This window comes from Trematomus bernacchii, unplaced genomic scaffold, assembly GCF_902827165.1.
Source record: "Trematomus bernacchii unplaced genomic scaffold, fTreBer1.1, whole genome shotgun sequence".
Classification (NCBI taxonomy): domain Eukaryota; kingdom Metazoa; phylum Chordata; class Actinopteri; order Perciformes; family Nototheniidae; genus Trematomus; species Trematomus bernacchii.
The window spans coordinates 6,126,202-6,231,927 of NW_022987648.1; the positions used below are offsets into that span (position 1 = coordinate 6,126,202).

The 105,726-nt window shown below is 40.3% G+C and overlaps 1 protein-coding gene across 1 annotated transcript; it reads right to left on the reverse strand.

The window, feature by feature from the left end:
* Window positions 1-11,278: 11,278 nt before the first annotated feature.
* On the reverse strand, window positions 11,279-67,636 carry hibch (3-hydroxyisobutyryl-CoA hydrolase). The gene is given in 16 exon segments (XM_034134688.1): window positions 11,279-12,767; window positions 12,920-12,953; window positions 13,981-14,100; window positions 15,514-15,595; window positions 16,551-16,609; window positions 16,746-16,832; window positions 20,628-20,773; window positions 35,165-35,243; window positions 45,254-45,306; window positions 45,790-45,870; window positions 46,444-46,480; window positions 46,482-46,529; window positions 47,645-47,776; window positions 48,364-48,406; window positions 49,554-49,761; window positions 67,465-67,636. Coding segments are annotated over 15 exon segments (1,149 nt in total). The 5' UTR covers window positions 49,586-49,761; window positions 67,465-67,636; the 3' UTR covers window positions 11,279-12,651.
* Window positions 67,637-105,726: the final 38,090 nt, after the last annotated feature.

Sequence of the window (105,726 nt, forward strand, 5' to 3'; positions counted from 1 at the left end):
TTTTAACACCTTGCTTATTATACCATTACACTTATTCCCCACGTACCCTCCAGTGTGGCCCCTGCTCTGTGGTCCTTGTCACTGCAGACTATTCTTGGTCCCAGATCCCCCCAAAGCTGTGCAGACACCCTGCATTTCAATGAACATTTCTTGGAGCATTTGTTAGAAATTATACTTTGGAAAAGTAATATGGATTAAATCAGCCATTTGAAAAAGTGGTGGGGACATGTCCCCAATGTCCCTGATGTAAATGACACCTATGTCCCCAACACTGGTGCTGAGTACTTTAAAGGTCTCCTATTATACTATTTTTAGGCATACATTATAGGTCTCAGATACATAAAAACATGTCTATGAAGTGTTTTGCTCAAAATACCAAACAGATCACCCATTTTAAAGAGAGAGCTCAGGAGAATTTTAGATAGGTAAACGCTGCCATGAATAAACGCCATATTATGTTCCAAACCACATCAAGGATTATTTCTGAAACAGTATGGAGCTCAAATGCTTTTTCTCTCATGGGTGGGTTTACCACAAGGTGAGTACCTTTTTATATCCTGTTTTTTTACTCATACTTTCTCCAGTACAGGTTAGCTCTGAGTGTTAGCGATGCTTGCTAATGTTAACAAAGACCATATTACTTCCAAAACGCACATTGTTTCTGATACAGTGACGTTTCTGATAGGGCCGTGGGTGTAAAGCTGTCACTTTGTGAGTCTACCGGGGACACATATTTGTATAAAAGACATCAAAAAGTGCATTTTGCATTATAGGGGACCTTTAAAGATAGGGTGGGTAAGAATGGAGAAACCAGCTCGAGTGCGCTAGAATTTGAAAGTACGCAGCCGAAAAAAATCTGCCCCTTCCTTCAGACTTCCTTACAGAGCACCTCCTCCAACACTCACAAACGCGCACATGACCAATGAGGGCACGAGATAAGTTTGTGCACAGATGGAAGGCTGACAGGCAGGTAGGCCATCCAATTATTTTAGCCGGGCCAGCTAAAATAATTGGTCGTGCTTTTTACAGCGCCACGGCTTCAACAGATGACATTTTTTTATGTATTTATTGTCAAAGCATTTAATATATTCATTGCTATCGGGATGTTAAGAGCATTCCATGGAATATAACAAAAAGTGTTTCTGAAGTGAATTACCTACCCCCACCTTTAAGAACAATGGTTATAAGAGGCGCACACACTTCTCAGTAAGTCCGCCAGGTGGCAGTGTTGCTCCAGCCCGCCGCGGTGCTTCCTCAGAGCCGCCGTGTGTCAGTGCGCAGCGGCCGGACTCTCCTCCTCCTGAGCACCGCTGTTCCCGGAGAGTCAGAATGCAGCCGGATCACAGCTGACCTCTCCCTCCGCTGAGCAGCTCCTCTCCACCGGGGTGAAGGCAACAGGGAGCCCGTCTGCCGGCCCGGATTCCCCCCCCCACAGAGATTATTTTTGCAATCTGGTGTGGAGCTCTTCATGCTGCAGAAACAGAAACAGGGAGCAGCAACTTTAAATATAATTTTGTTTCTCACACAAACGTGCAACTCAACCCGCTTGGATAGTGTTTGGAGAGCGGAGGAGGAGGGAGGGGATGCGGCGCGGCAGCACCTGATGTCTGGACAATCTTTTACTTGAACGACCTTGGGTTCTACTCCTCTCTCTGGATTCTTTTATTTTTGTCGGAATGGAGAAAAAGCAGCCGCATTAGCCACACTCATTTAAAAGTATGTACAGCTACAGTATCACACTCATCCTGTTGACATGTTTAATCTCATGTTTGCTTTTCCCACTGAGGCTCAGTTTGTGTTTTTCAAACAGTAATGTGGCTTAATCCAAATCCCAGCATGTCTGACAGATAGTCGATGCTCCCACAATTGAGGTGTATATCAACATTGAGATGTTTTACAGGAATATAACAGAGGGTTTTGTGAGTGCACCTCCAAAATGTTGTTTGACTCTGAGGGAGACTCCCTGCTGACATGATTCACAGCCTGGTGTTGTGCAGCTTTTCTGAATGAATGAAGCACATGTTTGCAGAGTGTTCCAGGGCCTGTAGTCGTGGAGCCTGTCAGTGGAACAGATGGAGAGTCAGGCTCACAGCAGCACAGCACCAGGGCACTCAGATAGAGACAGACGTCCCCGTGCCATGCAATACAAATTAGGGCGAGGAATTGAGTCACTGTGAGGTAGAGGTGGGGGGGATGAGTAACACTTGATGTGCAGATCAGCAGTTCAAAAGTGACCCTGCAGAGGTGAGGCCTTGACCTGGGCTTGTGTCATACAGCTCCTGGTAGGCTGACTGATGGGAAATAAATGACTGAAATCCTCCCTCTATACTTATTTTATAATTTTTTGATATTTTATTTATTTATTTTCATTTTATTCCAGTTTTATTCAGTCCTGCATTGGTACGTTTTCTTTTTAATCACAAAGCTATGTGTTACTCTGGTTATTACTTTTGTGGGGAGATAGTATGGTTTCTTTTATTTGTAAATTCAACATTCAAAGGCTTTATTGTTATATGAACAGTGTCGATATGGCAATGAAAATGTTAAGTCCCAGGCTCCTTCAACAATGCATCATAAATATATGACATTAAACAATAAAACACATTTTAAAAACAATAAAAATAGTGCAAGAAGAACAGAGTGCAAGATTATGTTGCAAGAACAACGTGCAAGTAATGGAGGTAAAGTAAACTATTTACATGTCAGTAAAAATAAATAAATACAATTTGCTAAATAATGCAGAGAATTATGAAAGTGAACAAGTAATGCAGGATGTTAATCTTAATAGGATAAGATAACAAGCAGCAGCAGTCCTATAGCCTGTGGCTTGTCTACGTGTCTGGTTTGTGAAGCAGTTCACTTTGAGAATGAAAAGTTCTATACTGTAAATACACAGGTCAAATGTACGATTGAGGGTCTTTGAGCAAGTTTTACGGTGTTGTGTATTTATGAAAACAATTTGATCGCAGGTTCCTCAACAGTGCGTTTACAAGACATAAAAAATAAAAAAGACAATAAAAACAACATTTGTCCTTGTTTGATGTTGCAAATGAAGCTGCTGTAATGCAAGTACAATTTCAGACGTTTAGTATAAATAAAGCTTGATTTGATCTGTTTGACTCTTTCTCTCTGCAGTTGCAATGAGGTTTCAGCAGGAAGCGAGAAGGTTCACACAGGGATGGGCCCCCAGCACCTTCTAGATCTCCCCCTCTAATGTGTCTCACATGTTCAGACATGGACGGGAGGGGGAGTGGATGACAGGAGCGCAGTGAGGGCGAGGGGAAGCACAGAGCTGAGCTGACCGTTAAAACGTCCATGTGTGACATCTCACTCAAAGTCTCTCCCACCCTACAGTAAGGCAAGGCAAGTTTATACAGCACCTGTCAACACACGGCAATTCAAATGCGGATACATATTATAAAATGGCATTTAACAGGAAAAAACTCTCATTAAAAAGCAAAGAGAATATAATAAACATAGATCCAGCTAATATAGAATAACACAGGTTTTATACAGTGCAGTGTAAGATATGAGTAGTTCAATTAAAAGCAGCGGAAAAAAGTCTTCAGCCCGGTTTTAAAAGTAGTAAGAGTTGCAGCGGACCTGCAGTTCTCTGGGAGTTTGTTCCAGATATTTGGAGCATAATAACTGAACACTGCTTCTCCATGTTAGCAGCAGAGCCTTCCCAGAAGACCTGAGAGTTCTGGATGGTTCATAATGTATTTTGGCCCTAAACCATTCAATGCTTTATAAACCAGCAGCAGTATTTTGAAATCAATTATTTGACAGACAGGAAGCCAGTGTAAAGACTTCAGAGCTGGAGTGATCCACTTTCTTAGTGTCAGTGAGGACTCGAGCAGCAGCGTTCTGAATCAGCTGCAGCCGTCTGATAGATTTTTTTAGTGAGACCTGTGAAGACACCATTACAGTAGTCGAGTCTACTGAAGATCCAGACTCCAAATCCTGCTGTGATATTATTCCTTTAATCCTAGATATATTCTTAAGGTGATAGTATGCAGACTTTGTAATTGTTTTAATGTAACTGTTGAAATTCAGATCTGTTGTTTTGAACATTGCTCAGCGCTGTCTTTTATTCGTTCCTTCTTGTTACAGTAAATCAATGCAACATCCTCCAGAGTATGGGGTGTGTGAAATCCAAGAGGAGCGACTCTGCAGCCCAGAATGCAAACTCCAGAGTGGAAGGCAGGGCGAGGGGGGAGAAGGCCTACCTGGTGCACTCGGAGACGGGCTGGGTGGAGGGCTCCCCCCACACCAACCCCGTGCTGATGGAGTACGCTCACAGGCTGTCCGAGGAGATCGTGGCCCGGGCCGTGCAGCAGTGGGTGGAGGTGGACCGCCGCTACGGAGACATCCCATACATCGAGTGTGACGTGCCATGACACAGGGAGGAGGGTCTCAGCCCTTGATACTTGAGGTGGCTCAACAAGGCCAATAAACACCTTCAGTCAGAATGAATCCCTCTGCTGTGAATGAGCTGCCAGTAATTCAGTTTGACCTACTTTTGGATTGGATTACTCTTGGATTGAACCTAAAAACCTTCCTCCTCCTCCTCCTCCTCCTCCAAAGCATCCCGCTCGCATTCCTGCGATTATCTGTAAAAGCTGGATTCTGTTGGTGTTCAGCTGGATGTGCTTCTAAGATCTTATTGGTTCTCTCTGTGGCTGGACTCAAAGCAAGAAGCTATCAGACATTGCTTGGAAATGTAATGTCCCTCTTTGTAAAGCCTATCCCAGCCCTCGATGCTGTCCAGATGTCCCTCCTCTTACGGGGGGAGGTTATTAATAGATCCCTTCATTTGGTGGTATCATCAGGTACCCTAACCCTCCTTCAGCTCGGACAGAAACCCTGGCAGGCTGAACCCATCCTGTGGCCGAGCTGCAAAGAGGAGCTTCTTCCTCGACTCTGCCCCCCCCACTGCCATTAGGCTGTCTCCACAGGCCTCGCTACGAGTCCAGGAAATAATGTGCACAAATGATGTTTCCTGCACTCCAGGATATTTTGTTCAGACATTGTTTGGGAACTTTTTTCTGCTGATCTCTCAGCAGAACCTAAAGCATAAGAAAGGATTGACACACTTTCCAGAAGGATTTGGCTGGCAACAGAACTTGGTTTTCCTCAAAGTGTTTCAGGCCTGTTCTTTTGTCAATATTGTGTTATTTTAACCAGGAAATACTGCCCCATAGAGAAAGAAGCACAAATATACAAACCTCGATAACACATAGCACTTCAATCCAGTCCGTATGGGACTTCAAATACTTTGCTGCGGTTACATAACAGAGGGCAGCGATACTAACCAGGGAAGAGCAGATTTATTTGGAGAAGAGGTTCAGAACGACCAAAGCCCTTAAGAATGAGCTGGATCACATTCCACAGGTCAGCTCTGTGCACAAATGCTCTAAATGATGTCATTGGGATTTGCCCAAAATTCAATTATTATTGCTAGCTTGTCTGTACTGCACATGATAGAGGACACACTTAAACTGCCACACAATTATTAAATATCATTACAGTAGTAGGAATCAGTGAATATGAGAATACTTTCAATGTCTATAAAACATTTTAATCACACTTTTAATCTGCTTATAGCACTGTATTATTAGGTCAAAAGTCCTTGTTAATATTCATAATGCTTTAAGACAATGAACATCACACATAAAGCATGTTCTAATGATTAAGGTCATGTATCAAAATAAGATTTTTGAAATGCTGGTCACTCATTAAGCTTTAGACTTTTTTACATACCTTAAAAAAAAAAGACTATCTTAAAATAACTTTTAAGCAGCTTGTAATATATTATATCTGCCTATTCCTCAGGATAGATAACAGATCGAGCATTATAATGTTTCGCAACAATGGGAATTTATTATTGTACTTACAAAAAAAGAGTCAGTGAGTGAGCAGTATTTATAAAGTATAATGATAAAAGTCATCAGCAAATGCATTATAATGTGTTATTATTGTTATAAAGCTGTATTCATATTTATGGGTGCTCATAACTATATGACAGTGCTATAAGCAGATTATAAAGTATTATAAGTATGATGCATAATAGAAATACAAATTGCAAGTAAATACTTCAACACAAGCCAATAAGCCATATCAAACAGTGGTGGAAGTCTTTCCCTCCACTTGCCTTTTCCGTTACAGTTACTGTATTGACAGAAAACTGGCAAACAACAAGGTATCACACAGTTGATACAGATTGTATTTGGGAAATCTAACTACTGCAGATGTCAAATGCTTATTTTAGTGAAGAGCAGCATCATAGAGGGTGCAGTGAGGACGTATCTCTGTAGGCAGACACGTAAATACAAATTGTAAGAGCTTCCTCAACAAAAAGCAATGAGATTTCTCCATTGGATTTGTTGCAGGAAATAATCTCTGTGGCAAACATGCGTTTATGATATACTGCAAGATATGCTCCACATATTAACACCACTTTTATAATAGAAGCGCAATCGCCAGAAATAACAAATAAGCAAATACAAATCTTGCTCCATCTTTACTTCACCTCCGCTAAGCTAAAAGTGGCTAATGTTCGACGTGATGACGTTTAGGAGTCTCAATTAGCCAGTTGATAGTAACCAACATTTTTGAGACACGTAAAAAAGCTTAAGACATCGTGTGTTGACCACATATCTTATTTCAGGAATCATACCAAAAAGTAAATTAAAAAACATCGACTTCAAGACAAGGGAGCTCGGAAGTGCTAAAATGCTATCTCTATTAATCAAGGTAATGATTTATTTCTCCAAAAAAACTTCATATGATCGCCTCCCCACACACGTCACTCTTATCAACTCCTAAAACATAATCCGCATTGACAGATTAATCTGCTGGGGTCATCCCAAACATGTTGTGAACACACTGGAGATTAGGGATGACCCGACATACTCTTCATGCTTAATCTGAGGCCATTTGTTTAGCTTTACATCAAATGATAAAGGTGAATGTCTGTTGTGTTCTGTACATTTTGAGTTAAAATAAAACGAAAGGCCTGTTTCAATAGCACAAGAGCTGGTGGCAGTGTGAAGAGAGTGTGGACGTTGGGTCAGTTTTATAGTCCACATGCTGGAGGATAATGGGTCATTTTAAAACGACACATTTATTTCTTATGCTATATATCTAAGTTGATTGATATCAGGCTCTACTGTGATGTGATCACTGCTAAAAGTTTAAAAGTTCACAAAAGATTTCACTTGCAAAGATCAGGTCTGAGGTTTGAATTAGATTTTCCTTCAGACAGCCGTTAGTGTTAAAAAAACGGTTTAAAATCTGCTTCTCTGTGAACGCCTGTCTTCATCCAACATCCGTCTTCCTTTTGAGGCTTTTACCACTGACTGAAAGGCTGCCAATAGAGAGCCGAAGTCCCTCCCTTTCCGGTGGAACTCCATGGGACCTTATTTCGGAAAAATGATGTATTGAAGTCAATGGCGAGAGAAAAGTTATCTTTCGATCCCGTTTGAATTGTGCCATGAATTACACATATGATGTTTGTCAATCTTAAAAAATCTTTTCCAAGTAAAAAAAGTCACAGTTTGTCGTAAAACTGTGAAGTTACACTTATTTGTGTGTGAAACCGCTCAATGAACTACATCTCTGGTCTCGCACAATACACGTCACCAACACCAGATTGAGGTGAAAAGTATTAAATGAGGTGGAAATCATTACAGTTTGGGCATGTTGAGAGCTGCTAATACACAAAAGGGGAGTTAGTCGGTTCCGTAAGAGCCAGCATGCGGGACCGGCTGTACAAGGTTTCTGTGAGTGTTAAATGAGTGTAATGTGTAACGTTAACGCAGTGTTTCTCAAAGTGGGGGGCGCAGAGGCATGACAGCTTCTGGTGCTAGCGAGCTACGCTAACGGATATAAGGAGCTTTTTCAACAACAAGGTGGAGGAGAGTCCTCTCCTGTCAGACTGAGAGGCTCAGTGAACTAAAGGACTCTCTGAGTGTTTGGATCGTTAACTTTAGTCTAAGTTATCTCAGTGGGTCTCAAACGTTTTGGTCACGATTAATGTAAACAATTATTTCCGAGGCACACGTTTATATGATCATTATAGTTATAACAAAATAAGAGAATAAATGAAAAACAGGTTTGAAATACTATGACAGTAAAAAAAGAATAAAGTTTAAAAGGGTGATTTGTAAAATATCCATAAAGAAAAAGTAAATCTGTTTACAGTTCTGTTTCAAATGGGTGTTGAGAGATGTATCCATAGATCTCTTCATTTTGCTCTCAAAGTGCATCAGATTGATGCTTTTAACTTCAATATTAAAAAGAAAATCTTCCGGAGGGAGCATGCCCCCGGCCCCCCTTATGTGAGGTCCACACACCACCTAAAAATAGCACTTTACCCCTGCTTACACTTATATGCCGTGAGCTGATTATCGAGCCTTCATTGTAACAGTCGCGGGTACACTGTATTTGTGTGGGGAGTGTTGCAGTAGAACATTTCACTGTAGCGCCCGGTACAATAATGGGAAACCCTAAATGTTTGAGCACCCTCTATGAAACGTCAAGCTACCCCACAGCACCCCCAAAAGAAATCTCTGGCGCCGCCACTGAGCCTGCAACCCCGTTTTGAAGAAATGTGCAGTGCAACACAGGCTCATTGCAGCCACCTGTGATAAGACACACTTTCTTGCCAAATATCAGCATTTTCTTTCTTTTCATTTTTTTGCACAGATTGCAAAGTGGCAAAGTATTATAACTTATTGTTCTAGCAAAGGGATTGCACAATTGTATTATGTATTTTTTTTTTTGACCACACAGAGCATTGTTTTATTATCACTGTTCTAGCAAAGGAATGCTCACATTCATATTGATGTATTTTAATAAATGTTAACTTGGCCCATTACGTGACTATTTGTGTTGGGGGGTCCGACTTTCTTTTTTCTCCAAAGGGGGGGCCTGACAGAAATATTTTGAGAACCACTGCGTTAACGTCAGCTAGCTAACATTAGCAAACAAGGTACACTCCTGTGTTTTGTTTTAGCAACTAGTTTTCTGCGTACCTTGTCCTTGCCAACACTAATGTTATCCACAGCATACACAGCGATCACGCAGTTCTTAAGGAGAAAACTAGTTGCTAAAACAAAACACGAGTGTACCTTGTTAGCTAATGTTAGCTAGCTGATATTAACGTTACACATTACACTCATTTAACACTCACCTCGGCTCTTACGGAACCGATTAACCTTTTGTGTATATACAGCTCTCAACATGCCCAGACTTGTAGTGATTTTCTCCTCGTTTAATACTTTTTGCCTCATTCTGAAAGAAAGAGGTGAAATGTGCCAACGTGACGGCCGTCTTGGTGTGTGGTGACGCGTATTGTGCGAGACCAGAGATGTAGTACATTGAGCGGTTTCACACAAAAAAAAGTGTTACTTCACAGTTTTACGACAATATATATATTTTTTTACTTGCAAAATTATCTTTTAAATTGACAAACATCATATGTGTGATTCATGGCACAATTCAAACGGGATCGAAAGATAACTTTTCTCTCGCTATTGACTTCAATACATTCCGAAATAAGGTCCCATGGAGTTCCACCGGAAAGGGAGGGACTTCGCCTCTCTATGCTTCCGTATTGGAACCGTGATTTGTTATATTACAGGTCACACATCTTTAATTATTTAATAACAGCAGGTGTTTCCACAGAGATGGGGGATGCTGGTAAATATGTCATCAACATTTAGGACGTATTCATCAGGAGGCGCAGGGTCTGCCTTTGCCAGTCAATGCAATAAGGGCTTAACCCTCTAATAACTGTGTCTATAAAATGTCAGAATAGCTGGTTTTATTCAACGATTTCTGACATTTCATAGAAAAACGGTCACAACTTGTATTCAACAATTGATTTATAATACAAATAAATGTAACGTCCCATGGATGTTAAGTTTACTAAAATATATGACAACAAAGCATCAATTCATTAGCTTAGAAACTATCAAAACAAATCATTGATTATTACAAGTAGTTGCAATTTGTTTTCTCTCAATCGATTTATTGTTTAAAGAGTTGCTTATCAGATGTTTGGCAGCCACACCAACAGTAACATTTAACCTGTTAACCTACATTACTAACCCTATTTGGAAAATTCAAGCAATTGACTGATCTGTTAATTTTTTTTAAACAATGTCCTAATCCTTTTATTATATCAAAGTTTCAAGAAGCTTGTCTAAAGTCAGGCCACGATTAGCCAGAAACAGATACTTCTCTGTGTTTTACAAAGTGACCCAAAGACAGCAGCAGGGGAATGTGGCTGTCTATAAAGAGGAACACACACAGATAAGCAGGGGCAGGACTCACCTGCTCTCTTCACACTCCTTATCTGCTGCCAAAGGAGTGAGAAATGCCCCCTGGGAATCAGCGGTAAGATGAAACACATCGGCCTGTGAACATATCATCATTAATAACTTAAAAGGTGTGACTTTAGCCCAATGTTCATTTATTGTACATAAAAACTGATGCCAATAAATCGGATGTATGCCTTCTTTCATTGGAGTACCTAGAGATTATTTACTAAACCTCTCTGAGGTGCTTTCCAACCTGAGTGTCCCCTTACAGTGTTTGTTTATAACACCTGCTGCGTCCTGTTGAGTGAACACACGTCCTGTTGAGTGAACACACACCGGTTTAAAGTTCAGCTTGATGAAGAGCAAACAGAAGGATTTACAAGAGACTGCTGGCCAGCGGCTGTTTGAAGCAGAGAGGAGTTTATCTGTGACGCAGACAGGAACAGTCTCTGTTTATGGCAGCTCGTTGGTCATAAAGCATGTGGAGGTCAGACTGTCTCACTGCTGCTCGAATATGAAACACAAACAGAGTGGGAGGGTTACTAAAAATGTTGTCTGTTAAAATGACCTGTTAAAAAATGTTATCAGTAACCTAATCACATAATTAAATTAGCATAATAACTTTTTGTCTACCTTAATGTCAAATTAGGACAATAGAACATTAATATCAATAAGATAGCTTTACTGAAGTGTATTCTGTAAGACAAAGGAGCAATGTAACGCCAGAAAATAAGATATTTTAAATAAAAAAATTGTCCACAAAAACGGCCTTTCTATTAGCATTTTCAAACATTAGTCAACAATGAAAGTGCAAAACACAAACTAAAGTTTACAAAGAACAGATACATGTGTGCGTTTCATAATATTTGGTACTTTATTTAAAAAATGTATTTTAGAATTGTAATCCTGCTAGTAATTGTAATTTAATTATTTTAAATTGTAACAGTAATCTGATTAGATATTTTTTCTCTAACTGTAATGGAATACAGATACCGTTTTTAGTATCCTGTTACATGTAATCTGTTTCTCTCATTTCCTGCTCACACTTAAGAGGCTAATATTAAAATAAGTGTAATAGAGTCAGACTGAATGTGATGCATGCAGGTAGAGAAAACTGTTGCCAACACTAAAGGTTTATTACCCAACATGCAACTGCAATAAAAGTTTCCTTTGTAGACTTCTTATCTGAGCTGCTGCTGATAACAAACTATAACAGGTCATAAAGCACCCACCCTGAATAAATGAAGTTCTTTCACACACTCAACAAGAAAACTTCATGTTACATTACCAACTGTCTTTATTGCCCGCTTGTAATGTATGGGGATACCTACTGAAAAACAGGGATTTAGTCAACTTTAAAAACACAAACTATCACACACATACAAAACTGTATTTGTCATATAACAATCATGTTAATGCTTCCAGAAATAGGGCTGCGCAATTAATTGGAATTGTATCGAAATCACAACATGGACTAGCTCGATGTTCAAACTGCAGGAACCACAATATTGTTTAAAGGTTAAATATATGTTAAAATAATATTTTAATGAGATGCGGAGATATCCTGGCCTCCAAATAGTATTCTACAGACTAAACAACACATATTTGTGAGGAAGAAATAATCACATCATGATCATTTTAATAAATCTTTCGATGCTAAAGGGAATAATAATGCTAAAATGATCAATCCCTCCTATTGCAGTCGCTATATCAGTAATATATTTCAAATCATGCAGCCCTCTTCAGAACCTATATTGATACACTTCTAAACCAGCCACTGAAAATGGACAAATACTGGAAAAAGACTAAACAAAACGGGAGAAATGGATACATGATCTGCATTAGACTGAGTGACCACACTGCAGAAGATCAGATGAAACTGATCCAAGTCACATCAACAAACACCCACAGGAAATGTAATAAAGCACTCAGCGGTGAGATCATCGCTCCTCCATGTATTTCTGTTTATGCTGCTGTGCGGCACATACCTTGCATTTGCAGCAAAAGAGAGTTACTGCTGTACAAAACATTCTGCAGAGCCAGTTTACTCCAAACATTTCTCATGTGTGACACAGGGCAGCTGCTCACTACCTCTTCTGCTACTATTTTAGATTTGTGAACATGAATCAGACCTTCTTCTCTTTTCCTCCACTGCAGAGGAGCAGCCTGGATTGTCCTGTAAAATGTCAGAACAGTATTTAAAGATATACGTAACGAGTACGTAAGTTTATGTAGTTCTTTCTCTCCTCAGCAGTACAGCCCTCTCACAGGGCCAAGCACACAGGGGGGGGGGGGGTTTGGTGTGGGTATGAAGTGTTCAGCATCAGAACTTCAGGTCTTTCTCCCCCAGAGAGGAGAAGCACTGCTCCACGCTCTCCTCCGACACCTCCTCCAGTGTGGACGGGTTCCACTTGGGATTCTGGTCCTTGTCAATCAGCACTGGAGACACGACGAAAATCACAACGTAAAAAAGAATCAAATGATGTCAAGCAATGCAGAATAATATTTAATGATTCTTTCTTAACCCTTTAAAATCAATAGTGCAATCCATGTTAAACTATGCTAAACTGAAATTCACTGCATTGACTTACCGGATCGCACACCTTCATAAAAGTCGCAGCCTCTCTGCAAAACAACAAACACTCCCATGAGACTCAATCCTCTTATGGTTTACTCCAGCAGATGAAATAATAGCTAATCTAAAACAGCTGTGCTATTATCATCATCCAGCTTTGTTTTTATATTTTTCACTTAAAAAAGTAATCATGATTATAGGATAGGAATGGGAGAATAAACAATTTCTCTGCCAGTTAAGGCGCCCGAATTGCATTCATTAAAAAATATAACTTTGCATTAAGAGTTTAATGTCAGTATAACTGATATTAAAGGGACGGTTCATCCCAAAATCATAAATACATTTGATCAATTCAGATTAGTGTGAGTCACTGAATGTTGGAGATATCTTCCAGTCTGACCTCTCAGCAGTATAATAAAACTATACGGCACTAAAGTTGTTGTTCTCAAAGCTTCATTTTAAAAACTGATCAGCAATGTCTTTATTTAGAAATCATGATCCAGTTACTCATGATAATCTGCAGAGATTGTTTCATGTAGGAACTACTTTCTTTCTACCAAACTACTGTACACTCGCCAGTGAGGGAGCCTCTGAGTGGCGCTCTTCCTGCTGCAAGGTAATACAGTAAAAGGAAAATATTTCCTATTTTAGAATGCTCACAACTTAAATAATTAACCTCTACGTTATTACTGACTGTACAGTATGTGCATTGAGTTTATATTAAGATTTATATACATTTAAAAACTTTTTTTAAATGGTGATGGGATATTTGGGGGGTAAGGTGGGGTATAAAACATGGACAACAAGCACTAAATAGATTACAAAGCTGTTATGTTGTTGATTAGTGAAAATCAAATTACAAAATCAATAAATATAGAAATAGCACTAGAGGTTATATTACAAATATGATTTTCTGAAATGTTTGGGTGACTGTACCTTTAAAATGATTAAAACTGACATTTAAACTATGAAAATAAATGCAAATTAATACGTTAATGAATGCAATCATTTGCCAATCCTACCCGATTATGACGCTGCCTGAGTGAATGAACTGGAAATGAGTGTGTTGGGTTTTACCATGCAGGCCTGGCTCAGCCGATACTCCATCACCAGCACGTCCTGCAGGCTCAGAGCGGCCCCCGCCTGCAGCTGTCTGTAGGTGATCTTCAGGGAGGTGGGGGACATCCTGGACAGCGTCTGCAGGAGGAGACACTTCTGTGTTAGAGACTCAGACAGAGAGGTGGTGACACAAATATAATATAATATACAATAATACTGGGGAAAGAAGACAGAGACAGTTATGAATGTTTAATGCACAAGGCGGGACAGTGAGTCAGTGGTGTAGTAGTAACTGAGGAAGTGGGTTTATAATAAATATTTGATGCCTGAGCTGACCCCCCACTGGCTCTTGTTCAGAGTTTCACGGTTTGAATGAAAACAGGAAAACATGTTTGTTGAACCCAGCTGAAGGGAAGCAGCAGGGGATTTAAGTTAAGCATCAGAACAGTTCTTCAACATGAACATATTTTAAATATTACAGATATCAAATAAACAGAAAATAAGAGATACCAGCTGTATTATTAATCCTGGAGTGGGTGGGGGGTGTAAGCTGGGGCATGTGCACTGTTACATAAGATTATACGCCCTTCTACCAGGTTACATCTCAACTGAGTGAAGACGATGTGATAAACTAAATCAGAGAAGAGAAGAATCGGTAAAGCACCCAGTGTCACAATCTCTTGAAAAATGTTAATAAATTGACCAAAAGTGTAATAGAAACTCCTAACTGATATTGTCGTATTTTATGGTTTTTACGTGTATATTCAACACATGCTAGCTTGTGACTTTTGTAGCCCAGAACTGTGATGGCCGACAGGTGCAACGCACTACAACGGTCCAGAACATTCCCATTAGGAAAGACATGATGCAGTTTAATAAATAAATCAAATAAAAAAACTGTGAGCGCTTGGTGACATTTTGGGATTATAAATTGCGCATGTGTTCTCAAGCTGGTGATTGTTTTCTAAGTGCTCCACATGTGTTGTGAGGTCGGTGAAGATGTTTCTTCTTTTGCATGTTTTGGAACATTTTTATTTTATTATTCGCCTCGTTTCTGAAACTGCAGCGCGGTTCTCCTAATGGAAGTGTTTTGGCCGTTATGGGGCGTTTGCACGGGTCGGCAACTGTATAGGCCAGAGGAAGGAAAAAATACCCAAAAACTAGATAAACAACAAACAAAAAATCAGCAGTCATGGTTGCCAGTGGCCATTTTCAGAGGTTGTTTAGTTGTTTCTCATTCTTACCGATAAGGTTTCTGGTGGGTCATTTAAAAAATAAGCATGGCACTTTTCACCCTCAACGAGTAAACATGTCCAAGCATGAAATCTGTGTCAGTGTTTACAGTAGGACAACATGAAATGATAACATTACCCTTTTGAACACTTGCACAAATTACTTATGAGATAAAAAGCATATTTCTTTACATTTCCAAAAATGTAACATTAGCAAAGCGTAATTACATTCTATTACATTATCTGTAAACCTGGTCATTGTTTCGCTACTACAGCTTGAAAATGACACGAGTTCTGAATATAAATCATCATACTGTACCTTTGCCTGTGTGTTAGCGAACTCTGAGCCGTCTGCCTTCAGGTTCTGCACGATGCCCTCCACACTGCTGGAGCTGAACAGCCTGAAGGGGGGGGAGGGGGGGGTTAACACTGTAATTCAAACTTGGCATCAAAAGTTTCCTCAATAACACATCTTCCCGCTTTCAGTGTCTTATAAGTCTATCCTTAAAGCATAAGGCCCTTTAGGCAATAAACCCGCAAATAGTCCCAATCTAACAAAGTATTTATTATAATAACTGTAGAGATAAGTATTTGCTCAATTGTTGTCAAAAAAAGGATTTATATCATATTTCAAAACGAGCACGAGGAGGGTTAATTATCTGTAATGAAGTCAAATAAGCATCTGTGAATGTAGAGCAATATAAGTGATGAATATTTAGGTGTTTTAAATGCATATACCGTCATGTACAGCCTCTGGTGTTTCCTATATTTAAAGGGGACCTATCATGCAAAATGCACTTTTGTACGTCTTTTATACATGAATATGTGTCCCCGGTGTTCCAGGGAACTCACCAAGTGTCAGAAAACACAACCCTCTCTATTTTCCTCCATACCCAAATCTCTAAAAAAGGGGCTGCAACGGATCTGATAAAAACTGATCCAGATTTGAACACTGTCCTGACGTCAGGACGGTGGCGCTACGGCTATTGGGCCAACTCCACCAATCAGGAGGAGACAGCCACGGCCATTGCCGTTCGAAAGCGCTGGAGACGCTGTAGTACATATGCCAGGCCTGTAGATGGTGCTGTTCTCACTGAATCTGCCCTTGCAAAAGCTAACATTTTTCAAATTGAGCGAAATGAGGCATGGCTAAAATGCATGATCTGTTTGGTATTTTGAAAAAAAAAGTATAAATATGCCTTATATAGGTATGGTCCTACACTATATTATTCAAATATAGCATGATAGGTCCACTTTAAAGTTAATAGTATAGAAATAAATACAGATATTCAATGAAAACCAAACCAACAGCTCACAATAGTCTCAGAGTAACAGAGAAGAGGAACTGAAGCCTACCTGTCGATGTCAGACATGTGCTGCTCCAACACGAAAGGCTTGTCAGCACCCAGAGCGCTCTGTGGAGAGAACCATCATCAGACATCTGCTGCGAGGCGTTCACAAGAAAACAGACCATCGGAAACTCTGTGCCTACTGAAGCTGCTCTGGATATTTGTAGTTGAATGTCAGTGGTACACGTGTTAGGGTTCTGACCTGGTTCTGGTAGGAGTCCAGCACTCTGGAGACGTCTTCAGCAGAGGGAGACTTCAGGTCCACCAGCTCCTTCTCCAGCTCCGGGATCTGTTCAAATAAAGGCAGGACATTTTCTAAATCTGCATGTTTGTGTGCAGTGGACTGTGTTTGTTTTTACAAACAACTAGGCTATATTCAGTCCATCATTTTAAAATAAAATATAATCACTTCTGTCTCCAAAAAACACAGATGGTGACGTCCAAAAGGCCCGACTCGAGGCTTTATGGCAGCCCACAATCCAGTCTGGACTCTATATGAACTCTTTTCTCTTGTTTCTCATGTTTTGGTATTGCATTACAATTTCAGCCTCTGTACATGACTTTGTTCAATTCTTACCTTGAGACTTTAAATCATTTTTTAAAAAAACGTTTTGAAGCTTGTTTCAAAACAATGTTATTGGTTAACTCTCAGGAGGGCTTTTTTGTTAATAAGCTATGCTTTCTTCCATCCAATTAAAGTTCCTTTATTTTACATTTATTTTCCTGAGCCTTAAGTTGAAAAAAAAAAAGAAGGAATTGTGTGACATCATGGTGACTACAGTCAATACTTCTCACTGAGGAAACTCTTTGAAGAACTGATTAATCCTCTTCAGAAATGTCAGAATTTCTGAGCTATGGGGAGAGGGACTGTCCAGTATACATAATTGTTCTATACATTCTAAACACAGATTAATTCAGTTTAAAGTCCTACACAGGCTTCACTACTCTAAAACCAAGCTAAGTAAGAAAGTCAAATCTGTTTCCCCCATTTGCGACAGATGTGGTACTGCCGAAGGGTCGTTATCACACCTATTTTGGCACTGTCCGGTACTGAATAATTTTTGGTGTGAAGTATTTGATTGGCTTTCAAAACAATGGAAAGTAAACATTAAACCGGACTGTAAGTTGGCAATATTTGGTTGCTCTGAGGAGACAAGAGGCCTCCCCGCCCATCAAAGGCAGTCGCTCAAAATTGGTAAGATTGCAGCTAAAAAATGTATTCTACTTACTGGAAGTAAGTGCTTCAGGAGGTGGCTATCCGAAATGATTTCGTCTGCTAGGATGGAGCAAATTCGCTTTAAAAGACTGAATTCACAGGATTGCTTCATTAAGGTGTGGAAGCCGTTTTTTTACATTGCTGGAGGATAATTAATTAATTAATTAATAATTTAATTAAAGGTGGGGTATGTAATTTATTTCAGAAACACTTTTTGTTATATTCCATGGAATGCTCTTAACATCCCGATAGCAATAAATATATTAAATGCTTTAACAATAAATACATAATAAAATGTCATCTGTGGAAGCCGTAGTACTGTAAAAAGCACAACCAATCATTTTAGCCGGCCCGGCTAAAATAACTGGATGGCCTACCTGCCTGTCAGCCTTCCATCTGTGCACAAACTTATCTCGTGCCCTCATTGGTCATGTGCACGTTCGTGTGTGTTGGAGGAGGGGCTCTGTAAGGAAGTGGCAGATTTTTTCCGGTTGTGTATTTTCAAATTCTAGCGCACTCGAGCTGGTTTCTCCAAAATTACCTACCCCACCTTTAAAGAGCTCTGCTTCTGCTTGTATTTGACTTACTCTGTAAAGACTGCGTAATTCTTAATTAGTGCGAATGCTGTTTACTGCATTCCACTATAGTTCTTCGAATCTTTATTCTCCTTATTTCAACCAATACTTTGGCTCTCAATAACTTCAGCATACTTTCAGCTACAGAAACCATGAAAATATCAAAAATATTCTGCCTTTTCAGCACATGGTCTGGAAGGTCACCAGTTCAAGTCCTGGAAAGACCAAGGCTTAGAGTGCTTGATGTCACAGCTAGAGTGGAGGAGAGATTGAAATTCGCCTTAAAATTCTTTTTTAAAACTGCCATAATTCCCAAAGCCTACACTCCTTGGACATCATTTGTTGTGAAAAACTTAGGAAAACCTCTCCTACGTTGAAAAATAAATAAAAATTAAGAACACCTTTAGTAAATCTGCCAAAAATGCCACATTATGGACCCGAAAGTACACAAAAAGCAGATTCCGACGCTCCTCACGGTCCTGACATCCTCCATGCGTTGACATTTTACGAAAGCAGCTACCGTGTTTAAACTATAGTTAGAAATGTAAGAGGTTTATTTCTCATTCAGAACAATGGAAAGGCTCTCCTTTCACAGCACATATCCATGGAAACCTTTGATCTCTGGGCACACGTACACAGGTGTTTGATAACGTCGTCACCATGGTAACCTTTGATCTCTGGGCTCACACACAGGTGTTATGATTAGGTGCTCAGCACAGAAACAAACACTGACAAACAGACTGGAGTTTACAGACTGTCTCAGCCTATTATTTTCTGTCTGATGGAGACTTCATACTGACTTCAGCACGTTCCACATATTTTATACATTATTGGTGACGTATGGTTTTAGTTCAAAAGTTTGCAGTTAAAATATTCTGCTGCTTTTCAAAGCCTTTTTACTTTCTTTTCTCTTCTTAATACACATTAATTCACTACTACTTACATTTAATATCCAACTCCTTCAGCCTACTTTCACCTATAAACCATTCAACTATTACATTATTCAGCTATTTCAGGACATTGAGGCTATACATTTTGTTGTTTATACCTTTTTTAAACCTTTTCTTTTAAATATTAAGCTTCTTCACTATTTTTCCTACTCTTCCAGTTTAACATTTCACTTTCAAGTTTCCAACAAAGTCATTGCAATGCATTTTAGCTTTAACAATTTTGATTCAAATCATTTCACTTTTCAGCAACAAATGTACACAGTTTACAGCATTCACATGCATTTTCAGCAGGAAATGCATTTTAAATTCTAGTTGTGTCTGATGGCAATCCATCCCCAGTTTTTTTTTTATTTCTTTACCCTTGGCCTTTTTGTTTATGTCTACGATGCTGTCGACTATTCTCAGGAATTGTCAATGTAATACCCAGATTTTTTTTCTTGTACGCCATTCAAAGGTTTCGGGTACCTACTTACTGTATATTGTGTATGTCTTTGCTTTATTTTAACTAAAAGAAATTAAAAGAAAAAAGTATTACAAAAAAAAGAAGAAATGTCAGGATTTATTCTCTTCTGTGCAGGTTTTAACTAATATGGCAGCACTGGGAAAATGCAAGTGCACTTGGCATTCTCCAAAACTGTTTTCAATTTGCGTTTTCCTTCACTTAGAAAATAACACAAAGATGCTATAAATATAGAGATGATTCTCCAGCCTGGTGTTGGTCAAAATTCCACCCTGTCCTGAAAATCAAGGTCACAATCCAAAACTGACTGTGCTGCGGGCGCCCGCTGCTCTGACCTCACACCAGCAGCAGGACAAACTCAGCCTGACCCTGGAGCAGCCGGGGAGAGTTGGCAGCTTTAGACAAGAGTGAGACACACAGTGACTCAGCATGCCAGTGACCAGTTGACCTTTAACCGCCACGCTGCACTATACCATGCACACATGTGTGCTCAAGTATATCAGAAATCCTGGCTCATCAAGTGTTTGTATGCAGTCTTTTATATCAACCATGAAGATAAAAACTAAAAAAGCTAAATCCTACATAAAGTATTGAGATTAAAAAAATTTGAATTATTGGACAAGTTGCAGAAAAAACAGATGGGTTTTCTGCTGTGCTGATATCAGTGGGTAGCGTCTCTCCAGTTTGGGGCCAGGAAAGAAACAAGGTGAGTTTTGGTTGAGGGGTCCCACTCGCAGTGAAGGAGTTGCACGCCAATCGGCTGGTGCAGAGCACAGTGCAGATAGTGCAGTGATTGGTTTAAACATATGGTGACATAGGAAGGGCAGCCAGTGAAGGTGGAGGAGCGATGGAGTGTTTGATCTACTGACAGGAGCTATCATACCTTCTCAGACTCCACAAAGTGAGTGGCGACTCCAGCTCTCTGCACGTCACGACCCTTCAGACGGAATCCCGTCAATGCCAGAAATAGTCCCAGCTGCCCCTGCAGCCTTGGCAGGAAATAGCCCCCTCCCACATCAGGGAATAGCCCTGTCAAAATAAAACAGAAAATAATACACATTCAGTTCATAAAGACCACCCCTCACTGTTCACTCTGTCAAGGTACCCAACAATTACACCAAAGCAGGACATAGACTGGATTTTGGGGCTGATTTTGATATGAATGTTGCTGACATTTGATATATAACATCCTATAGTGATGCAAATCTATTTGAATTGTTCAAAAGCTAGCAAGGTTTCCTGAAAATTGAGAGGAATTCCGTTACTAACCGCCCCATAAATAACAAATGGATAAACAAGTAAAGAATATTAGGCTTCTGTTTTTTTATGACACTGCATCACAGAAGCATTCATTTTAATAAAACAGCAAGGGTTGGAACTTATTTATTCATTATGGATTAGTTTCTGGTGGTTAATTGTACATACACAAGTCAATCCTTTAGTCTAAAACATAAAAACAATTGAAAACCTCAGTGCCCTGTAGGTTGTGAAAAACTGAAAAATATGTAGGAAAAACCAATAAAAACTAAATATTTCTCATATTTGACACAATTAAATGAGTCCCTCGACCAATGCATTAATCAATTATTGGCTGCAGATCAATAACTAACTATTTAAACCAGCATATTGTAGCTTGTTTATGCTCATTGTAAAAAAAAAGAAGGACAGCAGTCATTGTTCTCAACATTGCCCCTCCCTTCTAAAATATGTATCCACCTCAGTCAGAGGTGATTTATGTCCAGTAGGATTAAGTACATCCGTTATCAAAACAAAAAAATGATTGCTGGGAAAAATCTAAACAAGCGGTTTACGAGCAATTATGATTATGAAAGATATACAGCCTTAATCTGTACGGAATGTATTCTGATTCTCAATAAGGTTTCCATTTGATTTCAATATTTAGACAGATTCCATTGGACAACGTCGGGTTTCTGACGAGTTTCGTATCGTGACAAGAGGTGAGGGGGGGGGGGGGGATTATATGAGTTGACCTGATTCACGGCTGAAAATGTAATATAATAAATGTGGCAGATTATGGCTGTTGTTCAGAATGTGAGCACTGCCGGGTCAAATCTGTTAATCCCTCCACAGAGGGGGTAAATGTGAGGCTACGAGTGTGTGTGTGTGTGTGTGTGTGTGTGTGTGTGTGTGTGTGTGTGTGTGTGTGTGTGTGTAACTTTTACACTATTGGCAATTTTCACGGCAAACATTATGATTTGGCATCACAGGAAGGAGCAGGTGTAACTACTTATTATTCATTGGGATTAACAATGGCTAATGCTAATGCTAACCTTGGGATGGGGAGGCTCTATGGAGTCCAGTCAGCCCACAGTACTTTCTTTTTACTTTCAGTCATCAATGCTGGGAAGAGGTCACATACACAGTGTTTTGAATTCATCTTGTAATGTTCTAGCTTCAGGGAACTCACCATGGAAACAGCTTTCGTACAAAGCTCTTTTCAAAAATGTATTATTAAAATGTGAAGAACAGTGTGTCTTGAGAGAATTTAGGACATCCCCCCGTGCTTCAAACTCTTACTAAGTACATCCTCTGTGATCAGGCCTGTGCCATCTCATTTCCTCCTGTATTTAACCATGATCAGGATAGGCCCACTCTTGTGATATTCTCTTAGAAACAGAAGCTTTCAGAAATGCCCATGAAAGTTCATTTGTTGTTGGATGGTATGTCAATATATTATAATCTAAGTTTTTATTTTTAAATGTCTGAGGCGAATTAGTCCGAGTGGTAGCTACAGACACGTCAAACTATATATATATATTAATTTATCGTTTATATATTGAGACGACAATGATACTTTTTACCTTAGGGTTTATTAGTTTTGAATATTTCTATATATATTCACTATATTTTGCCTGAATCACATTGTTCACACAAGAGAGGCTTTTAAGCAGAGGAGGGAATTAACTAAGTACATTTACTCAAGTACTGTACTTAAGTACAATTTTAAGATACTTGTACTTGAGTATTTCCATTTTATGCTACTTTGTACTTCTACTCTACAATTCAGAGGTAAATCGTGCACTTTTACTCCACTACATTTATTGAATACCTTCAGTTACTTTACAGATGTGGATGAATGATGTGAAATATAATCAAGTCTTAAATCAGACTGTAGTTCCACCTGGAGTAAATTCTCAAGCTACCCTGCAGTATACAAAGTCATTCAAACTAGCAGCACCTTTACCAGCTTTGATAACACTTTAATGATCAATAATTATAAAACATATCATATATATTATTCTGAAATGGACCAATCTGCACAATGACTACTTTTACTTTTGGTACTTTAAGGTGAGACACTACAGGTGAATAGGGTATTTTTTTTAAACTTAAAGATATCAGCTAGAAATTTCTCCAGTTAATTACTTATATTAAGACAATTGTTTTTTGTTTAAATATGCAAATGAGCCATAATCGAATTAAATATGTGCATATTTTAATACATTTCAGGAACACAAATCTGAACCAAAAAAAAGTAACCACTTTGATTTAACTAGGCCAGTAGGTAAGGACTTTCCACTGGATAATAACTGCAGCGATATGTTTTAGCTGAATACACGTTTTTTAACCCTAACTGATGCAGTTAGTCACTTCTTTAATGTTTGTTCTTTCTGATGTAAAGTCAAGGTTGTAACTGTTTGCAGTAAAGTTGTGGGGCGCTGAACTGTTCCTTTGAATCTTTTGAATTTTGATACATGATAGTAATTACTTGTCTTTCAAATTTGAAGGAGGGTGAGCAAGCATCTTGAGGAACATTCATCATTAACTCCTCCAAAAAATATAGTTTATTCAATAATAAATGAATATGTGAATCATAACAGTGATTGACAGCTGATAGGAATAATATGATTGTTATAGTAACATATTCATACAGACAAACATCGATGAGACAGTTAATTAATGTACTTATTGCAGCAGTCTTCATAGATTTGGTACCCCTGCTGGTCTAAGAGTGAAACAAACTCATTCAGTTATTGTTCCGTTAAAATTCATTAAATTATTTCTGCCACCTTGTATATTTATATGTAAGGCTTTACTGATGTGCCACAATAATGTCACCTATGTTATTGAGTTAAAATATTAATATTGTAGCTTTCCAAGTTAACATTGATTGATATGACTGCGATTAAATCAGCATATACTTCTGCCAGGGGATGCCACCCCTCAAAATCTCCTGCCACCCTCTTGCCACCCCATGAATATTTGTCTAGATCCGCCCCTGGCGCTACCTAAACCCTCCTGTTCTTTGGATGACAGCTTGCGCATCGACGCACTCCATGACGGTATTTCATAGTCAGGGTCATTTGTTTTTTGTCTAACCTTGCTTCGTGCAAGTGACAATTGTTGTTGTCTTCTCTGTGAATGTTTTTTTCGCTGTTCTTTTGCCATTTTGAGATATAAATTTCCAGCGGAAAGCACACCACGTGACGCATCTGAACGAATCACGTTGTCAGCAATTGACACCAGCCAATGAGATTTCGTTTTTTGGTTTAAGACCCCTTTGTACTTTCACGATTGGTTGCCGATACAAAAAAAATGACCATATTTGGATCCGATGAGATTGTGCAGGAGAGACGGAGGTTGCGGTCGAATAGTCCTAAAAATCTGCTCCTATCGTCTATCCCAGGGGTGGGGAACCTTTTTCCTCTCAATGGCCATTTCAATTTTTTCAACATCCTCCGAGGGCCGTACAAATGATTGACCTCTGATTCAAAATACTAAAATCACAGCCCATTCATTTGGCCTTTCTTTCATGCTGTGCAAAGAAAAAGCAACCTCTTAATCCAGATATTTTACCATGACTCGCATATGCATGCACGTGCACGGTTGTGGCATGACCATCAAAACAGAAAGATATGGACACAAGATGTGTGCAAATGTATTTAGTTTCCTATCCATGTGGACATGATTTAAGTGGGGGGGTGGACCTAACCTCCTCTAGGGGGTCCGGGGGCATGCTCCCCCGGGAAGATTTTTTTTAAATGTTGAAGTTAAAAGAATCCAATTTTAGAGCAACATTAAGAGATCTATGCATACATCTCTCAACACCCATATGAAACAGAACTGTAAGCAGATTTATTTTTCTTTATGGATATTTTACAAATCATATTTTACAATAACAACTTTTTTTTACTGTCATATAGTATTTTATACCGGTTTACTTTATTCTCTTATTTTTTTATAACTATAAGGATCATATAAAGATGTGCCTTTCCTTTACCTCACTGGTTGTAGAAGCTTCTTATATTCGTTAGCATAGCTAGCTAACCAGATGCTAATAACAACAAAGTTATTGACTGTATGATCAGTATGACAGATGAGCAGATCGCCACTGGGCTTACAACTAAAGACACAGCCACGCAAAAACTGCGGCATGTGTACGGCTCCTTATGGGTAGCCTACTGCAATCTTTGGAAGTGGCGGAGCGGCGTTCTGGTGCTCTCCGTCAGAACTGCACCCCTGTCAGACCAGACATATACCACGTGATGACACGTTAGGCTCGTGTTGTGTTCAAGGACCCTGACCTTGGCCAGGAAAAACAGGCACTCGCTTGTTTAATTTTTTTGCGGTCTAGAATTTTTTCTTTTTTGCGTGTGTTTATAAATTACCTCGAGGGCCGTACCAAATGGTCTCGCGGGCCGTGTACGGCCCGGGGGCCGGAGGTTTAGGAGAAGAGACTGCGGTGCTTTGAGAATCCGACTGCACTTTCACTATCCAACGTATTTATGATGCGCCAGCGGACGTCATGAATGTGCATCTGCTGCTGTGGGGAAACTACAGTTTTCAATAGAGTGGCGAAGTCCCTCCCCTTCCGGTGGACCTCCATGGGACCTTATTTCGGAAAAATTATGTATTGAAGTCAATGGAGAGAGAAAGATTATCTTTCGATCCCGTTTGAATTGTGCCACGAATTACACATATGTGACCCGCTCTATCGAAATCAGTCGGAAGTCGCAAAGGCTCATTTAAAAATAAACGTGGATTTGCGTAAAAAACAATTTTTTCGGGGTTCGGGTGTTTTGTTTGATTTTAAATAAACAAAGTCTTGGCTTTCAGAATATGAAACTTTTATTTCCAAAATCACACGATAAATACATTTGTGAAGCTTGTAAAGGGAAGATGACAGGCACCTCTCACTCGCAATCTGCTCTTCCGCAGCGCCGCACCCCCTCCCTCCGGCTGAAATTATGAATGTAAGGCATATAGTAATCATAGATAACACGGCAGGGTCCGTTACAGTTTGTTTTCATCTGATTTCAATTAAACAAAGTCTTGGCTTTCAGAATATTAAACTTGTTTCGGCACATTTAGATGATAAATACAACTTTGAAGCTTGTAACGGCATAATTACAAGCGGAGAACGGAGTAATTTAACGTTACAGCAGGCATAACAACAGCCTGTGTTTCTCGTGAGTGTTTTCCCCGGGAAACAAACACAATATACACAAACGCAAAAATACACAAACAGACACACACACATACACACACACACTCGCGAGCTTCCCCCAGACCAGTAATCCAAACTGAAATATTTTCCCTCCGGACTATTTTGATCATTTGCTCCGCTAATAATCAATCAGATCGATGGATTCCAGAGAAGAGGAAACTTTGAAGGCCTTTTTCTCAAAATGATGACTCGGTGACAGTCATTATATAATGTGACATATTTAGCTTAATATTTGGAGTACAAAAACAATCCTGATATCATTAGAAAGCTAGGAATCTCCTCTTTCCAACAGTGTATACAACTCAAAATGTGTCTCCGGGTCAATGCGACTGATTTCGATAGAGCAGGTCACATATGATGTTTGTCAATTTAAAAGATAAATTTGCAAGTCAAAAAAAATAAAATGTGTCGTAAAACTGTGAAGTAACACATTTGTTTGTGTGAAACGCTCAATGAACTACATCTCTGGTCTCGCACAACAACACACGTCACCAAGATGGCCGTCACTACTGTCTTGTCAACAAAACGATTGACTACCCTCACTATCACCACAATGAAACACGTCCTGAAGAAAGTCATGCAAAGCTGCCTGCCTGCCTTCCTTTGATTCTCTCTGAACTGCCTGGTCTTTTTAATGTTTAATGTCAACCATTTGTGCAGATAGCATGAAGTAGAGAAGATCGCTAGCGTTAGCGTTAGCATTTCTCCCCCGGGCTTAAATTGTGTATTATAGAATGACCACACCGGTGTGACAGTACTCTTCAAAGGGTTCACGAAATATGACTACTACTCTTACTGTTTAACATTTTGGGTTACTTAATGTTACTTCATGTTAAGGCTAATAAAAATGACAAGGCTGTAATGCTAACTAACGTGCTAGCTAGCTTGATCCAGACACTCCTGGTCCTTTCATCAGACGGGAAGCGAAAGAACGAGCAAGACCCATTGCTGGTATGATAACAACCTGGTACTAAGCACACAGGCATCTTGTTAAAGTTATCTTATCTTAGCCAGCGCCATACTGTATAGATAGATTCTATCTATATGGCGCTGATCTTAGCTATCTCTTAGTGGAGGAAAACAATTGTGACATCACTTACGGGATTTGTAGTCTTTCTAGTTGCGTATTTTTCATAGTCTTATATTTCAACAGTTTTACGACAAACTGTGACTTTTTTGACATGGAAATTATTTTTTAAGATTGACAAACATCATATGTGTAATTCATGGCACAATTCAAACGGGATCGAAAGATACGTTTTCTCTCTCCATTGACTTCAATACATTATTTTTCCGAAATAAGGTCCCATGGGTCGGAAGTAGATGGGCGTGACTTCGCCACTCTATACAGCGGACTACATGGATGTAAAATAAGAAGGGCGGACTACTGTAAACTCATTTAGAGACTCTGCACCGCGCTCTGATGCTGTTGTTTTATGCTTTATGAACGTGGACAACAGAGAAACATATTCTTCATGACCAAAGTTGGAATTGAAATAAAAAAGGAAAGTGAAACTTATGCTCGTCACCCTCTCCCTCCGGTCCACATTAATACAAATGATCCCAATAGCCTACGTATTATTGTATGAACAGATCTTAAAATAAATACAAATGTATTTATTATAAACGTTATTCCTTAACATCTATCACTGTGTATATCACCATTCAAACATCTTTTAAAAGTTTAACAAACCCCACACAGCTCAGTAAAGACTGTGAAATGTTGACTTTATTTGATAATTTCAGTAAAAACTAACGTTCATATTTCTCTTTTTGATTATAATACTGATGATCTTTCAAAACAAAGCACTTTGGCAACTTACCACATAGGCCTACGTTTTAAAAAGCTTAATAAGCACCGTAACTTTCATGATATCATTTCTCGGTCATAATCGGTTGTTTCCGTGAACGGCCGACTGTTGTGTGATGGTAAATGCTGCGGCCGCAAGGCATTGTGGGGCAGCATTCTCTCCTCTCCTTTCGTAAAGGGAGATCCAGTGGTTCCTACGCTAAAGGAGGTTATAAAGGAAGTTTGAAACCTCCTTTCCTATCATCTAGAGAATTTGAACGGCTCTTATCATGGCTGCCGCTGAGGTACTTCGGGGTCATTTCACTCCGTTAGGAAGGTTCCTAAGCAAAACGGACTATTCGGCCACAACCGGAGCTTTCCAACGATACCTCTGATTACATGGTGCAAACAGCGCAAACAACTATAGTAAAAATAAACATCTAAATGTGTATTTTGTACGTTTTCCTTCCAAAAGCCTGAAAGAAAACATGTTAGGAATCAAAATAGCACACAATCTCAAAATTGACGAGTGCATGAAAAACGATGTTTTTGCCTGCCGTGTCTCGCCTTAAAGGGGACCTATCATGCAAAATGCACTTTTGTACGTCTTTTATACATGAATAATATGTGTCCCCGGTGTTCCAGGGAACTCACCAAGTGTCAGAAAACACAACCCTCTCTATTGGCGCATTTCCACTACACGGTCGGCCTCGGCCACACTCGGTACGGCTCGGTACGGCTTGGCCGCGTTGGGCCTTAACAGGGCCGACTCACTTCATGCTGCGCTTCCATTACAGTTTAGGAACTGGGGTAGTTACTATAGTAACGCAGTGTAGGCGGAGCCGTGACGTCATCTTCAATGAGAAATCCAGAAACACAACACAGCCGTTAGCTGTGAGCACTCAGAGCTCACAGCTCCTTATATATGTTCAGAAACTCGACAAAAGTTAAACAAGTACACACCACAGACTGCCTGTGTCATGGTGAATACAGTCGCTGCTTTATTTATGTCTGTATAGGCCGTTGTTGTGAGTGTGGACGGTCGGGGCATATACTGCGTTAGCTTAGCCAATCTCCATCTAGAAAAACACGAATTTTAAAAGGTTTTTCGCCTGCCGCCTGTCTGCAGACTTGACAAAGCATTAATTCATGGTTTTTACTAACCGGTATCAGTATGTTGTTACTTCGGCATCATTTTGAAACGTGTATTACAATTAAATCACGGTCAAATATGTCCATCTTGTTGTAGTTTCTAGCCCTCTTGCCAGCGCTCCTCTCTCTAGTTTAGCATACTCAGCCTGACTCAGCCCTGTTTGTTGGCCTCGATAGAACCACCATTTTCTAGGGCCAGAAAAGAGGGGAAAAAGTGGCCCCGCGCCGTGCCGCGCCGGAACGAGGCCTAGTGGAAGCACAACCAAAAAAGGGGACGGCACGACACGGCACGCTTAAAGCGAGCTACGCGCTGCAATGGAAATGCGCCATATTTTCCTCCATACCCAAATCTCTAAAAAAGGGGCTGCAACGGATCTGATAGACTGATCCAGATTTGAACACTTCTATGTCGTCACAGAAGTGGCGCTACGGCTATTGGGCCAACTCTCCACCTATCAGGGGAATGTGGGGTTGGGCCACGGCCGGCCATTGCCGCTTGAAAGCGCTGGAGACGCTGTAGTACATATGCCAGGCCTGTAAGTGGCGCTGTAGTCTGCCACAAAAGCAGCGAAGAAGACTTCCCGCCCATAGTTACCATGGTTACCCTTCTGTTTATTCTCCGCTGTGGCTTTTTTTCTCCCTCCCCGAGGCAAGCGTTTGCTCCCGCTGCTTTAATTCAATGCAATCCCTCCCCGTCGAGGCAAGCACTGTAATTCTCTCCGGTTAGTCCACCAGCAGATGACAAACACCCACCTCTCCACCTCTTCCAAGGAACGAGGGGACCGTGCGGCAGAGTTTCAGTTTCAGTTTCTTTCGCCGGTCAAGATGTCCGTTAAAGTTTAAATCTTCCGGACAAAATTAGAAAAGTGCCGGTCAAAGTTCTTCTTTGTTATTTATTGAGCTTTAAAACAAATGAATAACGACTCTATATAATAAAACACGGAGGACGGAGATCTCTTTTTCTCCCCCTCTTCTGACTGCCCAGCAGCTGATCAGAGCACGGCTCACCTCTCCTGCAGGGGGGCGTGGTCAGCAGAATCAGACCCGTAGACAGCAAACAGCACATAGAGCGAAATGAGGCATGGCTAAAATGCATGATCTGTTTGGTATTTTGAAAACAGAAACGTATAAATATACCTTATATAGGTATGGCCCTACAATATATCATTTAAATATAGCATGATAGGTCCACTTTAAAGTATATGTTGATGCTAATACTTTTCTACTTTGAGTAACATTTTGAATGCAGGACTTTTTCTTGTAACTGAGTATTTCTACACTCTGGTACTTCTACTTGTACTTAGAGGTTTCCACCTGCTAAGGATATAACAAGACTGTATGGTAAGTTAAAAAAATAGCGAGGTGTGACCCCAGCAGGCTGAGGATTAGCAAAGATTTCCTGCCTTAGAGTTTTAAAGACGCAGGCGGATTCTTTCTCGATGAAAGATGTGACTTTGCGTTACATATTTGATGTGCTACTTCAGCTGCAAGCACTGAAAAACACTACAGTTGCATGCATGGATTAGGAAGAAAACAAGATGAAAGACACACCCTAATAAACATACACACACACACACAGTACATCAATCCCCTCATATTATAGCCAATCTGGTGCAATTGAATTGCCGTCTCATTTCCTCCTACTCTTTATCGTGGCCTTGCCTTTTCGAAAATCCCACACACTCACACACACACACACAACAGCAAACAGTTTTAACAAGCACCTCAGCCTTTCCTTCCTGCACTCTTTTCCACTGCTGACAACATCATCTCCAGACATGTGATTCTACTGCACACCACCACACGGAGCAAAGCATCTGCAGAAGATTTATTATATAGTCCTACCCTTAGAATCCTCAGGAATAAGCTTGATGCTGTGCTTAACAAGCTGATGAGAGTTTTCACATTTTTTTCTACAACATAAAATACATCAGTATCAACCAAGCTTGCGATGTCTGACGCTTTTTCGCTTCATAAAAACGGTGGTCGCTAACAAGTAAATAAATGAGACTATTAAAAGCCATCATTTCAAACATTAGCCGATATTAGCTTAGCATTGGTGATGCGCAGCCATGCAACTGTGATGTCAAAGTCAATGTAGTTTATTTATAGCTTACGATAGCTTTTTACTCCTGGCAATTGCATTTATGTTTTGAAAATAATGAAAGTTCTATAAATATGTGGAGATTATCCTGCTGAACAAAACAATTATCATTAACATATTTGCCACAGATCTTAGTTTCTGCAATATTCCACAATCTAATGGAGAAATAAGACAGTTTTTTGACGAGGGAGCCTTTTCAATACTAACGGCCCGACCGCACGGCGGCGTGCGTTGAAGCTTCAACGCTTCTGCCCATTCACTTTGAATGCGGTGACGTAACGTTTCACCGAACTGCATTGTGGGAGCGAAGCGTAGCTTCAGAAGCGTTGCTCGCTGCAAAAGTTGAGCAATGTTCAACTTTTGAAGCTTCGGCGGAAACGTCAGCCAATCGAATCATATGCCAGTACAAGCTCTAGCCAATCAAACCGCGTGCTTGTGTGTCCGGGGCGGGAGATTCATGTGATTGGTTGTTGGTCGAGTTTCAGCCCCCCCCGCCGGCAAGCTTCAACGCATGCCGCCGTGTGGACGGGCCGTAACAAATAAGCATTAAAGCTGCAGTACGACTGATCAGCCTTCTGCACAAAATACTCAAAACTCTTCCACCTTATTCCAACACAAATATAATGAAATTAGGGCAGAAAGTCTGTCAAGAGTTTAAAGTGATCATCAATGAAGCTCTAGTTCCACCTCAATATCCATTAGTCATCTTCATGCAGTGAATCCACTGAGGAGAGCTGTTTGGTTCACAGTCTCTTTCTTGCCACTCAACTTGTGGGATGAATGCTTTGGTATTACATATTGCTGCAAATAGTTAAATACAATTATACTCTTACACAATTATAGAACTGTGATAAACCGTCTGGGTGAGAAGCAGCTAGTTTAACGTCAGCTGTGATTCATTAGTTGTTGGAGATTTGTTACTAATCTCATCAGAGCCTCAGGAGACGGCCATCTGTCTAATTAGCTAAAGAGCAAACTAAAGCTTATCCTGCGCTGTAAAACACCAAGACATCTTCTGATGCTTTCTACTTGAAGCAAGCTATTTAGATAGTGATAAAGTAGAATTATGTATTATTGCAATTTCTTCTGGTTTCATAAAATAAAAAACCCACCCAAAATAGGTCCTTTTCCTGTGCATTGATTTAAACGAAATAAATGTGGATAGCCGTCACCAAGGATTGCATCTTAATAATAGTTTTATTTTAATCCTCTTAAAACAAGAATACATTTAGGAATATATACGTGTGCTGTGAGATTTGTTAGTCATGTCTTTATATGCGTGTTTGCAGTATATCAAGAGTGCTAGGTCATGTAGTTTAAATACATGTACATTATACAGATCATGATACTTGGTGGAAGGGTGTAGCAAATTGATCACTATGCCATTACACAATTTGAGTTTTACCTTTGTTACCATTGCCAGTACCTTTCATTTGGTGTCAAAAAAAATTTTCCAACTCAGGCTGCCTTTACACGGGAACGTTTGCGTTTATGCACAGTATGCGTTTTTTTTTGTCATTTTTTAGTTTAGTCTTTTTTTAGTCTTCCGTTCACACGCATTCGTTTCATTTAACGTGTCTGTTCACACGACCGCTGGAAACGCTGTAGTACATATGCCGGGCCTGTAACTGGCGCTGTAACTTCCGCCACAAAATACACCAAAAGCAGCGAAGAAGACCCCGGAGCATGGTTGCCATGGTTGCCCTTCTGTTTATGCGCCGCGGTGGATTTAGCAACATGTAGTTCATGTAATTCTCCATGTCCACTTGTTGCTGATGGTTGTGGTAGAGGAGCTGTAGATTTTGTACTAACATCTGTAGCATGGTCGAGCTGTAGATGTTGTACTAACATCTGTAGCATGGTCAGTAGCAGTAGCACTAGCAGTAGCTACTGACAGTAGCTACTGACCATGCTACTGACCATGCTACAGCAGTGAGCAGCAGAGGTGGGGAGAGGCGGGGCTATGGCTTCATCTATTGGGAAATGAGCGTATAGAGGCGATTACACGGAGCCGTTTGACCCCCCAGAGCGTTTCGTTTGCAAATCTATCCACCTTGGAACCCGTTATCGTTTGTGGGGTCCGTTTCTATCGTTTTGTTACGGCCTCGTGTAAATAAAAGGGCTATACGCAAGAGAAACTATGCGGATACAACCCGTTTCGTTCTCGTGTAAAGGGGGTCTAAGAATATTAATGCAAATGCCCCCTTAAGTCAGAACAAAGTGTTGTTTGAACACAATTAATGACAACACAGCGTTGTTTGCATGTCCATGTTGTTTCTAGATTAGAACATACGGCTCATGAACACACTGAAGTCGGAAATACAAATTCCAAACAAAGGTAATGGGACCATCCAAGGAGCATGGTCCTTGGCAATGGTATGCATTCTGCTTTTGTTGGTGCAATAAACCTTCATTTTTTTTAGACAAAGTTTGCTTGGAATAATTCATTTAGGCAGCAAAAAAGCAGAGACCTCCGCAAAGACCAAGTGCCCTTTCTTGCAAAGTTAATATAAGTGAAATATCATTGCATGATTTGAATGACGATCGGACCATTTTGATTTTCATGGAGCTAACGTGCGCTCGTGAACGGTCAGCAGGCCTCGCTGTGGACCTCTTTCACCTGTCAGCGCAACTTACATGATGCGGTTTAATTAAGCAATAGCTCACGACAGGCCTGAAGTGAGCTATTGCTTTTATAAAACGCTTACCAAGTGTGGCAATATGAAAGAAAAATACACACTCCAATTTAAATTAAATACTAATTTTTATTAGTAAATAATGATGTTCAAAATAAAATAGTCCCTCCGTTGCCTTCTGCACAAAACATAGTGCGAGGTGGTTGCTATGCAACAACACTAACAGCTAGCGAACATATTAGACAGAGAGCGTTGATCGATTATTTGGCTATTTATTTACATTCATTTGTATGTTGCCGTTTATTGTGCACCCACTGAAAAACTGTCCAGCATCAGTGCATTAGCTCTGCATGTCGTCGTTTAGGTGCTTTTTTTTCTGGAGATAGGCACTGCTCAATCCACTCCTCCATAGTAAGGCCACCCCGGAGGTCGAAGTTAACCTTAAATGTTTCCATCTTAAGCTTTGTTAGTTAGTTCGTTTCGTAACGGACGTAATTTAACAGTTGTAACGGTTGTAGCTTTTCTCAGACGCGGAGGGATACATGACTTGTGAAAAGTAACTACAATTCTACCCGTGATATACGCTCATTATATCACGGCAAAGAACCAATCAGATTGCTTGATTTGACTTGTCCGTTTTATAAACAAATTTAAATAATTGGTTTAAACGGCATAATAATAATGACGACCGTCCGTTTTGTGATTCTCCAGAACACACAGTTGGCCAGTCCGCCCCTGTGTAGCATATTATTTTCGATGAGAGATGAGCAGATCGCCACTGGGCTTTCAACTAAAGACACAGCCACGCAAAAACTGCGGCATTTGTACAGCTCCTTATGGGTAGCTTACCACAATTTGTGCGGGCGCGCTCCGGCAGCACTTCACCCCTGATCGTTTCACCACTGAGGAAAGCGGCAGAAAGTCGACTGGAGTTAAAGAGAGCGGGGCTGCGTTGCGTGCATGGCTTCCTTCTGCAGGTAACGGGGAGACGCGCTCTGGCGGCGGTCTCGTTCAGGATCCGAAAATAAAATGTAAATATTTTTGCACACTTATTCCTAGTGTGCCACTGGTTACGGTGCCGCACGCCAATGGTGGCACTCGTGCCAGGGGTTGCCGACCCCTGGTCTAGATACCCGCTCACACTGATGAGGGCCAACCTGGGGCCAACCTGGGGCCAACCTGTGGCCAACCTGTGGCCAACCTGTGGCCAACCTGTGGCCACCTGGCCCCCCCCCCCCCCCCAGGAGCTGGAGCAGCTGGTCAGTCTTACCAATGGCAGTCTCTGGCATGGCAAACAGCGTCTTCTCAGTGGCCACTCGAAACCGTCCATGAACGGACAGACCCACGCCCTGCAAGTGGAGGACAACAGGGTTACACAAAGATCAAAAATAGGATTACTGCCTTTGGCTGGTATGGCTCCGTGAACTAGTCGGAGTTTATATCCATGTCCGTCAAAATTGTGCCACTCTATCTGACCATATTCGACAATATGAAATGAGCATCATTTACACATTCACTCTTGAGATATGGCCAATTATGTGTTTTGGGAGGTCACAGTGACCTTCAGCCTGTGACCAACAAATTCTAATCAATAAAGAATGAAACCAGGCCGAATCTGCGTTACTATGTGTTTGTGTGTGTTTGTTATGGCTCCCAGCAGAGAGAGAGGTGGAGGCTAATGAGCAGTGTTGGCCAGAGGACACTTCCAGTACAATCAGGACTGTGTGTCTGTGTGTGTGTGTGTGTGTGTGTGTGTGTGTGTGTGTGTGTGTGTGTGTGTGTGTGTGTGTGTGTGTGTGTTAAATTATAAGGTAACCATGGAAACATCGTTCCCTTGCATTCATCCTCCACCTCTACGCATAAAACATGTGGTGCACAGACAGGTCAATTACCGTGTAGGTTGTAATGAAATTAGTGATTTGGACTATAGACGAACTACACAAAATAGATCAGCCTGACTTCAAAGAGACAGACATTTTTTAAGTTGCTCTGAAATAAAACAACTCATTAAATAAGGCTTTCTTTGAACTTTGAACTTATTGTGTGTTGTTTTTTATCCTGTCCCGCACCAAATTCCTATATATCGTGCCATCCCACAAAGTCTAGACAACATTTTCCAATGACAATAACACAACCAGCTGTCTTTTATCAAAACAGCAGGAGAACAGTCCTGAGTCATTCTAATGTTGTAATAACCTGCTGATGAGACAATGTCAATGATTATGGATACAAGTAATGAATTGATTTAAAAGAGGGTGTCATCATAAAAGAATTACAATGAAACCACACCCAGCAAGAGACACACAAGATGGATACTGTGCTCAGCTCAAGATATAAAAGATGATATATTCTGTGGATCCAACCGCAGAAGGTAATCACATTACTTCACTGACCTTCAGCATTCTGGAAGGACTTCTCATGAATCAAGTCATCATTCACAGACAGAGGAATATGTTACTGAGGAGCAGGTTTTTACTGGTCATGTGAGAGAGAAATCCAATACCTCGGTAAGGGACTTGATTAATGTCTGGGAGGGTCTGAAGGTTGGGCTGGAATGATGCTGCTGATTCATTCCTTCACATGTTTGTGTATTTTATCCTCGTGTAAGACTGAATATCACATATGCCAAGAAATATGTCTCTGTTGTAAGTTTGCTTCAAAAAACTTTGGACAACCAAATACTAACATTTTATCTTCATGTTTTTTTCCTGGGTCAACTATTTCTTACTTTCCCTTTTTAAATAGTAGTGTCTGTAAGGAGGACAGGGCCGGTCTTTGGCATAGGCGACATAGGCGGTCGCCTAGGGTGCCAGATCTGGGGGGGCGCTGCGCTGGTAGTTCTGGGAGGGAAAAAAACATTTTTGACTGTTTGGCTCATCCTAATTTACAGCCTTGATGTAACAACATTCATAATTAAGTCAAGGTAACACCCTTTTCACCCCGGTTACACTTTTAATTTGCCCTGTACGATGGGCGCTGTAAGTGATGAAAGTGGAGGATGTTGACTTATCTGGTGCCCGCAGCTCACAGCCAAAGTGCGAGCGGGCCTCCGAGCGAGCAAGAGAGAGAGAGAGAGAGAGAGAGAGAGAGAGAGAGAGAGAGAGAGAGAGAGAGAGAGAGAGAGAGAGAGAGAGAGAGAGAGAGAGAGAGAGAGAGGGCGCGCATCGGTACCGCGGATTGTTGTTGGATTGAGGCTGATAACTACAGCTCAGTGAGGTAAAGGACTCTGAGGGTTTAGATAGTTCACTTTAGTCTAAGTTATCTTTAGTCTAGTTGTCTAAGTTATCTTCATATGGGTGTTTAGAGTTGTACCCCCTAGATCAGGGGTATTCAACTAAAATTCAACGAGGTCCAGTTAGAGAAAATCTCCCCATGCAAAGGTCCGGAACATCAAAATGTCTAAGTTGCTTTATGAATTAGTGTGATATATATTGAAGTAGCCTGTAGCTTTATCAACGTCTGCATGTAATCAACAACTGACTGCCAATCAAATAAAGAAAGTACAATTCAAAAACAACAATATTTATTGTCAATTAACATTGAACTATACAGATATACAGTAAATACTGTGGATATGTGTAATGTTCCTCTCGGGCTGCATTTAAAAATAAAATAAAGAAATAAATAAAATAGCTTTGTTAACCGTTTCACATCATGACTTAACAGTTTCAGACGATTATAGAACATATCAGTCTTTACACATCATAACAATTGAACAGTTTTAAAGTTTCTCTTTCTTTCCCTCTTATATTGCAGTCCCTCAGTTTAAATCTGGGCTGAAATGGTGTCAGGGCCATTCTCATACACACATGCAGGTGCTCATTGGTTAGCCTCGGTTAGCCTGCGCTGGAACCATATTTAGTTTTTACCAGTTTTTGATCCTGGTGGACTGATCATATTGGGCTCTGAGACTGCTTATTTTTTGTGACCTCAGTTCTGACTTGAGAGGGAATGTTTGGTCAAACACTTTGTGTTTTGTCTCATAGTGGCGTTTTGGCACTTTTAATCAGGGTTGGGAGGGTTACTAAATGTAATCGGTTATTGAATACATGGCTCTGAAAGTAATCCGAATACAGTTAGAGTTACGTGTCTTAAAAAAGTAACGTATTCAGATTACTTTTAGAATACTTTTGGAATACTTTATTTTTCCATAACAGATGGGGATGTTTTGGTGAACAGGAGACACTTATTTTACTGTTTTAATGGCTTATCAAGAGCACAACTCAAACACAACATATTTGGGTCATTCTGGACAGCTCCCTCTCATCTGCACCCCACATAAAAAACATCACCCGGACTGCATTATTTGTACTCTCTTAAACCTTTCCTTAGAATATGTTATGAATTGTCAGGTGTCCTTGGGTGCTTTGAAAGGCGCCCCTAAATAGAATGAATTACCATTATTATTTATTATCTGAAACGACGTAATAACTTTTAAAACTGTTTCCAGACACTTGCCCCATGCATTCAGCAGCAGCAGGCCATTCACTTTGATTTGATCCCGTTATGAAATGTCATCATTTCGACAATAAAGAAATGCTACATAAACGTTATCTTGCACATTTTATCGAACCATCTCCGTTTCTATATATTTTAAAAGAGATCTCTCTCTCTGATCTGCGTGCGGGGGCGGGGCCTCACAGACATGCTGCAGCGCTGTGCAGTGTGCACACAGTTCTGCTGGTAATGAATATTACATTTTATGAGGAAACTTTTCCACCAATAATTCCAAAAAGTATTCCAAAATGTATTCACATTCACCGCTTCTCTCCCTGTATCGCTAATTATTCTCTTCACTCACTTTCCTCTCCTCTTCTATCTGCCACTCTCATCTCTTCTTCTGTGTTTCTCTCCCTGTATCGCTCTCACTCGTCTCTTTCGCCCCCTGTCGGCGGCGGTTAAAATAGAATCGCCCCGTCAAAATTGAAATCCCCTATTAATGTATTGATTATAGGTCCGGGTCCGTATAGGTCGGCGTCTGGGTCCGGATCCGGACCGCGGTCCGCCTGTTGCCGACCCCTGCCCTAGATCTAGTCTCTAGTAATTCTGCTCAAAGTGCACCAGATTGAAGCATTTTACTTTAAAATGTTCAAAACAATCTTTCCGGGGGGGCATACCCGGAGCCCCCGAGAGCAGGGGTACTCAAACTTTTTTATTAAAGGTCCACTTGTGAACTTTATACAAGGTCACTGGTCCGGATCGGTAAAGTCCCCCCCCCCCCCCCCCCCCGGAGCGGAGCAGCGAAGCTGAAATTAAGAAAATGTTTCTTACGGCGCTCTATGCATGGGGCCCCCTTGAGGGGTTTTCCCGACATGTCGTTGCAGTAAATTAAAGGGTGTTTCATGTTGTCGTTGCTGTGGACCTTCTTAATCTACCTTCTTTTGGGGCCCCCTTCTGGTCCAAGCACTTGCCTGCCTTGCCTGTCGGCAAACGGCGCCCCTGTAATATACACACACACACACACATTCAATACATACATACAGTATGATGGCTTGAACTAGTGGGAGAAATGGCACTGTTTGTCTGTAGCCAATGCCTTGAACCTCGGCAAAAAAGGCATTAGAAGCATTAGAAAGTCAAGGTAAACTTGCGGTTAACTTGTACATTAATTTATCAGAATCAGAATTATTATTTTTTTTTTTTAATAATAATTCTTTTTTAATTTTTTATAATGGGACACAGGGTTCGGTCCGGATTGATTTGCATTTCGGTCCGGATCCGGACCTTGGTCCGGAGTTTGAGAAGCCCTGCCCTAGAGGATGTGACATCCACCCCCCAATTAAAACATGTTCATACAATAATGAATACATTTGAAACCTTCTTTATGTATATAACCAACATGTCAATATGTTTCAGTTTTTGTAGTGTATTTGGGGGCACCAAATCATAATCTCGCCTAGGGCACCAAAATGTCTAGGACCGGCCCTGAAGGAGGATACAAGTGAATTTCAGTTATTGGGATTATTATCATTATCCTTACATTAGTAAATTAAAGAGGCCCTATTACGCGTTTGGGGTTTTCTCTTTCCAGTAGTGTGTAATATAGGTTTTTGCGCATGTAAATGGTCTGCAAAGACTAAAATCCCTGTCTTCCCTCCAGAGGGAATTTCCCTCCCTTTTTCTGTCAATAAAAAACAGCAGATTATTAGTTGAGCACAAAGATTGGAAACAGGGTAAACTGATTCCCGTGGCTCTGCCTGAAGTTTTAAAAATACCAACAAGTACACTAATTAAATCTTTATATTATTCTGCATTTATCTGGACTAATTCTGTACATAGTTCCCAAAATGTTGAACCATTGTTACCTGATCGAGAAATATTACAATATAGTCCCTATTACTTACTTGCTTATCCTGTTCCCCTCTTCCAATGCTACATAGCTGAAGGATGTCCTATTACATCTAGAAAATGATAACAGTTATCCCTAGGGTGTGTGTATGTGTGTGTGTGTGTGTGTGTGTGTGTGTGTGTGTGTCTTATTTCAATGTAATCGTATAGAAAATGTCTGTCCAAAGACACATTCCTCCTGATATTCACTACATGACAAGGGGCCATGTCAGACCAAATGCAATTAAACGGCAACCCAAAAACAAAAACAGAACAGTTGTGACCTTTGGTCCACTAATGGATAGATGGATATGAGCTGAGCTATTATCATATTAGCTGTTATCCCCAGAGTTCATTACCTGAGAAACTGAGGTACGTGCATTAGCCCATCTGTGATATTAAAGTCTCAAAACTGGATGTTTCCTAAATAATCTGTGGCAGTGAAATTAGGCAAACACTGCAATGACAAAGTAATATGATGGCCTGGTTCAAATACAAATTGCATAATAAAAATGTTGCTAAATCACGTTTTGACTTTTTAATGCAAAGTTTGTTTTACCATGGTCACCTAAAAATGTAATTTCACAACTTTTTGATCCTGATTTGTTGGTAACTAGGCACTCGTGTAATAATACATTTGGGTTTTAAGGAATTCCATTCAAGCAGCCAAACAATATAAGCTTGATACAGAACAGAAAAAGTACCATGGACGGAAAAAAGGCAACAACAAAGAAGAAACTGCTACCAGTTTGGTCAGCTAGCTCCCATTAGATCGAGGAAAAGAGAAAAACACACCGCAAATATAAAGCAAAACTTAGCACATAAATAAAACTAACGGAACAAATGGAACACGGTAAACAAACTGAAGCTGCTTTTTGGCTCATAAATAAAACTGTGTTTGGATGCCACATGCTGAGGGCAGAATCCCTGCCAACAATAAGTGTGATTTCATTCCTCGACCTGTCCTCACCCTGCTCTCAGTGAGCAGAGTGTAGAGGAGGGCAGAGCCGCGGGGGGGTCTGTGTTACAAATGACCACAGAGGATTAAGAACATCTGATGGCTGGAGACCAAACAGACCGCCTGGAGTCATTTGTCTCCTGAAAGAACCAGATCCCAAACAGAAGAGACAGACTGAGACTTCTGTCAGCTCAGGTCATGAATTACATGACGACTGTGCTTTGGCAACACGTCTGGGTTCATTTCTCACAAATCCAGTTAGCTTTGTAAGGTTGAACCAGGAATTCAAAAGATTTTCCAAAAACCACATATGACGAAATGTTGCATTTGTGATGATTTGTATTTGCACAGGAATGAAGTAGGAAAAAAAATCAAGCCTTTGTGAGCTTTGAGTGAGAGGTGGGTGTCGCCACAGGTCACTAGCCGTTAGCCGTCTGCTGCTTCAACCTTGCGCTCCTCCATTGACAAAAACACTCATGTACCTGTGGCTGTTGAAATGAGTCTCTCATTAGCACCTAGCTTGACAGCTGTGAGTACTAACAGGAGCCATGCTCACTGTTTATGTCCATTATGATATGTTTAACAATAATCATTTTGGGGGAGTGGCTTTCTGGATTTCTCTTCAAAAAGATACTTTGAAAAATATGGCTAACTTTTTCCTGCTTCTACAACGTTACCTTCCAAATATTTAGGCACTTCACCTTGGTTTTAGATTAATAATAATAACTTTAAGGAGGTGTCCCACACTTCATGCTGCAGGGAGAACACTACTGTACCTGCTCTCTGTATATTCTTTATTTTTTTATTTGCAAGGTTTTCTTGATATATGGGAACGACTTAGGCCATGAATTCCATATTGTGCAGACAAATTCAAATCATGGCTCTGATTAATACATTTCTTTCTCTCTATGGTCAATCCTGGGCTCCCTAAAAATCACAAAGATTTCAAAATCATAAATCTTAAGACGTGACTGCATCGAGTTACAGTATATAATGGTACAAATAATATTGGCTGAAACCATCATCTTCAGTCTCCAGGGTCTTGTTTTGTGCATTTTGGGACACTGTCACACTAATGACTTCCTGAAACACTTAGTAGAACAGAGCCACGGTTAATGTTACAAGTGACACTGGCGCTTTTCCAGTCCGCTCATTTACATATTTTACTGCCTTTTTATACTAGTATTTGTTTGATAATGTAGTTAATGATACTGGTCAAAGTTCTATTTGGTAAGGTTTTAGTAAAACAATCCCTCTTATTTTTCCTTGGATACAGAATGAGTCATGTAAAATGAAGTGCACTTAATATAATAGAGGATCAACCGCATAGCCATTTTTCCAAAGTATACAAATAACAACATTTTTGAGAGAAATGAACAAAAAAGATTAAAATAGTCTTCTTGCAATGCTCACTTGATGATACCAGAGGAATGAGGGCTTCGTTTAATGTCACATTACCCATAAAAAGTATTCACCATAAAAGTAGTGGAACATTGCTATGTGCTGGTGCGGTGCCACCAAGCACCATATAAGAACATGTCTCCACTTCCTGCTGTAAACAATGGGAATGTGCAAAAGAGAGCGGACCAGCATGTTTATAGCTAATGCTTACAAACAGAACAGGCTGCAAAATGTACAACCTGGCAGGGAAGAGTTTCCACTGGGTCAGAATCTGGGAGGCTTTGTCAAGTCTTCATCATATTTGGCTTACTGGATACAAACCAAATATTGATATAACACTTTTGATGAGATGAGAAGCTTTATGCAGGGATCAGAATCCGCCCTGAGGATGTTGTTTTATGTTGGCTCTCTCTCTTGTCTTCTCATTAGATGATGGAGACATTAGCAAACAAGAGCTCTGTTCTCCAGAGGAAAGACATTAGAGTCATGGGACAAACATCCATCAATTGGGTTGCTGCCAATTGATGGAGGTTAGGCAGCAGTGTATTCTGAATTTGAGGAGCCTAATGTACGACTGAATGCTCCTATATTCAATCTTAAAGGGGCCCTATTCTGCTTTGTGGGCTTGTCCTTTTCTGTAGTGTGTTATATAGGTTTGTGTCTATGTAAATGGTCTGCAAAGACTAAAATCTCAAAGTTTCTCTCTCCCCCCCTGGATGAAACGCCTCCATTGGACTCCTTTGTTTACTTCCGTAACATAATGACATCACTATGTAAATTGCACCTCTATTGGCTAGCGCTCCAACACATTGTACATGACAGGCTAAGGGCGGGACATCTCTAAGCAGTTGATCAATCACAAAAGAGCTGGGAATCCAATCAGAGCAGACAGGGCATTAAAGCAAGACTCAGTCGAGACACAAAATACAAATATGAACCTGAACAAGAATAGAATATGGCCCCTTTTGGTCAAACATGCTAAAAAGACCCAACAAGTTTCTGTCTGCTCTGACGCAAAGCACAGCTGAAAGGGATTAATGACATTTCAGGATTCACAGACTTTAATTCTAGGGATTTCAAAACTTGGAAAAGCGATGAATGGTGTTCGTGAGATGAGATGTCAGAGAGGGGCCAACAGATAGACGAAGTGTGTGTGTGTGTGTGTGTGTGTGTGTGTGTGTGTGTGTGTGTGTGTGTGTGTGTGTGTGTGTGTGTGTGTGTGAGAGATCTTTGACCTCCTCAGAACATGTCTTTACTCTCTGGCGGTTTGTTATCATTAGCGCCAGAACCGTGTTGCGACATGGGAGTTCTGCCCTGAGCTCAGTGCAGTTCAGGGACTCTTGGTCTTTTCCAAATATAGAACCAGCCTGTTTTAACTACGCATTAAACAGCAATCGCCGTGAGAATAGTTTGCGTCAACAGTAATGTCTGTATACTGACATGACAGATAGGAGAGCTGCTCTTCAAATCACTCCCAGAGCCATAAACCCATAATAAATATGTGTTATAAGCAGTGGAGGGGGTTAGACGAGCATCGCAGCTTTTAAGGGTTTTCCACTGGGATGGAGAACTGAAGTGTGCCACACCAAGTGGAGCAGCATACATCAGGACCAAGCACTCAGCGGCCTCCATTACTGCGCTGCTACCACACACTGTCAGCTTTGTTCTGACACATGAATTACAGCTTCCGTCTCTATTGGAAAGGAAAAGGAGTAAGTGGGGGTGTCATTGTCATCATGGCTGTCTAAATCTATGAAAAAACCAGCCAACTAGATGAGCTTCACATCCTTTAGGATTTATCCTCCTGTGAATAACTACACATCAAATGTGAACCATTCCAAATGTAACCCGGGGAAAAAAAGGACACACCCTCAGTATAAGTCACCTGGCTAAAACAGACGGTATTTTTGCCTGGCTGCTCAAATGTATAATCTTTTGGAGCTACTCCCAATCCCAATACTGCAGATGGTTAAACGGATACTTAGGATTATATATAGTATCGATTGCATCGAAAACAAATCTTGTTTTGGACCAAACCATAATGTGTCTAAAAAGGTTGGCTAGAGCTAGGGTTGACACTTGGCTCAAACTTGGCTTCATAGTCAGTATGTGCCCCCCCCCCCATACACACACACAAACACACAGTGAGTAATGACCTTGTAGAGGCTGAGCAGCCTCAGGAGTAAACTCACAGTCAAGGTCAGTGTCATTGAAGAATTAACAGACTCATCCAAAGCCACACATCTTCTGTGACCTGTAGGGGGGGGGGGGTAACTATATTAATAAATTACAGTAAATAATTGTATGTGATATCATACTTAATGTAGGGCAAAGATACCAATTTAAATTCTGAATGTATCTGACACCTGGAGGGAAATAACAGTGGCAGCAACAATGCTCTGTCACTCCATATTTCATCCAATCAGAGGCCACCTTGCCGCTGGCAGCAGGCGACAGTGGCAGATAGATCTCTACTGACACCTACAGGCACATTCCAGTATCACACCGCACAGAAAAATAAATGTTAACTTAACAAGGCACCCAGGCTGCAAAAAATGCTGGTATGGTCGCTTTCATGTCTCATCATGACACACGCATACACAAAAAGAAACGGTGTAATGGCAACCCAAATGTATAATATAAACTTTACACATTCATATTAAATGTACTCACCCCTCCCATTGTTATTCCTCCAATAAGGGCGATATATGGTTTCCTGCATGTCCCTATAAAACAGAGAATCAAGACATGCAAAGTAGAGGCCTGGGTGTTTTACCAGATTCAAATCTCAACGGCTTTATTGTCATATGTCTAAAATATCTACAGCATATTTGTTGACATGTCTTAATTCCCAGGCTCCTCCAGGGTGCAGCATATAATATACTTAAGACATCAAAGAAAAATCACAAGAAAATAGTGCACACTTTTTCCAAGTAAATATGTAAGATTAAGAAAACTATGTTCATTTGAAATGAAATAGGATCAAGTAGAATGTAAAATTCAACACTTAAAAGTGAAAGAAAATACAGCTTTTTGTAATAATATATAAATGTGTTGATTGTAAACATATATATGTGGTATAAGCAAATGAAAAATGAGATGAGATGAAATGAACAACGATATATAAATGTATCAAGTGAGACTATCAGTAATTAAGCAGTAGTAGTTGTGATTGATAATACAGGTGTGATTGTGCTTGTAATGCTTACCAATAGCGTTGTTGAGGGTGTATTCCTCACGGAAAAAGTCCTCTGCCAAAGGGGCTCCCACTTTCCCTGCTTCTGTGACGGCTGATAGGAGAAAACAGATCAAAGCAGGAATGAAGCAACATGGATTAGTCACACTGTCAACGCCTCTGTTTTATATTACATTCAGGTAACAGAGTGGACAATATCTCACAATCAAAAAGAGTTCAAACATATTTCTAAGGCTTCACAGAATTACATGTTTTTCTTCACATTTGAAGCTTAGGTTTTCAAATAAGGATTTGCGTCTCCCATCTTATTTCTGACATAATCTTTCTGTTAATAATCATTATCAAATCAGAATACTTTATTTATCCTGGGAGAAATTGAGTGAATGTGACAGTTTAGTGTGTATGAATTATAATCAAATACAAATATTTATATAGAGATAAGAAGTTAAAGTAAGAATGTGCACTAAGAAGATCAAATAAAATACAAATATTCATATAAACGTTTTTATTTATTACATTATTTTTTGTGTTTTCTTTAATTGCGGCTTGATTTCCTCTAGGAGAAACTGGTGCTCACCTATTTAATGTGAATGTTTGATAACACACATGAGGCCCAAACAGGGTCCTCACAGAGCACAGTGATTGATCCTTCAATGGTTCTGCTTACCTCTGATGTCTCCCCCTGCACAGAAGGCCTTCCCCCCCTGCTCCTCTGATGATCACTATGTCCGTCTCATCGTCAGTTTCCCATTTCTACAAGCACGAACAGCAGCACATTCAAAGGAAGGCATCATCAAAAACAAATGTTATGTTGAAGCGACAGATATATTTTTCATCTGCTTTTTGTACCCTGTTACTAAAAAGAATTCACAGACGTTGTTTGAGCATTCTTCTGTAGGAACTATTTTCTTTCTACGATGCTGAAGGAAGCATGAGCCTCAGCTCCTGTATGTCAGCCATTGGAAGTCATCATTTGATAGAAATAGTTCCAACATAAAAATGCCCACAACGAGCTCTGTGGATAATCTTGATCAATCTAGTCATGACATGATTTCAGGAGAACAACACTGCAGTTGAGTTCCTTTAAATATATGTTTGACGCTTTGAGCACCACCATTAGAATAGTAGAGATAGTTAATTTCTCCACTGGGCAACTCAGAACAAAATCATCTAAATGAATTGCACAACAGGTAAAAGGATAAATATGTATTCTTTTTGTCTTTCTTTTTGCGATTTAAGGGATGACTGTATCCTTAAAAATAATCGTATGTGTGTCTTCTGGTATCACATGACATCAAACTTCTCTGTTTTTCAGGAAGTTAAAGTTAGCCCATTGCTAAACGGCTACATTATTGTAGCAGGTTTTTTCAGTAGTTCATTTATCATATTCACAACAGTTACAGAGAAACAGTCGTTGGCAATGAAAACCTGAAGCCTCTCCCTCGAACAATGGTAATCAGATATGGTTTAAAATTTAAAAAAAACACAGTACATACAATGTATATCAGAGTGATGGCCAATGATTAAACCGAATAGTTTAGTATAAGAAATGTACTTTTATATTTATATATATTCAGAAGTGTTTTAAAACACTCCGTAAAAGTATATAAATGTATTATCTTAAAGTATATAAAAGGTGTTATATAAAAGAATATGAATATTTTTTGAAGTATTTTGTTAGCAAGTCCTCTACAGGTTTTTGAGAAAAAAAGACTCAACAAAATCAAGACCTTTATCAAGCCAAACTAAGTGAGATACTGGAAGCCGTTTATAATCAGTCACATGTTGCTGTAACAAATGGCATGTACCACAGCTGAGGCCTTGACCTTTAACCCAGAAGAAGTTAGCATTAACCGAGCGTCCCCTACCTTGAGCTGAGGGTAGATATGTTGGACCATGGGCATGTTCAGGGCATTCAGGGCCTTGGGTCTGTTTAAGGTGATCACACCTGCACAGCCCACTTTCTCCAGAAGAACCCCGGAGCCCACCTGACTCGACATCTGATCCGAAACAGAGACGGAGCAATAGTATAAACGCCTTTATAGAACACTTGAATCAACTCAGAAATAGCTCTACAGCTGATGTATATAGTCAGCCAAGGATAAGAACTTTGACAGACCGTAGAGAAAACTGATCGAAACTGAATTCCACTGATGACAAAGCATCACTTAAATAAATACATTAATAATCAAATACATGTATAATAAAGTCATAGTTTGATGTGAAGGCATAATTTGAGGGGCATACATCTGAAATGTAATATTCTATAATATATTGTTTGGTCTATACAATATGGGTGGCTTTGGTTAATTTAGCATTTTTTCCAATCACCAATAAAAGGATATACAAAAGTAGGCCTTCATCTTTTCTATAATACAATGTGGCAAGAGGCAAATCAGAGGTCACAAATATTTCTATATGAATGAGTATGACTTGACAATCCTTCAAATGATATGCATGATGAGAGCTAAAGTAACACATTCAAGTGCACGCTAACTGCACATTAGCATAAATAAACATTAGCCACAAAACAACATTCAGGATCCATAGACTGATCCAGAAAGGTAGGTCATGAGGGGCTTCTCACCATGTGGCCCTGGATTCTCTGCAGTCTGCACAGGGTCCTCAGTCTGAAGGACACAATCATTCATAAACACACTGGACATCTAGCATCTGAAAACATGTGATTCTTCAGCAGAGGTGGGTGAAGTACTCAGATCTTATAGTTAATTCAAAGTAGAAGTACCAGAGTGCAGGAATACTCTGTTACAAGTAAAAGTCCTGCAGTCAAGATGTTACTCAAGTAAAAGTAGAAAAGTAGAAAAGTATTAGCATCAAAATATAGTTAAAGTAGTGACAGTAAAAGTAGTCATTGTGCAGATTGGTCCATTTCAGAATAATATATATGATATGTTTTATAATGATTGATCATGAAAGTGTTCTCAAAGCTGGTAAAGGTGCAGCTAGTTTGAATGACTTTGACGTGTGGTGCAGTGGATAGAGCCTTGGTGTTGGGATCAGGAGGTCACAGGTTCAAACCCCACTGCAGTCAGCATGTCGTTGTGTCCCTGGGCAAGACACTTCACCCCAAATTGCTCCTGTGGGGATTGCCCACAGTATTGAGTATGTAAGTCGCTTTGGATAAAAGCATCTAACAAGTAACATGTAATGTAATGAAATGTAATGTATACTGCAGGGTAGCTTGTGAATTTACTCCAGGTGGAACTAAAGTCTGATTTAACACTTGATTAGATTTCACATAATTCATCCAGATCTGTAAAGTAACTACAGGTATTAAATACATGTAGTGGAGTAGAAGTACACCATGTACCTCTGAACTGCATTAGAGTCGATGTACAAAATAGCATAAAATGGAACTACTCAAGTAAAGTACAAGTATCTCAAAATTGTACAGTACTTGAGTAAATGTGTTACTTCCCAGTTCTGTTCTTCAGACTCAGAATCAATCAAATGCATTTTGGCCAAGTTCCCATCCAGAACAACATCAGTGATATAGGGAGGTGGATGCATGCTCACAGTAAGTACAACCTTTGCATCATGACGCTTTCACTGACAGTAGCTATCATCTCAGTGACTGAATTCAACCTTTACATCATGACGCTTTCACTGACAGTAGCTATCATCTCAGTGACTGAATTCAACCTTTCCAGCTTATTTGATATTGTATAACAAGCTAGAGAGGCTTCACATTGTACACAACTAGCAAACTCAGGACAACAAACTTTAAATGATACACGCAGAGACACAGTCACATACCTGTAGGCAGACGTCAAAACGGTTAAAGACATTATTATATTTGTATTATGTCCTGTAGCAGGTAACTGCACTCTCTGATACCGTTTTCTTTGCTCTTGCCTTTCCTCTGCTCTGGACTGTCAGCGTTTACTTCCTGGACGAGACACCGACCGAGCCCTGATTGGTCGGTGCACTGACGTCACGAGGTGAGTACGCACCACCCAGAGCCCTGTAATAGAAGAAGAGTTGCGAAAATGCTTGATCGTCACGTGGTTCATGGAGACTCAGATAGTTCCCGGAAGTTCGTGGCGGGCCATTTGAATGCATTAATAACAGGAGATAGAACTGCGATTTTTGGTAATTAATTAGTGGTACATAAAGGTTTTGATTTGCAATATTTATACAACATATCGATATGTGTATGTAGTTACATCAATATGTTTTAAAAAAAAAAATTCGCTAATATTTGAGGATTAAGATAAAATAAGAATTATTGATACCAATTTGGGAAATGTTTGCATTGCAGCAGCAAAAGTCAAGGCATTGTACTGTATATTAGAGAAGGTAAAAGACTAGAAATAAACAATCCAAAATGTAAACATCTCAAATAGAATTAAAATAGTATTAAAAAAAGTAGAAAATATACATACACAGCTATTTTACCTTCCTTGTTAACATACAGTATACATGTTAGGCTAACATTGCCTTGGTTAAAGAGCCTGTTACTGTTGTTTATTGCTTTGAATTCTTTAAAACAAATATTATCTTCTTAAACTTGTATGGTAGTCAGGAGCATCACATCCTAATGTTTATTGATATATTAAGAGGGAGGGGATGGAAAGGAATGCTTCAAAATTCAGATTAGATTAATTTCTACCATTTCTTTCATTCATGGTGGTTTCAGTAATCCCATGGTAATTGAGGACATAAGTAATCTTATGTTTAGTAATCTTATGACATAAGTAATCTTATGTTTATCTCATATTTTCTATTTCGACATGTATATTTTATTTTATTTTATTTCTATTCTTGTATATTTTGTAGTTTTGTTTTATTGTAAAATGCCTTTTATGCTGCTGTAACAAAAACAATTTCCCAATTTGGGATCAATAAAGTACGATCTATCTATCTATCTATCTAATCTAAATGACTAATGTCATCTTTATGACTTTCAGAAAGGACAGGAGACCGACAGGTGCCTATCAATGATTGTCAACTGACAGCACAATTGGGGCGTTCACACCAAGTACTTTTCCCACAGTAGTTCATGAGAACTTTAGTTCATGAGAGCTCTTTTAGTTCTGATGAACTAAAGCAGATCGCGTTCACACCAAAATGAGTTCCTGGGGGTGGATTAGGCAAATGAGCCGCTGACGTCACTTCTTCTTCTTCTGCTTTGGGTTTACTGGCAGGCCGCAAACAACTTCACGGCGAGTACAGTAGGTGGCGGTATGCACCTTAAAGTTGCAATTCGCCAAAAAACCGCTGTATGCTTCTGTTTACCTTCCGACCTCAGACACGGTATGGAGTTGACGTTTTGGTGGTCGTGTTATATAGCTTCGTAACCGAGTTATTTAAGCCAATAACTCAGCCACAAATACAGATCGACCATTCAAATGCAATAGAAATGCTGAGTCGGAGGCGAAGGCGGTTAAGAAGCCTTAATAAAAGGATTGGACCACGAAAAGCACACGCTATGGACAACAGCAATGGTACGTTCATTAAATCACATTAATACTATCTAATGTAGGATTTATGGAGTTATGTAGGGCTAATTTGTGTCTTTGTATGTGTTTCCAGATATGCGGCCTGGTGGGAGAAGGTGGTGCAAACGTACACCAATGTGCAGTGGATCAAAGATTTCCGAATGTCCAAGGGCTCTTCTCAACTCCTCTGTATTCGCCTGGAAGCAACGTTGGGGAGACGCAACCTAAAAAAATCGCCGCGGGGCAAGACACGTGTACAGCCCTTGAGGCATCTGAACAGCATGGAAATTGTAAATTGACAATAAAGCTGATCTTTTGGACAGTGCATTTGGTTCTCTCTTTTATTTACCACAGTCAACAGACACAATTACAATAGTGCAGACGCACCTTAGTGCAAAGATTAAATGTCAGTATCAAAACAGTACTCATACTGTATATTTGTATATTAATATGAGTATATTATTATGTTAAATGTGTGTTAAAGACAATGGGATGAGGTTGAAAGCTCTTTAAAAAGCTTTTGTATATCATCTTTACTGTGATAAATACATACATGTTAAGCATACACACCTGAAGAACTACGTTACACACACACAGGTTAGTCTGTGTACCGCTGCACTGCTGCTGGTTTAAACAAAGACAGTCATGATGCTAGTGCCGTGCATGTAGGTTCTCTTTTATTTATCAGCAGCAGATCAATAAGTGTCAGTAGTATCAAAACAATATAATAACAGTGGCAATATATATATATAATAACAATAGGTAGGCTCAGCAGCAGACACACCTTAGTGCAAAGTTAGGTGTCAGTATTAATAACAGTGGCATATATATATAATCACAATAATACAAAATGAACTGTCCCAGGTGTAGGCAATTTGGGGTGAAGTGTCTTGCCCAGGGACACAACGACATCCTGACTGCAGTGGGGTTTGAACCTGTGCTCCCCTGATCCGAACACCAACGCACCAGACCACTGCACCACACGCCTCCCAACAAGTCATTGTACAGTTTATCAACGATGACAAGTTTTTCTTAATTTTTGTATTGAAGGCCTGTTGGATTTAATCAGCTCGCTTAGCACTGCCAGAAGCCCAGCCTGAAAGGTATTTTGTTGCTCCACCTCGATTCCTGGGCCTTGTGTGAATGCAGCAGCCGTTCGTCGTGCATCTCCTTGGCACGCAGGCCCTCATTCTCCTTGCTGACCATGGCACGGCGGTCCATCGTCATGATGGTGTCAAGGAAACTGTCATCGCGTGCCCACTTTCCTAAGGTGAAATATGCAAGATACAAGATCAGTTTAATCGCAACAACGAGACAACATTGTCCAACATTGGACATGGTGCAGGCAGGAACAGTGTACAAAATGATAACAGAGATGGCAGCAGAGCAGAGTGCACCAGCCACACAGAAGAAACTCCATTAGCTAGAATGGCTGCAGCCATGAGAGCCACAAAGCTGAGCCCCATTGTTCACAATATAACACAATTCCAATAATACCTGAGGTGTTACCACACTGACAAGAATGCAAGTCTGTTGGAATGCTCTAATGGGGATACTATGAGTATATTGGCACCTTAAAGGTAGGGTAGGTAAGTTTGAGAAACCGGCTCGAGATACACTTTTTGTTATATTCCATGGAATGCTCTTAACATCCCGATAGCAATGAATATCTGAAGTGCTTTGACAAAAAATCCATAAAAAAATGTCATCTGTGGAAGCCGTGGTACTGTAAAAAGCACGACCAATCATTTTAGCTGGCCCGGCTAAAATAACTGGATGGCCTACCTGCCTGTCAGCCTTCCATCTGTGCACAAACTTATCTCGTGCCCTCATTGGTCAGAGGGACAAATGAAAGCCTGTGGCCCCTAATGAATGATAAAGGACAAGAGAACAGAAGTCAGACCTTGACACTTCCCTTTATCCAGCCGGCTGTTCGTGATTCACACCGAGGTTAATCACTTTCATTAATCGACTGCTTCTCCAAAGGGCACACCAGCAGCCCCAACAAACACAGAATACTCACATATCCCCTCATCAGCACACACTGAATTATGCAACAGGTGAAGCATGTATTGACAAGGCACCTGCTGATCATTTAAACTGTGGAGCTATTTCAGAGGCTGTTATGTTATACACGTTCCTCCCTAAACCACACTTTGCAGATACATGTCCTGAAAGAGCCACTGTCGAGTGCATTTTTTCTGAAGATGGTATTCATACAATTGGTTTGTTTAACTAAAACTCCCACTGTGAACTATAAAGGTAATTGAAATAGCCCACTGCAACTGACTGAAGAAATGGCAACATTAAATATATGTTTGGCGTGACAAAACAAAAAAACAAATGTATGCCAAATAGAAGTAAGCCAAATAATGAGTGTTTCATGATGCGCTTACGTACAGAACTTCATCAACTTGTTTCTTATATCCCTGTAACATTAGGATAAAAGATAACTAGCTTTTAAGTATACGCTGACATGCTCACAATATTGATGTAGAAAATGTTACCCGTGTTCACTTTCTGACTTAATCATCACTGACATTTCCTTATTAACATTAAACCCAAAGCACAGCTGAGGGTGAGGTGAACACCAGGTTGCTGATGATTGCCCAAAGTAAGGGGACATTTACAACACAGTACAATATACTTTCACACTAGTCCTGTCTAGAAAGTTCTGTTACGGTAGTATTACCAAGTAGAAGTGTCTTAATCCAGGAAGCCTTATAATTTACATAGGTTAGGGAACAGGCCACGCCTCGACCTCACCTCTTATCACCTGCTAAGCCAATTATAGCTACCCAGTCTACATATCGGGCCTTGTTTGTTTCCTATTTCACGAGCGTTAGAAGACACAACTGAACTCACAATTGCAGTATTCAAAACTTGCCAAACACAGAAATACATCAAAAGAATCTACTCACCATGGATCCTGAATGGCAAACTAACCTGCCCAATTTGAATGGCAATGTGTTTGAAACTGGTTATCCCTCGGCCATGACACACACAGACAACAAGACAGCGGAGATCCCTGCACCCAGTGGTTACAACACAGCCCTAGCGGCATCAACACTCAAACTCTCCAAATGAACTTTCCAACAACGGCAGATCCCATCATGAGCAATCTTTCTCACAACAATAACCCAGTCCTTGGATGTTCATCACGGCGCAGTCATGGAGTGATTCGGTAGTCTTCACGTCAACAAACGTAGCCTGGACCGCTGCTAGCCTTCAACGTTTTCTGCCAGGGAAAGGCAGTGTCCTTCCATCGAAACAACAATAAATCACTTCCTCTTTTGTCCCTTTGTGTCACATATCTCTCAGCTTTTTTCACATCCCTCTCAAAACATATCCCGCACATACATCCTCTCATCCCACCATCTTTACATATTTGAGTCACTTACTTATTATCATGGCTTCTGCTCTCCCCTTTTCTCTCAGAGCAGGTATGGCAGCACAAGAGCTATGTCCAGTAGCTTAAGGGGCCCCACCAAATGCTAATCAGGTTGGTGAGTCATAGCCAGCTCCTTCATTTCCAGCTGATCTATCTTCCCCCCCTTCTCCCTCTCCCACCCACATGTTTTATCTTATGGAGTATATAACTACAAGAAAAGTCATCTCAACTCAGCCTTTAGCAATTCCCCGGGAGCAACTAACTCCCCCCCGGGTAGTGCCAGGTAGTACTTCCCCTCCTTCTCCCTCTGTGTCTGATATCCCTCAGAAAATCACAGCTTTATTTTTATCCCTGTGTTTGCAGGCTTCTCCAAAAAATATGATGCACTCACTTCTTGTTCATCCCTTCCTTGCTGTGAGAGATTGTCAGTTGTTTCGTGGGAAACTCATTTGCCATTGTTGAGCGTCCGTGCCTGCAATGTAGTGGCCGGCTAAGTAATTAAATACTCTTCCATGCCATTGGATGGGAGTTGGTAGCCCATTATGACGTTTTCAATGTAAGACAGTAGTGTTAAGTGATGCGCAGGAGAGGATGCGGTCACAAGACGAACAGCGATTGATTCTAACTCGGATGAAAATGGTGGTGTTCAAAAGAAAGAAAAAAAAAAACTGTGAGCTCAAGGCAATACAACAATAGTTATCTTCCGATTGGATTTACTTCCACCGGGGATCCGACTGCACCAACTCTGTTATGCTTGGTGTCATGGTGTGTGGAGAAAGGCTATCCAACAGCGCCATGGTCCCAAACAAGCCTAAAAGTAAAATTAAAAGAAGGTTGAAAAACAGTGCTCTACCCTCCCTTAGCCGCACACAGCTCCTTCACTGCTTTTCTATAGCCAACACAAAAATAAATAAACAATAGCAGCATGGGTTTGATAAAAATTAGAGAACAAGTCATTGTTAACAACCAAATAGTCAAAAAGTACACCCGGCTGCCACTCGTGTGGTGCCTTCAGGTTCATTTAGATTCTCTTTGGTTAATAAGTAGATTTTGTCATACATCCATCCATTCTTGACTCGACGCAAAACACGTACTAACCTTGTTTAAGTAAAGCTTATTCATCACTTACTGTACGTTTTAAGTAGGAAATTCATTTTTTTTAAATTCATTTGTTTACCAGATTTTCCTAGCTTAACATGCATCCAGCATCAAAGCAATTCAACTAGAAAACTTTACCAGTCGGGTTGTCTTCTCAGAATAGCATTTGACACGTTTCCACACTTCACCACACACCTTGAGGGGAAGGCTACAATGCTAAAACAAGGGTTGTGATTAAACCTGGATGGCCCTTAGGTGTTGCCTTAAGGCCCTGACACACCAGGCAGTCACCAGAGAACTCGCCGACATCCGACACCGACAGATCCATCGACGAGTTCTCCTGCGTATTGGCCGTGTGTCGCACTGAAATACACCGCTTTACTACAGCCGAGCACGTACGAACTGCGCATGCGTGAGTGGCAATAACTCTCCTTACCAGCAGGCGGCGGTAGTGTGTATTCGTCATTCAAAATAGGCAACAACCGGAAGACAGAGAAGAAGAACAGACTGATATACAAACAAATAGCGGGTGCCGTTCCATTTTCACTCTCGTCCATCGAAAACATGTTTTAGAATATAAAAATACATGAATGATGAAATGAGCACATAAAGTGCAGACATACTATAAAATCACAGTTAATAGACCTGCATCTGATGATCGCAGTGTTCTGGCGGGTGTGTAGTTTATTGAGTCAGCAATGTAATAATGGCCACTTCTTGCTAAATGTACGATGAGATGAAAAACCGGACTTGACCAAACAAATCATGGAGCTCTCAGCAGAGGACAGCCGGGGACGCTCCCGCCGATATCAGAGATGTCCCTGCTATGTGTGGGAGGTAAGAGAGGACATTTAAATCGTTTGTTTACGTCCCTCACTTCCGTTTCTCTTCTCATTTGCTAGCTGAACAGCTGATCAGAGTGGTTTCTTGGCCCGATAGCTTGTGTCCGACACCCGGCCGATTCAACATGTTGAATCGGCCGGGTGTTGATCGTGAAAGGCCAAATAAGGCGTGTCACGGCCGAGGGTTCGGGACACACCAAATTGACTTTGGGCGACAAGGAACCCGTTTCGCCCAACAACGCAAGACGGCCGATATCGGCCTGGTGTGTCAGGGGCCTTTAGATGTGAAGTTGTAACTAGTCTTCCCTGGGTGACAAAACTTTTCCTGACTGGTGGAACGTGTGGTTGACCCACCACCAGGCCACCAGTACCTCCAGCTCACCATAGTTCTGCTACTCTTCTTTAAACCCCTCAGTTGTAGATCTGTTTGTCCAGTCGACCAGATATAATAAGTGTAGGTAAGATAACGCTCTTCTGTCTTCTGAAATGTCTTTGTCTTCCTTGTTTCAGCCCAATCCAGCTCCCAAGGTCTATCAATATCCTCCACAGAAGCACCTCTTATAACAGCTGAAGAGTCGAAGTGAACACCGGCTGAAGTGTGACGTCAATTCGGACCCTGCTTCCTATCACCTGCCTAAAGCACAGCTCATATCTGACCCCCATTCTACTTTCTTCTGTATTATAGGCTAAGAATAATTATATTCATGCTGTCCTCGACAAAAGGCATACGAGATAAGATTTCTCCTTGTCCAGAGGGTTCTAAAACAGCTTCCTCCTGGCAGCTCACAAACAGCACCCCTTTGTCTTAAATTCACTTGATCTTTTTTGTTCCATATCTATCTGATTTATAGCTGAAATAAATGTGAACTGTGGCCATGAAAGTGCTTATATCCCTGCCGGTAACATGGCTAACTGTTTGTTGCATCGCCAGCCATAAATCAGGCAGCGTTGAGCCTGTCTTGGCCGAAGCCTTTTCAGTTTCATTTACCACTGATAATGCCTGCTGCTCCAGACGGCCTCCAGGGGCCACAGCCAGATCCCTTCATGAATAAGCAGCCCTGCTCTGTCCTCCAGCTGACGCCATCACCTTGGTACTGAGACTGGGAACACAGTGTTATATTAGAAAAGTGCTGACATAAAGATGGGGAAGAAAGCCTATTTCACAAGGCATCAAGAGGGCATGATTTTGTTTTTTAAACTTAATGATTTTGCTCAAGAACACATCAGCAGTAATTGGAAATATCTGTGATGTGAGGCAATTATTGATATGGTATGCTCATTGTTGAGTTGAGCTTTGCAGATGGATAGTGGTTCCTTATGAGCAGTAAAAAGGCATCACAACCTATAATACTGCATTCAAATCAATCTCCATGAAAAGCTGTTGATCATATATTGTAATTGTAGTCATGTCTGGAACAACAAATAAAAGCCATCCCCTCAGATTGATGGCATTAATGGGGTACGGTACAAAAGAAAAAACTAATAAAAAGAGTGCGATGCTTAAAGCAACTAGTAATAATTAATGTGAACAGCGTTTTCTTTATATTATCATTTATCACAGTGGATGACAAAAGTATTGTATGAAAGTACAAAACAAAAAGTATTTACAACAAGCATAAGTAATAATTCACATAAAAGGAGGAAAAAGACAAGAAGATGTAACTCTTACTCTTTCCTAGTGGAAACAAGACAAGCTCTTGTAAAAAGTGCTCTGACTGCGAGATTTCCACTTTGTCCGAACACAAAGCCCACTCAAAAAGCTTTACTGCCTGCATGAAATAAAACACATTTTGGATCAACTTCAAAGACCTTTCTTACATTCAGACAGTGCTCAGTAAATTGCAACATTTAAGTTATTGAAGTTATTCCAGATGGATTTCTGGAATTCATTACAACATGAACAGAACTGTGGAATAAAGCCATTTGATTATCTGTCCAGCAAACAAATGGCATGAGTGTGGCTTCTTTGTGTCCAACATTGAGCCAAAAATGTATTAAACGCATTCATTCACTTCAGTTCCAATCCAGTGGCCATGTCAAGGCCTGAACGTGCATTCTGTCCTCTTTCTTTAATAACTGCCCACTCCAACACCCATCTGCGTCCTGTTGGAGCGAAGCAGGCACAATAAAAGCCCAATAAAAGACACTTCATACACTTGCCTTTACAGCTTTCATATTGCTACCCCTGGCTCTGTACTGCACAGTCATAAATATCAATCCTTATTACATAACAAGTCATTGAAGGTGGATTGTGTCCCTTTGAGTGACTGGGTTACGCCAAAATGAAGCATCTAATGCAGCCAATGAGATCATTGCTCAGGCACTAGAGTCATAATAACCCAGCAGGATATTCTATGTGTTGCATTAGACTGGGTTTCATGTTTTCAGAGGAAGCTGTAGAGCCCCGAGTACGAGTCCTTCTACAGTCATACTGTCAACACAAGCATGGTCAAATACAATTCAATATCAGGGTACTCTAATTACTTAAGTCTAATCACATTAAAACAACTTATATACACTACAAATTAATGGGTTCAAATGGCCATTTTTGCAGGGAAAAAAAGTATACCGTCAAAAGTGTTATAGATCAGTTTCATTTATAATGGTTGTCTAAAAGATAATCATAAATGATCACAGTTGCAATGAGTATATTTCAAATTGTTACTGTGGAAACACAATATTCCTTTATTTGTATGTATTATATGAAACGCTCTTTTTGCCATAGCTTCCATACTGTATTATGTGTAAAAACACAGCAGATCCTAAACAGCGTGCACTAGTTTCATTATCATTCAGTGTAAATAAGAATTTGTTCTTAATTGATTTTCCTGGCTAAATAAAGGTTCTACTACTACTACAGTGCAGAAATATGCATAAGTTACAGCAAATAATAAACATCTAATGTAATAATGCTCAAGAGTGCTTCTCCAAGGTAGTAACATTTTAAATAGTTAATGCCATGCTCTATACATAAAAAAAGTATCCTCCGATGTTCGTGTTTCCGTCGGGGGAGAGCTGTGATTCTTTCCTAGCTGCTGGTGGCCATGTTTGCTTGTCAGAAGCATTTGTTTTCCTGCAGAGAGCGAGCACACAGCTACACCAGAAGGTCTGTTTTGTAGTTGGAATTCATCCCTGATTTGAAACTGGAAGATGCAGGCACATGGCCAAGTGCAAATAACAGGCAGGTTGTTGTGAAGGATGGGTAATGAGAATTTGAATACAATATCTGTTTCATGAGGAAATTACCAGCAAATGATTTAAGCACCTTACATTCAGAAAGGCATGTCCCAGAACCAGACGATGGCATAACACATGCTGTAGGCGTTATTTTTATGAAAATTGTGCAAAATGTCCATCTGTCTAACACACTGCTTGGGAGCCAGATATTTCAACCATCACTGGCCGTACAATCATACAATTTGTTTATTGCAACTTATCAACTAGTCAACAAGATTATCATAACGTAATTATTTGTAAGATTAATTTGACAGGAGTAGGCCACATGCCCTAAAAGGATATCATTATACTACAAAGGATGTTTGCCTTCAAGATATTTGTTACCATATCAAACAGTTGAAAGCTCCAGAAAAAAACTCCTAAAGTGACTTTGAGCAGACAATATTTTGTGAAATGCTGAATGAAATGTTGCTTTTAGCCATAAAACCCGCTGCTGTGCATTGCAACATTCTCAATATAATGACATGACATTTTTAGCTTTTTGTCCAGTTAAAAACAACCCTGGATTCCGCTTTAAAAAGAGGACACCTGTTATTGAAAAAACCTATTTCAAATCAAGGTCCACTTGTTTTTCCAGAGCTTTCAGCACTATGGCAGGGTCCTTGTCGGGGGATAGATTTTGTCTGAGATTAACCGCTTTGATTCTATCCATGGCACTTTACTTGCGTTGAATTAAATGAAATAAACATTACAACTCCAAATCATGGTCCACTAACCATCTTTTTCCATATCCATTAGATAGCAAACTGTTCAAAACTGTGATATTGTGGAAAGCTCCAGAAAAAGGAACAAAATGTGGGCCGAATTTAGCATGGTTTAGTTTCTTTTTCCAAAGTCAAGGTCTGTTACATCCATGACCTTTAGTCTCTAATGGTTTTGAAATTGTATGTGTTGTGATATTTAAATATGTTTATGCATTAAGCACTTAATACAATCTCTACATAGAATTGTACAAGGAGGTATAAACTCTGCAGACTTTAATTAATGAAGTCACTGGGCAAAGTAAATAAATATCAAGGGAAACAAGGCATGAAATGGCTTTTTATAGAAGCAGCGGGACTTCCTGTCAGTTTAATAACGTACATGCATCATCACAGGAAGAACAATAGCATGACGGCTTACTCCACCCAAATGTGCAGGAAACATAGTATAGCGATTTGTGATAGACTATATTTAAATAAAGTCACTTGACTTGTGTTTATTAGTTTGATGGTCAATGGCTATAAAATAACTCATTTATGAAAACTTGCTATTATTGACCTTGGAAACAGAATGTATTGTGAGCAATGCTAAATTGTTGTCTAGGACTAGGAGATTAAAGGTGGGGTAGGTACATTTGAGAAACCGGCTCGAGATACACTTGTTATATTCCATGGAATGCTCTTAACATCCCGATAGCAATGAATATCTTAAGTGCTTTGACAAAAAAATCCATTAAAAAATGTCATCTGTGGAAGCCGTAGTACTGTAAAAAGTACGACCAATCATTTTAGCCGGCCCGGCTAAAATAACTGGATGGCCTACCTGCCTGTCAGCCTTCCATCTGTGCACAAACTTATCTCGTGCCCTCATTGGTCATGTGCGCGTTCGTGTGTGTTGGAGGAGGGGCTCTGTAAGGAAGTCTGAAGGAAGGGGCAGATTTTCTCCAAAATCACCTACCCCACCTTTAATCTAATCTAATTTCAATTTAATTGTTTTCACAAACATGAACAAGTTTATTATATATGTTTTTCTTATTGCTTGGGTAGGTATCAACCAATATAGGAGAAACAAGCAAAATAAGCTATTTAAAAAACTATCCAATGGAAAACCCAGCCTAAACTTCTATCAAATTAGCCATTAGCACTACCCTCCAAAAGTGGCTACATGTATTTGCAAGAGCCATATTAATGAAGGGTCATGTCAAGTTCAAGCTGTCACAACAATTGTGTGTTATTAACAGTACGTCAGCTAGGTCACTACTGGGAGTTAAACACTTCGGTAACTTTAGTATTAGACTAAGCTCCTGAAGAATAGAAGGCAACGCGAAGAATCCATCCCATCATGATTCACTTCAAAAACTCCCCGAATAATTCATAAATGAACGTAAACAAGGAACAGGACCAAGGAAAGGTATTCTAACACTGGCCAGAAACCAATGTTTGGATGTGAATATTGCCTCCCCATACATAGAAAATATCGACTTTCCAGACTGCATTGCCCTTACACAGTGACACCCTTGAGCTGAGGGGAATGATGAGAGCAGGTTTTACATTCAGGGAGCATCCAGGGGCACGTCCAAGTCACAGCTCCAACACTGGACTCTATTCATCCAGAACATCCAGCAGTTTGGAGCCGGGTGGAAGGGAGGCTGCACAGAGGAGGGGGGTGTTGATCGTTCACTGCTCTGAACTTTACACCTCATTTCTTCCAATGATTTCACATTTTGGATTTAATCAACTGCAAAGTATATCTGGCATCACTCCACAGCTCAGCTATCTGCCTTCTGCTCATTCATAGCATTAATTGATGCATTGCATTAAATAGCAGGATTTTTATTCTGACAGCAGTGTGGAGCTGGGTGACACAGGAAGAGCTGATGTGAGAGAACAGACCCTTGAAACAGTCGAGTTGTGTGCACATGAGGAGGACAGAAGAATATCAAGAGCATCCCAGCAGGGCCTCTTCACTACTGATTCAAATACATTGAAGCAGTTTAAAATGAAAATTTTACAAAAGCAACAACAAGACTCAAGCACTTTAGCCACTCTTTCATGTCTCCTGTTTCACAAAAACAGGGTGGTATAAGGTCCCAAAAGTTGAAATTGTGTGGCTTAAGTGCATGAAGTCATAATAACAACAAAGTATATCTTATCTTATATGGAGCATAGTTGTCAAACTAAAGGCACGTGGGCCCATTCGACCCAGCATCTCACTGTACAGTATGTGGCACCGATAGCTTGCAAAGAATATAATCTGTTTATCATACAATCCTGCTTTACAGAATAACGTAATGTCCATAAACTAGTATTCAACAATGTATCTTGATTTTGAAACCTGCGCACTGAAGTGTCTTAACAACGACATTTCGAGCAGCGGCACTCTAGTTATTACAAGTTATCATCAAATAAATAAATACAAAATTAAAATACTTACACATAAAAATACAAATATCTAATCCTGGGTGTAAATAGCATTGTTGACTATGGACACCTGGGTGCATTTTGTTGAAATGCTATATACACCCAGGTGCAAATGGCCACATTGGCAATAGCACCCTTGGTGTTAATATCGTTGTTAGCTATGAACATTTGGGTGTAAATATCATCTGCCAAATGTGGATAACCAAGTTGTAAAAGTGTATTACAAAGGGCGGAACTTCCTGTGTAATCTGGGTATATCCTGGTCAGATGCCTCGGCAGGTCCCACACAAACATCCTGTTACAACCACACATGCTTTATGCAGGCACGACACTATCAAAACCTGCAGAGGGCAAATTAGTCATAGCAGAGAACATGTTTGATCGCAGCGACGATCCTGTGTCACGGTGGGGAAATTACAGTCCTTCTGCAGCTGATAGGATCATAGCCTCGCTCTGAGGTGAGATGAAACAACAATACACCCAGCCACACTTTGGCTGAACAGCAAACAATGGAGAGTGAAAACCTGGCTCATTGTGGGAATGAAAGGAGGCGAGCTGTAGATAGGTCAATCAGCTTAGGAACAATAGCACGACCTGCAGGAGACGGACTGAACACTCCCAGCACATCGTGTCCACAGGAAACAATGCAGAGCCTGATGCTATCACGTCAGTCCCTGCTCCACTGAGAGACAGCCTGTTACGGATCTTTGAAATGTACAAAAATACCCTACCAATAAACAGGTGTATGCTTTTGGATTGGGAAAACATGGAGTGAAAATATATCATCTTTTTAACCTTTATTTGTGTTGGGAATAATGACTTAAGCTCACACAGAAACCCAGTAACAACCCTAGAGTTTCCTACAGACAGATGGGATGGGATTACTGAAGGGAGACAACGACTGAGTTGCTACAAATTCATTAAAGAAATGTGCTTTCTTTGAAAAATGCTGCAGAAGGAAACACAACCTGATGTAATCTGATCTCATTGAGAAAACAACCGTGGCATCAGCTAAACAAAAACAGAGTGGCGAACATCTGCTCTCATTGTGCTCGCAGGAGAAAATGACGGAGAAACGATGTTAATGCTGAGGAATGATTTGGAGGAATTTGCATGTGTGAGTGCACAGTTTCCAAGAAGGATCTGTGTTTTAAGCCGGAGGAAGTGATCCCAAAAATAAAAGTGTAACTAAAAATGTATTAAACCCTTCAGGTTCAGCCTCACAAAGCCGGTCGACATCTCACATGCAGTTTTTCTATTTCTTTGGACAAATTATTTGATTGATTAGATGATCTTGGGCTCTCAAGAAATCCCTGTGAACAGCTATTTCAAAAACGTGTCACAGACATGAAACTAAGTATTATTCTGAATCTTCAGTGACTTTTTCTCTCCTTTATCTTAGGATTCATTCAGAAACTTCTTTTGATGAACAGTTCAAAAGATTTGGTTTGTATCAGAAAAAACTACTGTTGGTTTTAACATGACATAACCAAGTGACAAAAGTAACTGGCGATAACTGGCGAGCCATGGGAGACTGACGAGGGAACAGACAATAGTTTGATCAATATCAATTTATATTTTAAACATGTTACTTTGATAGTTGTCAACCATCTCTTCAAAACGTATGACATCGGTGGACTTGTGCTGGCAGATGAGCTTCGGTGACACAGAACTGGTTGAAAAATGCTAAATATATATTTATTTATGGTGTTTGAGACAGGACATTGTTAGCCTAGCTTAGCATAAAGCCTGGAGGCAAGGAGAAAGAGGAGAATAATCGGCAGACTTTTTTTTTATAAATGGTAGAACATACTGAAGAATATTCATTACAGTTTGCTAGAGTTGAAAGTATTTGTTTTAAATGTCTCCAACCAGAAGTGCATTTACATTATGATTGTATTTTCAGTTACCTTTTTCTCAGCACCTTTTCACCTGAAAATCCTACTCTATAGAATGTAGCATGCTTATTTCTGAGTTTTTGTTGGCAGCGCCAGACATGTTTGATGGATATAGTTCCTTCACTGCAGTTTTCAGACGGAATCCAACAGCAAGCTTGAGCTGTTTCGATCACAGTTCCATCACAGCTGTATGTGGGCTGGCTTTCCTCCCTCTCTGCTCACACTCAGCTGCCCTCTCCACACTTTTAAAAACGCATGTGTAATTTCAGGGATGAACAAGCATGAAACATATGGGCGGAGGGGGCTTCTTTATAGATTGGCATTGTTTATGAAAAGCATTTTCATCCAAAGTGTCCACAAACAAGAGAACAGCAGAAAGTGTTTTTATGACTCTAAAATGAGCTACTTGACTAGAGATGATACTTTCTGACAGTAATATTAATCTCATATCTCAATTAAAGAGGCCCTATTGTGCTTTTTAAAGTCTCCCCATTCCTGTGGATTGGTATATAGGTTTTTTGTAATGTAATGTAAATGGTCTGCAGAGGCTGAAATCCCTGTATTCCCTCATGAGGGAGTTTCTCTCCCACACACTCCCCCTGCCTGAAACACCTCTATTGGACTTTTTAGATTACTTCCGTAACACTCGCGTGTCACTACATAACATTCTCACTTCTATTGGCTAGCGCTCAAACTTCGGTACATAATTAAGCGGTTGACCAATCACAACAGAGCCAGCCAGCTAACCAATCAGAGCAGACTGGGCTCTGGTTTCAGACAGAGGGTGCAAAGAGGTGCTGCAGCACAGGCAGTATGAGAAAAATAAAGGATATTAAGGCATGGAAACATGTGACAGAAGGGTCACAAAATACAAAAATAGGTTTTTGCATATGGGTTTAGAATGAAAATAATTAGAAATGTGGAATTATTTTGGAGTTGATATAAGAGTTGATTTAAGCTGAAACAATTATGTTTGAGTATTTGAGCCTGTGTTTTTTTTGTAATATATATTTCTAAGAAAATGTACACAATGATACATACATAGCCCAAAAGTGAGAACGCATGAGTATAAAGGGACAATTAAAATAGCCGCGCGCGCGCGCGCACACACACACACACACACACACACACACACACACACACACACACACACACACACACACACACACACACACACACACACACACACACACACACACACACACACACACACACACACACACACACACACACACACACACACACACACACACACACACACACACACACACACACACACACACACCACACACACACACACACACACACACACACAACACACACACACACACACACACACACACACACACACACACACACACACACACACACACACACACACACACACACACACACACACACACACACACACACACACACACACACACACACCCATCAATTCTCCCTGTGCAGGCGTTCAGCTTGAGCATTTATCAAGGTGGATGAGCAGCGCAGAGCAGAACAACACACTCCTCACTCCTCTCCGTCTGCATCTTGTTTCCGTGACTCCACCTCCTCTCCTGCGCTCACTCCTCTTCCCTCCATCTGTTGCACTCACTCACTCCGCATACCTCACTCCTTCTCTATTCTCCATCCAATAATTAGGGCTCTGTCCAATCACAATCCTGGGAAACTGCACTTTTGTAATTCTTCCTCTGCCTTATAGTCCTAAAGCATTTTGGGGTTTTTTCTCAGGCATTTCACACTTTCCTTAAGAAACTGCCAACATAATAATTGCTAAGTCTTGCATTATAAGATATAAACATAATACAAAGAAATGCAAACACATGGGCTGCCACCCAAACAGCCTAAGAGCTGAGACTCAATATGCAATACTTCAACCCTTGCAGCAACAAGACTGCACCTTCAGTTTTCATGACTCATATCACCCATGTAATGTAATGTATTATAATACACAGTGTTTAGTTGACTTACAATTTAACGTGCTATTGATAGAATGCATGTTGCATGGTGAAAGCATGAATACAAGACAGACCATCAGCAGGTTGCACATGCATTTAAATCAAATGCATCAACACTCACTTTAAAGTGTAAATCATGTTACCAATGCATACTGTGGATTATAATGTAAAAATCAAAGCATGATCACACTGCATGAGACTCTGAACAGAGAGCAAAGACATGTCTTTGCAAATAAAGCTGTTTTACACAGGTTTGATAGATAATTCTTATTTTTTATATAATAACATGAATTTAATGATACTTTTACCAATCTGCATGTAAAAATATGCAGATTGGAAATATGTGGTAATCATACAGAATACAAAATGACTCAAGACGAATAGGCAAACTATTCAAATCGACTTGTTATTCATTAAAAACAGCATACCTTTCAATAAAGCTTCTGCAGCTCAAAACGCACCTGTTAAAGTTGACTCTTTAAAGAAAAAACATGATTTTTTTTACCACAGAATATGGCATTTTGCGGACAAACAATGTATAGATCTGGGTGTCTTTTAGTCAGTTTCAGTGTGAATGTTGACGGACTTGTGTGAATATATAATTCAGTGTCAGTCTGCACACATGTCACAGCTGCATTTCTGACAAAAGCACAACAGTGAAAGATGCCATAACTCACCATGTTCTAGGGATTCCGGGACCTTCTCACTTCGGAAAAAGATGCTGAAGACCAGCAGAGCAGGGAGGTCCCCAGATCAGATACAGTTCAGAAAAGAGTCTCCTAATTCCTCCAGTTCCGCAACACTTGCTCTAATCCCCCCGAGGTGAGATGGATAAAAGAGGTCCGTAAAAAAGCTCTGGGACCAGAGTCAGGCCGGCAGACCCCGCGCCGCTGGGGGAGAAATCTCTCTAGTCCGTTAGAGTCCCCGGTAACACAGCTGTATCAGACTGCTCCCGGTCCGTCCGCGGCTCCTCTCTCACAGAGCAGCATCCCAAACAGTTCCTCCGTACACACCCTCGGGAAGAGTCGGCCACACTCGGCTGTTTCCGGATAGCAAGGACTAAGGCTGTCAATGACGTCCAAGCTATTGTTGTAAATGGATGAGCTTGTGTTTGTAGCCTACTGCATTATTTTTGAAAATGCATCAAAAGATGTGTAATGAGATACAATTGTGCGAATGTTTTAAAATGTTATATTTTCATTGCACAATATGCACAAATCAGACTGTTCACTCTTAAGCAGTAAGATTTTGAAATCAAAGTATAATGATATGGAATAAAAACGAATTGTTATGAAAAGGATTAATGAATAATTGCTGAATTTGTTGAGTTTGAATACGTTAATTTAATATCTTTTTACAATGCTTTGGTTAACTTATAGCTTAAATTCCAACCAATGTATTTGACTTTTTTTTTTATTTGTCTTGTTTATTCTATTTAGGCCTACACATGTTGGGAATTCGATTTCTCACAGCTCTGAATTTATTAAACAAATCGTTTCTTATAAATAGATATGAGCAGGAGTAGGCTGAACGCACCTTTATTTAAGGTTAAATCCAGGTGAGGCAAGGTAAGACCGAGCAGAACCTTTCCACACAGGCACACCAGAATCAAACAGTGACTGACCAAAGAAACAGGACTTAAATGAAAGCAGGTCTAATCACATAAAAGAGACACAGCTGGTGAGGGGAGGCCAAAACACAAGGCAGCAGGTGATTGGACACAGGTATCAGGGTGGGGCAAACAATTACAAAAAGGCACGAAAACACAGAAACAGGAAGTAAGAGAGGCATTAAGGAGTGTATTTTTGCAAAATGAAACGGGAGACAAAAAATCAAGTGAATGCGTTTGCTATATCTTGAATAATGTTACTAGCAAAATGGTCTATTAATCCGCCACTGAAGATAGTCCCTAACAAATGCCCTATTTTCTCTTGTGGCTTGAGCCCATTAATGCAAATGATGAGAATGTTCATATTTGTCCATCTTGCCTCTTCCTCTCTGAGTTTCTCTGCTCTCTCTCTCGTTCACTGTGTCAATCAAGCTGCTGAATTCCTGCTGTGGGGTGATTGGCCTGAGGGAGTCATCATCTGAGTAAAACTTCACAGAGGAAGTGGAACATGAAATGAAAGAGCAATGATGATGACTAATATGACTAACAGACTGCTGTGTTCAGTGGGCTTGTTTGTCTTTATACTGTACTGACCTGACCTTAACTGTGTTATTTGTCAGTGTTGGACTTGTGGTGCCAATGTATCTCACAGATGTGTAGGTGTTTAGTGCCCAGTGTTGCTCACTGCCATGCTAATCTGTTGATGCGGTGTGCTTGACACCATTGCCCAAGTAAGAAAAACATATTTTATAATGAAGACTTCTACCTTGACCTTTACATTCTTATTGCAAAATGTTAGTCTGCAGGAAATTAAATGATGTTCAGGACAGATTTTGGATATGGAGGAAAGATAGTGGAGCAGCAGTGTATCAATATGATCTTATCATATTTTCATTGTTGTATCATTATAGAAAGTAGCGTGAAGATAAGGGTCCGACCTAGGATTCAAGGCCCTAAGCAAGACTTGGTTTGTGGCCCAGGGCTTGTTGGGATGCCACACCTTGCAGATGAGAAATACCTTGATCTATATGTTGTTCCTTTCCCTTGTCTGGATGATTAAATATAAGCCTGTCATGGCGAAAAAGCAGCACTTGTTTTTGTGTATTTATCGTTCTTTCGACATATTTGTTCAATGAAAAGTGACAAAAACAAATGTTGGTGTCAGATTTAAAGTTAATAAAAAGTACATTTAAAATGGAGTCAGAGCAAATAATGTGAAATAACACCAATAGAACAAAAAGGGAAACATTCTGCGCCCTACAAACCTTTGTCAGAAGGAACATTTTCCCACCTCATTAAGGAAACAATGGATCAACCTTTACGAAAGGAGATAATGCCATACCAGGATTCCTTCAATCAATCAATCAATCAATCAATCAATCAATCAATCAATCAATCAATGTTTATTCATATAGCCCAATATCACAAATGTTACATTTGTCTCAGTGGACTTCACAGTTTGTACAGAATATCAGTATGACAATACGACACCCTCTGTCCTTAGACCCTCACATCGTACAAGGAAAAACTTCCAGAGAAAAACCCACAGTTTAAAGGGGAACATGGGAGAAACCTCAGGGAGAGCAACAGAGGAGGGATCCCTCTCCCAGGATGGACAGACGTGCAATAGATGCCGTGTGTAAATCGAAGAGATAATACATTTTACAGCATAGGTAGACCAAATGTTTGGAAATGCATGTGTCTACAATAAGAACATGAATCCACGAGGATGTCAACAATCCTGTGGGAGCCATCAGGGAAGTAGTACGATGAGAGTCAGGCAGGACCGCAGAGACAGGTTCAGCCACGACTCGAAATCCAGGCCTCAAATCCAGAACTCAGGATAGAGGATCCAGGACACAGGACCGCAGCAGCAGGATCAGCCTCGACTCAGGATCCCAGTGTAGATAGACAGCAAAAAGAAATTTGGGGGAAGCTGGGTTATTGGGAACATGAGAGTACACAGGTACAGACAGACAGAAGGAAGAAGTAAGGTGTCCCCCGACAGTCTAAGCCTATAGCAGCTAAACTAACGTGTCTACGTACATGGATTCCTTGCAGCATATATAAAAAAAGGTCAAGTTGCCAAATGACATATGCTAAATAAAAGCAACAGAGTCAACAGTATACATTAACAGTGAATAGAAATATGTTTGATATGTGGAATAGCAAGAAAATAATCCAAATCACTTTGGAATAGCCCCAAAGGTATTCTCTTAAAGGAAAATATGTTTCTTTACCTGGTCATTGATTTAAAGCTTGTTGAGTATGAACATTAACATCATTAACACAGTAACAGAGTGTCTTATAATATACATATATATTTACCATGTTTCATTTATGTGCCGTATATATACAGTATATATACAGGGTTCTTACACCTTTTCGAAAGTCAAATTCAAGCACTTTTCAAGCATTTTCAAGGTGCATTTTCAAGCTTTTCAAGCATTTTACAGCTGTTGTAAATTACATATTTATATACACATACTTATACTCAAATGATTATTTCCCTACCTCACATTAAATCAGATGTTCTTTATGCTATAAACAACCAAATGTGTGTTTCATAATAGCATTCTACATGAGGATGAAAAATTAAAATGTTTAGAAAAGAAAACTAAGTTTAATATTTCAAAATGAGTGACCCATCTGTACGTAGACTGGGCATCCCATATAACCTGGCTGAGCCAATATAAAACAATCAGCCAAATAACTTTTCAATACATTATTGATTACTATTTTTGAGGTACTTTTAGGTTGGCAGTAAACATAAGTCAGAGGTAAATGGTGTACTTTTACTCCTCTACATGTATTTAATACCTTTAGTTACTTTGCAGATGTGGATGAATGATGTGAAGTATAATAAAGTGTTAAATCAGACTTTAGTTCCACCTGGAGTAAATTCACAAGCTACTCTGCAGTATACAAAGTCATTCAAACTAGCTGCACCTTTACCAGCTTTGAGAACACTTTCATGATCAATCATAATAAAACATATCATATACAATTATTAGGGATGCTCCGATCGCCAATTTTGGGGCCGATCACCGGAATCAGTATCGGCCGATACCGATCGCCGATCCGATCGAGTGGGCGGGGCCTATGGGGATCTTCCATTTAATGTGATGTTTAAAACTCAGTTAATGGGGCTCATTCACTGGCGCTTCCACAAACCAACCAACCAACATAATTATTACATTCAAATGAAGTACATTATTCAAGTTTACATTAACTTTGGATAATAACACGGGAGAAATGAGCGGAAGCACTCTTTTCCTCTCTCCCTCTCTCTCTCCTGACAGCCCGTCAGTATCTCCTGCAGCTCACTGATCCAGTAATGAGCGACCCGACAGTGAAGAATAAATATATTTATAACTAGTTTAGCTTGTTCCAGAGGTAGATCAAATAGCTAAGTGTGTTAGGTCTAACTCTTAATGTGTGTTCTGCTCCGCTCACCGGTCCGTCACAGCGGGTGGAGCTGCAGGATTTCTGCTTCACACACACGTTGCATACCGCTATTTTATTGTCATTTTCGGACACTTAAAATACTGCCAGACTAGTGAAGCCATTTTGGCGAGCTTGTTTTGCCGCGCACAGAGAAAAGTGTCATGTATTTTACATGCAACGATAGCCTAATCTAAAATGCTCTACTATGGCGTACCTTTCGTGTGGTGTGTCGCTCGTCAGCGCAGACTCTCGCATCGTTATTGTTGCACACTTTGCAGGAGGCTACTCTTGGGCTTCGCTTGACCCTCGTCTTAGCCATGGCTTGTATTTGTCTTCTGCTAGCCAACGCTCGTTGAAACGGCAACCTCCTGGCATACTGTCATCTATCACTCTCATCAGAATGCCCAGGTCACACACGTAACAAAAACACTTGCCGGTCACGCGCATTGCGCGGGAAGGCTGGAGCGGAGCTGTTTTATGTAAAAGCGAAGCAATTAACCGCTCCGACTTCTTCATTTTCTTTTAATCTAAAAAGCGAAGTAAAGCATTTACAATTTCAAGCACTATATCCAAAATTCAAGCACCATTCCCAAAATTCAAGCACTTTTCAAACCTTGAAAACACCTCGTACAATTTCAAGCATTTTCAAGGATTTCCAGCACCCGTACGCACCCTGTATATATCTTTAGTACTATATTTCGTGTCTTTCTCTAATAATGTGTTCCACATCCTTTAATGTGTGATAACGCTGACAAAGATTGGATTAACTTTAACCCCAATAACTATATACAATACAGTCTATAGGTAAAACTACAGAAGAAGAATTCAGGTGACACGTGTAGCCGGTTCAAATTCCTGTTAATTCAGTTGATAATATTCTCTTGTTGCTCTAACTTACCTTTGAACTGATTTTAAAACAAGTCAAACTGACACGCTGCAGACCGATATGTCTGCGCTATATAATCATGTATGTATGTTGTACGCATGCTGCATGTGTGCTAATATGTTTTAACCTCTGACTTGAATTAAAGGTGGGGTAGGTAAGTTTGAGAAACCGGCTCGAGATCGCTAGAATTTGAAAATACACAACCGGAGAAAATCTGCCTCTTCCTTATAGAGCCCCTCCTCCAACACACACGAACGCGCACATGACCAATGAGGGCACGAGATAAGTTTTGTGCACAGATGGAAGGCTGACAGGCAGGTAGGCCATCCAGTTATTTTAGCCAGCCCGGCTAAAATGATTGGTCGTACTTTTTACAGTACTACGGCTTCCACAGATGACATTTTTTTATGGATTTTTGTCAAAGCACTTAAGATATTCATTGCTATCGGGATGTTAAGAGCATTCCATGGAATATAACAAAAAGTGTATCTCGAGCCGGTTTCTCAAACTTACCTACTTTAAGTGTTATTTTATATTCAGTTTGTCTTGTGATGTGTACTAAAATAAAAATCACTTTGAGCTGCATCCTGTGTGTGAAAAGTGCTATACTGTAAATCAAGGAACCGTTAAAAAGCTTAGTGAAACATAACATAAGTGTGTAAAGTAATGTATACTGTGCGCACTGATGCTGACAAGTAGTGTTACTAGTACTATAAATAATATGGACATTTATCTTATACAATTAAAAATATATTAAATACGTAACATGGGCATCTGTATTTCTTTTACTGATAATCTCTCAGAAATATTTTAAACTGCACAAAGATTTGGCCGTTTCTGAGGATTAGGGGATAAACTCATGCTTATATTAAATGTTTTATTTCTCAAATCTTTATCATTTTTAGTATAAGAAGTAAGAGCCTAAAATAATTCCTGGTAGTATGCTATGCTGAGACCTACTATATTTTACGTCAAAATAATATCAGTTAAGCAGCCTGAATGCAATCTTACAGGATCCCTAAATAAAGCTTTTGCTGGGAATAAGGTAAAGGGGAAATTAAATGAAATTAAGTTGCATGAACTTCAATGTTTTATAAAAAACACCAACTGTCAGGAAGAGACTTAACAGACTGGTAAAGAAGGCCAGCTCTGTTCTGGGGAGTCCTCTGGACACTGTGGAGGTGGTGGGAGACAGGAGAATGGCAGCCAAGCTCTCATCCCTGCTGGACAACGTGTCGTGTCTCCCCCCCTCCATGACACCCTGTCCGCACTGTGCAGCTCCTTCAGTGACAGGCTCCTGCACCCCTTCCACCATCCTTCCTTCCTGCAGCGGTCAGGCTGTACACCAACCATGGCCCCTGGTAGACCCCCACACACATATAACAACAAAGACTATAACAGTCCTGCAATATTACTATGTGCAATATATATTTACCTTAAGATAGCTGTGCAATATATATACTTGCACCTTTAAAATGTCACCTGGCTGCTATACCGCTTAACTGTTACTGGTACTCGATGTGTTTTTTAAATTGTGTCATTTATTTTGTATCTTTAATATTGTTATGCATGCTTGTTGGTTAATCTTTTGGGCTTTTTACTTGCTTTAACAAATGTAAATGTCTCCTCTGTGGGAAGAATGAAGGCATTCTGATTCTGATTCTAACTCTGATTCCGGTGATCTGGAACACTTTACATTCCGGAACACAGAGGAAGACAGAGGCTAGGTTCTGAAGCCAGTCTACTCACTGCACCACAACTGAGAAACATTATGTACGTTGGTACCTGTGAACTTCAGACTCCAAATATTTTACTAAACAAGAGATAATTCAACAAAGAAACAGCTTGTGGGCATCAGGAAGATTGAAATACATCACTGAAGTAAGGCTTGGTGGATCTTTCCTTCAAAACAGACGACCAAGTCCATCATGGATCTTTGGTCCAAGCAACGCCTGAAAAAGGCTCAGACGATGGTAAGATACTCTTCTCGGTTTCAGCTATTTCAAACGCAAAATGATATTCACAATTAATTCAACAAGTTTCCGTTTTCAATCACCTTGTGTGTGCATGTATCTGAATGTAAAAATCAGATACATTTCTTTGTCACATGCCCATAAAAAAATATTTACAACTGCAAAATGTGAAATGATTTGCTCCTATACTTGAAACCATTTCAAAACACAAATGAACAAACACAAACATAATCTTTCCTTAGGCAAATGACCATCACCTCTACCAAAGAGGCTCTGGGTCACGCATCAGCAAAACGCACAATAAGGCGGGTCCTTGTAATAAAACAGACAGGTAAGTCTTGCATTAGACTTCAAATTATTCAAAATATAAGATTTGTAAGATGTTATCTTGAGCACATAATAGTTTTATAATAAAGGTTCGAAAATGATTTTCGGACATTAAGCATGTCTTTATTGGATTTCGTGCAGCTTTCAACATCAGCCAAAGAAACACTTTGTGCACTGTCTCGCTGAGGAGGTCCCACTGCCTCCGAGCCCTCCACCTGCTGACATCAGTCATGAGAAGATGTACCCGCATTCATCTAACATAGGGTTTCCTTCTCTGGACGATGAACTGGCCTCTCTGATGTTCTACCGTCTCAATCTGACAGCTTGTGATGTTCCTCTGCCTCCAAATCCTAAACCTGCTGTGTTGGACAAGAGCAAAACTCGTGAGAAGAAGTACCCAGATCAAAAAACCATCGGGTTTCCTTCTCTAGATGAGGAACTGGCCAGTTTTACGACCCAGCCTCTCGGTGTAATGGCTTGTGATATTCCACTGCCTCCAAGTACTCCTCCTATCGAGGCTGTCCTTTATATGCTTCACTGTCATGAGAAGATTCTGAAAAGCATTGGGTTTCGTTCTTTGGATGAAAACACCGACCCAAAGCGTCCCAATGTGCTGCCTCATGAGATTCCACTTCCTCCAAATCCACTTCCTGATGTGCTGCACAAAGGAAGCACTCCTGAGAAGAAGAACCTGGATCTAAAAGACATTGGGTTTCCTTCAGTGGATGATGAGGTAGCCTGTTTTATGAACCAGCCTTACAGAGAAAAGGCTTGTGATGTTTCACTGACTCCAAGCCCTACACCTGCTGATGCTCCATGTCATGTGAGACACTTTGAAGAGAAGAAGTACCCAGATATAAAAAGTATTGGGTTTCCTTCTCTGGATGATGAGGTTGCCTGTTTCATGAGCCAGCCTTTTGGACAAGCTCCACTTCCTCCAAGACCTCCACCTATCGAGTTGGCCGGGCAGATCCGCATTGAGAAGACGCACCCTGACCCTTTGGACGATGAGGTGACATGTCTGATTTTACAGCTTCTGAGTCAAATGTCTCGTGATGTCCCACTGACTTCAAGCCCTGCACCGGCTGATGTTGAATGTGATGTGAGTCACTTTGAAGACGTGACTCTGGACGATGAGTTTGTCTCGCTGATGACCCAGCTTCTCAAACTGACAGCTAGTGATGTTCCTCAGCCTCCAAGCCCTGCACCTGCTGATGCTGCATGTCACATTGGACTCTTCCAAGAGAAGAATTACCCAGATCTGAAGAGTATTGGGTGTCCTTCTTTGGAGGACGAACCAAAATGTCCGGAAATGTTGCCTCCACCAAGTCCCCCACCTGTTGAGTTGGACAAGGGGATCAGCGATGACATGACATACTCTGATTTGTCTGTCACAGGATTTCCTTCTATGGACGATGAGGTGACATGTCTGATGTCCCAGCCTCTCAGTGTAACGGCTAGTGATGTCCCACTGAATCCAAGCGCTGCACCTTTGGATGCTGCATGCCATGTGAGTCACTTTCAAGGGATGACGTACCCAGATGTAACAAGTATTGGGTTTCCTTCTTTGGACGAAGACCCAAAGTGTCCTAACCTGTTGCCTCCTGAAGTTACACCTGCTCAAAGGCCACTTAGTGAGTTGGACAAAGGGAGTAGCAATGAGAAGACGTACCCTCATTTGTCTGTCATAGGGTTTCCTTCTCTGGACGATGAGGTGACATGTCTCATGTCCCAGCCTCTCAGTGTAACGGCTAGTGATGTCCCACTGAATCCAAGCGCTGCACCTTTGGATGCTGCATGCCATGTGAGTCACTTTCAAGGGATGACGTACCCAGATGTAACAAGTATTGGGTTTCCTTCTTTGGACGAAGACCCAAAGTGTCCTAACCTGTTGCCTCCTGAAGTTACACCTGCTCAAAGGCCACTTAGTGAGTTGGACAAAGGGAGTAGCAATGAGAAGACGTACCCTCATTTGTCTGTCATAGGGTTTCCTTCTCTGGACGATGAGGTGACATGTCTGATGTCCCAGCCTCTCAGTGTAACGGCTAGTGATGTCCCACTGAATCCAAGCGCTGCACCTTTGGATGCTGCATGCCATGTGAGTCACTTTCAAGGGATGACGTACCCAGATGTAACAAGTATTGGGTTTCCTTCTTTGGACGAAGACCCAAAGTGTCCTAACCTGTTGCCTCCTGAAGTTACACCTGCTCAAAGGCCACTTCCTAGTGAGTTGGACAAAGGGAGTAGCAATGAGAAGACGTACCCTCATTTGTCTATCATAGGGTTTCCTTCTCTGGACGATGAGGTGGCATGTCTGGTGCCAGTCAGTGATAGGGCTTTTGCTGTTACAGTACCTGCACCTGATGATGATGTGTGGGACAGTGGTGACACTAATAAGAAGAAGAACCCGGGGTGGCAAAACATTGGGTTTCCTTCACTTGATGACGACCCTGAACCGTCCAAACAACCCAAACCGATGACCCGAGAGGTTTCACTGCCTCTGTCTACTGACGCTGTGTTCAAAAAGGGGAACATTGCTGTAAGGAAACACCAAAATGTACAAAACATCATGTTCCCTTCCCTGGAGAATGACAGTGAACCATCAAAACAGCATCACATGGGATTCACTCGTCAGAAAGAGCAACCAGATCTGATGAACTTCAGGTTTTCGGTTCCAGATGTGGACAGAGTACAGCACTGTCAAGTTCCACTATCTTCTCCTACTGACGCTGGGTTCTACAAATGGAACAATGGTGTAAAGAAACACCAAAATGGACAATGCATCATGTTCCCTTCAGTAGATGACGACATTAAACAGCGTCATATGGGATTCACTCATCAGAAAAAGCAACCAGATCTGATGAACTTCAGCTTTTCTGTTCCAGATTTGGACAGTTTCAAGCAACATCCTACTGACACTATGTTCAAGAAAGGGAACAATGGTGCAAAGAAACACCAACATGTAGAACGCATCATGTTTCCTTCAGTAGGTGATGACATTGAAGAGCGTCACATGGCATTCACTCGTGAGAAAGAGCAACTAGATGTGATGAACTTCAGCTTTTCGCTACCAGATGTGGACAGTTTACAGCAACATCAAGTTCCACTATCTTCTCCTACTGACTCTGGGTTCTACAAATGGAGCAATGGTGTAAAGAAACACCAAAACGGACAAGGCATTATGTTTCCTTCCCTGGATGATGACACTGAACCGTCCAAACAGCGTCACTCTGGATTCACTCGTCAGAAAGAGCAACCAGATGTGATGAACTTCAGCTTTTCTGTACCAGATGTGGACCCTGTCACCCTGTGCCCTCCACCTGTTGGGATGCCACACAATGCAAAGGAGAAATACCGTGATTTATGTGCTGTTGCTTTTCCTTGTCTTGATTAAATGTAAGCCTGTCATGGCTGAATAACTGCACTTTTTTTGTATATGTTGGTATTTTTTTCTTTTAAGGGACCAAATCATTTTTTTGTCAAAGGTCATGTTGATTGTAAAAGGTACATTTAAAACTGAGTCACAGCAAATGGCGCTGAAAAACACCAGTAGCACGAAAGTTGAATCAAACCTTGGGAAAGAAAAAAAGCTATCACAATTCCTCGCTGCATATATTCAAAAGATTTCATAAAAGTAACACATTGAACATAATTATAAAAAAACATACAGTAGACATAAACAGTGAATATAAATAAATAGGATATATGGTATAGCAAGAAACTAAGCTAATGCAATATTCTGAATCTCTATCAAAGGGAAATCTGTCTCCTAATCTGGTGGGGTATGAACATTTAACAACATCAACACTAACAGTAACAGAGTGTTTTACAATATATATTACATATACTAACATGCGCATACCCATGCCATGAGACACAATGCACACCTCTTGTTATTTATCCTCAACAACTTTGAATAATGATCAAATAATAAATACAAATAGATTTGCAGTAAATTCAACTAAATTAGAAAACAATCCTGCATTGGGTGGTGTGTGATAAACCATGTGTTTGGGTGACAATAAATAAGAGGCGTACATAAACAATAAAACCATATTAGGCCTACATTTACACATTATAAATATATATACACACTGTAAGGCAATAAGGCAATCACAATCACAATAAGGCAATCACAGTGGACCCAAATAAAACTTACTTGAATAATTTGTGTTTTTTTACCTGATTGAGTGTAGACTGTAACAATATGCCTATGAGTATAAATTGGATAGTGTTGGCTAACGCTACCGTTAGGAGTGAAATTTGTTAGCTAGATAGCTAGTTAGCTTATTAAATAGTATGTCACAAAATGTAGCTTTCACACATTCCCACGGTACATTTTTTCAAACTTTATTTAGTTTGCCCACCCAATTATTAACAGGTTGTGAATTACTGTGAAGGAGAACACAGATAATTATCAACAACTACATTTTAAACTTAGTTTGATATTATATCCCTTAACTTTACTGTTCAGTCTCGTCAGTTACCAGAAACAATGTTTTTGAGCAGAACCATCAAAGATGAATGCCAGGCGTGTTGAAAGCTTTGAATAGTCTACAGCGGGGCTCCACAGTGTCTGGACCATGTGTGGCCTACAGTATGGAGGGTTTGAGCCTTGCTGGTGGGATTGTACTAAACGTATTGTCAGTTAATGTGTTTTCACTCCAGCCAAGTCACAGAAAGCATCATGGTACTTATGGCTAAAGCTAAATTATGTCAGTATCGGTCATTTTATTAGACACTTTTTATAAACCTTAGCTTATGCTACCTTTCCTTACAACCAATATGCATTAACAATGAAGGTATACAGAAATAACACATTATGCTTTCAAAGGCTGACTGCACTTACTGACCTTGATGTTCAACACAATTTGTTCTTTCTTTTTCAATTTCATTTTCTTTTTAACACAGTTTGATTTTCACAATCCGGCCCTTTAGTAAAGCAACAGTGATGACAACCCCCACCCCCTAATTTAATAGCTGCGGCTAATTAGTTTGAGGTGCTTTCAACTGTCGATTATAATCACAGCTTTACTATGTTTGTATTGAAATAAGCAAAGTGAAAAACACTTTAATTAAACAGGATTTAATTGTCACTCTAATTTGAAAGTAGCTACAAAAAGCAGAGAGTGAAACTATTGTGCAGTTGCTGTCAACAAATAATAATTTGGCTCAGTAGGGAAAGTGGGAAGAAACCCTAAAAGAATATATATTTTTATTCTTTTAACATTTTTGACATATATTTTTGACATATTGACAAGTTCACATTACATCACTCAGTATAAATACAGTTGTTTCCATCTTTTTACGTTGTACAAATAATGTAGTTCAGATATATAATTTGGTTTTTCAATTAATTTAGTTTTATTTCATACAAACTTGGAATTTAAACGTTATTAAAACATAATAATTGTTCATTATTTTATAAGTTAAATACAAATAATGATAAATACAAATAAGGTTTCTGCAGGAATTAGTCATGAACCATAAACATTAACAATTGTGTAATGAATGATGCTTCAGGAGTGAAAAAAAGTGACTATCAAAGCGGTGTTATTACAATTCACCCTGAGGTGAGCATGAAGGTGTGACACAATTCAATGGTGTCATCCTCTGGGAACATTTATGTATTACAACAGTTCTTGGCAATCCATTCAGTAGCTGTTGGAATATTTGGACCAAAGTGGTGGGCTGACTGACACTGCCTGTGATATTTATTTTAGCCGCGCTTGTGGCATGACTCAGGGGATGGCAGTTAAAAACAATGCAGGGTTAACTAAGTCATGTTTTTGTACAGCAACCAGATGAATGAAAACCTTTGGCTGTCCAAACTCCCAGCAAGAAGAGTGAGTCAACAGTGTGTTTCACAATAAAAGTGCCTTCCTCTTAACATGAGACGACACTGAACCTCGCAGCCAACAATGAGTAAGCAGGCTGAGAAAAACAACAAGGCATCAGGCCCTGACAGGGGGACAAAAGTCAGCCGACGCTCAGTTGTGATGTGAGCACTCATCCCGTGGTGACTTTGAGGTGCTACTTTGAACAGATCAGAGATTGGGTAAACAAAGGCTGACAGTGCTGGAGACGCCTGCTGCACTGTAGAGAAAGAAGACCCTGACAGTTTGTATTCTGCAGTCATCTCAGCTTGTCTTTCCTTTGTCAGCTTTGGCAACCACTGTTTTCCATTTTGCCATTTACATTTCTTCGCCCTCTTATAGATTGTTAAATATCACAATATTCTCTATTTATTATTCCCAGCCTTTAAATTATAATGTTGGCTTCTTTCTATGCAAGTGCAGAAAAGGAACCTTTCCAACCTTCCCTTCTCTTTAGAATCACAAAAAGAGTGACCTGGTTAATTTTTAATCACTTGAATGCGGATTTGTGTATCCTCAGGGTTCAGTCAGATATCCCCTTGCAGTCTGTGGAGGAGCGCTGAGAGGAAAAGGATGAGCTGCTCTCCAGTGGATATAGTATCACCAGTCTCCATTTCACTGCAAAACAAGCTTCTTTTTGTTGGCAACTCTCCTCTTTACTGCTTCTTGAAAATTCTACAAGGTTCTTTAGAGAAAATGCTCCTCACTAATCACATTTTACAGGGGATGCACTGACGAGAGGTTTGATGTGCACTAAAAGCTATTACAAATCAGAAGAGACTCACTCTTTGATTGAAGAACATTTATCAAGATGTGAAACAGTAATATAAAAGTGAATAGTCTATGGTGATTAGACCATATCATAAAATCTTGATGGGAGCGTGCAGCCGTATGTAAAATATCAAACCCTACAGGGTCTAGACACTGGTGGCGATGTTGATGGGATTAAGAGGATGTTGAAGATCTGGCTTTGATGAGTAATGGACTTCTGATAAGCTCGATTTGGGCACTGGATATGATGACTTTGGTGAATGGGATGGATGAGAGCCACAGCAATATCACCTGAAAGAGAGGGAAACAGATTTAAGGTTCTACAGGGAGTACCATAATTGGCTGTTGGAGATCGTAGTAAAACGAGGTTGGTTAACTAAAAGAGTGACGCCTATAATCAGCTGATGAGAAGCGGATGAGGAGAGAGAATTGGTGTGCTATGGTGGTGGTCCTTACTCTTCATTACTCAATGGATTTTCAAGTTCAATTTAGGAAATATTGTTTCCTACTTACCCCTGTCAGAGTATGCCCCAGGGTGTTTCAGTACACAATGACTTTACATAACAAGCAAGCCTTCACATCATCAGTGGTAAAACGTTTCTGCGTTGGCATCTATCGGGAGCATATCCGTCCGACTAGGCAAAAATGCTAACCCACGATCACAACCAATATTAGCTTAGTCAAATGAACTGAGAGGGAAAATAACTCTTGATTCGGCTTTTAGCACATTTTACAACTTTTAGACCCTAATGATTTATATCCGCTGATTTACAGGCATCTCTTTCCTAATGTAAGTCAATGGGGAAAAGTATTTTTGGTCCCAATGACGTCATGGACCAACATGGAAGTTGTAGTACCACCTTTTGGCCACTATGAACATTTGTTTTAAACTATGGTTTCAACCTCCTGCACACTTCCTGAGGACTTGGTCCCACACCTCTCTACGTTGTTGCCTAGCACTAAAGTAAAAGATATTTTCACTTTGACGTTGATTGCAGATGACCTTTTGACGCGCAACTAATTGGACAACAGATGTATAAATCAGTGAAAGCTAGCAGAGGAAGTAACCATAGAAAATAAACTAAGAATATGTTTTCCCCACAACATCTGTGCCCGACCTCATGGTGAGAGAAGAGTTGTGTATCATGTGAATGTAGCTTAAGGAGTGGTTGCATGAGCTTGAGAGAGCTTCTAAACACACATATTCAGAAAAATCTTGGTATTTAGTATCTATGTAAATACTGACTTGTGTGACTTGAATGTCATTTATTTCTAAAATGTTCATAAATATTAGATGTTGTGGCACTTACAAAAGCCCCACCAGCTTTATGTGCAGCATATCTGCTGCTGGCTGTTTTTTCTGCTAAAATGTGTGTTTATGGATTTACACTTCTACTAGCAGAAATACAGAATGGCCTCAGATTTGTTTAGTGACACTAACTTGTGTTGATTGTGTAAGGGACTGGACCCGACTAACCAGGATATTCAGTGGTGCTCACAGGTTTCCCTTTGCCTGCAGCTTCCAACCTCTCTGAAACGGCTCATTCTGCAAATAAACATGTTCCGATTAGTTGTGCAAAATACAAGATACCCTGTTTGAAAGGCACTCAAAATAATCACCTGCTCCGATTGATTGCAAACGCTCCGGAGGGTCGTATATTCACAAATAACCCTCTGGAAAATCCTAAATTGTAGGATAGTTTGGCCATTAAAATGCTTTTTGATTAGATTTCTAGCGAGAAGTGTATATTGTACATTTAGAATCCACGTCCAGTGGATGTGTAGGATCTATAGTTTGATAGATCCTAAACGTTCGCCAGGAGAACGTGTATATACTACGTCTTTCCCCCTATTCATTTCTATTGACGGCAGCGTCCATGTAAAGTATTATTATTTTTATTTTGTTTATGTTTTCGGATTTCATATCGCATAAACACCATACACCAACGTGCATTGCGGCTAAAACATCCAATCACCGAGCTTCAACGATAGCCGAGGATTATGGGTAGTTCGATGTTTTAGCCTATTAAAACCTCTGAAAAAAGAAATGTGTCTCAGAATCGAAAGGGAAAAACACAAAAGCAGTATACACAATTTAAACCAATAAATAATTTTGTAATTAACAAGGATAAACTGATGTTTTTTAGTGGATGAGTACGGCAGATATCACTGTAAAATAATTTGACAGTGATGGGAATACTTCCGGTTTTATTATAAAAACTTCGAGACCGGAAATACTGTTTTCACCCCTTGAGTGTTGACGCCAACTTTAAATGGATGCTGCCGTCAATAGAAATGAATAGGGGAAAGACGGAGTATATACACGTTCTCCTGGCGAGACCTCAAATCATCTTCGTAATATCTATCAAACTATAGATCCTACACATCCACTGGACCTGGATTCTAAAAGTACAATATACACTTCTCGCTAGAAATCTAATCAAAAAGCATTTTAATGGCCAAACTATTCTACAATTTAGGATTTTCCAGAGAGGGTTATTTGTGAATATACGACCCTCCGGAGCGTTTGCAATCAATGGGAGCATCAGCCCATATGCCGCAAATTGTTGTTTCTTACACGACCACTAGAGGTGCTAAACTTTAAAACGTGACTATAGGTCGTAATAAGCTGCTGAACAATCAACCTATTTGGTCGTTTTTTGGAGGAGGACAGGCTGAAATGTATTGATTTATATGACTTTTACTCTTACAGTAACTTCATTAAACACAAAGCAGTCAGAGGAGCACACATTGAACACAAATAGATTTATTCTCGCAAAAAGACACATGATTTTATCTTGAGCCTAGAAAGAAGATTGTAACCGTGTTTTTAGGTCAAATAAAAGTTAAGAAATGATGCCACAAGAACAAGAAGCAGCAATTAAAGTGGTTTTCTGCTTCTACATGAACGATCCAGTCCAGTTCATCACTGTATGCTAATCGCTCACCCGGCGAGGCTGCAGGCACCACAGGCTGCTCTGGGAACAGTCCCTCCCTACAGAGGAGGCACTCAGATCTCCCCAACATGCTTACTGCGTCCCACTGAAACATGCATAGGCAATGTGTGCAACTGTAACAAGGATACAGTGCAGCAGTGAAGTTTGTATAGTCTAAACTCTTAAATAACATTTGTATACATGATTTCAAACTGAATTGTATTAAAGGTCTCCTATTATACTATTTTTCTTCAATATATTATAGTTCTCAGTTATATACAAAACATGTCTCTGAAGTGTTTTGCTCGAAATACCAAACAGATCATGCATTGCAGCATCCCATAAACCCCTCTATTTCAGCCCTGTTTCAAAAGTGCTGATTCTCTGTCTGTTACTTTAGATGAAAATAAGGAGCCACTCCCCACGCCCCTCTGAGAGATATTTGGTCAAAAATAACACAATGGTGCTCTAGGAGGAGATTCAGGTGATAAGGTGGGGGGGGGGTTGGTGATTGGCTAATGGTTACACAAGCCAAAAAATCGTTATGACATCATAAAGTGGCCAAAATCTGATCAGCTCATTTTCAGACAGGTTTTTATATAAATGGATCTGAAACTTTTAGAATCTCTTTACACAGAGGGGACACATGTTTATGTATAAAAGACATGAAAAAGTGGATTTTGCATAATAGGTGACCTTTAATGTCAATTAATCTATGTGTAAACAGCCACCTTGTAAATTGACTTCAAGTAAATATACAGGGATGCAAACTCATCGGGTATGAAAAAGGTGACAAGGATCCGAGCGAGCCCCCCGACCCCCACGGAACTTTAAAATGAGGAATAACAGAGGATTTTAGCAGTCAGAACAACTAAAGCAGCAGTGTTAAAGGGCCCATGTCATGGCCATTTCCACTGATCATAATTACATTGTTGAGGTATACTAAAATAGATTTATACTGTGCAATTTTCCAAACTCACATTGGTTTCGCATACAGCATCTCTGTCAAGCATGTGTATTCAGCAGTATTCACTTTCTCCACTAAACGACTCGTTGGAGCTCTTGCCCCCCCCCTCCCTGTGAGCCTAGTGTGCTCCGATTGGTCAGCTCGGCCACTCGTTCTGATTAGTCAACCACCAGAGAGGCTGCGCCCATGTCAGTGCTTTTCCCGGCTGCTCTCAGCGTAACATCAGTCTTATCATGGCGTCGGTTACAGCGGTATATTTTATATACATATATATTTTTAACTGTTGTTATAGAAGAGTGTGACGGCCTCAGGGCCTTTGTCTTACGGTGGGGTGGAGCTGAAGAGGGTAATCAGCGCGATCACGGACACCTCCGTAGCCGGTGCTATTAATCCCAGCGGCCCGGAGTCTCTCTCCAAAGCGGCTGCAGAAGGACGAACTGAGCGACCCTCTCCCCTCGACCACCTGTCTCTGCATTTACTACAATAAATGTGCCGTGGTTTTGTAAACTCGTGTATGTCTCCTTGTCTTTCCGTTGTGGCCTACGAGCTACTCTCATAACAAAGAGTAAGTTATTTTTACCCGTTATAAACTACTACTGTTTGATGAGAAATCAAATCATGGTTTGCTATATATGAATTCAGGGAAGAAAGGATAGGCCTACTAAGTATTTCCATTAAACTTTATTTTTAGAAATGTACAAAATGAACATAAATATACATATATACACGGTATATCATCCATTCCTCCTCCTCGCATCTTGCCTGCGCACAGTCGGTGCGGTGCCTTTTAGCACCCTCAGTAGTAGTAGAATCCCTTCCCCGTCATGGATTGTCCGCCAGGATCTGGCTGGACGAAATCAAATGCAAATCACAAAATATTAGAGAAACTTAGTTGTTTTAGATTCGTTAGTAGTAGTTGTGTAATGAACAGCTTGCCTGCTAATATGCTAACCTAGCTTTGTTTACCTTGGTAGCTAACACGATATGAATGTTAGCTTGGAGGAAAGGCAACTATAATGCAGTGTAATAAAACTACTATGAACAAAAGCTAGTGGTTCATATTAGGCTAGCAATAACGTGTTTATAATTGCAATCGTATACGGGTATTCTGCTACGTTCGGTCATACAATGTAACTTGCATGAATACATTGTTTTGCGCTAGCATACAGCTAGCCTCGTTAGCTACATGCAGTATATGTACGGTCACAATGTACGGTAAATCACAGTACAGTATACTGTATGAGTATTCCGTGTGTGTGACTGCAGACATTCTCCTGCCATGACAAACATGTAAGGCCATCTGCTGACATTGTAGTTGATATATTTAAACGCTAGCAACGTAGCATCACAAAAATGTTTTTTCTGACCGAAACTAGCTCTAGCTCCGTGTGTTAGATCGCTACGCCAGCTATAATGTAATTACGTTTCGCGACTGACCGGCAAATCACCCGGAGTATACTGTCAATAGGTATTTTGTGTGTGAATGCAGACATTCTCCTGCTATGAGATACATGTATGCAAGGCCATCTGCTGATATTAGAGTTGATATATGGAAACTCTAGCAACTTAGTTAGCACTGTGTCAATGGCTTAGCAGTCCAACACAGTTTACACATTTAAACAGTCTTGTTTGATAAATACACAAATAACAATGCAAACTTACAGGTTGTATACCCAGATCTTCCCCTGCTCCAAACGGTCCAAACAAGCTGTGCATATCCGGCCTCAAACTGGGCAATGTTTTGGAAGCTTTCGTCTGTGAAATGCCGGTTCTTCGAACCTCTGGAGGAGGAACACGACGCTGCTGGTGTGGCCATAGCTCTTCGGGATTGGTCCATTTCGTTCCGGGTACCGCATGACATCAGGCGGTACCCGGAACTAAATGGAAGACTCAAATGGGCAGTGACGTATCTCCAACGAGGCGTTTTGGGGTAGGTATTTTCTGTGTTAGAGTTTTACTCGCTACAGGGTGTACTTTGAGGGTTTTGACTCTGCACACCGTTTACATGCATAAAAACCTTCATAACACACAAGGGGACGGGTAATAACCGGAAAAGCATGACATGGGAGCTTTAATAATAACAGAAACGCCAAAGAGTCACATCTAATAGAAATATATAAAAGCATTTATTTTAATTGTGTAGCAGTCAGTTTATAATTTTGGCAGCACTGTTGAGCATTTTGAAAATGTATTAAAATAGGTAAATGGTGTACTTTTTTGTTAAATCAGACTTTAGTTCCACCTGGAGTAAATTCACAAGCTACCCTGCAGTATACAAAGTCATTCAAACTAGCTGCACCTTTACCAGCTTTGAGAACACTTTCATGATCAATCATTATAAAACATGACTACTTTTTTTACGATGTTGTATTTTAGTGTTGCCTCTGTGTTTAGTGTCCTGTCTGTCTGTAACTTTGTGTGGTAGTGTTACCACTGACAGGTCTCTCTTGGAAATGAGACCTTGCGTCTCAATGAGATTTTACACCTGTATAAATAAAGGCTAAATAAAAAAAATTAAAATATCATATATATTATTCTGAAATGGACCAATCTGCACAATCACTACTTTTGAGGAACATTTTGAATGCAGGACTTTTACTGTAACAGAGTATTCCTACACTCTGGTACTTCTACTTTTACTCAAGTACAAGACCTGAGTACTTCTACTTTTACTAAAGTATAAGATCTGAGTGCTTCTACTTTTACTCAAGTACAAGATATATACTTATACCACCTCCGTTTATAGCCTATGAAAAAAGCTATTTGAAAACGAAGGCTAAAGCTAACGTTAGCAGATAGTGACAATGTATGCTAGTTAGCTAGCTCAACGATTCCTTAAATAATATTGCGACAGAAAAACTTTTCAGTGCACATCACGCTCTGCCGCTCCGACAGGCCCGTTCTAACAGCTGTTCACCAGCGGTCCAGTCTGTGCCACAGTGACTCCGGACCGCACAGTTAATATTAGGTAATGTAGCTGCTGAAGCTAGACCCTCATCCCGGAGCAGCAGAGCCTTATTATACATCCATGAGCAAAGCCGACAGGCAGGAAGACTCCAGCACACAGCTCGCGCTTCATTATAATATATAAAAAAAGAACACCATGCGTGTCATGATGGCACATAACAGCTCGCGGCCGCAGATTACTCCGGGTCCAAGACCCCCCCCATACCCCAAAAATATTTTTATTGCAGATCTACATGAATCACACAAACGACCTATTTTGGATTCAAAACGGCGAATTTCGCCGAAAGGTGACACGTTTGCATCCCTGATATATCTCAATCTGGAGATTACATAAACCCTGGACTTGTAAAAAGTGATTATACTTAATACACACAAACAACTACTTTATTATTGAAAGGCTTTTTGAGCTACCAACTACCCACACAAATATGTCAACTGTGAATACATGAACGGAATAAGGCCTGAAGCCATTGTTATGGTGGTAGACAATATTGAATGAACGGCTAAAGTTGTGGGAAAGAGGAGGATCATCAAGTGGATGAAAACCTTGAATTTAATTACTGCAACATTCAGCAGCTGTTTGTCAGAAAGTACTAGACAAGAAAAACGAGTCCCTAAAACATATAGACAGTGTGAATCACTGGCAGATTAACAATAATCATGCCTGTTTACCATTACAACAGGTGAGTGTACAGTACACACCATTTGACTACATGTTCTGTGTTCCAGCATCAAAATCTATATTACTGTATTATATTATCATTATTAGTTGAATTCTTTGTTCGCTGTGTCAAAGAGTTGATGGCACCCAGTGGGTTGTTGACATCAACCTGGATTCATCTTATTTATAGACACATAAATACAAATATTTGGACTACCTATGTTGTAAATGTATTGTCTTTTTCTATAAAGATGCCGACCCCTTCATTTTCTGTACAAACTGTAAAATCCTCAGAAACAAATGTAAAATATTGAGCTATATAAATAAACTTTGATTGAAGAGGTGTCATTCATATTTGTACATTAACACTTTACATATGCACATGTTCATATTTCTATGTATCTTTGAATTTGATCAAATCTTCATTTACTTTCAGAGATCCTGACAACTACAGCCAGCATTTAATGTGTTACACTATTCTTATTCCTATTTGTATTGATACATGTACTTATATTTCTTGTCCTTGTGTTTTTTGTAACCTTACCCGTTCTTTGCTTTGTTTCATTTCCGTTGCTATTCAAGATTTAAAGGCTTTATTGTCATATGCACAACAATTACAGACCAGTTGTTGGAAATGAAACGTCCCAGGCTCCCCCATAGTGCAACATACATACACATTTCACTATAGGCGCGTTCACACCAAGTACTTTTCCCACAGTAGTTCCTGAGAACTTTAGTTCATGAGAGTTCTTTTAGTTCTGACGAACTAAAGCAGATCGCGTTCACACCAAAATGAGTTCCTGGGGGTGGATTAGGCAAATGAGCCGCTGACGTCACTTATTCTTCTTCTGCTTAGCTTTTCCTGGCAGGCTGCAAACAACTTCACGGCGAGTACAGTAGGTGGCGGTATGCACCTTAAAGTTGCAATCCGCCAAAAAACCGAGAGAAGAAGAAAAAAAACTTCCGCTTCCGCTGGATGCTTCTGTTTACCTTCCGACCTCAGACACGGTATGGAGTTGACGTTTTGATGGTCGTGTTATACAGCTTCGTAACGGAGTTATTTAAGCCAATAACTCAGCCACAAATACAGATCGACCATTCAAATGCAATAGAAATGCTGAGTCGGAGGCGAAGGCGGTTAAGAAGCCTTAACAAAAGGATTAGACGACGAAATCACACACGATGGACATGTTTCGCCGTTGTACAGCCGAGGACGATGGCCGTTATCACGCCCAAAGAACAGCAATGGTACGTTCATTAAATCACATTAATACTATCTAATGTAGGTAGCTGTCATCGCGTGCCCACTTTCCTAAGGTGAAATAAGCAAGATACAAGATCAGTTTAATCGCAACAACGACACAACATTGTCCAAATCTGTCTCTGCAGGCACACAACAGGACAACCTGGTCTCACCAGAATGCGTGACTCCACCACGACTCCTTAACACCGCATTGCGTGGTGGAGTCACGAACTTTGCTACATTTACGTGTCTGCACCACGCAAACAACCCCAATGTAAAGTGAATGAGGCTCCTTTGTCGTGGTGAACACACGCATTTCTACAACGTCCAGCAGTGAGCTTTTATTCTATAAAACGTTTTTAAAATCTACTTTATAGCTTGTAGTAACTCACAGGAGGCTTCTTTTATTTTATTTGTATTCATAATAATTTTTATTTTTTGTCAGAATGTATTATGGTGCATTAGTTACGAATGTTTGTTCTCAAAAAACAGTGCATTGTGTGTAATACAACTGTGATTTTTATTAAATTAGTTCGTTTTTAAGGAAGGCCAGAGCTTCAGCTGTGTCAAAGAGATTGTTCCCTTTAGTTAACGTTATTTAAAAGATAATTATATTCCTATTTGATTAAGTACCCTTTATTGTATTACGGACCCAAAGAGCTGAGCGTCCATTCCCATTGGATAACAGAGCATTTTACACCCGGAAGTAAGTATTCTCCTTACTGTCCATTGATTTTATTTACAGTGATATCTGCACTACTCATCAACTCAAAAACACCAGATTATCCTTGTTAATTACACAACATTGATTGGTTTAAATTGTGTACAATGCTTTTGTATTTTCCCCTTTCGATTCGGAGAAACAAATATTTGTTCGTAGTGTGTGGATGGCAGAAGGCACTACACTACCCAGAATCCTCAGCTATGGGACTACACCATGTGCTTAGAACGTGTCCTACCCCCCCCCCCTTAGGTCACAGGCTCCTCCAACAGTGCAACACAATAAAACAGATAGGCTACACAGAACAAATAGTGCAAGTAAATACAAAAAGAAAAATAGTAAAATAGTAAAAAGTGAAATAGTGCAATACGAGTCTATATACAAGTGATTGGATTATGATATATTAGATAAATCATTTCTAAGTAGCAGCCAGATGAATGTTATGGATGTTGTTTCTAAGTTCAGGTGTTTAATAGTCTTATGGCCTGTGGGATGAAACTGTCCCTGAGTCTGGTGGTTTTAGTCCGGATGCTGCGGTACCGCCTGCCAGATGGCAGCAGACAGAACAGTTTGTGGGGTGATGGGGGTCTTTTATAATCCTGAGGGCTTTCTTTAAGGTTAACCTGGTATTTTTACTCCACTACATTTATTTTAGTTACTTTACAGATTTGGATTAATGATGTGAAATATAAACAACCCTTAAATCAGACTTTAGTTACACCTGAGTAAAATTCAGTGAATTCAGCCAACAATCAGGCGAGATATTTGGTAGTGGGTGCTTGAGAAGACTAAATATTTATCTGCAGATCCCTAAAGCATATTCATTACTCGTTATTCTCTACTAATAGTTAATTAAAAACTGTATATAATGGCTATTTTGCACATCCCTTTCAAGATTTCAAGATTTTCTAAGGTTTATTGACATATCAGATACACAACTACGGTGTAGTTATGCAATGAATGAAACACTTGGGTCACAGGTTCCTCAACAGTGCATCACAAGACATCTATCGATATCTGTGTACCTCCACCATTAAACATATTCTGCACATTTCTTGTACTATCTACATACATCTTATAAGAGTATAATTAATATGTATAATATCAGTTAAAATAAGTGCTTCAACATAGTTAACATTGAAGGAAAGTTGATTGTCAAGTTCCAAAACAAACCATGCAATATATTAGACGTTAAGTACTTTGTCAGGCTTAATATCTGTAGATACCCCCAAAGCTTTTTTCTTATTTAAAAGAAGACCTTAACCTAAAGTATTCTTTAATGTTTAAATAAAGCCTTATTAGTTTGTCTGTTTTGCACATCCTCCTATCAGGCACTAAACTGTTTTATTGTAGAGATCACTTACAGTATCTTCTTGATATTTTCTATTCTATATTATTTATATCATTGACCTTCCACTTTCCCACTATATTAAGAGTATGTACTCTTAATATTTAAATGTTTTCATCAAATATAACACATTCAAAAGTGCTTTACAAAAATGAAAGACATTAAGAAAAAGGCATTTTAAAACAGTCAATAAAAAGCAACCCAATCTACCTGCATTGCATTACTCTAAACGTGTAATAACGTGCTTTAACCAGTAGGAGGTGCGGGTTAAAAAGCTGTCAAGTTTACAGTGTTAACAAAATAAAATATACTGCTGTTTCTGGTTTAGTTTACGACGGATATATTCTGTTATTGTTTTGATATTTGTAACACAAAAGCGATGTAAAAAACCCACAGCAACACAGAAAAGATGGTCTTAACATGACCCAGCGGTCTAGTAGTTAATAAAAAACAATAATATCAAAACAAATTATTACTACTAACTTTATTGTGAAATTAAAATAGAACGGTAAAAGAATAGTTTCCGGTCCATTCTGAGGCCCGATCTCTGTAGATAAATAAAGAACTACGACAGATGTGTAATGTTTAATGCAGCCAAACCATTCATTACAATGCATTCATGTGATGACTTTCAAAGAGTAAAGCAAGCACTGCTGAATAAAGTATGATTTGATCTTTGACGAAACGTTTTTTTCATTGGAATGCAGTTGGAGGTCAACCAATCACAGAGCTTGAGGCAAAGCGGAACAATAGCTGAGGATTCTGGGTAGTGTAGTGTCTTCTACCATCCACACACTCCGAAAACATATTTGTTTCTCCGAATCGAAAGGGGAAAATACAAAAGCATTGTACACAATTTAAACCAATCAATGTTGTGTAATTAACAAGGATTATCTGGTGTTTTTGAGTTGATGAGTAGTGCAGATATCACTGTAAATAAAATCAATGGACAGTAAGGAGAATACTTACTTCCGGGTGTAAAATGCTCTGTTATCCAATGGGAATGGACGCTCAGCTCTTTGGGTCCGTAATACAATAAAGGGTACTTAATCACATAGGAATATAATTATCTTTTAAATAACGTTAACTAAAGGGAACAATCTCTTTGACACAGCTGAAGCTCTGGCCTTCCTTAAAAACGAACTAATTTAATAAAAATCACAGTTGTATTACATACAATACATTGTTTTTTGAGAACAAACATTGGTGAATAATGCACCATAATACATTCTGACGAAAAATAAAAATTATTATGAATACAAATAAAATAAAAGAAGCCTCCTGTGAGTTACTACAAGCTATACAGTAGATTTTAAAAACGTTTTATAGAATAAAAGCTCACTGCTGGACGTTGTAGAAATGCGTGTGTGCAACACGACAAAGGAGCCTCATTCACTTTACATTGGCGTTGTTTGCGTGGTGCAGACACGTAAATGTAACAAAGTTCGTGACTCCACCACGCAATGCAGTGTTAAGGAGTCGTGGTGGAGTCACGCATTCTGGTGAGATCAGGTTGCAACAGGAGGAACACGGGGAACACCTTTGATTTGACTATTAACATTTTAAATGGTGAAGGCACTAGCAATTGGGGGATGGAGGGCTCTCAGGACATGATAGGGACAAATAGATACAAATTAAACGTTTTACAATTTTAATGCAAGCATTAATGATGCTATGAAGCTTTGAATGATTCATACCGTAATAGAATAAGCCACATAGTCTTTAAATAGCCTTAGACACTTGACAGTGACTTTATTTAAAAGTTATTTCTGTCTGTAATGCATCTTTGCACCACATTGACATGATAAGCTGCAACAATCACATTTAAATTAAATAAGTGGAGGTGGAGTGTGACTGTGTGTACGTACCATTTGACGATTGACCAGACGATGTGGACCCCATCTGCAAAGCAAAACAAGTTGATCTTACAAACACTTCCTAACATGTAAACAACGCTCTGTATGAACGTGTGAAGCAGAGTGTTAGCCCACCTTGGGGGAGCGTGTCTGGGGTAAGTTGACGGAGTGTTTCAGCCTTTTGACGGCCTCAGTGATGGCCTGGGTCTCCGTCTCGTCCAGAGCACAGCACAGGTTCTTCAGAGTCTGCACCACCCGCTCCACCGTCTTATACTGGGTGCTCTGAATATAGAGATACACGTTGGTCAGAGGTAGGAAGTAGCGGAGTACAAATACCTCGTTACTGTACTTAAGTACATTCCACTACTTATTTTTCTGATCACTTTTTACTTCTACTTCTTACATTTTGAACACAAATACCTGTACTTTCTACTTCTTACATTTTGAACACAAATACCTGTACTTTCTACTTCTTACATTTTGAACACAAATACCTGTACTTTCTACTTCTCACATTTCCCAAACAGGCTGGTTCCTTTAGTTTGAATGTGTGTTTGGTGGCGTGATCATTATTATTTAGAGTCATTGCGTGCCTATTGATTTGAACACGATCCGTGTATCCATCATTTCCTGGTCTTCTCTAAAGAAGAGGGACCAATGAAAACGTTGTCATGTTGCCGTTGTTCAGCATGGAAACATTCATTAGCTAACAATAACATTATTGTTCTATTAATATAAAGGGAGGTCAGGTACTCTTTAAAACAGCTGGTAGTTATGGGTACTTTTTACTTAAGTACCGGTACATTTCAAAGCCCTCTTTACTTTTACTTAAGAAGTTTTACCAGAGTATTTCAAACACGAGTATCTGTACTTCTACTTGAGCAAAGGATGGAGGTGTGTGGCGCAGTGGATAAGTGCATTGGTGTTCGGATCAGGGGAGCACAGGTTCAAACCCCACTGCAGTCAGCATGTCGTTGTGTCCCTGAGACACTTCACCCCAAAGTGCTCCTGTGGGGATTGCCCACAGTATTGAGTATGTAAGCTTTGGATAAAAGCGTCTAACAAGTTACATGTAATGATTCAAAAAGCTTTTGAATATTGAATAACAAACCAATGTGGTTTACTTGTTATCCACAGTTTAGCTGCTAAATGTTTTTTAGCAATGCTTTTCTTTGTGCTCCACATATCTAAATGTATAAAGTGTGTTTTCACCTCCGTTCCCTCCTGTTTGCTGCAGTATGGCAGCAGCGGTCAGGATGGTAGTCCGCTGACCGGGCACAGGGTGTGGAGCTGCCTACTCTCAGCGGGGGGGAACTGAACGTGGAAACTGTGTTTCTCTGAGGGATCCTCCATGTAGTCTGAGAAGCCTTCTGAGGAAACAAGGTCAAACTATTTAGGATAATACAAGGAACAATGTTTAGGCAGTAAATAGAATTTCAATTACATTTCTACTTAAATGTGCAAACATATTAGAACATCAGTCTTTGTGGCATGCAGGTAATCAACTGTTTAAGCTTTTACCATTAACATGTAGAATGAATGTTGCAAATTACTTGAAATTACTTCAACTACAATCTATTGTTTACCTCTATGCATTAGCCACAGAGGTAGCATTATGTCCAGCTAGCATGCTAATTGCTAACGTTATATCATCGTTTTATCCCGGAGGGGAAAACTAGTTTCTAATCCTGAGAGAAACACCTCGCCTGAAACACACGATTAGTGCCATGAGTTAGTGAAGCAAATTACAGAACATTGCACACTTATTCACAAGTCAAAACGTGTTCATAGCGGGCATGGATGAGAATAGCTAGCTAGCTAGATGTTATTAGCCAGCTTGGACCTAACGTTAGCAAGTTCTACCATGGCTAGCTCGATCTACTGAGCAAATAAAAGTACATCTAAGACCAGTATTGTGCAGATTAAAACAGTGCAGTGCATGTATTTTATTTTACCTTGGTAGTCGTCCCGACATGACTTTGCCAGGTCTGCTAACTTTGCAGAGCCACAGAAACTGCATTCAGTAGAAGCTTCTGAATGTGGCGCTTCGCGTCGTCCGAGTCAATCGCCAGAAGCGCAGACACATCCTCATCCTCATCCTCATCCTCATCCTCATCCTCATCCTCATCACTCCACCGCTCCAATTGATTTATTTAGTGTTGCTATAATAACTGCTTTCACAAAAGGAATCTCTTCGCGTGTGCTGCGAAGCGAGGAAATACAATGGCCGCTTACAACAAAAAATTCTGAGTCAAACGGGCGTGGTTTGCATTCCGCACAGCCAATCAGACGTACGAACTACTTTCTCCCACGAGAGACCCTGCTCTGTAGCAGGGACTGAAAAGCGAGTCTCGCGAACTAAGTTGAGCTACTTTAGTTCCTGGGGCTTTTTGGTGTGAACGCAAATATATCGTAGTTCTGATGAACTATTGTGGGAAAAGTACACCAAAGTACTCCGGTGTGAACGCACCTAATCGCTCAGAGAAAGGAGTACAAATGTAAAGTTTCCCCACTGACACAGAGAGGAGGAAAGAATGGCTGGCTCAAGTCAGCAGGAGCAATTTAACTATCACAGAAGACAACAACAGTAACAAAATATGTGAGGTAATCATATTTTTCACAAAACGAAGACCACACCATTGGAAGCTTAATGTCTGGTTTAATAAAATATAAGGAACAGGGAGAGGCTTGTAAAACTCTGGGAGTTGAGACTCAGGTGCAGGGTGAGGTCTCATTGCAGGTCTTCGGGCTCCATTGAATCCCCCTGGGGTTCTTGTGCTGAAAGAGGGAGACAAAGACAGGAGAAAGGGTTAGATACATCTATATAGCCAGGGGTGCACATAACTGGTACGCGGGTACGCATGTGCGGCAACAATCTTAAATGCGTACCGTCACTCGTGTCACAAAGCGCATTTGCGTACCGATGTAAATGTGAAGCTTTTCCAGAAGACGGTTACGCAGCCTACACACGGCGGCGTGCGTTGCCGCTTGGCGGTGGGCGTGTCTTGAGCTTGGGGAGTTTACGCGACCAACAACCAATCACATGAATCTCCCGTGTCTATCCCCAAGGGCTGGAAAATTGAAGAAGTGACCAGAAAGTCGGGTTTGTCAGCTGGAAAAAGCGATGTCTATTATTTTAGGTACTAAACGAACGGGGGCTTGCAAAACTTTTAGCTGCTGCAGGACATAAGAGTTTGCGGAAACAAGACAGGAGTTGATAATTGGAAGGGGGGGTCTGTGCAAAGTTTGTGATGGGAAGAGGGGGGGGGTTCTGTTTGCAGCGGGGTAAAAAGGCTTTAAAAAGGCTCCCGTGTATGAATCTCACCATAGACATTAATGTCTAAAAAGCGATTTTTAATTAATGTCTATGGTGCTATTTTATGCAACATTGCATGGTGGCTAAATATACTGTCTATGCCTGCTGTCCATTCAAACGAAGTACACTGGATATAAACTCCCCAAACAGGCGAAAACCTACCAGTTTCACCCACTGTCTCTGCCACCTCCCTCCATGCCTGGCTCCTCCGGTTTGTGTCCCGGTAGGTGAACAGGGACTGAAAGCACCGGGTGATTCCCTACCGCTACGATGATTTTCTCCTCCATTTTTTGGCATATGAGGAAATGAACTGCTGTCTGGCTCTCTCAGAATACACGCGGTTTGATTGGCTAGCGCTTGTACTGGCAGATTTGCATACGCGGGATTTGATTGGCTGACGCCTCCGCCTCAGCTTCAAAAGTAGAACATTGCTAGAACATTTTGCAGCGAGCACCGCGAGAAAAGCTACGCTTTGCTCCCAGAATGCAGTTCGGCGAATTGTGACGTCACCCCATGGGCAGAAGCGTTGAAGCGTCAACGCACGCCGCCGTGTGTAGGGGCCGTTAGTTCACCGGACGACAGAGTCGGTCTCCGTGTGCACAGACAGGGCTGCTGTTAACGTCGGTCTGTACAGCAGCCCTGCGCTAAAACAGCTGATCACAATGTTCACACGCTCTGTACTCTACTACCACCCCCCCCCCCCCCCCCCCCGTTGTCAATCGCGAAGCGCTGTACTCCTCTGACGCTACCCCCCCCCCGTTGACAATCGCTGTACTCCAATGAAGTTGGAGTACCAAACACTGACTCCAGGTACTCATCTGAGTACCTCACTGAGAAAGTTGTGTGCACCCCTGCATATAGCAACCTATAGGATGGGAAATTGCTGACCTATTTTAAACGTACCTTGTGTTTTCACTCTCACTTAAGTCCCTCTCCCTTTGCCATCAATCCAAAATCAGTGAGTGACTTCAGCTCTGACAGCCAGGCATGACAGGTAATCTGTGACGTTTCGCTCTCTCAAAACTTGGGCCATTTTGTCTTCCTGCGCCAATGAGCAGCTCTCATAGGAAAGAGCGAGACCCCGCCTCCCACGCTGTATCCAGTTCTTATTATAGAGTGGCAAAGTCACGCCCATCTACTTCCGACCCATGGGACCTTATTTCGGAAAAATAATGTATTGAAGTCAATGGAGAGAGAAAACGTATTTTTCGATCCCGTTTGAATTGTGCCATGAATTACACATGTTTGTCAATCTTAAAAAATCATTTCCATGTCAAAAAAGTCACAGTTTGTCATAAAACTGTTGAAATATAAGACTATGAAAAATACGCAACTAGAAAGACTACAAATCCCAGAGTCGCGTAAGTGATGTCACAATTGTTTTCCTCCACTAAGAGATAGCTAAGATCAGCGCGATATAGATATAATCTATCTATATGGCGCTGGCTAAGCTAAGATAACTTTAACAAGATGCCTGTGTGCTTAGTACCAGGTTGTTATCATACCAGCAATGGGTCTTACTCGTTCTTTCGCTTCCCGTCTGATGAAAGTACCAGGAGTGTCTGGATCAAGCTAGCTAGTAGCTAGCACGTTAGTTAGCATTACAGCCTTGTTATTTTTATTAGCCTTAACATGAAGTAACATTAAGTAACCCAAAATGTTAAACCGTAAGAGTAGTAGTCATATTTCGTGAACCCTTTGAATAGTACTGTCACCGGTGTGATCATTCTATAATACACAATTTAAGCCCGGGGGAGAAATGCTAATGCTAACGCTAGCATCGGCGATCTTCTCTACTTCATGCTATCTGCACAAATGGTTGACATTAAACATTAAAAAGACCAGGCAGTTCAGAGAGAATCAAAGGAAGGCAGGCAGGCAGCTTTGCATGACATTCTTCAGGACGTGTTTCATTGTGGTGATAGTGAGGGTAGTCAATCGTTTTGTTGACAAGACAGTAGTGACGGCAATCTTGGTGACGTGTGTTGCTCTGTGAGACCAGAGATGTAGTTCATTGAGCGTTTCACACAAACAAATGTGTGATTTCACAGTTTTACGACACATTTTTTTTTTTTTTGACTTGCAAAATTATCTTTTAAATTGACAAACATCATATGTGTAATTTGTGGCACAATTCAAACGGGATCGAAAGATAATCTTTCTCTCTCCATTGACTTCAATACCAGTGGCGGCCGGCCCATAGGGGCGCTAGGGGCGCCGCCCCCCCTCTTCCCACATTAAAAAATTAAAAAATAATATTTAAAACAAATATTTTTTATTTTTATTTTTAATAAACAAGGTAAATATTATATAATTGGTATCAGTAAAATGTATAATCTACAATAAAATCTCGTTTAAAATTGTGTTACGATGTCTAAAGTTACTGATAAGTCACATGTTTCCTGCCTGGCCTTGCCCGTGTATCATTACTCCCTCTCGTCTGGGCGCAGACGAGAGTGCAGAAAGTGCAACAGAAGCCAACTGTTGCTATCTTTAAACTATGCCGCCGAAACATAATTTCAGCCAATCAGCGTCGTCAAATCTGATGGTCACAGGGCTCCTACGTGAGCGCCCGGTGCAGTCTGTGAGTTGTTTGGACTCGTATCAAGGAGACAAAACAGGAAGCTGTCATACACTCTGGAAGCTACCATTAGCAGCTAATGAAAACTCCGTTTTTGACATAAAAATTGAATTATGGATCATCAATCATTTTTCAAAGTGACAGACACATTGGATTAACCTATGGATTAACCTTCAGCTGCGTTTTTCTCGTTTTTGATCAGAATTGTTATTCTGCAAAAGGTGAGCATATCTCCGTGTTTTGCTCTTTGCACACGTCGTGTGATGTCTGTATTTGCTTCCCCTGTCGCGAGTTCTGATCGCTCAGTGATGATACTTCTTGTGAGACTTGTGTTTTGTTTCGGTAAACATGGTTCATATCATCAGTTAGATGCGTTTCCTCTGAGTAGGACACATGAATAGTTTATTACATTTTAAGAAGCCCTGAGACACAGTTTCGTGAGAAAAAAAACGGGGGAAAAAAGCCCCTTAACAGGTTAAATGGGAATTAAATCAGTGTTCCCAAAGCCCCGGTGTTCTGCAGTTTGTGTGGGCCTACTGTACTGTTGCACAGTTTATACTGTAGAAACTATGTCCAGGACAAGGTGTTTGGAAGTTTTGGAAGATTCATAGCTAACCACACTGAAGTTATGGAGGTATTGATCAGTCTTCTCATATTTTCAAGCCTCAAATTGTCCTCAAACAGCCCGACCTAAAATATTTTCCACCAGCCGCCACTGTTCAATACATAATTTTTCCTAAATAAGGTCCCATGGAGGTCCACCGGAAGGGGAGGGACTTCGCCACTCTATACATCCATGGAGTGAACGGAGATGTCGCAACTCTTCTATTATAGGGCTCTGGCACCACCGAGGGAGATTTATGCATCCGGGTACCTGCTGTTTTCTGCCACACTGCCACCTACTGTGCAGAGGAGGCACTCTCACTCCTATATTCTACTAATATATTATTTTTTAAATATTACACTAGACTCAACAGTACTGTGAACTTTGTATAATATTGTTTTATTCATATTGATAAATATCTAAACCCGTCTCGAAGAAAACATTGTAGAGGTTGTAGTAATCTTAAACAAAAATTAAACTACTGCATTATTATAATTCACCATCTTTACTATACAATGCAATAACACTATACTACAATATACAATAAATCCAATCCAATCCACTTTATTTCTATAGCACATTTAAAAACAACAGAGTTGAACAAAGTGCTGTAGTGTACATCATCAACTCAACTGTATAAAAACATAGCATAAATACATAAAAAACAGACAGAAGGACATGAAACAAATGTAAGACACGAGACAATGAAACCAGATCAGAAGCCACAGACTGAAAAACTCTCCTACATGACGTAAAAACAATACAAAACACTAGTAAGATAAAAAACCCAAATTAAAAGCACAAGTGTCATACCTGTCCTGTAAATGCAAGGGAAAAGAAGTGGGTTTTTAAACGAGAATTAAAAAACAGGCAGAGTTGGAGCAAGTCTAACCTGAGGCCTGTACTACGAAGCTGGTTCAACCTAACCTGGATATGTTTGAGTTAGCCGGTTGGCCCAATCCAAAACATACGCGCTCTGGCTAAACTGTACTACGACGCTGGTTATCAAGTGGATCGCTCAAGCCAGCCGTGTCCTATCTAGTTAGGTGCGCGTTCACATGAAAGGGGTGGTATTTGGAGCATTCGACCAATCTCAAACACGGACAAGCGTACTGACAGCGCAGCGTCATACTTCCTGAATGAAAAGTGAACTTTAATATTAGTCAAATATGAAGAAGTTAAACTTTAAACATCCATGACTTAAACACTTTATCCAGGATAAAAGCTACATAGCTGCACCTGCAAGGTGAATACAGCTGGTAAAAGAAAAAGTGTTTGAATGCATACATTAACAGGTTTATGAAATCACTGCCCCGTCCAAGACACGAGTGGATCTGACTTTAATTAGGAGAATTTGACTCGAGTGTTTCATCAACTTAATGTGTTGCTTAAAATAATACTTCTGCATACAGTATGTGACACTGTGAGTGTTGCACGGCCAGATACGGCTCAAGAAGCTGACTCAAATAAGGAAATATATGATACATTATGATGTGATATGATATAATGAACACATCGACGTCTGCACTCACAGTGCTGCCGCGGACTGTACTTAATGTTACTCTGATCCGGTTACTTATGTCGTGGCAGATATTTAAGTAAGCTTTCTTAACGCTAATATTATAATAGTCAGATTGCTCTGAAGATGGGAGGGGATATTCTATTAATTTTCACGTTCACACAGTCAGTTGATTTTGACCGGCCGTCTTTCCTGCAACGGCAGTTTTTCTGTATTTCCTCTATCCTGTAATATGAATTGATCGCTTTAAACTCCGCACACGGATCTCTGATTGGTCAGCAGGCGGTGCTTTCACTGAGTTGATCTCTTAGCCTGCCACCTAACCTGGGGGGTATACTACGAATCAAGATTTCCGTTTAGCAAGCTAACTTCAGGGGTTTCCGGTCCTACGAAGTAGAGATGGGCGAGTCCTGATTCATCCGGATCATTAACCCGGATCCTAGAAATGAGCTGGTCATGACGAGTCTCCCCTCTCCATTAACCCGAGTCCTTGAGTCCCACACTTGGTGTGACGTACAAATTAAAACTATAAATTGCGTCACTCGCTACTCTCTTTATAACATGTAAAATCACATTACAACGTACCCCAAGTCCATCTACCTACCCTTTAGCAAGTATACAGTCACAGGATAGCTGCCAGAAGTGATCGTTTGGCTCAGGGGAGGGGACGCGGATCAGTGAAACTTCCTGCAGACTCGTGGGGACTCAGAGGAGCCGACGGCTCCAACAGCAGACTCGCAGATTCGCAGATTCGCAAATCCTGACTCGCTGCAACACACAGCGGATCAGACTCGTGCGGACTCGGAGCCGTAACCATATAGCAGCAGATCCAGAGATCCAGCAGACTCGTCGTCATGCACGAGTCCACACAGCAGACTCGGATTCGCAGATTCGCAAATCCTGACTCGCTGCAACACACAGCGGATCAGACTCGTGCGGACTCGGAGCCGTAACCATATAGCAGCAGATCCAGAGATCCAGCAGACTCGTCGTCATGCACGAGTCAACAGCAGACTCGGATTCGCAAATCCTGACTCACTGTGTGTGCAACACACAGCAGAGCAGACTCGTGCGGACTCAGAGCCGTATATAGCAGCAGATCCAGAGATCCAGCAGACTCGTCCTCATGCACGAGTCAACAGCAGACTCAGATTTGCCAAATCGCAAAATAACCCTTTTTTTTGTGATCAACATTTTTTATTAAAGCAAAATACACTGTGTAGCGGAGGTTAATATAACGTCAGTTTAATAGATAGATAGATAGTACTTTATTGATCCCAAATTGGGAAATTGTTGTTGTTACAGCAGCATAAGGCATTTTACAATAAAACAAAACTACAAAATATACAAGAATAGAAATAAAAATAAAATAAAATATAAAATATAAAATATACATGTCGAAATAGAAAATATACATGCAGATATTATATATATATATATATACAAATATATATATATATATTCAAAATATATGGAATAATAATATGCTCGTGAAATGCAACAACTTTTCGGTTTCACCAATAGGATTTCTACGGTCTTGGTCATGCTGACTCATATGACTCAAATGACTCGTATGATCCGGATCTCTTCAATGACTGACTCAGAAGACCCTGAGTCCGTAAAATGATCCGGATTTGCCATCTCTACTACGAAGCTGGTTCACTTTTTAGCGGGCTAGATAACTTATTCTGAACGGCTATCCTCCGGAGCAGGATAGGTTCCAGGATAAAAGCACTGCCTGCTGACCAATCAGAGCTCAGTGTGCGGAGTTTAAAGCGATCAATTCATATGACAGGAGGAGAAAGGAAATACAGTTTAAACTGCCGTTGCAGGAAAGACGACCGGCCAAAATCACCGACTGTGTGAACGTGAAAATTAATAGAATATCCCCTCCCATCTTCAGAGCAATCTGACTATTATAACATTAGCGTTAAGAAAGCTTACTTAAATATCTGCCACAACATAAGTAACCGGATCAAAGTAACATTAAGTACAGTCCGCGGCACTGTGAGTGCAGACGTCGATGTGTCTCATTATCATTCATATCATATCACATCATAATGTATCATATATTTCCTTATCTGAGTCAGCTTCTTGAGCCGTATCTGGCGTGCAACACTCACAGTGTCACATATGCAGAAGTATTATTTTAAGCAACACATTAAGTTGACGAAACACTCGAGTCAAATGTAATTAAAGTCAGATCCACTCGTGTCGGGGCAGCAGTGATATCATAAAACTGTTAATGAACCAGCAGTATTCACCTTGCAGCTGCAACTATGTGGCTTTTATCCTGGATAAAGTGTTTAAGTCATGGATGTTTAAAGTTTAACGTCTTCATATTTGTCTAATATTAGTTGACTTTTCATTCAGGAAATATATGACGCGCTGCGCTGTCAGTACACGGCTTGTCCATGTTTGTGATTGGTCGAACACTCCAAATACAACCCCTTTCATGTGAACGCGCACCTAACTAGATAGGACACGGCTGGTTTGAGCGATCGAGTTGATAGCCAGCGTCGTAGGACCGTTTAGCGAGAGCGGTTTCTTTTTGGATTTTGGATTCGTAGTATACCCCCCAGGGGGGTATACTACGAATCTAGTTCAACATATCCTGGATATGTTTTGAGTTATCCGGTTGACTAAATCCAAAAAGAAACCGCTCTCGCTAAACGGTCCTACGACGCTGGCTATCAACTCGATCGCTCAAGCCAGCGGTGTCCTATCTAGTTAGGTGCGCGTTCACATGAAAGGGGTTGTATTTGGAGTGTTCGACCAATCACAAACATGGACAAGCCGTGTACTGACAGCGCAGCGCGTCATATATTTCCTGAATGAAAAGTCAACTAATATTAGACACATATGAAGACGTTAAACTTTAAACATCCATGACTTAAACACTTTATCCAGGATAAAAGCCACATAGTTGCAGCTGCAAGGTGAATACAGCTGGTAAAAGAAAAAGTGTTTGAATACGTTCATTAACAGTTTTATGATATCACTGCCCCGTCTGAAGTAAGAAGATATGATTCTACACTGTATTGAAGTAAACATGTATTGTTTGAACTGTTTTATGTAATCACAACGGTTTGGGTAATTATATATAGAATAGGAATGTTATTCTCACTTTCAAACTCACTGACTTAGAGATTCTGTGTTTCACACACCAACATTGATCCTTATCACCACTAAGAGCCAGATGCTGTTTCTAAGTCGTTAAAGACATCGTAAAATAAGAAAAGATCCCCTGGAAAAGGTAGGGAGGGGAGATCGGGACGGAGATAACATTGACTTTTGACCTAGTGTGGTTTGGGGTCTCACTCTGTTCGAA